This window comes from Xenopus laevis, chromosome 2S, assembly GCF_017654675.1.
Source record: "Xenopus laevis strain J_2021 chromosome 2S, Xenopus_laevis_v10.1, whole genome shotgun sequence".
NCBI classification, from domain to species: domain Eukaryota; kingdom Metazoa; phylum Chordata; class Amphibia; order Anura; family Pipidae; genus Xenopus; species Xenopus laevis.
Genome location: NC_054374.1, coordinates 86,553,175 through 86,697,353, shown reverse-complemented (window position 1 = coordinate 86,697,353; position 144,179 = coordinate 86,553,175). Strand labels below are relative to the sequence as shown.

The window sequence follows — 144,179 nt, the reverse complement described above, 5'->3', positions numbered from 1 at the left end:
AGCTCTGATTTCCTGCTTACAAGATTTCCTATTCAGTGTGAGTGTGCCCCCAGGCAATAGGCTTTACCTCCCTGGGTGTCCGCTTACCCAGCAATAATTGGGAACATGCAAATCTTCTCTGGCCTGTGCTTCACATTTGGTTGTTTTGTGAATCATAGTTACAAGACCTCTGATTATATACGACAAGGTTAGAGGTCCTGTAAAATCCCATTTATGGAAAGCTCCCGTGGATGAGCCTTTTCTGGCTTTTTTCAGTAATGCAGTAAATTTTCATAAGCAGAAGCAGTGTGTGTATGTTTGTAGTTTACAAACAAGAATGAAAAGAAACTGCCAGTTGGCTCTGAACAAACTCTGTTGTTCTATCGGGTGTGTTTTATGTTAAAACGAATGCGGAAATGTTTGTCATTTTAGGAGCTAACATTGCAGGGCCATACAATGCTTTCATACATAGTATTTGCAAAGTCCCTAGCAGCAACCATATACTTTTCACAATACGTTTTCTTCATTGCTTAGTCAAGCATATATAATATTATTTTTGACTTTTGATAACCACCATTCCCTGGAATTGTTCTGCAAAATCCAACTTACTATAGTTGAATACACAATGGGCTGGCATAGATTTATGGTTGTCCATTTATGACCTGTTTGCTGGTGATGCCCCAACATACATATATGTTTGTGTATTATAATACTGTAGGAGATGTGTGTGAGAGATACAAAGGGCAACCTGCCAGTAAGAATGTCTCTTCAACAAGGCTAAACCTGAAAGATGAGCCAGCAAGACCTTTAATTAAACTATGGTCTGTATCCAAGCAAGTGAGCACCGGTAAGTATACAAGTCTGGGAAGTTATTCAGAGTGACAAAAATCCAAACTGATTTAGTGAACAGGCTCAAAATATGGGTTGGTGGTCCTTAGTGTTTCATATACTATTATCATATACACTGTGCATTAACTTCTTTTAAAAGGAAGGAGGAAAATAGGGTGTCTTTGGACCCTCTGGTTGGGGTTTCTGGGGAAATATGATAAGTGCAATGATATCTAGAAAATGCAATGGAAAGTGAAAGTAATTGCTATGCCTGAGGCATAGGGGTGGGGATGACAATGTATTGACTATTGAGGCTTTTAAATATGTTCATAACAGATATGGATATTTTAAATGGGTACATCACCATTAAGTGAATTTGTAGTATGTTATAAAATGTCATATTCCTAGGAAATAGCAATTTTGCAATTGGTCTTCATTATTTATTCTTTATAGTTTTTGCATTATGTGTCTTCTTCTTCTACCTCTTTCCAGCTTTTAAATGGGGGTCACTGGCCCTCACAACCCTAGCAGCCAAAAAAAAAAAGTTGCTCTGCTCTTTTAGGCTGTAAGGCTACAATTTTATTGTTGCTGTTACATTTTATTACTTATATTCCTATACAGCCCCCCTCCTAAGTTTAATTTAGTCTTTCACCCAAACTGCTGCCTGGTTGCTAGGGAAAATAACAAAAAGCTAAATAACTGGAAAAAACATAAAAAATAAAAATGAGTACCAATTGCAAATTGTCTCAGAATATCACTGTCTACTTAACACTCAAAGTTAATGTAAAGGTGCAGTATTTCCTTAATAGAAAAAAAATATTTTGGTTTCATATTTAATTTTAAAATTATTTTTATTATACAGCTTTTTAGGTCTGGGGGACAGGTCCCAATTAACTTTAAGAGAACCCATATTATCTTTAGTTATATTATTATTTTTTTTTAAAAAAACATTAAATCTCAAGTAAATAAATGTTTTAGTTTGTAAATGTATACTAAGAAGAAGACACGCTCTACTCCAAAGACGTCATTGAGGGCACTAGTTTAAGCTGAAAAAGAAGAGCTATTAAATGATTAATTGAACTCTTTGATGGGTTAGTACAAATCTCTCTCCCTGTGCGTCTGCAGTTGAAAATGTTTGATGACAATTCTAATTGCCACATATCAACAATAGCCTCACCTAGCATTTGCTATGATCTCAAATAGCAGGCACCTAACTTCATGTCTCCTTTCAGAGATAAAAGGGATTAGAAAACATGTGCATTCTACCTTTCCCATAAAGATCAGGTATCAGCCTTATCCGGCAGGTATTTAATGTACTTGCAATGTAAGTCATTTTACCAGCCAGTCTTCTCCAGCTGTATTTTATCAGGATGGGGAAAGTAAGTTCTTTGCCGAGCGTAGAACAGCTTAGTAATTGATAATGTGTGTATCAAGCTGTTTTGGATCACTGTAACCTCCTCTGCTTTAAATTAGAAAACAATTCTGAGGATCAGAAAAGCATAGTACATATTATGCCTGGACTGGAGTGCAACTTACTGCAAGGTACAAACAGATTGTGGCCTTTCAAGATAATAAATTGTGTTATCTAGGCTGGGAAACCTGTTAGGGTAGGGGCACACGGCGCGATTTCACCGCGATTCTGCGCTAAGCGAGTTGTCGCTGCGTTTTTTAAGCCGAAATAGCTTTGCTAACTTTGGCGCTGGCGTCAATGCAAATCGCGGCGAAATCGCTGCGCTAATTCACACGCGGCGATTCGTTTTCTATTGTCGTCCGAAGTTGCCTCGCTGGGCGTTTCCGGGCGACAGTAGAAAAAGAATCGCCGCGTGTGAATTAGCGCAGCGATTTCGCCGCGATTTGCATTGACGCCAGCGCCAAAGTTAGCAAAGCTATTTCGGCTTAAAAAACGCAGCGACAACTCGCCCAGCGCAGAATCGCGGCGAAATCGCGCCGTGTGCCCCTAGCCTTAAAAGAACAGAACACCAAAAAGTATAAGTGTTTTAACGTAATAAAAATATTATGTACTGTTTTGCTGCACTGGTTCAACTATTGTGTTTGCTTCAGATATTCTACTATAGTTTGTAAACTGGTTGCTATGTAGTCATGGGGGCAGCCATACAGAGCATTACAGAACATGTTTTTAGATTGGGTCAGTGACCCCATTTGAAAGTTGGAAAGGATCAGACGAAGAAGACAAATAATTCAAAAACTATAGATAAAAAATGAAGGTCTTAGCCATTCTATATCATACTAAATGTTAACATCAAGGTGAACCACCCCTTTAATTCTCATAACAATTATACATTTGTTGGAAGGATACCAACCAAGGTAAGAGCTGAATGTTTGGTTGCTTAGAGAGGGACTCTCTGGCCAATGGAAAGGAAACCCTGACCAAAAAAAAAACAGTTAAAGGGATTCTGCCATGATTTGTATAGTGTAGTTTATATTTAGAAATTACACTGTTTACACTGCAAATAATTCACTCTACCATGTAAAATTTCATTCCTAACCCAACAAGTGTATTTTTTTTTTTAGTTGTAATATTGTTGTGTAGGCAGCCATCTCAGGTCATTTTGCCTGGTCATGTGCTTTCAGAAAGCACTTCAGGATGGAACTGCTTTCAGACAGGCTATTGTAATGTAACTAAATAAGAACTTGTCTTATATCTACAAGGGAGCTGTTATCTGGTTACCTTTCCATTGTTCTGATGATGGGCTGCTGGGGGGAGGGGTTATATCACTCCAACTTGCAGTGCAGCAGTAAGGAGTGACTGAAGTTTATCAGAGCATAAGTCACATGACTGGGGACACCTGGGAAACTGACAATATGTCTAGACCCATGTGCTTATCAAAATGCAAGCAAATCAAATGTGCACCAGTGCTCCTAAAATGGCCCCTGGAGGACTTCCTGTTTGTCAAAAAAAAGCAGGAAGCATGTAAAGTATGAAAGTATGGTTGCCAACTTTTCCACTCGGGAACTCCAGACAGGTGGCGGAATGGATGACATCAGGGGTGGGCTGATGACATCATGGGCAGGGTGTGTGATGGTAGGGGGTGGGGCGAGGTAATGATGTGTTGATCAGCTATTGGCTGATCGCCATGCCATTAATTTCAATGTCCTGAATTTCCTAATTTGGAAACCAGTTTTAGCCTGGACAGCCCTTCCAAAAACTGGGCTATCTGAAAACAGATGGTAACCCTGTTAACAAGGAACAGCTTTCCCTACATGGTCCTGCTTCAAAGCTCTGTACTGTCACCAGATTTTTCATAGGACAAAGGGGTGTTTTCTTTTTCCAGTCCATTTACATAGCTTTCCAGGCCTGGGACTGCCCCTCTAATACTTCCTAGCCAAATACCCTATAGGGCCTACCTTTGGTGTTGCTGCCACCTACTGGTGAACTAAGTAATTTTACATAAATTTTTCACTCCTCGCTGATAAAATGGGAAACTATGTTAGTGAATGAATATATCCAATCCAGCATGTTTTCTGACTACTGGTATGGGACCTGTTATCCTGAATGCATTGGACCTGGGGTTTTCTGGATATTTCCGTGATTTAGATCTTCACACCTTATGTCTACTACATATTATGTAAACATTAAATAAACCCAATAGGCTGGTTCTGCTTCAAATAAGGATTAATTATATCTTAGTTTGGATCAAGTATAAGCTACTGTTTTATAATTACAGAGGAAAAGAAAATCATTTTTACAAATTTGGATAAAATGGAGTCTATGGCAGATGGACTTTCTGTAATTCAGGGTTTTCTGAATAATGGTTTCTGGATAACGGATCCCATACCTATGTTAGTAGCTGTACTCAGATAGTATATCAGAGGTAGATGCAGGTGCATTCCCAGAGGCTATAGTCAAGGCAGTACAACTTCCCTCCAGGCAGAAATACCTCACACATGGTCTGGATCCCACCCAGTGGAGTGGTTAGGGAGGAGAACCTAAAGCCGACACCCTATCCACTGTGTCCCTTCACTGTAGGCAAATCTTATAGCCTGGGAAGCTACTCCCTGCTACACCTCCTTGATGGAGTACAAAGCTGCTCTTTCTATCTTCCCTCACTGTCTTACTCTCCTAGAGAGTACTATAACAATTATATTCCTGCCACTCACTAGCCTCATTCATAGGGTCCCTGCTCCCCAACCTCCACACTAGAGGCTCAGGTCCCTCTAGGGCAAACTGGCTTTTCTGGGCCTTGTTGTACCCAGGCTCCCTGGAAACATCCAGCTGGTTCAGCAACCAGAAGCCGAAAAGGAAGATCCACCCCTTCTCACTCACTATACCAAAGTGTGACAGGATGTTGTCACAGCGCCTCTTGGCCAATAATACAACTATGCAAATTACAACTAGCTACATGGGCAAGTGCCCAGCAACTAGGAAGATCAGGAAGAGTAGGGATTTAAAGTCATGGGGCACATTAACCCTATGGGTCTCTCTCTCTATATATATATATATCTATATATATATAGAGTATGTAAAGAAGAAGCAGCACTCGTCAATTGCAAAAAAGTGTATTAAAAGATCAGAGCATCACTCAAGGCAACGTTTCGGACAACATATGTGCCCTTTGTCAAGCCCAAAAAGAGTTCTCTCAGCTTATCACAGGTATCACATTATATAGGCAAAAAACAGGAAATGACCTCAAAATTTGCATATACACAGGTACAGAGCATTATCATATACATGTATCTATAGAAACAAAAACAGGTCATAATCACGATTTAAACCCCGAGGATATAAAGATTTGAGCATATTAATCCACCATACCTCTCTTCTTTTAAGTTTCAATTCTCGATCCCCCCCTCTTTTCATGGGCGGTACTACTTCCAAAACCATAAATTTAAGCTGATCTGCCGTGTGTCCCAAATCAACAAAATGCTTTGAGACAGGTAATGTGGTATTGCCCAAATTAATGCTAGACCGATGTTGCGATATACGTGATTTGACCATCTGGGTGGTCTCACCCACATAGATGAGACCACACGGACATGTCAACACGTAAATCGCAAATTTTGAAATACACGTGAAGTGTCCTCTTAGCTGTATCCGTTGGCCAGTCTGGGGGTGAATAAACTCTCTACCTTTCAATACGAAGGGACATTGTACGCAGCTAAGGCAAGGATACATACCCTTAGATCTACCTCCCCAAAATGTATAAGTCTCCTTAGGTTTAGTTCTCACTAAAGTGGAAGTGACATGTGCCCCAATAGTTTTACCTCTCCTATAGGAGATAAGCGGAGGTGCTCTGAATTCTGGTATGGTAGGATAGGCATTTCGTAAAATATACCAATGCTTGCGTAGTAATTTACCAATAGCTTCGCTATTGTTATGAAACTGGGTGACAAATGGCACACGTTGCGTCTGTTTAGTTTTCCCCTTAGGATGTCTGACCCTTTGCTGGGCTTGTTGAATCACCTTTTCTGGGTATCCCCTCTCTCTAAACTTGTGGCACATAATTTGTTCCTGCTTCTCTTTTCCTTCCCTTCACTCACTAACCTCTGTACCCTTGAGAGTTGGCTAATGGGGATTGATTTCTTCGTATGTGGGGGGTGCTGACTGGTAAAATGAAGAATTTGATTCCTATCAGTAGGCTTTGTGAATAAAGAAGTACATATAGAACCTTCTAAATCTTTGTATACTAGAACATCAAGAAAGTGGATTTTTTGGAGATCATAGACCAGCGTAAATGAGATTGAGGGATGTACCCCATTAATCCTACCATGGAACCGCTGTAGGGAGTCAACGTCACCCCGCCATAACACAAATACATCATCGATGTATCTCCACCAGGCCAAACAATGTCTGGAGAAGTCTACATCAAGGTAAATGTGTAGCTGTTCAAGCCTTGCCATGAAGGCATTGGCATATGACGGGGCGACGTTGGATCCCATTGCGGTTCCACGTAGTTGGAGGTAGTACTGTTCCCGAAAGTGAAATAGTTACAACATAATATGATCTCCAAAGCCTGTAGGAAGAAATCAATCTGATGTACAGAGTACTGCGCTCCTTCCCTCAGTATCCACTGACTTGCTTCTAACCCATCACTATGTGGTATAGACGTGTAAAGACTGGCCACATCCAATGTGGCCAGAATTACACCCTCCCCCCACATTTCCTAGTGATTGTAATTTATGAAGAAAATGTCCAGTATCCCTTATATAGGAAGGTACCTCTTGAATCAAGGGACTTAGTACTTTATCGAGCATTATAGCTAATGGGCAAAAAACCGAGTCAATGCCGGCCACTATAGGTCTCCCTGGTGGACACACTGGGTCCTTATGAATTTTAGGGAGAACATATATGGTCGGCGTGACTGGGTTCCTGACCATCAAATAATTCCTCAATTTGTCAGTGATCACTCCCCTATCAACCATATAATCCAGTAAAGTTTTAATCTTTCGTATAATGCCCAACAGGGGATCACTGGATAATGGTTTATAAACCTCCCCATCTGCCAATTGCCTCTCAATCTCTGCAATGTACTGTGTAGTGTCCATTACCACAATTGCGCCCCCCTTATGATGTATTTGTGTTATGGCGGGGTGACGTTGACTCCCTACAGCGGTTCCATGGTAGGATTAATGGGGTACATCCCTCAATCTCTTTACGCTGGTCTATGATCTCCAAAAAATCCACTTTCTTGATGTTCTAGTATACAAAGATTTAGAAGGTTCTATATGTACTTCTTTATTCACAAAGCCTACTGATAGGAATCAAATTCTTCATTTTACCAGTCAGCACCCCCCACATACGAAGAAATCAATCCCCATTAGCCAACTCTCAAGGGTACAGAGGTTAGTGAGTGAAGGGAAGGAAAAGAGAAGCAGGAACAAATTATGTGCCACAAGTTTAGAGAGAGGGGATACCCAGAAAAGGTGATTCAACAAGCCCAGCAAAGGGTCAGACATCCTAAGGGGAAAACTAAACAGACGCAACGTGTGCCATTTGTCACCCAGTTTCATAACAATAGCGAAGCTATTGGTAAATTACTACGCAAGCATTGGTATATTTTACGAAATGCCTATCCTACCATACCAGAATTCAGAGCACCTCCGCTTATCTCCTATAGGAGAGGTAAAACTATTGGGGCACATGTCACTTCCACTTTAGTGAGAACTAAACCTAAGGAGACTTATACATTTTGGGGAGGTAGATCTAAGGGTATGTATCCTTGCCTTAGCTGCGTACAATGTCCCTTCGTATTGAAAGGTAGAGAGTTTATTCACCCCCAGACTGGCCAATGGATACAGCTAAGAGGACACTTCACGTGTATTTCAAAATTTGCGATTTACGTGTTGACATGTCCGTGTGGTCTCATCTATGTGGGTGAGACCACCCAGATGGTCAAATCACGTATATCGCAACATCGGTCTAGCATTAATTTGGGCAATACCACATTACCTGTCTCAAAGCATTTTGTTGATTTGGGACACACGGCAGATCAGCTTAAATTTATGGTTTTGGAAGTAGTACCGCCCATGAAAAGAGGGGGGGATCGAGAATTGAAACTTAAAAGAAGAGAGGTATGGTGGATTAATATGCTCAAATCTTTATATCCTCGGGGTTTAAATCGTGATTATGACCTGTTTTTGTTTCTATAGATACATGTATATGATAATGCTCTGTACCTGTGTATATGCAAATTTTGAGGTCATTTCCTGTTTTTTGCCTATATAATGTGATACCTGTGATAAGCTGAGAGAACTCTTTTTGGGCTTGACAAAGGGCACATATGTTGTCCGAAACGTTGCCTTGAGTGATGCTCTGATCTTTTAATACACTTTTTTGCAATTGACGAGTGCTGCTTCTTCTTTACATACTCTATTTGATGTGGGGATGTGACGGCGTCTCCTATTGGAGCGAGCACCGACCAACACAGCAAGTATACTTCTAAGAGTGCTGGGGCACCCATTGTATAATTTTATATATATATATATATATATATATATATATATATATATATATATATATATATATATATATATATATATATATATACGTACAGTAACAGCCTTGTGGAATTCGCTCAGAACAAAGAGTAATGGATCCCTTTAGTCATTAATCGTACTGCTGCCCTAGAGCGAAATAGATGTAATTTCAATATTCAAAATAAAAACAAAGTCCAATCCTGTAAACCACAGGTCTGTGACAAGTAATATATGTGAAGGATTTCTGAGAAATTGTATTCAGGACTGCAATTGGAAAAGGTAATTATATAATCAGCATGCATTTATGAAACAGATCTAGTCTAACAAATGTATGACTTTTTACAATGCAATCAGTAGATGTGGTCTTCAATTCATAGACTCTCTTCTTTTAGATGGACTACACCTAGTCAGTATAAAGAAACTGACTTTCAGTGATTAGGCTATACAAGTTGGATTTGCTTAAGAAAAGAAGGTTTCATATATAAGGGAGCCAGAGACCATTTTTTTGTCTCAGCACAGTATGCCATTTTTTTCAAAATAGTGTGTAAGGGACATTATGGTATACTGGCTACACCTCCGCTGAACTGCATCTTATATAGAAGGCACAAGGCCAAGGAGCATGGTCACAGGGACTAAAGAGTTATAGGTAAAATATTGGGAAGAGTTTTATTAAAATTCTTACCTAGAGTCTTACAATACAATATATGTACATGTTCAGGTCCAGCAAAAGTGGTGTACCTCTTACCTCTCAGTTCTGCTTACAATGTAAGTATACAGTGTATGTTTTCATATTTGTATATGAAATCAATTGTGTTGGTGTAAGTCAGTGCTGCAAAAATTAACCAAATAGCAGCATGTGTTGTGGAGTCCAGTAATGTCCAGTAATGCCTATGTATTCTGCTATGTAAAGAATTGGGATAGACCAGTTTTTAGCATCTATCAACAATAGTCATCAAATAACTGGGAGTCCTGAGTTGGATTACAACCTTGGTATATTTGGAATTTCTATGTTCTCCGTGTGGCTGCATGTGTTTCCTACAGGAAGTTTACTCTAACATGCCAGTAACACTTAAGTAGGCCAGCTGGTTTCTGATTAAATTGACCCAAGTGTGTGTTGTGTGAATGTGTAGATGGTAAAGTATTTTACAATATATATATATATATATATATATATATATATATATATATATATATATATATATATATATATATATATATATATATATATATATATATATATATATACTGTTCAAATGACCAGCAACTCCAGGGGTTTCAATGAAAATTTTTTATGTGTTTAAGTAAGTGCAGATACAGCCAACGTGACATTTCGGTCCACTCTGGGACCTTTCTCAAGGCAACTCCACCCTATACCCATAGGGGTATAAGTAGCCAATAGTGATGAATCAATTAAGGAAATTACATCATCAGAAAGTGACATGTGCTACACAATAATAACATTAACATTTAAATATCTAAAAGTGGTTAAAATTAGATTAACATGTCAAAGTGCTCACAGTGATAAATAGAACAGTGTTAAAATACGATAGCAGATACCTAAAAGGTTAAAATTCATTATATATATAGTAGTGCTCCAAATGATTTAGAATATCGTGCTATATCATGTGCAATATCTTAAAAAATATATATAGAAAACCCAAAGATATCCATCCCACTGTATATCTATATGCTTATCGGAGGCTAAGCTATTATCCACTACACATTATTTAAATTATATGTTCTTAAAATATCTAGAACAGTGTATGGATACTTTACCGTGCACCCGGGTAATTGAAGCGATACGGTGTGCCACCCAGACGAATGCGGATATATATATATATATATATATATATATATATATATATATGTTTCTGTGCATTTATAATAAGCAAGGGTGTTACAATAATTTAACAAACCAGGGGTTACAGAATAAAAATAGGATCAGCAAGTCCTGCTTAACATAGCTTACAATCTATAGGTAAATAATGGATACATATAAAAATGATGCAACATAAAATGTAAAATGAAAAACTTGAAATCCATCAATTTTATACTGCATAACATTGTAACCATATACAAGGTCCGTGCAAAAATCTGCCTACTGACATGATTTTGGTTCCAATAGGACGGTGGGTGGGTTAGTTTTACCTCCAGAGAGGGGGAGTTTATTTGTACTATGGAATGCCATAACAAAAGAGGTGGTGCCTCAGAATGTGTTGGATGTCTGTTTGGCTTGAACTAGCAAATACTGAACAACATCCCCAGTAACTGATTGCTCTTTTAGGGTCAGAAAGGAACTGGAGAATTTAGAATCATCTCACATTATTTCCAAAAATCATGACTTTGTGAAAATTTAGCCACCCTTACACATTACTGACAGGCACATCCCTAGTAATCCGGACGCCTAAGTGGGCCCTTATGGGGACCTTATGCTTATGTAACCCCAGTAGTTCTCACAGTGTACACCAGATGGCACTGTGTCAGAGTATAAAGGTCTTGGAAACCAAGAGGTCTGGGTCCATTACTTTAGCCCAACCAAGCAGGCTGGAAGGGAATGGGTATTATTGACCCTAGGCGCATTGGCCCTAGTAATTAGATAGCATACTCTTTTATAGATCACTCTAGGAATGATAGAGAGGGTATATAGTTGAGCAGCTCAAGGCTCCGCCGAGGATATTAGAGGGATTAAGATCCCAGGGTATTACTGACCCAGAGTAGGGACTAAAGTGTTGAGACTAGGGATGGTAGGAATTCCCCTAGACTGCCACTGAAAGAGATCCTGAAAACTGGGCAATACCCATCACATGCTGTCAACTTACTCTCTGCTGTATATTCCCTGGCCTGCAGGGATTCAGCCTATACTGGTACTGTGAGTATATGCTACCTTTATGCTGTCTGATTTTTCTAAGCTCCATTATGGATATTTGCTATGTGCTATGTTAAATAAATACAGTTCATTGGTTAAACATTAAAGAACCACTGGAGCCCATCATTTGTGCTATTGCACCTGGCTACAGTTGCACTACACCCTGCCTCCACCCCATTGCTAGGGCTTACCCCTGAGACAGAGGGCCTCATTTGTGGTATAATTCCCACACAGAAAGTAGCTAGAACTGACTACAGCAAAGTCAGTTTACTATAGCGCTACACTAAAATATCACAAACTGTGATAGAGTTAGACAAGGAAGACATTATAGTGTGAATTTTTCATAAGGACTGGCAGAGCTAAGATATAAGCAAGTTTTATACTGTATCTACTTTGGAAATTGGCCATTCAAAATATGTGCATTCCCATAATATACAATAAGATTTTTCATTATCACTGGACACCTATCCAGGGACAGCACAGATGTTTAAAAGTTTCCATGTTTAGACTGGACCCATATGAGCCATGCATGTAAAAAAAAGTCACAATGTATCTGCATATTAGATCTTCAAAAACTCTTAATAATTATATCATCAATTATGACAACAGATATAGTGGCCTCTAGTATATATTGCAGGTCAACTTTATAAAAGCCTTTTTATAGCTATAGAACTCTTCAGTAATGTCTAATGTATTTTTAATTTTACAGTAAATAGGGGTCACCAGTAATGTCAGAAATTTCAATATATATATATTGGTAAAACAGGACAACTTTGGATATGGGGCCCAGTAATATCTAATTACACCGCTGGGGTTACAACATCCCCTATGTATTCCTGATATACCCTCCCCTTCTTTCATTTATTTCTTCTTTTGGCCCTGAAGGAAAAGTCCAGATTTTTTCTTTCAGCTCCAACCATCGATTAAAAAACAATAAAGCAAAAACTTCCTTTGATTGGCACTGATTTCCACTCTTTGAAGGAGATGAAGGTGAATAGTTATGATAAGTGGAATACCACAACACAGAGAACATGCATACTAACAAAGCATTCAAATCCCCAGTGTAACTGAGTATAAAAACAATGATAATGTGAACTGAAGATTCTGGCATATTAAAAAAAAAAACAGGCCTTTGTGTGCGTGTTCTTGTTACAACACGATTATTCTACTTTCCAGTGCCCTAGGAAAATTGCACCTGGAAATAAAAAACCATGTAATTACTTTGTAGTCCCCTAACCACAATAAAAACCATCTAGTCTGCCCTGCAGAGCTTAAGGTGATGCAAGAGGCAGTGCAATGTAGGTGTTAATGACAAAAAGGCCTAAATATAGATCTCAGACAAGTAAGAAACTTTATGAAAGATGAAGGTTTTGACTATATTCTGCAATAAAATATTTTAACACCACTGCACTGAGAGATATTAAGATCACAAAGATCATCTTGTCAACAAATTCTGACAGCGCAGAGCAAGCCTTAGCCTGTTATACAGCAAGCTCCCAATTACAGAACATGACAGGCTGGCACATTGCACTTATAAGTACCACACAGCAATTTGATGGGTGTCAACATGCTTTATTTCAAACACAGCTCCCGAGTGGAGGAAAGTCAAATGGATTTTTCACACTAAATTCAGCTAAAACAATGCTAACCGTTTAGTTATGAGATTTTGTTATAAGATTATTACACTATCGTGTTAAATGACGCTGTAATATTTTTAAAGGAACAGTAACATCAAAAAAAATTAATGTTTTAAAGCAGCAGTCCCCAACCTTTTTTGGTCCAGGGACCAGTGTAGAGCCAAATTTTTTTTTTTGCACAGACCAGGGGGGTCGGCATCCAATTCGGAGCGCCGTGTTAATTGGTCACTAGGCTCGGCAGCACAGTTCAAGACTTTCCGAGGCCCGTTTCTGGGCAGCGGCTTTTGTGGACCCCTGATTTAAAGTAATGAGAATAAACAGTAAAAGTCCTAGGGGCAGATTTACTAAAGGGCAAAATGACTAACACTGGCAACGATTCGCCAGCGTTACCGCTTTCAGGCACTTTGCTGATTCACTAACGGGCGCAGTTGTAACTTCGCTTGTGAAAAAGACAGACGCTAGCGGTCATTCATACTTCATCCCCAGTTGAATTTTCTCTCTGGCGAATGGACGTTACTCTGCAAATTCACTAAGATGCGGATTTTGCTGAACATTACCTCTTTCGCCAGACTTGCCTTCACCAGCTCAGACCAGGCGAAGTGCATTAAAGTGTATAGATCTTCCTCATTCTTGTGTTACTAACGCTGGTGTCTTTTCCTTTTTTCAGAGTGATAGCCTGCAGAAGTCCTTAAAATTTTTTGGGTAACCGGGTTCCCCCATACATTTTCATATGGAACATAAACTATACAGTGGGCTCATGTGTAGGGCAATATAACAACTCTATTTTCTTTATTAAGGTTCCCTGGACTTGTATTTACTGCAACATATATGTCCATTCAACTTTATAATTTCCCGCCATATGCAAATTAGTCTGAGCGAAGTCCCCTAACAAAGTTGCGCTAGGCATAATTGAACGCTAAAGCATCTTCGATGCATTACCGAAGTAACGCTAGTGTTCGGCACCCTGGACGCAACATTACATTTTAGTAAATTACTGTTGTCTGACCGAATTTTCGCCTGGCAAAGTGTTGCGATGGCTGCAAAGCCATCACTGGTGAATTTTCGCCGCTTAGTAAATTTACCCCCAAATGTGGACAGAAACGTCGGACACAAGTGGTATGTGAAATAGAGGTTTTTTATTTTTTTAAACTGGATACAAGAGAGTGCTGGTCCTTAATAACCATATGAATTGTCAATCGACTGTGCACCTCGACAGATAGTTTGGAGACAAGTGCAGACACATAGACTTTGACAGAGACCCAAGGTGCACTCCGTATATTAGGAAAAATAGCTGGGTGCCTTGCAAAAAAGAAATATGTATACAGGTAGAGAATAGCGGCACTCACAGGGTTTTAAGTATGCAAATAAAAATTTATTGAACTCAAAGTTTCGATCCCCTAGAGGGATCTACATCAGGACTGTACAAACAAACAACCGTTGTTTGTTTGTACACTCCTGATGAAGATCCCTCTAGGGGATTGAAATGTTGAGTTCAATACAGTAAATACAATTTTTATTTGCATACTTAAAACTCTGTGAGTGCCGCTATTCTCTACCTGTATATAAAATCCTTTATATTTATACAAATCTTGCTTTACATAATTCTGCCCTCTCTCATCAGCACATACGCCGACAGAGCAGTATAAGATATGAAATGGTTAATCCAGTGGAAAAATGGGGGATTGATATTTATTGTGTTACCGAATTGTTTCTCAATAAGCGACACATTTGTAATATTAATAACAATATGTAGCATGCTTAGATGGATTGAGTAATATAAGGCTACATTGTGTCTTGTTTTTAACTAGGGGGTTGGTAACTTGTTTTTAACTTGCTGTGTATTTTTGAACATGTTATACCTTGCTGATACATGGTGAATGAATGTGTTAATTGTTTAATTGATTTTGTCTGCGAACATGATTATGAGTTTTTTTATAGCTGATGTTTACCGCCAGTGAGTGAATAAAAGGCATGACTGAGAATCATTTGGCACTATGAGAAAGGCCTTGGGGAGGCCGAAACGTCAGTCCTGTGTAACTAATAAATTATTTATTTTTCTCTTTAAGACCTGTGAGTGCGGATCTTTCTACAGTTGTTGGAGATATTTTGTTGTTTCTGCACCCAGGCAAATTAATTCCTTTTTTTCGAGAGTGCTGGCAACCTTTTATATGCGTTTCTTAGAGCCTCTAGAAATGTGCAGAAGTGCACTTTGACAAAATACTGCATTTACAGTAAATATATGTAAACTGCAGCAGATTTTGATGCATTCAAGTATTTGAAAAAAAATGTGCTATTGTGTATTAGAGGTATAGGTATAGGATACATTATCTGGAAACCTGTAATCCAGAACGTTTTTTTTAAATCATTTGCTTTTTCTCTGTAATAATAAAACAGTACCTTTAACTTGATTCCAACTAAGATATAATTAATCCTTATTGAAAGATTCAGAATCCTATTGAATTTATTTAAACTTTAGATTATTTTTTAGTCAAGTACAGGGATCAAAATAACAGAAACACCTCTTATCCCAGGTCCCAAGCATTCTGAATAACAGGTCCAATACCTCAAACCTTTTTGGGAGGTTGCATATATTTAGCTATGCCCATTATAATGAATCTATAGATGGGTATATTTCACTTTTAGACAGTGGAGGAATGAGAACTTACATAGTTACTCCACATGGCAAAGAGTATCATAACTTGTACAGGAAAAATACAGTAAATTAAATTAGGATTGTAGGAATAGTATGACCTGTGGATGAGCTTGTTATAGTTTTGGCATTGATGACAGAATACAATATGGGGGGTAAGAAATAAGACATACAGAGATATGATCTATGGATACATAAACCTGTATGTATACTTGCCATGCTAGTACTGTATATATATGCACTATCCTACTGGCAATGGAAATCCAATGGTTAATGACTAATAAACACAGCTGCACATTACTACGGCGAGTTGAAAAAGGCATATAAATCACCTATGCTAGAATAAAATGTATTTCAATATAGTTGGTGTAACGTGGGATTGATGCTTCACATGTATTTTCAATACTCATGCATGTAATCCACAATTCAGTAAATGTGAGTTAAAAATATCAATCACAGTTGCAAAAAAAAAAACCCATTTATTACCAATTTGCTTGAGTGCTGAAGATACACTCCCCACTGACTTGTATGGCAGATTGGAAGATTTGTAGGAAGCTTATCTTTTATTTGTATTTTTGCACATTTCTTTTATTATAATATATTATAAAAAAATTGTGTTTGCGGAAGTAAACGATTCCCTGTGTTTTCAATGCTGCAAATTGCAAGGCTCAGGAATAATAATAAATCTGCTCCTTAATGTCACATGACAACTGAGGGGACCATGCAATTTGTTTTGGATTTTGCTATAATCTAAATATGCATTTAGAGTTTGGATTTGATTTTTAGACTTATATTTTATAGATAATTAGAGTAAGTGCAAACATTCTGAATTCTGCTCATTTTTTTAACACAGAGTTTCCAATAGTAACAGTTGTTCAATGGGACTGCTGTTTCAAGGAACAGTTCTTTTTCATCTTGAAGTAAAGAACCAGAAACACCAGAACATCTTTCTATCGGCATTGGCAAAACAGTTATACTTTTTAAGTACAAAGAATGATTGTTGACAATAACAGTGACATAGCCAGTCCTGCTGAAATTATATTAGGAGTCAATGAGCAAATCCATAACAATAAAAGGTCAGTACATGCAGACTCCTAAAAACACACACACACAACTATACCCTAATTCAAATCCACTATGAGAATTTCAATAAACAGTCCCAATAGAATGGTAAACAATATAATGAGTTACAACATAACTTGTATAGATAAAGATGCAGGCCGGATGATTTGTCACCATGCTGCAGCAATATTTTTCCTATAGATTAGTGCTTTATCTACAGCAATCATGTGGATAGAAGTCATAAAGCTCATTGTATGTGTTGTTTCCGGACAGCTTTGTAAACTTGGAGCATTGTCCTTAGCTTGCTGAATGCTTATTTAGTAAGAAAGGTTTCCCCTGTGAGTTTTCAGAGCCATAAAAGGAACATTGTGCATAAATACTGATATCCTAATGGCAGAGAAGATACCATCCAGCAGTAAAATAGAAGCAGGGTAGAGAGAGTTTTGATGCCCGAGGCATCACAGAGGGTCTCTTCAGGAGGATGTGTAACAATTGCTATATATATACCAATAAAAAGTGGACCTTTTATTTAGAATGCTTTGGACCTGAGGTTTTCCATATAAGGGATCTTTACTAGATTAGATTAGATTAAACTTTATTGTCATTACACATGTATAAATACAGGGTAATGAAATGTTGTTTAGCATCCAAGTTACTTATTTGGATCTCCATACTTTTAGGGACATATTTATCAAAATCCGAATTTTCTGAGTTATTTGGAGCACTGTGATGTGTGAAAAATAAAATCACTTGATTTACTAAGGGAAGTGCTGGCCTGGGAATGCTTTATTCCATATTGATAGTATATGATTGATATTTGGCCGTGCACCCCTGCAATTGCGTTGTTGGAATGCGGATACTGAAGATATAATATTTATATAGTTATATATATATATATATATATATATTATACTATATATATATATATATATATATATATATATATAATTATATATATATATAGCATTCCAAGGTTACACGCACACCGTATTGAAAGTCAATAATTTATTTATTAGCACATTAATGCATCCGCATCGACGTTTCGGTTCATGGTCTTGAACCTTTCTCAAGATGCTTTACCATATAAAATTTAGCAATAAAGTTACAAAATTTAAACCAAACATAATCCCGTATATATATATACAAAAAAGTCTGACCAAAACTAGATTGGAGCTTATTTATTATTATAAGCACATAATTTAAAGGAGTTTTTCCCAAATCACTTAATTTTTAAGGCTTTTTTCCAAAAAGCCCACATTTTTGGAATTTTTGGCATGAAAAGTACGAAATAGTTGGATTTTTCCGGGCTAATTCCACTGCAGACCACAGAAACTTCTGAATAGGATAGGGACCTCTCCCATTGACATATCCAACCTCAGTAGGTCTGAGATGCCAGCTTTTCAAATTCTGACTTTTTTCATTTTCATTAAGGGGCAGATGTATGAAGGGTCGAATATCGAGGGTTAATTAACCCTCGATATTCGACTAGGAACTAAAATCGTTCGACTTCGAATATCGAAGTCGAACGATTTAGCACAAATCCTACGATTGAACGATCGAAGGATTATTCGTTCGATCGAACGATTAAATCCTTCGAATCGAACGATTCGAAGGATTTTAATCCAACGATCGAAGGAATATCCTTCGATCAAAAAAACTCAGGCAAGCCTATGGGGACCTTCCCCATAGGCTAACATTGACTTCGGTAGCTTTTAGCTGCCGAACTAGGGGGTCGAAGTTTTTCTTAAAGAGACAGTACTTCGACTATCGAATGGTCGAATAGTCGAACGATTTTTAGTTCGAATCGTTCGATTCGTAGTCGAAGTCGTAGTCGAAGGTCGAAGTAGCCCATTCGATGGTCGAAGTAGCCCAAAAAACACTTCGAAATTTGAAGTTTTTTTAATTCGAATCCTTCACTCGAGCTTTGTAAATGTGCCCCCAAATCTTGAAAAAGTTGAGGTGTTTTTTTTCCCACTAAAAATTTAAAAATTTTGAGTTTTTGGCATTAGGACTTTAATAAATAAAAACAAGTCAAAAAGCCAATAAGATTTTTTTTGCCTCCAATAAGGATTAATTATATCTTTGTTGGGATCAAGCATAATGTACTGTTTTATTATTACGGGGAAAAACAAAATATTTGAAAACTTTTGAAATTATTTAATTCAAATGGAGACTTTCTGGATAACAGGTTTCTGGATAACGGATCCTGTATCATGTTAATTTGTGAGCCATGCTTTGCACAACATTTTAAATATTGACCCAATTTAGTGCAGGATGGGTGGTGACATCTAGAAACAAATCTTTATAAATTAAAAGTGTCTGTACATGAACTGTACAACTTGTTTATCAGAGCAAAAAACACTTTATTTTTTTTAAACATATTATTTTTCTATGTCTCATATCACAGTAATAACAAAAATGCAAAGATGATTTTTTTCACTTCTAAACTAAATGGTTACTTCTATTTCCGAGGAGTTTTACCAAATTAAATATGCGTTTCATCACTCCCTGTTTTGAAGTATCTTCTTTCAATTTGAAGTTTTCATTAGGTTTATTAATATACCAGTACTCCAATGTTCCATTTACAGCTTATTAGCAGGGCCCATAATTAGAATCATATGCAAAAATCTTCTGTGTATCCCCTTGACTATTATTAATTCAACAAAATGTTTGCAAGTTCATGACTTTGGAATCCTATAATTAGATCTTATCTGTAATACAGTATAAGGGACATTTGGCATCTCACCACTTTTAATTCTCTATAGGTTTCTTGCATTATTATGCCATTGATATACTATTTAACTAAGTCATTTGAGGAGTGTGACCCCTACAGATGTGTGGCGTAGGTTCTGTAGCCAACCAGATATTGGTTTAAGATCTCTTTAAGTGACCAAAATGAAGAGTTGGTAACACAAATAAGCATTGTCACAGACAATCAAAACTTTGAATATAATTAAATATACAGAAGGCTCCCATTTGGCAAATGTCAAGTTCTTGCTGTTGGGTCAGGCACAATGTTGTTTTTTTAATCATGCAAATGAATACATATTAATGCCACTCATAGTACAACCTGCCACTAATGTATTGTACTTCAAAACTCAATTGTTGTTCATTATTGCAAAAAACTTGCTGAATCCCTTATCACAATAAGAATGTTTCCATTGACCCAATAACTGTATCTATAAAAGAGTTTGTTGCTGCAGCTCTGGATATTTGTCCTATTCAAGAAGACCTTTCTTTATTTGAATTTGCCACCAGAACCTCACCTCACCCTCATTTAAGGGAAAGGTGAAAATTATATTCTCTGATCTAAAGAGGTAAAGATTTTTCATTAGTATGTATCTAAAGAAATGGCCTTTACTGATCATTAAAATATTATCATTCCATCCCTCAATTATGTGCAGACAAAACAAACACAGTTTGTCTGCCTTTCCTCATAACACAAATATTGAATTTATTAATTTATTTGCTTGTTTTTGCACTTTGTCCTGCTCAGTCTTATCCTTCTTATGTTCTGGCAGTCAACATTACACTCCATACTCCAGGGGCTCTATTATTGCGAGGGTTCATCTGGATAAGAACACTGAAAATTCCTGGCATGTCAGACTGATACCCAGCATGCCTGGAAATTGTCACCTCTGTTACAGACGCAGAAACATTGATTTATATAGTCCGTTAAGAAAAAAGACAGCTCCCAGGGCACAGGAGGGTCATTCCCTGTTATATTATGTGCTGTGCTGTATAAAATGAAGATAAAATAAAGATCACAGGACAAATATCATCACAAATTAAAAATGCAACACTGTATTTAATCAAACCACCACAAAGGAGGGAAATGGGCAGTGTTATAATTAGGCCAAAATGATAGTAGGGTTAATTTGCCCTGCTTTACATTGCTGATCAAGAACACAAAATGATAAATAAAAAAATATAGAAAGTCATTAGGTTAGATTTGCTCATTGTACAATTGTCTAACCAAAAACTACTTAGAAATATTAAATATTTAGCAGATTCTTATTAAATACATTTTGGCTATGGTAGTGGAGTATGAACTGAATCTAAAACTGAACTGACCAGTTTGGACCTCCATGTACCTAGTCACCGTTTGGATGTCAGACAGTAGATTAGGAAGCCTGAATTGTATTGCTGGATTCATCAGTGAGTGACAGTCTATGTGAATCTTGCCCTTTTTTAATACTAAAAAAGTGTACCCCATGCCAGAAAATATACAGAGGTCTCATAGGAACTATGTTTTAGCTGCATTATATCTGCAGGTAGACAGTGGCATGATAAAATAAATGTTCATAATGAATAATACTTTCCCTATGTTTAATACCAAAATCTATCCAACTGCAGATACCTTTTGTATTCATGGACCTAAATGTTCACCCTGGACAGTATGCTCATTTCCCATGAAAGCAATCAAGCTGAAATGAGGCCTAATAATGGTTATATTTTATATACAATTAAAAATGTTATAAGACAACCTGGATAAATGCACAAATGAAGAAAAAATAGTCCCTACAGCTAATGTATGTGTGGACATGGCTTTAAAAAGCGTTGGTTGATTCTCATTTGGGCTAGTAAGTGCCCTAATGAAAGTAATTTCATTTATATCTGTTAAGTAAAAAGTAGTGTGTAATGGGGTCACCCATGGCTGGTGGGCACCCATTACTGTAAAATGTATTAGGAAGGCCAAAGGCAGGGTGCAGACCAGGGCCCTGGTTGCCAACTCAAGGATAATAGTTACACAATAATTCTCCAAAGATTCTCTGTACTTTTCAATCACTTACACAAACCGCTTTCCTCTCCCGAAGCCCTGTCATGTGGCAAAGCACTGATTTAGTGCCGTTTGCTGTTCAGGGAGCCTCCTCTCCTGTTTAATCTTTTCCCCCTCTGTTTCTCTGTGGTGTCCAACATACAGTACCCAAGCTTCCTCTAGCTGTCTCCTGTCTGTTCCTGCTAACCTAAATCTGAACAATGAAATTCCCACACTGGCACACAATCACACAGGGGCTTTCTCCCAAAAACTCTCTCCTTGTCGGGACAACAGACTGTCCTTGCTAACTATCCTCTCAATATCTCTCGTGAGCTCACACCCCACTTCTAGCCACTTACTAGTCCTGAAGGAACTGCCTCCCACCTTCTCACAACAGTCTTCAGTCCTTCCTGTTTGATGTTCTTAGGCCAAAGTGGGAATGTAAATTCCAGCTACTTCCAAGTCCCTTTACCTTTTTTAAAGTAAGGGGCAAAAAACAAAAGAGTGCTGAAGAAAACGATTCCCACCATGGTAACACCAAATAAATCGGTATGAGTAAAATGAGTGCTACAGAAAACAATTCCCACTATGGTGACAACAAAACCCTTACATAATCGACGCCATCTTTAATGATCTCACCTTGCACGTATGAGATGCAAACAATTTAGGAATAGGATATATGCACAAAATAATGCAAAGAAAATAATTTTGATGTATAGGTAAGGTTATGCAAGAATTCCTAATCTAAGATATGTGATAACAGCTTTATTGGAACATTCCAACATTCTTTTGGGTAAAAACAGTCAGATAAAATGGCCAGAGAAAAACATTCCCTCCAGTTACACCTAATGATATTTACACCATTATGTCTTTCACCAGTTGCTATGGAGACACATGGGCCCAAATCTGGAGCTGACGACTTTTATTATGTTGACTCATGGGTGAGCTGGAATATATAATTCTCTCCCAGCCCTATGGAAAGTATATGTTTATGTCCATGTTATAGTTGTGTGCAGCATAACCTCTTCCCCACCAATATATCCACAATCTGTGATCTACAGTGTAGCAATACCAGATTTATTAAAGAATTAGCATCAAGCTCATCAGTAGGGCTATAACACTTTTTAAGCCATGGATTAACCAAAACAACAGAGACACTGTTTTGTAGATAATTTAAGACAAGATTTATGTTATAATGCATTTGATATAGTTGACCACTCTCTCCTGGTGCAAATTCTGTAGGCTGTATCTTGGCTCTTTTCTTTCTAACTGATCATTCAATGTCTCTTATGGCAACAAAATGTAAATTTTTGTTCTCCCTGTACAGTCTGGCTTTGGGAGATACAGGCCAAATAGGTTACCAGGGAGGCAAATAAACCACTCAGGCAGCTCCTGCTTTAGAAACTCCTCTGCACACACACACACACACACACACACACACACACACACTGGACTTTTTACTGAACAGTTCTCCTACATATACTGTAGTTCATAATGCTGTATAAGTTCCTTTCTTACATATAAAAATATACTTAACAAAATAATTACAACGAACTCTGGCAGAAACCCTTGCAATAGTATTTTCTGCGTGATCAGGAACACTAAGGCATATCTATTCATAAATGAATGTTTTTTACAGTTCAGTAGCAATGCAACATCTGTATTAATGAAAGCTATCTGACACGTCCACCACCCTGCCTTTTATTGCTATGGCAATGCTATGGTAATAATACAATGTAATATTATTTATACTGCTGGCAGATGAGTCCACAATAACGAAATATTGGCTCATTGTTAAAATCAAACACGTCTTGCTTAGCTGTTCTCTGGTTAATAAATGGATCAGCACTTCAAGACATTACAACCTTTTCAGATGGATTGAACCATTAGACTTTCCATTAAATAAACAGCAAAGAAGGCTGTCAGATGTATTTAGTTGTGTTTTACCCATCTATTTTTCTTCCTGTTAATGTACATTTTCTCATTATGAATCAGATTTCCACTGCTCTACTGCATTTTTTCCATTGTGCAGTTTTTCTCCCCCGCAATCCATTTCTATAAAGAACATACATTTTCTAAGCCTTAAAGAGCAAATAGAAAGGTAGAATCGAACTTGGGTGCCAGGTTGTTCTGTTCTGTTTTACACAAGGCTGGTGCTCCTCTTCTTCTTAAAAAAAAAAATACACTGGTCCTGGTTACTTTAACTCACAGTGCCATTTGTTATGAACCCCCCTTTGCCAATACAATATACTATGCATGTGCAATGCACATGTGATGGAGAGAGAGAAAATGGGTCAAAATGAAGCAACCAGAATCATCAACCAAAAGCAGTTAAATAACAGTTCATCATAGTACATAAAAAGAATATGAATTTTGGCAGTTTTCTTATGCAACTTAGGGCATAAATAGCACCGTCTACATTATAGACTCCCAAACTGTTGCTGTTAGGTCAGCCAGTTAGAAGATAAGGGGGGAGATCTTATTTTGTTAAAGGTATAGCAAGATGGCTGATTTAATGTTTTCACACTTCAATAACTTTTTTTAAAGTTTTTGTTTAATATTTAAACAAGGTAAAACAAAGCAATAAGGTAAAATAACAAAATAAGGAAAGTGGACAAATGTACATGGGGGGTCATGGAGTGAGTGGGCTACCAAGTGGTGATTCTGTTAGCCTTATGGTCCCGGTAGGTTTAAGTGGGGTTTTGTTCAGTGGTTGTTTCTTGGCAGGAGGCCCATGCATCCCAAATTTTGGTGATATTTTCAGGGCAGCTTCTACCCAAGTATGTCAACTTGTACATGGGGTGTGCATCATTGACCATTTTTTCCCACCGTGGCATCAAGGGACTCCTGGAGGTTCATTTGAGTGCTATGGGCTTTTTTGAATGGACAAAAAGACCGAAGAGTTGTCGTTTGTGTTGTCATGGGATTACTTGTTCAATATGACCTAACAGAAATATCTCAGATGACTTGATAGCCCAAGGCAAGATGAGTTTGCATAAAGGTGGCAACACTGTACCAGTATGGAATGTGCACAGTACAGGACCAGAAGTTGTGTAGAAAAGAGCCAGGGACTAGTTGACGTTTGTAGTCTAAATTATTAGAGCTCAGACCCATGTTGTACAAATGCACTGGTGTGTAGTACAACCTATGTATCATCTTGATGTCTGCACTAGTAATCACTGTGGACACAAAGGTATCAGTTATATCATCCCAATAATTGGTGTCTAATGCAGTGATGTCCTGTACCCACTTATTATGACAGTTTGCGTGCAGATTACCCCTTTGAGAGTTAAATAGATTGTAAAGATTAGACAAATGGTTTCTCCTTTTGGATACCCTAAACACTCCCGAGCCGGTGATTCCAATTTGGGCAATACTCAGGCACGCAGCCCTCCAATTTCCTGATGCGCTCTCAAATTGTCTGGATGTCTGCCTGCAGGAGTGATAGGTCGACTTTCAAATCTTCAATCTGTATAGACAGGCCCGTACGGGATTCTGCAATTGCGCACCCGGGTCTAGTCTCAGGAGAAGGTGGGCCCAATTCGCCATCTTCATTGGTAGGCCACAGAGTTGCATTGGGCTGCTCACTGTTCCTGGTGAACTGCTCCATGTTTTTTTGTTTTGGTCCATATTTTCCCATTCTGGGGGTTTTTGAGGAGCCAGCAGTGGAAATATGGGTGCTGTTTATTGGGGGATCAGGAGGTTTTCAGGGTGCAACTGCAATGGAGCTCTGATTCTGCACGTCTTACTCTGAAGCCACACAGGACCCCAACTTCAGTAACTTTTAGGTTTGGGGTGTCCTGACCAAATTTTGGACTGCAAAATGGTGCATAAAATTGAAAAAACAGCTAGAATAAGCTCTACCTCTGCTACTATACTGTCATCATACCTAACAACACTGTTGGTTGGTCCAAGGACACTTTTTTATTTTGCTTATATATTTAGCTAATGAAACTGGTTATGGGAGAGTAGCACCAAACACTGACATCCCAGTTACTTTACAGGTGTGTTTGAATCAGCTTGTATTATTAATGTGTTTCCTATCAGTAGTGAGGGGCGAATTTCACCTATTCGCAGCATAAATTCATGAAACTGCGCGAAAATTCGGACGTCTGAATTCCCGCGATTCGCCAATGGCAAATAAATTTGCAAAACTGCAAATTTTTCCTGTTTTGCAAATTTCGCTGGAAATTCGCAAATTATTCAACGAAGCGAAACGCCAGAGATTTGCCCATCACTACAGCTATGATATATCCAAAAACATAAATCAATCCATGCAGTCTCCCGTTCTTTCTTGGCAATGAAAATTTTAGATCATTCGTAGGCATGACAGGGGCCAAGAAGCTCTAGAAAGTGAAAATAAAAGCTTGTTCATGCTATACTGAAATGATGAGGAATTAAGGTGGCAATAGATGTTACAATTACGATCTTTAGATCGTTTGTTTTCACTACTGTTACTGTTAGGGCTTAATTGTCAGATATATCGGTAGAAACACTAGAATTCATGTATCTGACAATTCAGTACTAACAGTGGCCAATGTTTGGACATCCAATCCAAAATTTCTGGCCTGCCTAATTGATGAGTCAACCGATATCCAAGTCTTCTGCTGATATCAGTTCAGCTTGTCTCCCGCCATAGACCTACTGAATATCTACAAAACTTTGTTTCATACGATATTATTGGTGCGTCTATGGCCACTTTAAGTTGGGCATCACATGTAACTGCAGGGACTTTTTTTTGCCAAAGCTGAACTGCATAAAATTCCATGTTAAAAAGGAAACATTAATAGGATATTTTATGATATTCGTTATTTTTAATTGAAGGTATTATAAATTGCTTTACCTTTGATAATAATGTACTTATATTTTACAGGACGAAGAAATGTCATCCAATAAAAAAGACCTTTTCATCAATAAAACAAGCAATTTAAAAGCACTGTCATAATTAGAGGTAGCTCTCTATAATTAAAATATATTTGTATATCTGTAGTGTGGGGCAGAGGTTGAAAATCTGCATGCTTAATTACTTATTTAAACCAGTCTGGGAAATGTGCAGGTCAAAAAAAGCCATTTTCACAAATGGAAATCGAAGGCATCACCATGGCAGCATCATCTAAAAACAACACATTCTGCCTTTTCACATTATTGTTACTTCCTGTGATTTAACATTGCGTAGATAAAATATGTGATATTACTGTCTCAAAGTATGTTTCTATAAACACTATTAAGAATATAATAATAAAAAGTAATCGAATAACTTCTTTCAAAGTTGGGAGGGGGGCAGGTTAAAGTTTTTCCCTGGAAGCTCTGCAAGTGGGCGGGGGTGTCAGGTGTCTCTAGTCTTCAAAAGGGTAGTTGTCATGTGTTTTTGTTTCTTTGGACCACTTTTAAATGAGTAGTCAGTGCTGTAGAAGATGCTTATTGTTGGAGGTCTCAACAGGTGTAGTAGAGCAGCCTGAGGGTCTAAGAGATTAGAAAGTTTTGTACCCCTCAGTGTCACCAAAAATAGGAACTGGAGTGCTTAGGCTCAGGGATATAGAGATTCCTGGAGTAAGCAGCACTGTGAGCATCCTTCTAGTGCCAGCGAATTGCTAATCTCTGGCTGTAACTAATACTCTGCCTGCCCACTACTATTCAGGGAAGTAACTTTTTGAAGTATCTGTCAATTGTCTGATTATTGTACCATATGTGAAGTGACACCAAAGAGACTGTATGAGATCCAGCCAATAAAGTATTAACTATTTGTTTCAAGAATTAATGGTGTCCAAGTTTTGAGAGACCTGTTCTATGTGTGATGGCGCAGTCTAGTCTTCCTCCGTCCTAGAGCAAGGATCCATCAGAGAGTGCCCCAATGCTCTTCAGACAATTGTTACTGGCCAAGTTAGAGTTGGGTAAGAACAAGTACAATATTAGATCCCAAGATGTGGTCCATGTTGAAAAAAGCATTTCAAAAGGAAATATATATATATATATATATATATATAGAAATTGTGCTGCCATCTTTTTCTTTTTTTATTATTCAGAACAATTTACACTTATTGCAAATTCCCTTTATAGAACAATGTCTTACATTTGTGTCCATGACTTCCATTTTCCTTTGTAATTGTATCATGTACCTTTGCCCCATTTGTATACCTCAGAAATACCTTTTCTTTCCACAAAAAAACATGTTTTTTAAATTCATTCTGTATAGGGTTTGTTATTCATGGAAACATAGATCATAACATTAGTCTCATCTTCTGGAAAACATTCCAGGTATTTAGAACTATTTCTGTAAATACAAGCTTCGTTATTTCACTTTTATAAGAACATTGGTGGTTTCTGGTTAAATGGGTATTTTTTTTCTCTCTATCTTTAAACAGCTGTCTGACTTCCACATCAGTGCCCGTGGATCTATGACATGGGGCAGTTAGCTCTCAAATGAGGGGTAGGGTTAGAAAGGAGAAAGTACCTCCCATCATATCCCCTCGTGATCTTATGCTGCTGCCTGGTGGGTCAATAAAAATCATAATTTGGGGCATGTCTGGGGGCAGTTTGGATGTGCCCCTGCAAAATCACATGCATGTATATCCACAGATTTATATTCAGAGAAGTGATTGTGCCCTGTTATAATTTCACTGAGTAGCTTATTATAAGTAAAACAATTGTAATACATGTATTAGTTTTATTAGCCCAAAATAACTTAAAAACAGTGATTTCATGAGAATGTTAAGACTAGAATAGCAATATACAGAAAATAAACTGTTTAAATCTATACACTGTTTGATATACAGTACTAGACGGCAAAAATGTTTCCTTTACTGGAAAAAAGTATCAGGAAAAAAAGTAAGCCTTGAATCTATTAAAGGAATAGTTCAGCGTGAAAATAAAAACTGGGTAAATAGATAGGCTGTGCAAAATTAAAAATGTTTCTAATATAGTTAGTTAGCCTAAAATGTAATATATAAAGGCTGGAGTGAACAGATGTCTAATAAAACAGCCAGAATCCTACTTCCTGCTTTTCAGCTCTCTAACTCTGAGCTAGTCAGCAACTTGAAGGGGGGGCCACATGGTACATTTCTGTTCAGTGAGTTTGCAATTGATCCTCAGCATTCAGCTCAGATTCAAAAGCAACAGATATGACCCACGTGGCCCCCCCTCAAGTCTCTGATTGGTTACTGCCTGGTAACCAGGGTAAACAGTCAGTGTAAACCAAGAGAGCTGAAAAGTAGTGTTCTGACTGACATGTTATACATCAAATCACTCCAGCCTTTATACATTACATTTTTGGCTAACTAACTATATTAGAATTTTTTTTTATTTTGCACAGCCTATCTATTTACCCATTTTTTCATTTTTACACTGAACAATTACCCAACACCTGTTGGGTAAAAATGTTATCCCCAACCAAAGGTGCAGGCTAATAGAGCCCACATTCCGGTTGGGGATAACAGAAGTTTTTTTTAAAAAAAATGCCCTCCGCCAGCGCTAGGCTACCAACACCGGGAGGGAGCTCCCGGTGCAAGCAGCTATTTTCTGTCACTTGCATGCGCATAATGAAAAGCTGCCCGAATTGATCTTTACGCACATGCGCGTGACACCACATGCATGTTATGCACATACGAGGGACCAGCTCTCTCCCGGTGCAGGTAGCCTAGCGCTGGCGGGGGGGCATTTTTGTTAAAAGAATCTACTGTTATCCCCAACCGGAATGCAGGCTCTGTTTGCCCACACCTTTGGTTATATGTTTCCTATATTAAAACAACATATTTCTGGAGGCGCAAACACTAAGCAATGCTGCTTATATAACATAATTCACTGTGTGACTAAATGTGCCTAACAAAAAAAAATCCATATACTGGCTGATTAATCAGTCCACGTGAGAAGCAGTTGAAAGTATTCTAGTCTCACAATCCACATACTCAGGCCTAGAGATACACTAAATTGAGCATTGGCAGACTAGAATATTTCTGCAGACAGAATGGGATTCAATCAAGTTTGATCTGTCCAAACTGCACCCCAAGGTGTCCACAGTTGCGCAGTAAAAGAATATTTACTGTTACGAATGTGACCAGTTTGACTGATTCCAGATTGCATGTGCCTTTTTTTAAAAAAAAAAAATATTTAAATTTTTTTTAAAAAAATCTACGTCCTCATAACATTTCTAAACTAAATTCCCTCCTGTCTTTGTTATCATCTATCATATATTGTATTTCTTGGAGATGTACCAAACCCTTTCTTTCTCAATTCGCCTGAATCCTGTATCCTACTCACTGGATCCAGGCAAATACTGAGCAAATCAAAGCTTTTGTGCAGGTAGAACTAACGATGCATACATGGAAAATATTTCACATTTTGTAGGGTTCTGATATGGTTTGCCCAGGCTCTTGGATTCAACCAAATTTTGCTGAAAAAGCCTTGGATCCAGCAAAATCCTGAACCAAATCTTGGATTTGGTGCATCCCTAGTACTTATTGTCAGGTATTGCTGGGATTCAAGCCAGGGACCTTTGGGTTTCTGGCTCGATACCTTAACCATTTGGCCAGGTGAGCAGCCTGTAGGGTTGCTTGCTATGTGTAACCTGGCCTCTGCAGTCCCAGCCCAGCTGCCGCCTGATTGGCCTCTCCAGCCCCAGCTCAGCTGCAGCCTGTTTGGCAGCTACAGCCCCAACCCAGCTGCTGCCTAGTTTAATCAGCCAATCAGGGCTGACTCTTCCCTATTTAAGGGCAGCACTTAGACCACTCCTTGCCAGAGCATTGCATGGTTTTCCTAGTACTGCGGCAGCACCCCTAACTAGGTAGTTCTAGCTCTTGCCCCCTTTTCCCTTATTATTCTGCCTTGCCTTGTCTTGTACCTTCCCAGCCTTGACCTTGATCTGATCCTGCCTTGCTTGTTCCTGACTTCTGCTTCCTGTTCCACCTTGTACCTTGCCCTGACTTCACCTTGTACTGGTCTTGTCTTGCCTATTCCTGATTCTTGCTTTCCAACCCTGCCTTGTACCCCTCTCTTGCTATCCTGCTCCAGTCCTCTCTTGCTATCCTGCTCCAGTCCTCTCTTGCTATCTCTTGCTCCAGTCCCCTCTTGCTATCTCTTGCTCCAGTCCCCTCTTGCTATCTCTTGCTCCAGTCCCCTCTTGCTATCTCTTGCTCCAGTCCCCTCTTGCTATCTCTTGCTCCAGTCCCCTCTTGCTCCAGTCCCCTCTTGCTCCAGTCCCCTCTTGCTCCAGTCCCCTCTTGCTCCAGTCCTCTCTTGCTCCAGTCCTCTCTTGCTATCCACTCTAGTCTCCTTCTGCACTCTATCCCCAGTTTGATCTGATCTACGCCCGCACCGTCCTGTCCCTTCCAGTCTGTTCCTGTTGAGTCGTCGCCCTCTTCTTCCTGCCTAGTCCAGTCCTGATCTTCGCCCTCTCCGTCCTGTTCTGCACCAGATCCAGTCTGACTCTTCGCCCTCATCAACCTGTTCCTGCTTTCCCTTCAAGTGTTCCCTAGGCACATACAGCTCCTGCCTCAAGGACTCGCCCTTTCCCTTCAGTCTCCACAGCTCCCCCTACCTAATCCTTGACACTTATATAGCACAAGCAGCGTTATATACGTTTTATAACAAACAGGGATCTTAAAAAATTTAAAAAAGCAAGGGTAATAAAATAAACCATGCAAATGTCCTAGTAACAAGTAACAATTTGTGACAACTGTTCTTACAAATAACTGTCCTGGAAAACAAGTACAGGTATAGGATCCCTTATCCGGAAATCTGATATCCAGAAAGCTCCAAATTACGGAATGGCTGTCTCCCATAGACTCCATTTTATCCAAATAATCCAAATTTTTAAAAATGATTTCCTTTTCCTCTGTAATAATAAAACAGTAGCTTGTACTTGATCCCAACTAAGATATAATTAATCCTTATTGGAAGCAAAACCAGCCTATTGGGTTTATTTCATGTTTAAATTAATTTTTAGTTGACTTAAGGCACGAAGACCCAAATTACAGAAAGATCCATTATCCGGAAAACCCCAGGTCCCGAGTATTCTGGATTACAGGTCCCATACCTGTATACTCACGATAAAGACTACAAGCCTCAAGGCAGTGTAAAATAAAGACGCAAATCATGGTGATTGGCCATGGAAATTCAAACTTTTATAAATACTGCAACAAGTTCCACTTAATGGTAGCTCAGTGGGTATACAATCACACATAAGGACAAACACACAGCTTTATAGATATACAGATATGAGACCTGTTATCCAGAATGCTCGGGACCTGGGGTATTCTGGATAACGGATCTTACCATAATTTGGATCTCCATACCTTATGTCTACTAGAAAATCATGTAAACATTAAGTAGACCCAATAGGCTGGTTTTGCTTCCAATAAGGATTCATTATATCTTAGTTATTAAAAAGCTAATATTTTTTATTAAATTTGCATTATTTACATAAAATGGAGTGTATGGGAGATGGCCTTTCTGTAATTCTGAGCTTTCTGGTAGCGGGTTTCCGGATACCGTATCTGTACCATTTATTCTCCAGCATAAGTCACAGCTTGGCTTGATAAAGGAGTTGATAAATTTTCCCAAGTGGACCCTGACACTGAAAAATACTATTTCTTATGCTGTAGTATCCTATCAACATTCTGTGATGCCATTAGAAACTACAAAATCAACCAATTATTGAAGTGAACTGTCTAATCTATGAGTTTCTAAAGAATAGCATAGGCATCATTTACACACATAAGTGGTAATGTTTGTTTGCTACTGTTAATTACACTTGTTTAATTTAGCACTTATGTTTGTAAATCAGTCCCACAAAGGGTATTTAAGATTTATAAGGTAGACTGGACAGAAATGATAACCTGTGTAACAAGGGAGTTGACATATCATACAGTATGTGTTAATTTATCCTCCACCACATGCAACTGAGTTTGCGTGTTTGTAGGGTCATCGATGGCTGACAATACCTGCCACACCTCAGCCAAGCACACCTTACCCCATGTTTTAAAATAATTAGAATTCACCAAATCCATAATTTTGGGATCTGGCCAAATCCTGAATCTTTTCCACAGGATTCATGCAAATCCCCAACTGATTCCAAACACTTTAAAGAACAGAAACACCTGAATTGATGTGTACACTTATATTGAAGAACACACAGGATTTTTTTCAGCTTCCAAATCAGTTTGGCCAGGTACTCGGATTTGTCAGAATCCTGGATTTGATGCATCCGTTAAAATAATGTTTCTTATCCTTTTTTCCTCAACACAGCTTTTTGAAACATAAATTGCTGCCAGGTCTACAGGTTTCTATAAATACAGTGTTAAATACAGTTCTACGAATGGAATGAAACCTTTTATACCCCAGCTAGTGTTGCAGCTGAGATGTCAGATATTAGGATCTCCAGTATCTCCACCTTGGAGACTGGCAAGTTGCAGTGCTGGATATGACAGTCTGCTGTGTTTCCCTGATCATATACATTTTTTGGTATCAGAATCCAATTGGGAAAACACTTTGTTGGGAAACACACAACAGTTGTGGCAAAAAAAATAAATTTACATATAGCCACTCTGCCCGGTGGTGTTAAGGGAAGTGCTTTCCACGTTTTCACCTGATTAGAGATTTTTGTTAGGATAGGGACGGGTGCAGGTATTGCCTGTGGTTTTTAGAAAAAGAAATGCCCAAATATTGAAACTCACTAAACCATTGAAGAGGCTGATCCTATAATTGATAGTGTGGGGCTGTGGTATCAAGTGGAAATATATGGGATTTAATCCAGTTTATGATTAAACCCAAAAATCTCACGACTGTATTAACAATCTGTCCAAATTTTAATTTGATCCCATTGTAAGTAAGATTCTACTCTTTGTTAATTTGCTTTAGGACCCAACATGCAATGATAAGCTTTTAGTACATTTATGGAGAAGGAAAGTGATCAGAGTTACAAAAACAGAATCTGATTAAATCTGTCCAAAAAGGAATTACATTGACATACATCACGAAACACTTACATTCCCAAAGAACAGACTAATCGAAACCTTGCCATTTATTTAAAAATGCACTGCCTGTGAAGTAAGAATTTTATTTAGAAAAAAATGAAAATAATATGTGGTGGAGCAGAGCCATCTGGCTGCTCCCCAACACTCATGTAGTATAATGCTATCAGAGATGGAACGTGAGGTGGGGTTACAAGCCTGGAGCACTTTTCAACTGTAGCAAGAAATTCAATGGAGACCAGTTACAATAAAACACTATCATGTAAATTGACTTTTTTTTTAAATGTTGTGAACCATGAAACAGGCTGGAAACAGAAAAAGAGATGAAAAAAGTTAAAATGTCTCACAGAGAGCTTGCAAATTCTTAACAATTGTGCTCCATTCTTGAACTTTCAAAGCTCCTAAAAGCTGGAGGGGCCTATATATAATGTGGAAATTAAGTATGTAGTGCAATGCGGGCAATACCACTTCAAAAGTAAAGGCAAAAATCAGCACCGGAAATCCTGACCATATTTCAGTTTTCTTTCATTTGATGAATATTCTCAAACTGAGCTTTAGATCTGCAAATCCACAATCTGCCTAATGAAATATCCACTTTGATGTTAATTTCTATAGCGTGTTGATTTTTTTTCACTTTTTAATAATTAGTATTGTTTTAAAGGGGAAGTTTACCTTTACATTAACTTTTTGGGGGTTATTTATCAAAGTCCGATTTTATCCCAACATGTTCTGCTGCAAACTCTGATCAAATCTGCTTATTTATTATTGCATCAGATTTTTACAATTTTTATCAGATTTCTTATGCTTTTTGCCCAAAAACTCCGGTGTATTGCATGAAACCCATCGCACATCAAAAAATCATTGGGACTTCTCCCATTGACTTTTATGCAACCTCGACCACTCTGAGATGCTGGATTTTCTGATTTGGACTTTTCCATCCTTGGGGTTTAATAAATTCTGAAAAATTTGTGATTTTTTTAAAAGTCCAATTTCAGAAAAAAAATCATACATTTTTCAGGATTTTTGCATTTGGAGTTTAGTAAATAACCCCCTTAGTATATTGTTGATGGACTTTTTCTAAACAACATTTGACAGTTTTCATGAGTTATTTTTTTATGTTTTCTGAATTATCTGAAAATTAATTTCTGAATTAGTCTTCCTGTTTTGACTGTATGTAGGCTTTAGATGAAAAATGCTATTTAGTTTTTGGGAGAACTGAGTCAAGCGATCCACAAAATGATGCTTCAGTTATAGTGTTATTGTTATGTTGTGTAGTTTGGTTTTCTTTTTTGACCCTCTTCAAGTCATCTTCTACATTTATTTAAAAAAAAAGTTTTTTACATTTTAAGGGCTCACTCACCCAAATAAATGTTTCTTTGCATACTGAAATAAAATATAATTCTAAGCAACTTTCCAATATACATTTATTAATATCCAGTGGTTTTATTTGTATTTGTAAGTGCAGAAAAAGTAAACAGGCAGAAACTGCTTCCAATAGCAATTACATTTACAAATATCTTCAAAACCATTAAAATTGCAAAACGGCATTTTAATTCATTTATTCTTAATAATTTTGCTAACATAGAACTATGTCATATATTGGAGCTCTCAGTGCAGGTTGGTGTAAGATATGTTATTTGGTAAATGAAGTATGTGGATCTTTGTAACTTCTTTCATTTCTTGACTGTTTTCATCTGTTTCTTTACCCTCCTCTTCATCTACTGTAAAGTCTTTCTTTTCTGTCACTGAATTTTCGAATTGCTTAAAAGGAAAATGATTATCCAGTGGGAGCTCAAATATTTGCATATGGGAAGCTACATTTTGGACCAATCCCTGCTCACTTAATGTAGCTGACCAAAGGCAGAAGCTGAACTTGTGAGTGCAGTTTTACTGAGTTGCATAAAGGAGCAGATCTGCTTTTTCTCAACCTGCAAAAAAATACAGGCTGACAGCAGCAGAGCCATTGCTCCATGTACCCACAACCTAAGGCCTCTTTCTGAGTTCCCCTGCAGTAGTTTCAATGCGTTCAACCGCAGGGAAGCGCAGCAAGAATTGCAATCTATTTATTTTAAATGAGCCCATACTTATACAGGTGCTTGTAAGCCTGGAATGCAGGTGGAGCACAGCATGTTGCGTTCCACCTGTGTTCTGCGCTTACTTGCGTCCTCATGAGGACAGCACCGTAGAAAAGAATAGCCTGCGTCTGGGCCTTCACTTCCCTGCAACTGAATGGATTGAAACGGAATGCGGGGTAGCACAGCCCAGAACCTTGTGTGTAATGATTATCCAGTGGGAGCTCAAATATTTGCATATGGGAAGCTACATTTTGGACCAATCCCTGCTCACTTAATGTAGCTGACCAAAGGCAGAAGCTGAACTTGTGAGTGCAGTTTTACTGAGTTGCATAAAGGAGCAGATCTGCTTTTTCTCAACCTGCAAAAAAATACAGGCTGACAGCAGCAGAGCCATTGCTCCATGTACCCACAACCTAAGGCCTCTTTCTGAGTTCCCCTGCAGTAGTTTCAATGCGTTCAACCGCAGGGAAGCGCAGCAAGAATTGCAATCTATTTATTTTAAATGAGCCCATACTTATACAGGTGCTTGTAAGCCTGGAATGCAGGTGGAGCACAGCATGTTGCGTTCCACCTGTGTTCTGCGCTTACTTGCGTCCTCATGAGGACAGCACCGTAGAAAAGAATAGCCTGCGTCTGGGCCTTCACTTCCCTGCAACTGAATGGATTGAAACGGAATGCGGGGTAGCACAGCCCAGAACCTTGTGTGTAAGACCCTTCAGAGACTACTTAAACAAATGGTTCACCTTTGCTCATGAAAACAAAGCAAAAAAGACCATAGGAAAGGCAATAATATCTTAAAAACCCTTCACAAACCTAAACAACAGCTTTTAAATATGTTGTCTTAAATATGTTGATCTCATCTGATCTGTGAGACCTTCAATTGCATCACCCGCTGTCATTCTTGTGCTTCATTTGAATTAAAAACAAGTTTAGTACAACACGTGACATCACCACCATTAACACAACGGGTGAAATAAAATAATATATAACGAACGCAATTAATTGATCTAAGACGTTAGCTTAAAGGAAAACTATACCCCCAAAATGAACACTTGAGCAACAGATAGTTCATATCATATTAAGTGGCATATTAAAGGATCTTACCAAACTGGAATATATATTTAAGTAAATCTTGCCCTTTTACATCTCTTGCCTTGAGCCAGCAAGTCACTGCCTATGTTATTGATTTGCCAACATCATTATTGAAATAATTTTTTAGTACCTCTGGCATCCACCATTTGTGTGTTTTTAGAGTCACACAGTCTCTTGTAAGTTCTCTGTAATCCAGTCTAGGCACTCAGTGTGCCCAATACAAATCAAGTATTTATTGCCCTAGAGAGTGAACATTAAAGAGCAAGACTGAACTTTATTTAGTTCAGGAGGATTGAACTATTTTATTTTTGTATAGCAGGGCCGGAACTAGGGATTGACATAAGAGGCAGGTGTCTAGGGCGCAACGGAAAGGGGGGTGTCTGGCACGTACATCCTCCTTCGCCTACCCCTTTTCCAAGCCCTTATCCCAATGTTTTTAATAGGGAAAAAAGATAAATTTATAGGAAGGCCGGTATTTTTTTCCAGAAAAGGTGGCAACCCTACTTATCGCATATTACTGTCCCCCCGCATGCACGCACTGTGCTTTACATATGTGTGCCCCCACTCTGCCTGCACAGCTAGGGTTGCCACCTTTTCTGGAAAAAAATACCGGCCTTCCTATATTCTTGCCATGTTTTCCTATTAATAACATTGGCATCAAGCATAATTGTCTAGGTTGCCTGACTGGCAAGGCCCTGCACTGTTGTATAGCTTATAACAGGTTTTGTTTTTCTATTGCACAGTTCGGGGAATTATAGATGGAATGCATTAATTTATAATAAGTATGCACGCTTGTATCTTCTTTTGAAAGTAGAATATACCCATTGACAGCATCAGAGTTTACAAACCAGATGGGACAGTTTAAATTCCAAGCCAAACAATGGGTTGATATTTTCAAGCAACAGGCGCACAGGTGAGATCATGTGCCTGAGATGAAACTCAGAGGGAAAAAAAACAAAATTACCCATAAACAATGCAAGCTTTGTACAGGAGGATGCAGGCATCAGTAGGTCCAGCCCACCCCCTGTGCTATCAAGCATACTGAATGGCTGCTGTTTTTCTCTTTGCCCTCTGAACAAAGGACAAAGTGATCAAGTTGCACTTTGGTTTTCATTGCCTTTAATGAACACAAATGGTTTATGTAATGCTTTTATTCTCTATAATAGCTTAATCACATTGTTTTGTGCTTGTGTTCACACGACACCTGCCAGAAAGTTAGGCAGGTTTATTTCCTTTGGTTGAATAAATGACAAGATTATATCTTCCATCATTTTCACTACTTGGGCAATATGAGAACTTGGCCCACTCATCTATCCATCTCATCCTCACCATTTCCTGAACTTTGAATAGAAGAGTTGTTTTCCCAGACAGGGCAGTCTCTGTACAACTAGAGCCAAGATACAATGGCTAAGGATATTTGTTTAATCTGAAAAGCCATTTTTGGTCTTGAAATTCATGGTTATTTTTCAAGGTGATAATTTACCACTGCTAAGAAGCACATTTTCCTTGGTGCTGGCATAATAGTACTTACATATAAAGATGGGTGAATAAATTTGGCAGGCGAAAATTCACGGCGAATTTCCGCATTTCAACACATAAATTCTCGAAACTGCAGCAAAAATTTGTTGCCAAAAAATCAGGCGCATTAAAAAAAATTTGGGCACACATCAGAATAGTCACTCGTTGCGCGTCAAAATTATTCGGACACCCATTGACTTTAATGCATTTGGCCAAAATAGGTGCGCATATAACAATTGAGTTCAATGGAAGCACTGGAGTTCTAACACCCTTTCTAATTTTGAATGTATAAATTGTTTTAGTATGAAAGAAGGATTGGCGAATCAATAGGTATTTTATGTGTGTGAAAACATCATTACATGGAAAGGATATTCAAGTCCTACACTGGAACACGTCCCTCCCCATCCGCACTTAAGGCTAGTTTGGGAAAAGTCCAGTGTTGGGCCCAGAGAGCTGATAGCTTGAATGCTGCAACTGTTCAAAAATGGGTTGTCTCAAGTTTCCCGAGTGCATTTGTGCTGAATATGAGAGAGGGAACCCTGTGTCCACGGAGACTGCAAGGTTCAGAGCGTGAATATGGTAAAGCCCCCCTTAAGCCACGATCCACCCGACTGGATCTAGAGGGACCGACTGGAGCGAGGAAAAGAGGCGACTGTAGGCAGGTAGAAAGACAGGGCTGGCTTGCGTTGCCAATATGAACTTGACTTGCATGGACTTTGTATCTGCAAAGAGGAATGCGGATGGGCATTGCTTGTGGATAAAGTCCTAATGCGTATATTTTCAGGTGCATACATGTTAAGAGCAGATTCCTTTGCCTTCCACATTAGGTGCACATGCAAGGTTACAGAGCAAGGGCAGATTTACAAAGGTTGAGGTGAATTTTGAGGAGAAAAAAAGAATTGCAGAGCTTTGTGTACAGTCCAAAGTGGATTGAATTGAGAAGAAATTCAAAAATTATGTAAGGAAATAATCATGTACGTCTGCAATCTGGACATTTGCCATCTAAAACTGCGGAATGCTGTTTTAGCCATGCGCACCTCTAGAGACCTATGGAGCAATGGGATGGAGAAGTCACGTTTTTTGGGAAAGAACGTGAATGAATTCGACCGGAATGCATGCTTGATTTGGGGATTGAAATTTGGCGAACGGACTATTCTACCAAGAAAACTTGAGGTGGTCTTTAGAATTGGAATTCGAAGTTTTTTGCAATGGAGATGACGACCTAAATAGAAAAAGGATCCCATTAAGATTTTAAGAAGAGAGAAATAGCGGATGGCAAGGAGATGATCTCATGGCAGAAGAAGAGAGCACTATTTAGCAGTTGCAAGATGGGAATGTTCACGGATTATGAAGGTCGACCCTTAGGGGCAGCTGTGATGTTTCGGCGAAAGCTAACGAACAATACAATGGGTACCTGCTAAAATTAGACTCACTGGCTATGTTCAAGGATTAGGTAGGGGGCGCTGTAGAGTCTGAAGGGAAAGGGCGAGTCCTTGAGGCAGGGCTGTAATGTGCCAAGGGGAAACTTGAAGGGAAGCAGGAACAGGTAGATGAGGGCGAAGAGTCAGACTGGAACAGGACGGATAGGACGATCAGGACTGGACAAGACAGGAAGAAGAGGGCGACGACTCAACAGGAAAGGACTGACGTGCAGGCGTAGATCAGACGTGGAGCGGAGAGATAGCAAGAGGAGACTGGAGCGGGATGCAAGAGAGGGAGACTGGAGCGGATAGCAAGAGAGGGAGACTGGAGGTGCAAGGGGGAGGGAGGGATAGCAAGAGGGAACTGGAGCGTGCAAGAGGGAGACTGGCGGATACAAGAGAGAGAGGGTAGCAAGGGGAGTGGGCGGATGAGAGGGACTGAGCGGATAGCAGGAGGATGGCGGATAGCAAGGAGAGGCGGTAGCAAGAGGACGGAGCGGGTAGCAGAAGGGACTGGCGGATGAAGAGGATGACGGTGGAGGGATGACGGATACAAAGGAATGGCGGATAGCAGAGAGGGAGTGAGCGGAGCAAGAGGGAGCGGGGGTACAAGGATGGAGCGGATAGCAAAAGGAGATGGCGTAGAAGAGGGGGAGCGGATAGCAAGAGAGGGAGACTGAGGATGAAAGAGGGACTGGAGCGAGAGGAGACGGACGGGATGCAGAAGGAGACGGCGGATAGCAAGAGGAGACGGAGGATAGCAAGAGAGGGAACGGAGCGATGCAGAGGAGACGAGGATAGCAAGAAGGGAACGGAGCGACAGGGGAGACGGACGGACGAGACGGACGGACAGAAGGGAGAGGAGCGGATCAAAGAGGGACTGGACGGCAAGGGAGACTGGAGCGGATAGCAAGAGAGGAGACTGGAGCGGATAGCAAGAGAGGAACTGGAGCGGAAGCAAGAGAGGACTGAGCGGTAGGAGGAGCGGAGGGGAATAGCAAGAAGGAACTGGGCGATGCAAGAGAGAACGGAGCGAACAGAGAGAGACTGAGCGGATAGCAAAGGAGACTGGGGGAAGCAGAGGAGCTGGAGGGATAGCAAGAGAGGGAGACTGAGCGGTAGCAAGAGAGGACTGACGGGATAGCAAGAGAGGGACTGGAGCGGGTAGCAGAGAGGAGACTGGAGCGGGATAGCAAAGAGGAACGGAGCGGATAGCAGAGGAGACTGGAGCGATAGCAAAGAGAGATGGAGCGGATAGCAAGAGAGACTGGAGCGGAAGCAAGAAGGAGACGAGCGAGAAGGAGGGGCAGGATAGCAAGAGAGGGAGACTGGAGCAGGATAGCAAGAAGGGACTGGAAGCAGGATAGCTAGAGAGCTGGAAGCTGGATAGCAAGAGAGGAGTACAAGGTAGGGTTGGAACAAGGTCGAGGCTAGAAAGGTACAAGATAAGAAAGGTAAGCAGGACAAGACAAGGCAGACTAACAAGGGAGAAGGGGCAAGAGCTAGAAACCTAGTTAGGGGCGATGCCGCAGTACTAGAAAACCATGCAATGCTCTGGCAAGGAGTGGTCTGAGAGCTGCCCTTAAATAGGGAAGAGGCAGCCCTGATTGGTTGATTAAGATAGGCAGCAGCTGAGCTGGGGCTGGAGAGGCCAATCAGGCGGCAGCTGGGCTGGGACTGCAGAGGCCAGGTTACACACAGTGAGTAACCCTACAGGCTGCTCACCTGGCCAAATGGTTAGGGTATCGAGCCAGAAACCCAAAGGTCCCCGGCTCGACTCCCAGCAATACCTGACACTATGACACTTGCTCTAAGGCATCGACTGGCAGATTGTAATCCAATTTATTATTTAAAGAAAGGCACACAAGATATTTGGGATATGGAATTTATTTAAAAACAAAAATCAAATCCCACCCTAAGTGCACATGGAAAAACCTAGCCGTGACAGCATGACAACCTTATTGCACTGGGTGTTACAAGTAAACCGCTACATTTAGTATATGCAAGGCACGGTGCAATGTGCAAAAAATAGGCACAATACACAATGTTTTTTGTACGGGTGCAGGTGGAGGGAGACCCGTACCCACCCTCCCTCCACCCGCACTCGCCCTACCTCCACCCAAGCCCACCTGATCCTGACTTCTGGGTTCCTTTTATAGACACGCCCCATCAATGACGTCACAAAAGGGGCAGGGTGAGCAGGCGCGCGGCTATAAAAAACGGAAGCGGAAGTCGGATATGTAAGGTGGCAGGCAGGGAGAGCAGGAAGAAGAGCTCAACCCGGACTGGTCTGTCACCCGCAAATGGGGGTGCGAGGTCGGCCCGAACCCGACCAACCTGTGGGTCCTGCGCGTATCGGGCTGCCCCGCACATCACTAGTGTCAACAGAACAAGAATCTACAGTATTAAATGGCACAGTGACTTCCAGCACTGAATGGTACATTGATTCTCAAATATTTGCACCCCTTCATTGTCTTCTCTATCTCCTCTCTTTTTTTCTACCCCTATTCGAATCATTCTCCTTCCTAGAATTCTTCAGAAAACTATTCTTTTATTTCTAACTTCTCTCATCTCTGCTTTTAAGTTCTCTTTCTCTGTCTTTAAGTTCTCTGTTTTGCTTCCCCCTTTTTAGAGCTCTGCATATATCTTGCCTATTCATTTTCTACTGTTTTCTTTCTCCTTGACTTTTGCTCAGTGCATCTCTTTTGTGATGTGTTCTCCTTTCTCTCATTAATCATACCTCATGTACATTATGTATCCCTGCTTGTCCTATGTTCTTTATCCCTTGCTTCTTTGATCTTTTCTATCTTTTGCACTTCTTCTGCACCATTCACGTTATGATTCTTTTCATATCCCATTTAAATGTTTTGCCACCACTACTATTATATATAGAAACCATTGCATTCACTATAAAATAAGCAGTCATGCACTGAAGGTCATTTTAATAGATGTACATTATAGCGGGCACATTTACTGAAGTCCGAATTTTCGCTTCAGAAAGCTTCACCATACTTCGCACAACTTTTAGACTTGCCAGACGTTAATTCGCTATGACTACGCTTATTCTTTAAAATGTTAAAATTGATCTCACCTAATGAACCCTAGTGTACTTTGGTTACTTTCTTCCTAGAGAAACTTTGTTAACATACTTATGCTCAGTCAATTTAAATATGGCAGCTACATAAAGGTCCTAGGTCATATGTACAGTATGTATTTATTAGTGTTGTTGGTGAAATTGCTGGAAGCGGCCCGCTTATTATTAAAGCTGTCCAAGGAATCAAAAATAAAGACATAAATAGAGATCCTCTATTATCCTAGACCCTAAACAAATGTGGCATGAGCGTCAAATGGTTAAAACATTGTAAACAACATATTTAACAGTTACAACATTTAAACATAATCCCACATAAAAATATGAAATAGTTTTTTTTATGACTTTTTTATGATGGATATGATGTCATTGACATAATAATGTTGAGGCTGTAGCCTCATCCTAACAATGCGTAAGATAGAACCAGGAGAAGTAGACTTTGGCGAAAAGGGTAACATAATGGAAAGTTTACACTTTGATAAATTGCAGATTAACAACCATTCGACAGAGGGCCTACCACAGACCCTGACATTGAGGCCCTAATTCGAAGCAAGTAGATGGAGACAGTTCTAAATGTAATACGTCACATAGAAAGATAGTGGAAATAAGAAAGAGCTGATGTATAATTGTGTATTTTTATTTTGGGGACTAGCAATTTGGTGAATGTAGTATCTGTAGTGATTCTTTCACCTTGCTGTTATCCAGAGGGCAGGATTTATGACCAGCCATTTTATTACCATCTGTATAGAAATATCTATTGAAAATGTCATTTACCTATAGTTTGTTAATCTTGTACTTCAATTGTTGTCTAGGTTCAGTATGTATGCACATTATTTTATAGATTTGCTAACACCATTGTAATGTGTGATTATAATTATTTTATTATAAGCCATTCAAAATGTTCCATAATTGCATAACTCTGAAGTGACAATTCACTGCTAGGTACCTGGTTTGTCATAGTGATGCCAACATCTGGGCAGAAGCAGCTACATTTTTCATCCAATTATTGTTTCCATTCCATTATTGTTTTTTAAACAGCCAATACCAATCACCGTTCTGTTACTTTTTGGATTAGGTTTTCAGTCGATCAACCAAAGGATAAGTATTTGCACTGTTCCTAAATGTTGTTTTATTTTGGTAGAATTCACACAAAGATGTGAACTTTGAGTGGATGTAAAAACAGTTTCTATAGAACATATGCTTCACAACAATATGAGACTGCCTGCAGCATGATCCGTGGTAGATACACCCTCGCTAATTTAGCTGGGTCATGCAGAATGCAAACGTTTTTTCCTGTCACATCATGTAGCAAACCCACGTTCTGAAATTAAAATTTGGGATGTGATTTGTGCTCAAACCACAACCACATAAGCAGTGTATCCTTTCAACATGGAATTTGAGACTATTGCAAAACAGAACATTTGTCAGGTCTGACATTGATCTAACTAGTTGTATCCCATAGTTACATCAACCAACAATAGAGAGAGTTTCCCGTAATACAATGAAATGAAGCCTGCAATGTTCATCACTGTCTGGATAAGGACTTAGGAATTTTAACCAACAAAAACGTGACTCAGATAAGACTTAATGAGATTATATCTGACTACTAGCATTGGGGTGTCCACTAAATAAGCAAATATGAAAACGAGAACCACAAGGGACTTTAACTCCACAATGCAAGTGTCAGAAACGATCTAAGGATAATACAGATAGATACACATTGGAATAAAATAAAAAGCAATTTTTATTCACCACCATGCCATAATAATCACATAGAATTAAAACTATTTAAAAACTAAGCAGCGCTGCATATGAAGCGTGCACCTCAGGTGCAGTGCAGCATCCGCTGTATGGGGGCTCTTCTGGACGGCATTCTAGCGTGCTAGTGGAGGACTGTGGCAGAGATGCCATGCGGCTAATTCAATTCACTTTTGCAATCACCTGCGAGTGCTACCCAATATACGGTCGGTATAAACTTTATTTCATTTGACTGTCACATGTCCGCTATAGATAGCGGCGCTGAGGACACATCATTTGTGAACCGGCTGTAAGTTATTGGAAGTATGTGTTGCGATAGTTATATCGCTAATGGAGACCATTTGGACTAATTAGTCATTATTGTGCATCGCAGGTGCAGCCAGCGCACTCTTAGCACTATACAGACTCCAGCACGAATAGAAAGCAATAACCCTCAATATTGAAGCTAATTTTGAACCAAACATCGGCCCGTGGGCATTTTGCAATCTCTTTATTTTCATATTATATGATATTGGGGAATGAACACATGCTGTTTTGTTCCTAAGTTTTGGAATTTTTCCCTATCAGGATCAACATGGATTCACTCAATTGAATACAACCAACTCAAGGAATCTATAATTACAGTTTTGTATCTATTGTTCCAAAGCTTCTTTATCCTTTAATACTAACGGATTACCACGTTTTTTACACAATAGCATGCTAACTTTTCCCATATCTGATTAATATGCATATGCAGCGCTGCTTAGTTTTTAAATGGTTTTAATTCTATGTGATTATTATGGCATGGTGGTGAATAAAAATTGCTTTTTATTTTATTCCAATGTGTATCTATCTGTATTATCCTTAGATCGTTTCTGACACTTGCATTGTGGAGTTAAAGTCCCTTGTGGTTCTCATTTTCAGACTTAGGAATTTTGTCTTTATTGGGGGCACTGTACAGTATTTAGGTATGTATGGGAGAGTGTTCTCCTGAAACACAAGATGCTTCACACACAGGGCCGCCAATAGAAATCACGGGGCCCCATACAACAAAATGTTCGGGGCCCCCTGGGCCCTGTCCACCCTGGCGCCCAAGCCCCACCCCTGATCCCGCCCACTCCACATCACAATTCAAAGACCACACAGATATCAGCGCTAAATAAGTAACCCCCCGCACATATTGATGGTCAGGGCCCCCTTATAAGGTAAAAAAAAAACATTGGTGCCAGGGCCCCCTTACAAGTTAAAAAAAATTGGGACCCCAAAAATTTTTTTTTTAAAAAAATTGGTGGCAGGGGCCTATAGGCTATAAAAATAAAACATTGGTGCCAGGGGATTAAAAAAAAATCCACATTGGTGTCAGTAGAATTGAACTCGTGGCTTCAGGACTTCAATTATAGCTGTTTTCGTGACTTTGGGACTTTTTGCCGCTTCAGGACTTCAGTGTCGGCTCCTTTTGTGACTTCGGATCTTTCCGCCGCTTAGGACTTCGTATGTTTGGCACTTCCGCATTCGGCTGTTCGGGACTTCGCAAGCAGAGGCACGGCTGCGGAGCGGTCAAGGGGGGCCCGGCTCTTCAAAAAGTGCAGCACTGCCGGGCCCCACTACAGCCCCGGGCCTGGGACACTTGTCCCCCCTCTCCCCCCCCGATGGCGGCCCTGTTCACACACACCAGAAAAATTAGGAATAAATGTCTTATCAGCAGAACCCTCTCATTCTTTTGTCCTAGTTTGTTTCATTGTTTTCTGTAGAGAAGCTTGTTCAATGCTAATGCCAGGCAGGGGCTGATCTTGGCCTGCATAGGGGCTGATTCTTTATCTCCATTTTTTTTGCAGGCCATCAGACTCCATCTGGCATTAGCCTAAAAGACAAGGAAAGTACAAATATATTTGTTAATCTTAACCCCAGACCACTGCACCTCTCCACTTAGTATGACAACTGTCTTAGGTATAGTTTTGAAAGCGTTCTGAAAAGTCCTAAGTTCCTTACGAGAAACTGGGGCCAAACCTAAGATTTTCAATATACTGCACATGCACTTGGTCTAAGTGTGTTGGAAAGGGCTTGAGGACATTTTAGAACATGGCAGTGTAGCACTGCCAGAAATATACCCCAGGGCTTAAGGTTAGCAATTGCAATAACTTGGGGTTCCCCCAGTAATTTTCACTTTGTCTGACCTTTATAATAATAAAAAAATGAATAATAATTACTAGTCGTATTATATTATACGAAACGCAATTATTTAAATAATAGTCTTTATTTGTATGAGTTTGTATGGATAAATAATTTCACAATAAAATGGGACAAGTTTTCTTTCAGTACAAATGAATATCACATGGCTTATTGCAATCTTTATATAAATCTAAAATTCCCTTGTGTTTTAAGTTGGTTAAAGATATATACAACAAAACGTATGTGCATTGCAACAAGGCAACATTCATGGGCATTAAACTAATTACATCATATCTAGCACATTAAATTCATCCAAAACATTATAAATAGACATGAAAAACAAATTTCAAGCAGAAATGGTAGAGGAATAAAAAGAAGAAAAGTCATAAATGAGTGTAAATTGGGTTGGTTTTATGCCTTCCAGTGTTGAAAAAAAACACAAAGTACTCCCAAAATCCCCCAAGATGCAAAGGGAGTTTAGTCCAAACACATGAGTGTCACATGATCAATAATATCTGGTAAACTGGAATGCCAAATCATGGCCCTCCAGTGGCTGTCAATCCATGGATCTGCCGCTTGCATTAGTTTAGTGGTCATGACAGTACCATCTAATAGAGGAAGACCTACAAGTTACCCAATCAAGGTAATCACTTTTATTCTTCTTTTGAAGTCCGCTCAGTTTGACTCTTCTTACCACTATCTGTCCATGTAGCAATTATTTACAGACCACAGGGACAAGCATCACAATTCATTTGCTTATCAGTATTGTGCCCCAACCCTAGATTGTAAACCATCACAAGCAGGGCATGTTGCCACATACATCCATGTATGTTTGTTTCATTGATTTGCCATTGTTTGCAAACACTGTTAAAATCCATCATGTAGGCTATAAATAAGCATGAACATACAGTTTAAAGGGATCCTGTCATCGGAAAACATGTTTTTTTCAAAAGGCATCAGTTAATAGTGCTACTCCAGCAGAATTCTGCGCTGAAATCCATTTCTCAAAAGAGCAAACAGTTTTTTTTATATTCCATTTTGAAATCTGACATGGGGCTAGACATTTTGTCAATTTCCCAGCTCATGTGACTTGTGCCTGCACTTTAGGAGAGAAATGCTTTCTAGCAGGCTGCTGTTTTTCCTTCTCAATGTAACTGAATGTGTCTCATTCACTATTGAGTGTTGTTCTTAGATCTACCAGGCAGCTGTTATCTTGTGTTAGGGAGCTGCTATCTGGTTACCTTCCCATTGTTCTGTTGTTTGGCTGCTGGGGGGGAAAGGGAGGGGGTGATATCACTCCAACTTGCACTACAGCAGTAAAGAGTGATTGAAGTTTATCAGAGCACAAGTCACATGACTTGGGGCAGCTGGGAAATTGACAATATGTCTAGCCCCATGTCAGATTTCAAAATTGAATATAAAAAAATCTGTTTGCTCTTTTGAGAAATGGATTTCAGTGCAGAATTCTGCTGGAGCAGCACTAATAACTGATTAATTTTGAAAAAAAAATGTTTCCCATGACAGTATCCCTTTAAGAGAAAAAAAGGAAAATGGGAACTACAGAACAAATAAACTCAAATGAAGGCAGCTGTGCATATGATATAGAACATTGTCCAGTTACATTGGCTTTAATTGGCTGTGGTTTCTGCCTGTCATACTGGTTGTGACCTCCAGGACAACACTACAGAATATGTTGGCACTAAATAAACATTAATAGGAATCTGTGCTCAGAGAAGGCTAGTACTGATGTGTAGACCTTTTTTGAACGAGTATGAAAAGTTCTAGAGAAATACATCCAGAAGCCCCCTTTGTTAAATACACAAAGTTGGTTAATTAACTGTTGAAGCACTCGAGTAGCCCTTGATAAATGAGAATAATCTGCTATTCCTCCACTGAGAAAACTGCAATATAATGTGCTTAAAAAAACTCCTAAAAACCTCTATCTTTTCCAGTTAGGAACTACAGCGGTAATATGCCTAGTAATTTTACACTAACTATTGCCGTTTTGGAGGCTCCATTCAGCAAATCAAGTTTGAGCCTCTAATGCCTGAGATGAGAAATTGCAAATAATATTATACACAATGGTGGGGAAAGCACCATTTGCAAATTGCAGCAATTAAGCAGATCTGGAAAGTAAAAATAGAAATGCTATCTCCGCCATTTCCTCTGCCAAGAATCCGTTGTCAAACATCACCCACAACCCAAATGCTGTGAGAAATTCCAAAGAACGGGTGTCAGTCAGAGTTGCTTTCCAAGACAAATTGGCTTCTTTATGAAAATGCATGTTACTCAACATGGAAAATAAGAATCTTGTAACTTTCAGCCAAAATATGGCCAGTGTACTAAAAAATGAAGGACATTAACTTTAATACCGTTTTTTGCTCTCTTATGTTAAACAGGCAACAGGAAATAAAAACCATTTTCATTACATTGTTGTTGATGTTAAGGCTTGTTCACACAACAGACTTTTGTGTCAAAATAAACACAGCTACAATATTTGTTTTGCTGCCACTAATGTCTCAGTGGTGAAAAGAAAGCAAGCGGTGTGTCAAATTTAAAAAAAGTTGCAGCCTGCTGCAACTGCCAGCACATGTTCTAGTATGTACACCATCATTGTAAACAAGTAAATAAAACTGACTTTCTCCCCCACAAAAGTCTATAGCACAAAGGCCTTAACAGTGCCACGACACAGACATGAAGGTGCTGAAATATGTGCACAAATATGAGCTCTCCTTTACAAGTGTTTCTACTGCTTTCTGCAAGCTCTTTGGCGGTCATAAAACGGGAACAGGGCGAAGCTTTTCAAGTTGGGTTTCCAATGTGATTCTCTCTTGGTGGACTTCCTAAAAAAAAAAAAAAAAAAAATTAACAAGGAATCCTTTACACCAATAATAAGAATCCAACTATTTTATCCATTACACCCACCGTCCTAATACTGTACCAACATCCCATCTGCCAGCATTGGAAGTGGCTGCATATTTTAAATGCTCCATCCAGACAGGCAATTTTTATAGTGGCAAGATGTTCAATCCTGTGATGTTGATTAATGTCTTTTGCCAGTCAATTGGTCACCTAATTTGGCTGATGGTTAGGTGGGGGTGACACTAGGGGGTATATTTATCAAAGAGTGAAGTTAAAGATCGCCACAGTCCTCTAGAGTCAAATTCCGCCACTCTCCATTCATTTCTATGGGATTTTGAAAGGTGTATTTATCAAAGGATGAATTTTCAATTTCACCCATTGATAAATACTCTTTTAAAAATCCCATAGAAATGAATGGAGAGTGGCGGAAAATCACTATAGCGGACTGTGGTGATTTCTAACTTCACTCTTTGATAAATATACCCCTAGGTTGGAGAGAGCTCTGATTACTAACTTCATGCTTTGTCAAACAGCTATTTACCCAGCCAGGTGTCAGAGCTGTCTGTGCCTGACATAAGGGGTGTTTGCAGAGAGGGGACAGAAAACTGAGCTAGGCAGAAGCTTAAAAATGACAGTTCAGTAAATCTGGGAAAAGGAGCTACTGCCCAATTTTAATTCTGATGCTAGATAGTAATGATAGATAATAGATAATGCATACCCTTTCCCTTCCTGTGCAAGGAACTGGAGAGGTATAACTTTATTCTTCCAGCTCACAACAGCTGCTTATACCTCAGAAAGGTGCAGAGAACTTCTTGTATTTGAATTTTGTGGTCACAGCCTCATTGCACTCCCCCCTTAATGTTTTTAAAAATTAGTGGGGAGCACAGCCTTCCCTTGTTTGTTATAAATATATTGTTAATGGGTTGAGTGCAGAGCACTACTTGTATTTGTTTATACCTCCTGCCACCTTATATCTGAGTGCTGATATTATGACCAAGTAATGTTGTGTCAGTTTTCCTATGTATTGTTTATGTTTACAAAATCATTAGTATATGGTATCATTCCAACTCTAAATTGAAGTACATATTATGACACCTCACATTCAAGGCAACCTTGGTTACAGTGTGCAATTCTCAATGCAATCCTCACCTTCAGTTGCTGCTGTAGTTCACTATTCAACCTGGCAAGCACAGCATTGGCCTCTTTGTTTTTCCGGATGGCTGTCTGAATAGCTTTCTTCCTTTTGGAAGGCTGCCTGCAAGAAGGATAAGCTCATAAAGACCAGACCAAATACTTTTGCACAGTGCCAAGAGGCCGCACACCCATCAAACACATGTCAGCAATTAGCTGACAATGTAAAGGTCAGACAAATCGTATTGCTTTTGGCAAATATTATGCTAGAATATTGACCCATGCATAGAAAGATGCTATAAAACATTATTTTGTTAGATGCCATGTTATAGAAAAACCAAGACTGAGCTTGCTTCTGGTAATGTACAGGATCCCTTATCCAGAAACCTCCAAATTACAGGAAGGCCATCTCTCATAGAGTTTATTTTAAACAATTCAAATTTTTTTTATTTTTTTTTATTTTTTAACAACAAAACATTACCTTGTATTTGATGGTAACTAAGCTGCATGAATTCATATTGGTGGCAAAGCAATCGTATTAGGTTTATTAAACATTCCATGTTTTTTTTTTCTTACCAGACTTAAGGTATGGGTTTGGAAATCCAAATTACAGAAAGACCCCTTATCTGGGGTTGATGTGACATGCTCACAATTAGTCCCTGGCACAATGTCAAGCTCCCATTTATTTTATAGCGATTTGATTGGGCCCAATATGCTCAAATCACTAACATACAAAGTGCTACAGGATTAGATTACTCTAGCCTTACCAATGTGTCATTTTAGAAAAGAAGCAGAAAAATTGTAGCTTTTTTTAAAGGAAAAAAACATATTATATTATGCCAATTTTTTTACGTATTTAGCCATCCCTGCATTCCCATGAGTAACTGCCATTTCTTTTTCCAGGCAGCACGAGCTATAAACACACCTTTACCTAAAGGTGTCAGGTCTATCTAGAAGCCCATGAGAAAGAGAAAGATCAAACCAAGTAAACACCCCTGTTCTTTAATTAGTTCAAGATGGTCTGTATGTTTTGGCAAGACAGCAGCATTTTCTATATGTTATATGCCTTTTACTCGTTTAAATCACTTTGTCATGCCTCGGTCAGCAAACTAGTTAAAGCAGCCGGCATATGATGCAATGTCTGTTCCTAGCAAAAAAATGCTTTGCAGATGTTTAACAAAGCATGGCACCCTTCAGCTAATGGATGCTATAGCCCCCGTATAGAAACTATGTCCGTGTCCTAGAATAGGAATAATCAGCACTAATCAACTGCTTTGTTCAATGGATTATGGTAGCTGGGATGAGAGGATGATGATGTACTCTTTTAACTAAAACAGCTGATCAGCATATTCATTGTTGCTGAACCGTGGTGTTTCACACATAATGAAAGGGTTAAATTCATTCACTTTGAGCTCTACAGTTGTAATTCCACTATTAAAGCATAAAGATGTCAACTTCATGCTAGATTATTGTAGCAACATGGAAGAAGAAAAAAGGGCAAAGCCTTACTGTTCCATTTGCATAGCAAGGGGCAGTTGGTCATTTACTTTACAATTGTTTTCCCATAAAACATATTTTACATTTGCAGAAAAGATTTACAAGACACGGTCAGCATTTACTGCTACCAATTCCAGTTTACTGTAACCCTCATCTCTGTGGTTTTCTGTGGTCATGCCTTTTACTCACTGTTACCAACATCTTCCCCTGTTACCCACTGGGGAATAATGACAAATGGTACAGGAGAATGTTAACTTTTACAATTTTCTAGTTATCCCCACTCTGCTGTACGGGACTCAAGGTGCATGGGAGCCCAATACCTAACACCTGCCTTGGCCATGTAGTTAACAGGCTTTCCTTCTAGGTATTTTAACCAAGACAAGGAAACACCTCACAGAGGGTGCCTAATGTGAACCAGTAGGTCCTTGTGTAGTGGCTGGTCTGCCCACCTCTTTGGAGACTAAGCTGGAGGCTCTATGCCACATTTGTTAGGCCTTTCAGATTTAGTCTTTGAATGGCCTATTCCTATGGGATTAAAGGTTATCCAATGCGTCATGGGGTTTGTTTACTTTTCTGAAATTGTTGCCCCCTTATCACACCCCTTACTAAAAAGGGGCCCAAGGTGTCATGGAGCCCTGATGCCTATAAAGCCTTTGAAAGTCCTTGTCCATCCACTTGTCCATTTACCCTCAAAGTGCATGCCTCTGATGTGGGTGTAGGAAACATTTTGTTACAACATACTCGCCCATAACTATTCTCATGGATCAAACAATTGATATATGGGCAAGCTTGCTGGGTTCTATCCTTCTCTGGATTTCAATTCAGTTCCACAAACATTAAGGCTGATGCCTAGGTCTGTTTTTCCTGCAGAGACCATAACATAATCTCCTAGCCCTATCATTCTCCCTGACTCTGAGTGGGTACTAGCTTCTACATTTGTTTCATTCCTTGAACATTTTGGTTCTGACTCCCCTTCTCCTCCCTCTTGGGAATATTTTTGTGCCCCAACCCTTGATTCCTCAGGCACTCAGCTGGGACCATTCATCTAAAGTCTCCGGTCACCCAAAAATCAAGAAGATACTTTAATTTGTCTTCTGGTACTGTTAGTGGCCATCTCTATCATCCACAATGTAACCCAATTTGTGTCCTCATGCTCTGTGTGTGCTCAGCAGAAGTCACCTTGTAATTTTCATTGGGGTGTTCTCCAGCCATTGTGTGTTTCTAGTCAACCCTTTGTCTAATTTTTATTGATTGTTCATTTTGAAGAAGCTGCTTCTTTGCCTCAATTTTTTTCAAATACATTTTTTGTCTGTATGACATAATGAATACAAAGATATACATTGTCAGATGCATCAGTTAACCTTGCTCCATGGATATGTTTGCAAAATAGATAATCTTTAATCGAAAGTGTGCGATATAGGGTTTTTGCTGCGTGTTCAATCATTTCTATTTACATCACCAGGAGAACATCTAAAATTCCTACAACTTCACAAGTTTTTTTAATATATCAATAATTGCTGAGTACTCTGTAAAATGAATCTAAAAAAAAAATGAAAATGCACATAAATACAGAACTTGTGTTAATGCAGAAAATAAAAGGTGGTGTATTGCTTCTTGTCTGTAAACAATGTCTTAGTGTATACAACAATCTATCCGTCTGCTGCCAATGACAGAAGGTTTTCCTTCTGCCAGTACTGTATGAGCCTACATAAAATTACACTCTTTCAATATTTACTACAGCTTGGAAAACTGTGCCATTCACAGCTGTTAGCTAACAGAGCTTGCCTGCCTACTGATGGTGTCCTACACAAGCAAAAGATCTGTGATGTATGATGTTCCAAATGGTATTAAAAATAAAATATGCCATTTTAGAATTACAAAGTATTGCAAAGTAGCTAGGAAAAGATCAGATGTAGTATTGACAAAGTCTGATTTTTTTAAAGAGAAGGTAAGAGTGGAAGAACTTTTTAGAGGGGAGGTGACAGTAGAAGAAGAGCTGGCATTATTCTTAGGGAGTTAGGCACTGCAAGAGAAGTTGGCACTCTAACAGAAGAGTGTTTTATAGAACAGTTGTGGACATGGTAATGGGTAAGAGAAAACTGTGTAATAGGTGATGCTTACAGAATTTTTCAAAAACTTTGATTCAATAGAAGAGAAGCCAAGCTCTTCCACAGAAATTTCATTTCACTGAAGTCAGGTGGAAGTTGGGGAAAAGCCAATATTAATATTTACAAAAGCACTTAAAAAGAAAATACTCAGATCAGAATACAGGTATATGATCTGATATCCAGAATGCTTGATACCTAAGGTATTCTAGATAAAGGATCTATGATTTTTTTGTAATTGGGATCTTCAGACCTTAAGTCTGGAAAATCATGTCAGCATTAAATAAAGCCAATAGTATTATTTTGCCACCAATATGGATTCATGCAGCTCAATTAGGACCAAGTACAAGGTACTGTGTTATTACAGAGAAAAAGGAAATTAAAATTAAAATTAGAATTGTTTGCTTATTAATATATATATATATATATATAAGCAAATGTAAAATATCAAGTATTTAGCATTTATCTTTAATTGACGGTACTTTTGAACTGAAGGATGAGACTTGAGTGATGCAACAGATGAGGTCACACTTGATGCAGAAGACAATTCATGGTTTTCCGGCACTTGACTTTCGGTGAGAAATTTGCGCCTTAATGGTTTCATTGGAGGCTGGCTAAGCAAGATTTCCTTTAGAGGCACAAAAAAAATGCACATTTAATTTAACCGTTTAATTAAGGCATATATGAACACACTCATATATGTACTGTATATGAGTGTGTTCATGCCTATATAGAGAAAATATACAGGAGCACATCTTCAAACATAAAGGCATGTTTTGGGGACATATAAGCACTGGTATGACTAAAGAATGCATATAAGAAGAGGATATTGCACTCAACAGGACTTTAATATTTGTTCAATTATTAACACACACATATAAAATAAGGTAATAGAAAAGGTAATAGAAGGTACATTATAGAAGGGTGTGTACATAAAACATACAAATCACTTACACATACAGATACAAGAAGTGAGGAGGGCCCTGGCCAGATTAAATGTCTTTAGAAAGTCCTGGCTTTCAAACTAGAGAAAAGATTGGTTACCCTCCCATTAAACAATATATTCCAAGTGATCCCATTGCCAAGCACATTTGCACCAGCACCTTTGGTGAATACAATCCCTTCATATTACATATTTTGGTAAAATGTTAATATGCTAATTAGGATTAACTTCAGTTGTGTATTCTACTTAATCTTTTCTATGTGTTATCAAATGCAGTCATTAGTTCATATTGTATTTCCATCATAAATTATGTGCCTTCCTCAAAGGGGTTATTTATTAAAACACAATTTTTTTTCTCCACAAATTCTAGTTTTATCACAAAAAAACCCCAAAGCTGCTAAAAGTCTGAATCTGAAAATACCCCGGGGCAAATTCACTGTGGATGTAACTACGCTAATTCACTAACTTGCGGATTTTACTGAACGTTACCTCTTGCGCCAGACTTGCCTTCGCCACCTCAGACCAGGCGAAGTGCAATAGAGTAGATAGAAGTTTGTAGAGTAGGTCTACTTCGCTAGCGAATATACGCCAGCACCCGTTAGTAAATCAGCAAAGTGGCAAAATGATGTCACGCTGGTGAATTTTCGCTAGCGTTAGCCACTTCGCCCTTTAGTAAATTTGCCCCTCCATCTGAAACCTGTCGAATTCATGTAAAAGTCAATGGCAGCTGTCCCTTTAACCATTTGAAGATGTTTTTAAGCTTCACGAATTTTAGGAGTTTTGGGGTGTTTGATGCTGGTTTTCATTTGAAAACTCGATAAATTCGTATTTGAGGTTTTTAAGCCTATAAACTTAAAATATTAAGAGAGATTTAAGCATATAAACTCAAATAATTCAAGATATTCATAAAAATCCATTTTTTTCCCGAGTTTAATTATTAGCAAATTAAATGTACATGTTTGGTTGTAGTTTTGTGTTAACTAATCTGCTATCACAGAGGGAACATGCAAAAGGAGAAGATCAGGACCAAACCTACTGTAGTAATTCCCCATTAATTATACCTGCTACAACATGCTTAGTAGGATAATTATCCCTAAGTATCAGAAGATCTCTGTTCTAAGAATCATTTGCAGATCTCTGCAGGTACTCCTAAGCAAATAAGGATAAAATAGTTGGGTATGAGTAAAGAAATAACTTAACACCTGCAAGCTGAGTTCAAGAATATGAGCTTTCCACGGGTACAAAGTCAGTATTTTTATTTTGAACACCAGCTATGCACTAGGCTTTATCTGTTGATTAGCCTGTTGTGAGACAAAAGTAAAATGTCATACATGGCATCCCTTAGGACATTACATTAGAAATGACCATGAAATGACCATGAAATGACCATGAAATTCTTTGAAATAGTATATATGCCAAGGGTGTCAAATGGCACTTGCCTGTACATGAGAGAAAAAGCCTGACTCATTACTTTATGAAAGATATCATACAGACAGAAATAATAGATCATCTGCACTCATATATTAGGGACATTTAAACAGTTTGGGTTTAAAACAACTCCCTTTTCAACAAAACAGGGATTGCTTGTCCATATATTGCAATTTATTAAAGCTGACCAACCAAGCAAATTACTGTACATGTAAAACTAAGCCCCTGTGGAAATTCCCAAAGAAGTACTAGAATCCCTAATGAATAAAGGTTAGTGTAGGGCTAGCCAGTCCAGGGATGACTTTGATGTGGTTGGCCAACTTACAATATACTGCAATATATAGACAAACAATCGCTGTTTTGTTTAAAGAAGAGGGCATTTTTTTGGTCTCTAAATGCACAAAATGTCCTTATTGCCTTATTATCTATATTGATATAAGTGAGTGCAGAGGCTCTCTTCTTCCAGTCTGTATGATTTTTGTGGTCAACCCCTTACTGTACCTCCAGCTTATAATTTGAAATTGCTAGTGATAGTGATGAGCACAACTTTCCCTTTCTGCTTTTGTTTATGAAAAATATCCCATGCCATTCTAATAACTAGAACATGCTCCTGAGCATTAGTAGCAGATCCTAAAAAGTTGACAACAGAGGAAACTAATACAGTGTGTGGGATACGTCGTTCTTTGGCAAAGATCCAATCTTTAATATTGGATGTGATATGGAAGATAATGCAGAATTCTGAAACGTTCTCTGTAATATAGTACTAAAACATGAAACACTGATTTTAACGAAAAAAGTACCTCTGCCAAGCAAACATTATAACTTAATTTGAAAAATTAATTCTATATAATTTTAAAGGACATCTCCACCAACAAACAGTGTGCAAACATCAAAACAATGTTGTTTTACACAATATTCTTTGTGCGCCAAAATTTATTGTGTGCTCACAGCTTAGAGAGAAACAATGGTTACCACCTTTCCCTGTCTAGTTTGTACTCTGATTAGATGTATAATTTATACAAAACAAATAAAAATCATTGCATAATAACATGCTGGCGTTACAAAAATAAAGGATAATAATTATGATGTTATCTTTTAATTAAACTGCCATTCTGAACTTTACCATGACTGTTTATCATTTAAATCAGTCCCTGCCCCAGTAAAACTTATCAGGGTTCATCAAGGAACACAAATGCATTTACCCATAATGATTTCCCAGCATTCCAGCAAAATTGCAGCTGTGTGCAATTTTTCACCCTCCCACAATTGCATCTGGTGTGTTAAAACGCTTGCAATTTCTCCTGTGCATTTTTATGAATTGGACAATGTTGGGCTCAAAATTGTTGGTGGGGATTGTGGCATCTGCTAACAACATGATGTTTTGGTACATGTCTGGTGCCCCTATTGACGCAACCTACATTCAGAAATCTGCATCATTAGGCACACATGGGTGCAATTCATGAGAACAGACTGGGTGGGCACAATGACACAAGATGAGGAAATACAAGTAACATGTTTATACTCAAGTATCTTTAAAGGAGAACTAACCCCCCTAAACCCCAGCCCCTTTCAAATGGCCTACACTGGACCCCCTCTCTGCTGCCTCTCCACACATTTTTAGAAAGGTAGAATGTTTATCAGCATGTGAAAGTTAGATAAATATGATTCCAAAAAATCCCATGGTATTGAATAGAAAGTAGATGAGTTTTTTGTGCTGAGCTCTAAATCTGCCACTTGTTTAATTTCATCAGGAGTCAATGATCTTTCCTTTGCATGTTTTTTAAAGGGAAAGAAACCAGATCACCTGGGGAAACCCACCAAGGCATGGCAAAAACATGCAAACTGCTTACAGTGCTGAGTTAGAGCTGAAATCAAGTTGTACAGGAACATCTCTTATATGATGTTTGGTCCCACTGAATATTCTTCTGCCAACTTTAATTTTATTTTTATTCTTTTAGCCCAGACATATGTGTCACTCTCAGTAATCTTTGTTATAATGCTTTCTTTAAATAGTGTATAGGATATATATTAATGCCTGTGCACATGTATGAGCTCAGTCACTTTGATCCTAATTAATTTATACTATGTATGAGCTCCCTACCAACACCTGTAGGTCTTTTCTTGTGCCTCGGTTTATGCATATGTGTATTCTTTTATTGTGTCTACAATTCTGTTTTTATTTTAGAACCTCCATAGCTTCATGGTCACTGGCTTACATGTTGCTCATTTGAAGACATAACTCAGGAAGGCAACTTGTGCTCCCAAAACTATTTCCTTAACCAACATTCCCCGACACACTGGTGCTTGCAGTACTAATTTAATAACAGTTGTTGGGCCACAGGCTAGACATTCATGGATACCCAAAACCTTACAAACTTTAATTAGGCTTTATAATAGCAATCAGTAAATATTATCCTTTAGTATGTAGAAAATGTTGTCAGATGGAAAAGGTAACAAATAAATGCAGAGAAAGAATTTGAACTGAACGAGAAATATTATGTGAGATCTGTGCACCAAATGTGAGCTACATCCATCTTACTTTTTTGGCAGGACCGCTCTCCTCTGTCTGCGGCAGCATTTTATTCGTCTGTGGATGTAACTCTATCTCTGCTACCCGCTCCCTCTGGGGAAAGAAATGAAAGAAAGGCAATTAGGAAGATTGAATTAAAAGTGCCAATGCATTTTGAGTACAAACAGCAAGACTTTAATCTACAGATATCTCGTTTAGAATTTTAGTATCCCTCCTTAATGCCATACATTGTATTTTGTCAAGAAAACACTTCTGAAATAAAACAAACAGAGATATATAAAAGCTTGAGAGGCAATGGTTATAGTTGCTTTCATAGATGAATGTTATGTGTAAAGTGTTCTATACATAGACATCTTTTAACCAAATGAGAATGTAATCAAAATATAAACAACATGCATAGAATGTAACTCCCAATCCTATGCATTTTTCGGTGTAACAAATACAGTGTTGCTTTGAACCTGTTACTGAGCCACATTGAGATTTGTGAGTCAGCTACTTATCATGCTGCCCCTTTGGCACTCCCCAATAGACATGGCAGGAACAAAAAATATCCCAGTCCAGTTATAACAATTATAAAATGCAGATAGATAGGTCAGCAGCTTCAGTAAATAGGGTAAGAAATAATAGCATTGGGAAATTATTGGACCAGTACATTTTTGGGATATCTGTGCCACCCTAGAGCACAGTCCCATGGGTAACAACCTCCTGTTGTGATTTGTCTTTAAAAACACAAAAAATGTACATTCCAACCTATATTAGCGCAAGTACAGTTTTATAGACACTTCATATACACAAGACCTAAAACATGGTTACAATAATACCTAAATATTATACAGTAAATATATCCCCAAAGAGTCTCCTATTCTGGCTTCAACTGAATGGTGATTTAACAGATTATATGAGCCCAGATCTCCACAAATAAAACCAACTGATTTATTGCAATTAATGAACACCAGTAAAGTACAGTTTACATAAGTACTTTAACAGCGTGCTTAATATCAGCAGGCATCAATTTTCTTTTCTGCAGGGATATCATATGAACAAAATAGCTAGTCCTTCCAGAAGCCATCTGAGGCATGTTTTAGGAAGTAACATGGAGTCAGGAGACATTATGGCTAATTCCTAGGAAATCCAAAACAATGTCTCTGGAACAATGACACTGGAATTTATAGTCAGATACATTTTCTTATACTTGGTTGAAGCTTGACTGCTCAGAAAGCCAATTTCCTTTCTTTTTTTTTGTCTTTTAAATGGTAACTCAGACAAAAATATATGACGTGATCCTTTTTATTTTTTAAAAAAGGCCTGTCTATTGGTGTATGTGTGTGCATTGTTGTGCAGTAAGTTGGGTAGGGTATGCCTACCTGATAACCCATCAAATACCAGTTTGGCTTGGCATTTATTCTATTAGGAGAAAGGAGGTATTACTGAAATTCACTCCCCATAACCCCTGGATCAGTTCCCCCACTGATTGAATAATCATTTATTAACCATCAACTACTGTACATACTGTATAAAAGTGTGGTTGACCAGTTAGTCCCACCTGCTTCCAACTATATATTGATGATTAAAGGCTAAAAATGATATACTATGGGGCAAATGTAACAAAATTCGCAGAGAGAACACATTTTCGCACAAATAAGAATTTGCATGTCCCAATGTAATATTCTTCATTAGTCTTTTTATTGCATTGTGTATCTTAATAGTGTATTGCGAACCTACACCACCTGCTTGAAGGTGGCGGAAACTTTTGGAGCAAACAAAACAACTTTTTCATTAAGACGTTTTATTACATGCACTGCACAAATAATAATTTGCAATTACTATCCTAATGTCCCATGAGGGGCAAAGTGTTTGCAAAGGCAAAACTGTTCACTTTGTGAACATTTAGGGGGACATTTACTTAGGGTGAAATATCGAGGGTTAATTAACCCTCGATATTCGACCGTCGAAGTAAAATATCGAAGTCGAAGGATTTACCGCAATTCGTTCGTTCGAATGATCGTAGGAAAAATAATTTGATCGAATGATTAAATCCTTTGAATCGAACGATTCAAAGGATTATAATTCATCGATCAAACGATTTTCCTTTGATAAAAAAATACTTAGAAAGCCTATGGGGACCTTCCCCATAGGCTAACATTGTACCTCGGTAGGTTTTAGGTGGCGAAGTAGGTGGTCAAAGTTTTTTTTAAAGAGACAGTACTTCAACTATCGAATGGTCGAATAGTCAAATGATTTTTATTTCGAATCGTTCGATTCGAAGTCGTAGTCGAAGGTCGAAGTAGCCAATTCAATGGTCGAAGTAGCCAAAAAAATACTTCGAAATTCGTAGTATTTTTTATTCTAATCCTTCACTCGAGCTAAGTAAATGTGCCCCTTATTGTCATTGCGAACAATTTTTGTGTTACCGACCAATATTAGACCCCCCTTTAAACGAATCATGTGGCCGCATAAGCTTGCTGTCATTGCCCCAGCAGCCCCTTGATATTCATTATGCAGCCGACAAAGCTTGGTTGTAACCACTGTATTAGATAATGATTGTATGTGATATTGGTATTCTAGAGGATGCTTACATATATATATAAATATATATGTTTATTTAGGAATTGTGGGGGGGCATAACTGCTTTTGAGGCCCTATAGACCCACTGTTTTCCATCCAGTGAAAGTTTTATTTCCTTCACCTAAACAAAATAAAATCTATATTATTTAATTCACTGCTACCTGAGAAATATCAATGGCTGCAGCTTTTCCTCCATTATTAGTAACACATGATACAAGTTTTGAGACTGAGCCCCATGAATAACAGGACTGGGGCTGTGGGGCATAATGATGGAGCCTCTCTTCCCAAACAATCACCTATTATTGTTGCATGTACAGTATAGTGCCATACATTTTCATTATTTCTACACTTTACTTAAACAGCACACAAGTCATTATACAACATTCCTCTGTTTTTTTTAGATATCCCTCTGAATAATATTTATGCAGTGAAAATTCAGTGATGTAAGAAGGGCCCTCCAATAGACCACACCCCTTATGCCATGGAGTACAGACACAGCTGATTTCCCTGCTATCTCTGAAATACGCTGCTTTTGGTTGAACACTTTTACCCTGCTGGAAAATGTTCTGTGCACGACCATGACTTGATCTCTAAGTGCAAGTAGGCCCTGGCAAAGAAATAAACACTTGCTTGGCATTTTAAAACTACATATTCTATAGAATCCTTCCCCATTAAATATTAAATAAATTTAGATACAAGAACAAAGGACATATTTTATTGTGTACAAATCTTACATGTACTGATCGGAAAATTAACCAGTAAATGTTTTTGCTTTCTTTTTCAGTAGTGATCTATGATTGCTACATGTTGCAATACAGCAACTGGTGATGTCCTTAAAGTGCCATCTAGTGGAATACTATAATATAAAGTAAAGTTGTTCATATTTGTAAGCAACAATGTGCAGAACGAATGGTGCAAAATGTAGGAAAATACAGCAAGAGAACCAGAGTGACAATGAAACCAAGCAGAAGACCAAAGCAATAATGGAGTGGCTCCAAAAGTGAATGTCCTGCAATTGCCCAGTCAAAAGTCCTGATCTCAATCCAACTGAGAATCTGTGACACTTATGAGCATCATTCGAATAACTCAACCTTCAGCAAATCTGCCAGGAAGAACAGGAGGAAAATCACTCCTGAGTAGTGTGCAAAGCTGGTACATAGTTGTTGAAAATATCTCAAGGAACACCATTTTAGTGTAGTATTTGTTGTCCATAAAATGAGAGACTAGTCAAGCATGCATTCAAGACTAGAGATGTCGCGAACTGTTCGCCGGCGAACTTGTTCGCGCGAACATCGGGTGTTCGCGCTCGCCGGAAGTTCGCGAACGTCGCGCGACGTTCGCCATTTTGGGTTCGCCATTGTTGGCGCTTTTTTTTGCCCTCTCACCCCAGACCAGCAGGTACATGGCAGCCAATCAGGAAGCTCTCCCCTGGACCACTCCCCTTCCCTATAAAAACCGAAGCCCTGCAGCGTTTTTTCACTCTGCCTGTGTGTGCTGAAGAGATAGTGTAGGGAGAGAGCTGCTGCCTGTTAGTGATTTCAGGGACAGTTGAAAGTTTGCTGGCTAGTAATCGTTTTGATACTGCTCTGTTATTGTAGGGACAGAAGTCTGCAGGGGTTTGAGGGACATTTAAGCTTAGGTAGCTTTGCTGGCTAGTAATCTACCTTCTACTGCAGTGCTCTGTATGTAGCTGCAGTGGGCAGCTGTCCTGCTTCAGATCTCATCTGCTGACTGCTGCAATAACAGTAGTCCTTGTAAGGACTGCTTTTATTTATTTTTTTGTTGTTTTACTACTACTACTACTACTACTACTACTACTACTACTACTACTATAAGAGCCCAGTGCTATTAGTCTAGCAGTGTTGGGGAGTGGGACTGGTGTCCCTGAAATCACTAACAGCTCTCCCCCTACACTATCTCTTCCAAGCACACACAGGCAGATTTTTCAGATACATTTTTGCCCTTGATCCCCCTCTGGCATGCCACTGTCCAGGTCGTTGCACCCTTTAAACAACTTTAAAATCATTTTTCTGGCCAGAAATGTCTTTTCTAGATGTTAAAGTTCGCCTTCCCATTGAAGTCTATGGGGTTCGCGAACCGTTCGCGAACCGCTCGCATTTTTGCGCAAGTTCGCGAATATGTTCGCGAACTTTTTTTCCGACGTTCGCTACATCCCTATTCAAGACTTTTCCCCACTCTGGGGTTCTCACCATACAGGATGGCTTCCACACTCTGGAATATTTAGGCTTCTCACTAAGCCCTTCTGACTTTCCCCTCCTGGGACACAAATTCACCAGCTTCTGGCCTGGTTCCCTTTCTGGCAGCACATCAATCACTTTCGACTCAATCTCAATCACTCTCTGCTCCTTGCAGTGACAGGCAGCACCCAGCCCCTCTGGGAGTTTCTAACACAGACAAGTAACCTCTCCTGTTCTGTGCCCTGCTCTGAGAGACCTTCCTAACACTTAACTATGATTAAATACTTAGGACAGCCTTCCTATGGAAAGTGAGCTCCAACATGCGAACTGGACTACTGTAATGGATTGCTTGGCTTGCCTGTTCCTTCCAGAGCACTATAGCTTTCAGGGCCAGACAGCAAAATCCTTTAAACAGAAAAACCAGAAGAAACAGAGAAATTTTTTACACTTCTCTGTGGTCACTCCATAACAACACACACATATATTTTAAAAAATACCTTTCTTGCAATCAGTCAATTACTTTATCAACAAGAAAGCAGACAGTGAAGCTACTTTTAAATATCATTATTTTTTGTGCCCTTTTTCCTCTTTCGTCTCCTATTCATTCTACTGTCTAACAATGAAGCAAATGGTTGGCTGTAGCATCAGAGAGCAAAGGAGCCAGACAGCAGTTAAAATCCCAAACCAGAATATGTGTGTGTGTTTCGACACAGCACTCACTTCATATTGATTCAAACTTGAATATATTAAAAACGATTCTCTGACCCATACAGCGCGATGTTTCCAAGTATACAGTAAACAAATAAACCCAATGAGTGGGTATTGCTTCCAATTAGGATTAATTCTGTCTTGGTTTGAATCAAGTACCAGGTAGTGTTTTATTATTACAGAGAAAAGGGAAATATTTTTTTTTATATTTGGATTATTGTATTTTAATGGAGTCTACGAGAGACAGCGTTTCTGTAATTTGGAGCTTTCTGTATAACAGGTTTCTGGATAATGGATCCCATACCTGTACAACCCTTATAAGGTACAGCAGGAAATCCCATTTAGGATATGACATCATCACCACAGTTTGACACAAATAGTTTGTGTAAAACTATGGTGATGATGTCATATCCTAAAAGGGATTTCTTGTCTTGTACCTTGTAAGGGCTGTACTGCATTATACTAATTTGTGAGTGATGAAAACATGTGCTTGAGAAAGGGGCCTGTGTACTTCGAAACATTGTGCTGCTTAGGTCAGAGAATTGTTTTTAATATATTCAAATTTGCATCAATATGAAGTGAGTGCTGTGTCAAAAAAAAAAAAAAAAAAAATATATATATATATATATATATATATATATATATATATACACACAGTATATATGAAGTAAAACTATGCGGATTTGCAAACCAATCATGAACAGAAGTTTCAGGTCCACTCCATAAAACAATCAGAAGAAGAATCAATCAATTATCCTTTAATCTTGGGGGGTTATACATCCAAAAACAATCAAACATTCAAATCCAGCCAAACCTGCTCTTCACCTATATGTACAGTAGCCACCAATAATGCATACATGTTTATGTGCACACTGCACAGCTGATATTCCACATTTATGCAGATATTTTCCATCTGTCATCATAAATGAGAACATTTATACAGACAATCTTCTTATGTTGTTTTTACTCTTTACACTGACAGATAACAAGGACTTTTCTTGCAGATCCTCATCTGCGATTTTTACCAATTTGCATTGAGAGCTGGCAACACGCAGAGCTGTCAAATACACAAAAATATTAGCAGCATCAAAAGCATGAAAAGAGCATTTTATGCTAAGCTGAACACACAAAATGTTTTGATGCTCATTTATTTTTGCGGTTCTAAGAGGAACAGAAGTATCATTCTGTAGGCTTACAGGCCTGTCAAATCAACAATTTGTTTGCCAATTTACAGGAAACAATCACCATATTCTTAAAATAAATATGCATGAAAAGAGACATTTTTCTGCTAATGCATTAAATAAAAACTGAATTGCAGCATATGTGTGGAGTTTATATGCAGTGTTAATGAGCTGCCAAAGACACATTTACCCTGTTATTAACCAGATCTTTATCCTTTACATGCCTTATATCAGATCTGCCTGAATGGTGCTGTTTTTACAACCGTAATTTTAAACAGCTATAATGTAATACCCTTTACTAAAAGGGAAATACACTAGAAAATATGCTTTTCAATAAGAGACAAAAAAGTAAAATAAATGTTCATTCTCCAAACATTTCTGTTTTCAATTAACTAATAAATAGTGGTTTTACTTTTTGAAAAGCGCGCTATATAGCCCTTTTTTCATTGTTGAATGGTGTTGCAGCTCAAGGAGCCCTGCATGGATGGATGCACTGCTAACTCAATGTAGACCTTCTCTTTAACAGATGAACCGGGGTGAGTCTAAATAGAATAGGATTCTATTTTGTTTGGTTACATTCCCGAACTAGGACATATTTATAATCCAGTAATGTAATACAATCTAACCTGTAAATTATATTGAAAAGGTTCAAAATGAAACACTTGAGGTAACAGTCACTAATGCAGAATCTGCAACATCTAGCACTCTTCTCAGTCATACACAATTATAATTCTTATTGCGAGATTTCCCACACTGGGAGGCCCATCAAAGGTCGAATTTCAAATTCATGTGAATTTTTGAACTTGAATATAATCACAATTCGACTGGGAGGTTATTTAAGAAAAAAATTGAATGTCTAATATTCGATCCAATAGTTCTGACCCAAAAATTCAAAACGGATTTGATTCATCCAAGTTGAGTTTTTCTCCGAAAATAAAACTTGAATGTCAGGAAGGCTATTAACATCTCCAAATGGCTCAAAGGATTTGTACATGAACTCGGTGGGTTTTAAGGGGCGAATATTCAAATTAGGAATGTTCCCATGGTCAGTGATTAATCTCACATTTGAATTTACATTTGAATAGGAGTATTAAAATTTGAATGTGTGAATTTTGACACTTGAAAATTCGAATTCAAATTTACTATTCGGACCTTGATGAATCTGCCCTAGTTGTTAAGATAATAAGCCATACACAGGCAGATTTAAGATGCCAATTCGGGTCCGTGATTCGGCAGCTAATTTACCCATGCACAGGGCCTTCCGGCAGGCCTCCCCAACCGATATCTGTCCAAAAACCATCCTGATATAGATCTGGAAATGTTAATTTTTCCCCTGATTGAGCACTGCATCGGCTAGTTGATGCGGTCTTTGTCCTGTAGATACCCATTCCCATCATTGTTGGCATTGTACGTTCAAACAATCAGATTAGCCCGATATTGCCTTTCTTGACTACCAAATCAGACCAGTTCCTGATGCCAATAACAAAGTATAAAGTAAAAATTAAATAACCATGTGTTTTTATTATAATTTGTCATTACATGTCTGAAGCAGGCTGGTTCTTAAAAAGTTGAAAAAAAGAGTGCTGTTGTTTCTTCAACAAACAGACAAAACATTAAAGGTTGTTAAGCACACCAATGATCAATTTCCCATGAGTTTTGATTGACTATGACATAGAATGCCTATGGTTAAACTACTTTAATTTTAGAACTATACTATGAAGGCACAGATTTTCCAAGTCCTGCCCTATTTCCACAAGATGTTGCATCTTAGTAAAGACATTAGGATAATAAGCTGCTTTTAGCCATCAGTTCAGTGATATAATTTCTGTGAATAGGTGGTAAAAACATTATGTCTTCTGCCCAAATAATGCTGATTTGAGGTCCCTTTTGTCTTGCTTAAACCTTTCTTCCTCAAAATGATACAGAGCATCACTAAGATGACCTACATTTTAAACATTACCACCAATTCCCCTACACACAGGATAGGGAAGGCATGGCCAGGATAAGGGCATAACAACCTGATTAAGTGTGAAGCACAAGCACATCACTTAATTTATTTACCCACACTCAAGTTATCACTTCTAGACCATCAGGTGGTGGAAGGGGATTGGGCCCAAAAGTGCTGCAGTACCTTAATGGATGCAATATGTCTAGGAATTCAAGAGGTAACAGCTATATCAGCAGGAAAATTGTTTTAACATTATTTGAGGTAAGTAAAATGTTAAATAATTATAACAACAAGGAAAAAAACCTACATTAGGCTATTAACATGCATTTCTGTTAATTCACCATTATCCTGGGAGTAACACACTTGATATACAAAAAATATATCAATATACTGTACCTGTTCTTGTGATCGGAAGTCTGCAAAATTAGGCTGCTGGATGGGCATCTTTTGGTCTGTGTTAGAGGGATTATGTGGATTCTGTCGGTAAAATGTATTAACGTAAACAAGGACCAGATTGACAAGTTTGTATAATGCAGTTCATTAGCTATTTTTGGTTTCGTTTATATTATGTGGTCCTTTTGGTATCATTTATTTTCCATTCGGTGCAAGTAAAAAAATGCATTTGGTACAATGCATTCAGATCTAATATTAAAGTGGACCTGTCATCCAGACACAAAAATCTGGATAATAAAAGTCCTTTTCAAATTAAACATGAAATCCAATTTCTCTTTTTTATTAAAGCATTCATAGCTGCTGTAAGCTCATTTAAAAATCTCAGCTGTCAATCAAATAGTGTCTGCCCCTCCTCTATGCCAGTGGCATAGAGGCGGGGCAGACAATTACTTTCACTTTCCATTCAGCACTTCCTAGATGTCACTGCTCTCCCCACATTCCCCCGTTCTCTTTACCGTTTAATTGTGTAGCCAGGGCATAGGAATGGACATTGGGTCGCCCATTATGGTGCACAAACAAGATTCTGAGATGATACAAGGCTTGCCTTAATAACACTGTCCACAAAATGGCTCCTGCCTGCTTGCTATAATTATGAATTCCCAGACTGAAGGAAACAAGATTCAAATAATTTATATAGTGTAATAAAAGTTCATTTTGCTTGACTAATGTGATAAAATAGGATTTGGAATGGTTTTTTTCGGGTGACGGGTCCCCTTTAATCTTTGTTCTTTCAATATAAGTGAAAGGGTAATTCTACATTGTTTTGAGAAATTATTACGGGAGGAAATCTTGATGTAAAGATATGAACAGGTAGCCCAGTTTTTCTCTAATGTTGTTTGGTCAGGTTCATATGGATCTGTGCTGGATGATGTTTGCTTGTGCAGATGGAGGTCTGGGCTTTATAATTCTCTTTTACTAACATAAGCCTGTAGTGGGTATAAGAAACAATTATTGGACTTTGGGGAAGAATCTGATGGGGACAGCTGTGGTGTGTGCATATTCATTTCTGACTGAAGATACAAGATTTCTTTTTTGCAAATACAAAGTAGCTTGATTTCTATGAAAATTTTTATCAACTGATTTGGTTAGTAAACCCTAGGATGCATTTTGATGTTGAAAATGGTCTTGATATAAAGCATATGATAATGGTGTAACACTGTTGTTATCTGGTTAATGTGCCCCTGCCTATTATATGAGATTCAATGGTTTTTTTCAATATCACGGTACCAAAATATTTACAATAAAAGGTACATTTCTCCCAATTTAAGTTTAAGGATAGTATATTATTTGTATTATTAAAAAAAAACATGAATTGTTTTGTACTTGCTGCTATAGCTGTATGCATAAATCATGTATAGGCTGTTTACCTGTGATATACAAGGTCGGGGTGGTAAAGCAGGAGGTGGAATCCAGCCAGCTCGAGCAGCTGTAATAGACAAATAACATACAACCACAATAAATATCCTGTGAAAAATATGTTTAGAAAAGTCATTTAATCAGTTATATATTTTGGTTAGTGATATCACCTGGCCATATCAAATGTGTGCGTGCTCATAACAAATAATGTACAATGTACATATAAGGATATTAGAAGTCACATTAGAGTTCTGTCAATTTTATATGTGAAATATATGGTCAAAGAATGTGGCGGTGAATTCTAATATCTAATACTAATATCCTATTGTACAGAGGAGGTACAATATTCCCACTCTAATACAGATATATTATGTGCATTGCTACCTTGACTGGACATCCAACTTTGGTCAGTATGCCGCCACATTGGTAAAAAAGGCAGCTTAGGGAAAAGAGAAAAGGGATGCATATCCTCAATGGCTTCTATGTCATTTAGATATTTTTATTTACATTTTTATATAGCTTGTCCATTGATGAGATTTTATTGTGGTTCAACTATCACTAACAACTGTATAAATATATGCACAGTGGCTCCCATTTTAACATTTGTTGCATGATTGCTGCAAAATTTATATTTGATTTTTGCTCCTTTTAGTAGATTAGGCCCCTGGTGTCTATGTGCTATTGAAGGCACATTTACAACTCCCTTTAACCTTTGCTGTCATGCAGTGTTATTAAAAAATGTGGAGTGCATCATGCTGTTTGAACTAAACATAATTGGGTTCAATGTATAATTGGCATTTCAGTTCAATAATAAAATTACCATTAGTATGTGTGAGAAACTAAAATATTATCACCTGGAGAATTCTGTTGAATTATGCTATTCAGATCCAAAGAAGAAGCTCTAGAATGTGTTTTCTGTGGCCTTGGAGGTGGTGTAGGAGGATCTTCAAGTTTCTTCATTGTTTCTTCTATAAATGTACTTGAATAAGATCTGTTAGGGATGGCACATTACAATGTATTCTGAAAACATCATAATTTTTTTTAAAGGTATTTGGCACATTTACCAAGTTTTTTGCCCCATACTTTTACCTGCCATGTAATGTCTCTGCAACTCCCACAAACTGCTACTGGTAGCTGAAATTAGTTGTGACTGTGCGCAAGTGACACAAAGGGGGTTATTTACTAAACTTCAAATGCAAAAAGCACAAAAAATGTATGATTTTATTTATAAAATCGGATTTTTCAAAAATAACAAATTTTTGGGAATTTATTAAACCCAGAGGATGGAAAAGTCAGAATCAGAAACTCCTGCATCTCAGACCTGTCAAGGTTGCATATAAGTCAATGGGAGAAGTCCCAATGCAATACCCCAAAGTTTTCTGAGTTTTCGGGCAAAAATCAGAGTTTTCTGGTGAAAAATCCAAAAAAAACCAGTAAAAATCGGATAAAAAATTATGAAAAAAATCGTGAAAATCAGATTTTTTTTCCCCGCAAAGCAAATTTTCAGGAAAATGTAATAATAAATAAGCTTAAAAAACCTGAGCGGATTTCATTGGAGTTTGTAGCAGAAAATATTGAGATAAGTCCGGACTTTGATAAATAACCCCCAAAGATCTTCAATGTTGTTATGCCATTTGGGAAAGGAACCGTCGTGCAATACATATATTCCCTCCCAAAATGAATTATGGCAGAGTTGAGATAGGAATTGAATTAGAAACTCACGATAAATGTCTGCTTTCAAAGATGGCAGAACATCAAATCATCTGCATGTACCCATTTAGGGAGCACAGTTGGCCACATTCACAGCTCCTTGGCCTTTGTTGGGTTTTATGCTAAAAAGCTAATTATTCTGTGAGAAATATCATGCTTTTCATCTATAACATTATATTCTATAGCAATTATTGCGCTAACAATCACAAATTCGAATAAGAGGTTTCAAAACCTGAATTTTAGAGATTTATTAAGCATTTATTTATGCCTTCCTCTGCAGTGGGACACATGAAAGATCCAAAGCAGGGGAATGTAGATGATCCAGTCATAATTGTCAACTCATATGGACATAATCACAAACCCATTTACGAATCTTCTCTCCAACAGCTGTTAATAAAGGTAAAAATATTTTGCCCAGGCCTTATGAGCTAATAATAATCACTCTGAACATGGATATACTCACTTTATAAGTATATACAGTATACCATATTTACAAGTATTTTTTGGAAGTTTGGAAACTGTTTTCAAAAATATAATATTCTAATTGAAGGAAGGGGATTATTTCTACAATCTATGGTTCTTCCAAACAATGACCCTTGACCAGATCTAAAATGAAAACATCCTGCATAGTGAATAGAGAGCTGGGGAGGTCCCCTCTGGAGAACTGTGGTGGGCTCTTTATTTAACTGATTGATAAATATGCTCTACAGTGATGATGCATTGTAAATTGTTCTAGACATTTCATTGGCTGGATTTATATTGTAATCTTCAGGTACCGGTATCTTAATCCAAATTGTATAAATAATCTACATCCCACACATATAAACATTATAAATAATTGATTACCCATGCTTACAAACATCATAAATAATCTATTTCCCCACTAATAAAACACTGTGAATAATCTATTCCACTAAGGAACTACAAAACATTCTTACAGACATCATCTCTTTAATTTTTTAAAGGGATATTAAACAGTAAATGTATACATTTAAAAGAGAAAAACTATTTTGCGTGCTATGTCTTGTTGAGCAAGACAAAGGTGGATCCATATATGAAATATGCTTACTTGCTAATCTATTGATTTATAAAGCCAATGATTTTTTTCATAACCTTAAATTATTTGTACTTAAAAAAACTTAACTATTCAAGTAAACATTCCCGGTAATCCTGAAAGTGGTAGGAATACTGCTGGAAGATTGTTTCTTAGATTAAACATTTTATTTGCAATGTGGAAAAATCACAGAAATGCTCAGCACAATTAAGAACCACAAACTCTGGGGATAACATGCCAAGTCAATTTAGATGTATAAAGCAAAGCAATCATTATATGAATTTTTTAGCTCTTTAAATTATTTTTACCTAGAAGAAAAAAGTAACTATTCAGGTAGATGTTCTTTTTAATTACTGGAAATGGTTAGAATAATGTTGGAAGCTTGTTTCTAAAAGGAGAGCAGGTTACATATTTTATTTCAGTGTAGAAAACTCACTTAAGAACCCTCAAACTTTGAGGCTTGCATGGCAAGGACTAAGCTGGGAATAGCCAATTTTTTTAAGTATACTGCACTTTAACCTTGCACCACTGGCACAGAAGCGCATGAGGGCCCTGTGCCCAAGTGCGCTCATAAATGGGGTATATTATGCCATCATGCATTAATTTCTAACAGAATTGTTTAACAATGCCCAGAGTGTTCACAAGCAGTGTCGGACTGGGACACCCGGGGGCCACCCAAAAACCTTTGACCAGGGGCCCACCAAGTAACCTTAGACCAGGGGCCCACTCTCACTACTATTATTCTTCCTCTCCTCACTCAACTTCTATTCTCCTAGTCTCTTTACTTTACAAACTATAATACTATAATCTATTATTCCATCTATTAAGCCACTTAGTTCTCATTGAAATAGGGAATGGCCATGAAATAGGCCAAATATCTGGCAGCACGAGGGCCCACTGACACCTGGGCCCAACAGGACTTTTCCTGGTATCCCGGTGGGCCAGTCCGACACTGTTCACAAGGAGTTTAGCACATGCTAATATCTGTGTTGCTGACTTACAGAACACTAGAACAAAATGCCTTGTATGTGCCTAGCAGAGGTGTGCAACTACGATAAATTACCAATACAATATGGTCTTATCCAGAGTATTCTTACCTGGATCTTGGCCTTGTGTATGATTCCTGATGGATGCCTGTAAAATACAAATGGTATATATTTATAGAAGCCAGCTTGTGGGTGATGCAGATTGTGTGTATGAAGAGGCATAAAATGGCCATATGCAGGCTGACTGTAGAGTGATTGATCATTCCAAAGTTATGAAGTCAAGAACAGACGAATCGCAGAGGTCCATCTGATTTTTTATGTGCAATATGGTTATTATAATGCATCTGATATTGTATGGATGGTGTGGAGAAGCCTACTTATAATGTATATGTTCTTTAAAAGAGAAAGAAAAACCTGGCATAGGAATCAGCTAACAAAAGTGTGACTGCATTGCCTAGCTAAGGAAGGAATAGCAAGGAATTATGCTTGCCTGACCTACTTTGTACTTGTGCTGAAACTGCATTTTATTACTTGCTCAGCTATTAGACATTATAGACTGTCAATGTACTTTAATTCAGTGTCTCTGGATTATTCCTATTGTCTGTATTCATTCTATTGTGGATACGTGTTACTGTGGTTTTTCTTTAGCTATCAAAATGAGGCTATACATTTAAATAACTTTACTTTTTTTAAATACTTACACTTTGAAAGTTTTACACAACCTGCAATCCAGTGCTGCCACTACTAAAACATAACCAGTAATGACATCTAACCCCTATTTATCGGCAATGTGCTACCGAAAGCAAAGCTGTCTGCATAGTTTATCTGTTCAACACAGTTATCTGTTCTACACAGTTGATCTATCCTGCCTGGTTCTACTATCCTGCCTGGTTGCCTCCATCACGACATTTACAGATGAAGAATAACTCTGTGATGTAATGCTATAAACTAAAATGTTACTGGCCTTTTAGGCTAGGACCAGATGGGTCCCTAATCAGACTGCTGAAATCTGCAGGACGATTTCAGCCCCCAATCGTTAGCTGAATCCTCTTCTGTTTTCGCATCTGGAAACCTTATGTCGGATCCGGCGCAAACATTTGGGTGGATTTCAGCTCAAAATGCAAACTCTCGCATCTCTTCGCCAAAATCCACTGAGTGTCTTCACACTGGAGCCGACCCAAGGCTTCTGGACACTAACACAGAGGAGGATTCTGCCAGCAGTCGGGGGTGGAAATCAGCCTGCAGCCTCGCCTGGCCCTAACCTTAATTAACCACCTCTCTAATTAGAGTATCCTTATGTAACTTACTAACAACATAACATCTAAAAACATTAAAATCATACAGAAGATATACCATATACCATACAATATAAATGCTAGTCACCCAAGAATAATGTCACATGTACATATGGCATTCTTTCTCTCTGTTTCTTAAGAAAGGCTACAGCAACAATGGGCAATTATTTTGTCCACTCTTCACCTGAAAATGTATCTTTCACTATTATCTGTACTTCTGTTCGTGTTTCATAAATTAAAGGAAATGTAGACCCTAAAAACAAATTCATATAAAAGTTTTCAGAGTAATCCTTTGAACACAATTTACATTGATTATTTAAATTTTTGCAATGCTAATTTAATGAAAATGAAACAACACTGCCATCTGCTGTTCAGTTCTGATTGGCCTGAAGAAAAATTCAGAAGTTGATGGAAATCAACTGCTTAGAAAAGAGTAGAAAAGAGTAAGCCAATAGCCACACTGGGCCCCCCAGTCCGGTCCTGGTAGCAGAGTAAAAATGGCTAATATCATTAAAATGTGTAAAAAAGGTTTCTGTAAACTGCAGAAGTGCAATTACTCTATGAACAATTTGAACAATTTCACATGAATCTGTTTTGAGGGTTTACATGTCTTTTGAGTAACAAGCACTATAGTTTTGAGATTATTTTTGGAAGAAATTTTCTAAAATAATCCACCACATGTGACATGTGTCTTGGTCTTTTCTTTCAGCTGATATACGGGAGAAATGCAGTTTAACTTACCGGGTTTAAAAGACTTGAAGGATTTGACCTCTACTGAAGGGAAACTTAGTTTTGAGTCTAATTTCAAAGAAAACCAAAGCAAAAAGTGTTACGTTGAATAAAAGTAACAAAGTACAATATGTGTAGCTAGACTTTAAATGCTGAGCCCCGAATCACCTTTATTTTCATAAATACCCCAGAAACTCTAGCCAACAGGCAAATGGAAAGCTAGGGGCCCCTCCGCTGGAGGGGTCCAAGGAGGTCTAGGATGCTAGTGCAGAGAGTACAACTGTGCTAAAAGATCCAAATTTCCTGTTTGACCACCCCTGGTAACCAGTGGGGAATTGCCACCTGAGGGGAGTTTCTGAACTTCGCCTCATTAGCGCAGTGCCCCTGTAGAAAACCTAGTGGGAAGAACTTCAATAGCCTGTCCCTTGCTGCATTATTTTGCAGATATTTCATTTTTTAGCTGAAGCTTATAAACTAATTTCATTATGCAGAGTTACTGATGGCATCATCATTCTGCTCATGGTTACAGCCTTTATATTCTTTATATTACTTCCAGGAGGACTGGAACATTTAGAAGAATCGGCACAAGCACATTTGATATGTTTTACCACCCACTCAAATAGTAAATCATCCCCTGTATTTCAGTCGGTAGGATCAGGCAGCTTGGTGCCTCAAATACAGATAACAACTGTCAAAATATTTCCACAGAGCTTTATAATTGATTTGCTTTTCATACAGTCATTGTAAACAGGCATACAGTATGTAAATAAATAGAGGCTTACCTATAGTATATCTATACATTTTTAATTAAAAATTGAGGAGGGCCTAACAACCATAGGTTAACACTGTGTTAAATTTCTCAAAATACTGGCCACAAGCTGCCTGTGTGTACAGTAAAGCCTTTGATTAAATCTATAAATTCATCTATAAATTAATTTATGGTATGTTATAGAATGTCCAATTCATGGAACTTTTAAGCTGCACAAATATATATATATATAATATATATAAGGCTTATTAGTAAATAATTCATATCATTGGTATATGGCAGCTCAAAAACCATCTCAGTTATTGGACTTATTGGACTGTTTTTAACAATTCAGACGTTTATAGGTTTTCAGATTTTTTTTTGCTAGTATTTGATTAGAATAAAACTCAAATTTTATAGATATTCATATTTTTTTCAGATCGTTCAGCGCTTTTTTCTTCTCAACTTTTTATATTTTGATCTTTTAAAAATTCCATGACATTCATGGTTTTAGAGAATGTAAGTCGTGGTTTCAAAAACCTCTAAAACCACTAAAATGATAATGTTGATCAAAAAGCGTCCACATCTTACTACTTTCCCAGTAAAGCAGTTTCATACCTTGTTTATCATTCTCAGCTGAATCTTGTGTCAATTCGTTCTGATCTAATGGTGTTGCTGCAGAGGACTAATTAAAATATAAAATCATTTGTTTAAATATATTGCATCACCAACACTGACTGTTTCTGGGCACAAAATGATGGGTGAATTCATCAGAAAGATCTGCCTGTGTTAACTGATCTACGTGTTTTATTGAAATTATACTCAAATGGGAAGAACTGCTCATATCAACATAAGCCGATTCATCCCCAAAAAGGCAAACATGAAGATCCACGATCTGTAATGGTGCTTCCCATTCCCTGAAAATGTTTCTGTGGTCATTGAAAAAGGGGTTCCATTACCTATAGCCTGTTTTTGTTATACATTATTTAATAAGAACCTAAACTAATTTAATGAAAACAGCTCTATCATTCTGATGCAGTGTGCAGAGCCAGTTTTACAGTATCTATGCCTTAGTCCTATCACAGCGCTGCATTACTGCCACCACATGGATGATGTAGGAAATTGAAGCGTTAAATGCTAATTTCTGCTTCAGTCATTAGTGAATGCATTACAGTACATACCATTCATCATTACTTATTTAACTTCAGTTTTTTTATGCAGTGGCTTATTTATGGATTCTAGCACCATGTTCCAAATTATCAGCTAAAAACGGCTGCTTTTAGAGTAGGATAGCGTGGGTATTTGTCATGTGCCTGCAGCATCACAGAGCCTACTACTTAGGGGTAAAACATAAATAAAAGAACAAATCACATATCTTGCATAACAATCCACATTATTTTCTTTAATTAACAGACACTGAATGAAGAATATTTCACTGAGTTTTATTTATGGATGGTAGATCTATTATTAACATTAAATGAACATAACAGATTATTGATTTTTTTTTTAATAATAATTGAATAGTTATACAATTCTATAGGCTGAAAGGGACATTAACTCATACCCCATATCTAACCCAAGTACCTATTTACTTTTTGGCCAATATTTAGGAAAAGGACAAAACTGCAAAATATCCCTTCCTAATTTTGAAGGGAGAAGTTCCTTTCTGATTCTTTTTTAGAAAGTTACCCTTTAGTGGTAATATTAAAATGAATAATGCAGGGAAACTGAGGGAAAATTAAGGTACAATACCTTAAACAGGCCAATAGTTCGAGACAGAATCAACAGCTTACTGGTCTGTGCATGGGGACAATATGTCAGCTTTTTCTTTTATTTATGCATTGCTTCTGTGCTGCAGAAGGAATAAATAGGTTTATTATACTTTTTAAAAAGGCAGCATTTGCATTATATCATGCACATTCCAGTACATGAATATTTGAAGAAGAGAATTCACTGAACTAGCCAGGCCATACTAGGATATTACTGGACTATATGATCTGTCTGCTTCCAAAATACTTTATGGATTGAACTGCAATGGTACAGAATATAATAGTCTTGAAAAGTCTGACACACTCATGCAACATATATATCTGTTCAAGAACTCTAGTAAGGCTAAATACAAGGCATTTAAATTATTACTCACTAGCTCAGTAGCACTAGTTTCCTCATCAAAGAGAATCAGTGGTTCTGATGTTGCAGGGTCCTCGCAGACAGTTTCTAGCTGATTGCAAGATGGATATGAGCAAAAAAGCCAGACAGATTTAAAGTAAATATTTCTATTAACTAAGAGCAAATGTATTTCCATTTAGTGGCCTTAGAGGGCATAACACATATGCATAAAAGGGGAATGTAATCACAGGGAAATATTTAATTGCTGATAAAAAAACAGCAGGTTTAAACAGATAATTTCAAGATTTTTCACAATAGGCTTCAACCACAGTGCAAGACATATGACTCATTTACCAACACCAGGCACAACTGCTATGACTGCTAATTAGCACAAAATTTTGGCAATCAGACTCAGAGCACAATACACTAAGCATTTGTGGCTGGTGCTGATGCAGATTAGCTACAGGCTTTCCCCTAGTGCTTTATGCAGTGTCTGACAAAAACACAAAGCACAGTATTAACAGGTATAAGGCAGCGCTTTCATTAACTCGGGCCATGAACATTAATATTATTTCCCAAATGATAGCATTTTTTTTCTATTCCACAGAACAATTAATGTCTGAAATTAATTTATAAGAACCCAGCCCTGCACAATATTATGCAGGTCATGACTGGAAATATTTGACAATTAATTACCCGTACTGTGTATTAATTTATAGTATCTTATCTTATGATCATGTGACCATCATAGGCCCTTCAGCTGATGTTTTATGAAAATTCTCTGCAGCTGTACACAACCATTTGCTATCAAGCATGTAGAAAGTTGCAGTTTAACAGCAGCTGCATATTTTTTTAGCCTTGTCCTAAAAGAAAAATAACATTTTCTTTGTAGCTTCATTTGCCTCACCATTCCAGAAGGTGAAATTACAGTTGCATGACTATTACAGTACAGTAACTTATCCTGATAATGAACTGCTGATCATATGTACCTCTTTTCTGCTATGGCAAAGTGTGCTTGTTCCATGACAGCCCTCATATGCATCACCAGAAATCGGCTTTAATGAAACTGCAAATAGAAAATTGTTATTGGCTACCATATCTTTATAATAAAATCTTAAAGTGCCTATAGATATACTGCTATTGCTAACTAAAATGCTAGCTAAAAAGCAATCAAGATAATTGCATATCTGCAGGCGTACCAGAGGCTGCAGATGCTGAAGGGCCTGACTTGTGACAAAATATCTCAGTTCCCTGTGAGTACTGACTTGCCAGCAGCACTGGGTAACCATCAACATCATCTGTTATTTGGTCCTGCATTTGCGCAGCCCCATGGCGTAAAACAGAGCGTGTAAACACATTTTATATTATTTCCTGTTGACCAGGCAGGCATTAATTTCAGTATACAGTTAAATTAAACAAATAACAGGCCAAGGAGCATTATTGTTTTTATTATTATTATTATTATTATTATTATCAACATGAATTTATAAAGTGCCAACATTATGTGTGAATGACCTTTGTTACATTATGTTTTTACTATGGAATGACCTATTAGTGTCACGATCTAGACAACAGCCCGGGGTTCATACAGTGGATGAAGGTCAGTTCTGTTGCCAGGGTGAGCAGCGTATTTTATGCATATCTGAATTAATGCTACTGCCTAAAAACATGCGGTGCTGCATATCTTACTATATATCTTTCAAATAGAAAGGACACAGGACATAGTGGCAATTGCCACGGGTGATTTGTACCATTTTATGATTCAGTGTAAAGCATGTTTTCATATCCTTGTTACAGGCTACTTGTAGTACGGAAGTGTCCTCGTTCAAATATGCCATATGGCACAGAACAAAAAGCAGAACTAAAGATAAAAGGATTGTCCTCTGATGAACTGGATGGTGCAGAACTGAATAGAATGGGGCTTTGAGGAGCAGAAAACGAATCTGTTCTAACACAACAGCATTATTTATCATATTATCAATTATATTTGCAAGCAAATCGGATACAAGCTGTTTTTGCACCTTTAAATACTAAAAAACAAAGCTCCACTCTAACATTTATTTTCCATTTTTGTTATACCCGTTTACCAGAGAATATCAAGTCCTGTGTGACTTTTTATTGAAATAAACAGAGATGTTTGTTCTACAGCTAAGAACAAGCCTCAGAAATATGAAATTTATTGTTACAAAATTAGCCTAATCTGCTCACCAGTTTGAATGATTTCTGCCAATAAAGTCTGGGGCAATGTATCTGGCACCTCATAGCCATTCTTCCTTACAACAATGAGGTGAAAAGCAGCACAGAATTCAGCCAGTGTTAAAGCTCCATCACAGTCTACATCGCTAAGATCCCTGCATTGAGGAACAAAAAGCCACAGAATAATTACTAAATTGTGGGTAAAGCAGATGTTTGTCAGTAAAAACAATATATTATGGGCTGATTATATTCTCTATGGCAGAAATATATGTTTCACATATTAGCCTGCTCTGAATGAAAGACAAATTTTGCAAATTACCTACAGTATGTGTGTGTGTCTGTATAGGGTGATAGTGTTTTTACCAAATCCCAAAAGAAATTACTCCAAGGTGTGTGTGTATATATATATATATATATATATATATATATATATATATATACACACTCACCGTACATCAGCACTCACCACTCGTGGCACTAGTCTTTTGTGAAACAATGTGGCACAAATTGTTATTAACTCCATCTTCTTATCTACGCTATTCGATCCACAAGGGACGTCAATGTCCCTTATGGGGGGACCTTTCATGTCACAAGGGACCGTCAAGGAGACGCATAGATATGAAAATGTGAAGATATGAATTTGTAGGTAGTTAAAGCACCATGTTGACTAACCATATTTAGATTTTTCTGTTTTATACTATGACACACATGTACGTTTTAAAACACAAAATTTGTTAAAGTAATGGATATCTTCTTACCATATATGTGAGAGCTCTGAAATGTGGAGCTTTGATTTGGTAAAAAAGTTCTTTGCAACAGATCCTATGGAAAATTAAAAAAAAAATTGCAATTGTGCATTCAGTCAGTAGTGCAGTGTGGAACTATGCAGAATGATAATAATGACTGCTGGAAGAGAAAGGCTGTTAAGAAAGGCAAGCAGGAGGTTGTCTAAGAACTGAAAACAGTACACTTAGTAAGGCTGGTACGGTTAGTGGAGGAAAGGCAGGGGATAAGTGGAAGATCCGAAATACATAACTAGGCAGGATCATCCAGGCAATCAGTCCAAACAAGGTATCAAATCCAATAAGGGCAAGAGAATGTGTCAGAAAACTATCCTGGGGGCCTAGCACCTAGTCATTAACACCACTTACACCACTGTTTCTAGGAGTTGCATGACACATTGATAATCCTATCACAGTAACTACACAGAATCAACACCTCTGTGAATTTCAGATGTCACCTCTCTGAAGATTTACAATGTGACGTTGTGATTGGATTAGTGGAAGAGCCTATATGCAGAGAATTTCCCACACCAGTCATTTGAACTGAAGAAACTGCTCGGATGAGTAGTGAAACGTCTTCAATAATTACTCGGCAAGTCCAGTTGTTTTTTTTAATTATTATATTAGATATACTATGACCTGGATGAATGAAAATCTTTATAGTCACCACTTACAGCAATTTGTTAATAGGATTAGTTTGGAGAAAATGCTGCATTGTGGAAAATAATATGGTCATCTTCATTCATAAACTGCACTTTGTATACTGCGCTGTATTTATAAATTATCCTTTCGATTTCTGATATGTTAAATAGGATATTTTCAGTGACTCGTGCAATATTAACTAGTAAAATCTATGGGGAAATTTGGAACTGAACTAGTATATACATTTTCTTGTTAAACTGAATATGGCCTATAGTGTGACAATTCCTTATAGCATAAAGCTATACAGTATTTAAACAAAAATACAGTTACCAGAAATTAAGGACTTTAGGTCAGGCTGAAGTGTTATAAACTGGTTAGTATAATAGTCTCGCTGTTCTTCTGTTATCCTCCAGGGGTCCTCGGAGTAATTACTAAAATCATCAAGTGATTCTCTTTCAGCTGAGAGTGAAAGCTGTGTAAAAATAGTTATTGCTTTGTCAATAAAGATTAATAAAACACTTCCCCCTTCCCATCCCCAAGTAGACCTAATTTGACATTTTAAAATGTTTTAAAGAAGTATTCAAACCTCCATTTATCATGTGACATAAACATGTTTACTGTACATTATTATGATTATGATTTAAAACATGACTGTAGTGGCCATGACTGATATTGCTAACGTACCGTGTGATAAATGTATAATGTCATAGAATATCGCAAATGTAAAAAGACACTGTGTTGTCAAGGTTTTACATAGGAAGTCACTTTGTTTAAGTGGTGAAATATTAGTGTAACCTGCCATGGCATGGGTTTGCACCAGTTTTTGTATGCTGTAACTGAAACTTGTTTCTTTTAACCAATATACAAAGATGATATTAGACATCTGTTTTAAACTCCCTTTACAATAGATAACTCTATGGGGCAAATTCCCTAAGATCCGAAGTTGCAACAGCTTCGCCGCACTTTTGCCAGGCGTAGTTTCGCCAGCGCTACGCAAATTCACTAAAATGCGAAAGTGCGCTCAGGGAGGCGAACGGTAGCGAAGTTGTGCTACCGTTACTTCGTCAGGCAAAGGAAAAGTTACGCTATCGATGCCTAATTTTCATACGGCGCAAAGTTAAAATATAATGGACGTATATGCTGCAGAAACGACATTACACTACACAAGTCCAGGAAACCTTTAAAAAATAAAATAAAGGTGTTATATTGCCCTACACATGTGCCCACTGTATTGTTGAGTTGCCATATGTTACCAAATGTAGGGGGGAAGGAGGGTACCCCCTAAAAAATTTACACCCTTAAAAAAGTAAAAGACGCCAGTGTTTTTTGGGACTTAGAAAAAAAAAATTTCCAAAAACTATTTTTGGACAAACTCCTATCTATTGTATCGAACTTCGCCTGGTCTGACCTGGCGAAGTAAAGTCTGGCGCAAGAGGTAACGTTCAGTAAAGTGCGCAAGTTAGTGAATTAGCGTAGTTACATTCCTTCAAAAGAGCACAACTTCGCCTGGCGTAAGGGTGCGAAGTAGTGCTAGCGAATTTACGCCAGCACCCGTTAGTAAATCCGCGAAGTAACTAAATGACATCACGCTGGCGAATTTGTGCTAGCGTCAGCCGCTTCGCGCTTTAGTAAATTTGAACTCCATCGGCTCACTGGTTAATAGAGCCAGACTTATAATAGAGGATATGGGGGAGAGGGATCATTCAGATTATAACCAAAACAATTTTAAGTGCCAACTAGGGCAAAAAGACAGTTTACTTTCTTGTTCACAAAATTTCTTGTGCATTGTTTAAAACTGTTTGAAGGATGTAAAGTGGGACGTCAGTAGAACATGACATTTTTCAATAGGGTAAGTAAAACTGTAATGTTTTGCAAGAGGTACCTGTGTCCCACAGACTTGGTATTGCATACAGAAAAGCCCTCTATCCCTTATGTATACTAAACATGTCTGTTTGTGTCTTTTTCATATGTAAGAGTTACAGTACTTAATGCACTAATAGGTATTTAGGCCGTTATGGAATGCCATAAAATTGTCAAAGGCAAAAGTATGCATGAGCTTAAAGGGATACTGTCATGGAAAAACATGTTTTTTCCAAAACGCATCAGTTAATAGTGCTGCTCCAGCAGAATTCTGCACTGAAATCCATTTCTCAAAAGAGCACTGAAATCCAATTCTCAAAAATCTGACATGGGGCTAGACATTTTGTCAGTTTCCCAGCTGCCCCAGTCATGTCACTTTAGGATGGAATTACTTTTTGGCAGCCTGTAATTTCTCCTACTTAATGTAACCGAATCAGTCTCAGTGGGACATGGCTTTTACTATGGAGTGCTGTTCTTAGATGTAACAGGGAGCTGTTATCTTGTGTTAGGGAGCTGCTATCTCATTACATAAACATTGTTCTTTTGTTAGGCTGCGGGGGGGGGGGAAGGGAAGATATCACTCCAACTTGCAGTACAGCAGTAAAGAGTGATTGAAGTTTATCAGAGCACACGTTACATGACTGGGGGCAGCGGGGAAATTGACAATATGTCTAGCCCCATGTCAGATTTTAAAACTGAATATAAGCTTAACTCTATCTTTGAGTTCAGCACTGCTGGTCTCTCTTGTAAATATATGCATGGATAGGGCAGCAAAATAATATTAAGGGTTTCATGTTTCTCTGGTCAGAGGGAGATTCCATGGAAGAAAGATCCAAGATACTGCCAGGGTAAAGAATAAAAAAATACCTGCCTACCTGGCACACCTACCGTATCTGGCATAAATTGGATGGAACAGCATGCAGATGTTTTAAAGGAACAGTAACACCAAAACATGTAAGTATTTTAAAGTAATGAAAATATAAAGTACTGTTGCCCTGCACTAGTAAAACTGTTGTGTTTGCTTCAGAAACTCTACTATAGAGTGTGTAGCCATGGGGCACCATTCAAAACTAAAAAAGGAGAAAAGGCACAGGATATACAGCAGATAACAGATAAGCTCTGTAGTATACAATGGGCTTCTTCAGTACTTATCTGTTGTTATCTACTGGATATCTTGTGCTTGAATGGCTGCCCCTATGGCTGCAAAGCAACTTGTTTATATAAATTATTGTTATTAAAACGATATTAAAACACACCAATTTTACCAGTGCAAGGCAACACTACATTATAGTGTCATTCCTTTAAAGCACTTTCATTTTTTGGTGTTACTGTTCCTTTAAAGGTCTACTGCCCCGTCCTCAATACACCGAAGAAAGGGGCAATAGCCCTTAAAACATCTGCATTATAGCATTATAATTTGCAAAAGTCTACTATGAGGAATACCATATGCTGTGACATAATACTGTATTAGAAGTTGATGATATTTATAATATCTCCTTTGTCAATTTATATGTTTCAGTTGCAGAATTCCTTAGCGACTTCCCTGGTAATCTATGGAAATTCTTGTGAAATATCACAATGCTATTGTGCTATTGTGATTCTAAAAGCGTGTGTGTATGTATGGGTGCTGGGCAGTGTCGGACTGGCACACCAGGGGCCCACCCAAAAACCTTTGACTAGGGGCCCACTCTATAAGTACTATTATTCTTCCTCTCCTCACTCGACCTCTTTTCTCCTAGTCTCTTTTCTTTACATACTATAATACTATAACCTGTTATTCCATCTATTTAGCCACTTTGTTCTCATAAAAATAGGGAATGACGATGAAATAGGCCAAATATTTAGCAGCATGAGGGCCCACTGACACCTTGGCCCACCGGGACTTTTCCTGGTATCCCGCCAGTCCGACACTGGTGCTGGGTTTCATTTGGAGGGGTTCATCTTGATATACTTTGGTCTTTTTTCAACTCAACTTAACTATGTAACTATGTAATAAGTTCAAATATGTATTATATGTTTGTATTATTGGCTGCACACTAAAAAGAGAGAGGCTGAGATAAGAGCTTTGGCCGAAGGCAGAATAAACAAATCCACTGAACTTTTTAAATATACAGTATATCAATATATATATAAAAACCTGGGGAAATGATGAGAAAACTACCACTTTAAGGGCAATAAATATTCTTTTTCACAGAAACTGGAAAGATCAGGGACAGAGGGGACACAGGTGAATGTACAGTTTACCTAATGTTACAGCACAGGGAGCGTAATAGGATAAAATAAGCCTCTGCATGCACATATGGACACATAGAAATACACAATGCAGCAGTCATGTACTGCAAAAGTGTCCGACCTGTGGCACTACTTATTAATTATTATTAATTATTAGCCCCTGTTCTTCATTTTCAACATATTGTTATTCCCATTCTTCCAATGATATATATAAGGGGATATATTATCCTTATAGAACTGAAAAATCAATATTTTTGAAAGAATACAAAGGTAAGAGTTTTTTGTTCAGTAGCAAAGCTAGGTCAGGATGTACTGGCACCCAAGGCAAGTACCGCTTGTCCCTTCTCCCGCTCGCTACCCCTTGTACTCCCCAAGTTAAACCCTAAGCAACTGGCTCTTTTGCCTACCCCTAGTTCAGACCCTGTTCACTTGTACAGGTATATAAAAAATAGTTCATGTATTGTTGCTGTTCCATACAGCTAGTCATCTAATATTTGACCTTAAAGAACTAAATGAGCTTGCTCTAGGTCACTAGAATAGAAATGACAAAAAAAAATCAAATTTGGCACTCCCTATATAAGTGTTGGGTAAGAGCCCTTGCTGTAACCCACAGAGCTACAGTACAGTTACAGCTCAACAGTCTCAAGCTGGGAAACCTAAATGGGCAGAATGGTTTGTAAACCTTTTTAATATGATATTTATGAGCTTTTAATGGTAAAAATTTGGGATTATTAAATATAATTTTTTTACAATTCTGTGCACATAAAGCAAAAACAAGCCATGTGATTATTGTAACAACGTGCAGCTGGTATGCAGCAAAAAAAAAAAAATGATATTCCCTGTTGACGTTGTACCATGAATTAAAACTGACCAGTTTACATCTGTCTAAATCCATCCAAAGGTTGTCAAGAAACTTGAATAAATATAATATTTTGATAATGAAATACATTTTTGACAGGATGTTGCATTCTCACTCAATCCTAGCTAGGGATTTCTGCTGTGCAGTTCTAAATTATTTACCTAGCGTGGATTACCTAGTGGAACCTTTAGAGTATTAGCTATACATTCTAACATCAATTCCTTTTTCTTGATTCAGCAACAGAAATGTTAAATAATCTGAAGTACATTCGTTATAGATATATTACATTTTATTACCAGGACTACAGACAAAATAACAAAATAGACACATATAAAACTATAGCACCCTGTAACTGGGATTAAGCAGTTTCTTCTTTAATGATCAGGGAGCCAGATAATATGTTTAAAAAAAAAATGAGACTCCCAATGCAAGATAATAATAGAACAGATTGGGCTTGTTTTGTGCACAGCACAGTGCTGGGAAACATTTGTTCACCTCTCCATAACCTTAGCTAAGAGACGTAAGCCATACAATAAATGGATGTTTTTAATGCAGGAAATATCAATTATCTTTGTTTGTTTTATTAAATATTTTCTGCAACCCCCCCCCCAAAAAACCTTAAAATTTGACTCTGCGGGAGAGAAGATGTGTAACTGGAAATGTCTCTCTATTAACCGTTTCAGCAAAGAATAAGACCTAACAAGAATGCCTGCACATTTTGCAGTTATACTGAGGAAGATGGTACAACATCCACAAAAATTGTGTTTCATTCTTGCTAAAAGAAAAAAAAAAGAAAAATAGAGTCGGTAAACTGGTGACAAACCAAAATGCTAGTGTGTACTTACAGTCTCCATATATACTGTATGTGTGTATATATATATATATATATATATATATATTTATATATATATATATATATATATATATATATATACAGTATATATATTGCATATTATGCTGCTTTATGCTGCATATTATTCTACATAATGAAATCATCTGTCCACATAGTGTGTAAGGCTCCATAAACATAAATGTTTTTTTTTAAAAACTGCTAATTTCGTAAATATCTTTTTACATTCTTGATTAGCTGCTGGCTATTATTTAAATCATAGCATTATTGTAGAAGGCAGCAGAGAATGATATAGTACAAGCCAAAAAAACAAACCGATAGACCATGTCAGCATTTTGCTGCTGCAATTGAAACACAGCGTCTTCCTATTCTATAACCTAACTGATCTATGTTTTTATACCTGTAATTGAGCAATCACAAACAGGTACCTGAATAGCTCGAAAGAGAATATATAGGGGAAGAATCCCATTTTTAGATTGTGCAGTTCTGTTGGCGAGATCCATGGTTGTCAGCACAGCACAGTATGAAATATGTATATGCAGAATATGACTGAGAATTCCCACAGGGCTCCTGCGGTGTATATGATATGGTTATGCATGGATTTGCTTACCCGGCTAAGTGAAAGCTGCAGAGGTGCAGGCTGGTTTTCATAGTTCAATGGCAAGTGTCCATCCTGCTGAAGTAGTGCAGGTTGTCTAGTCTCGTATGCTGCTGCTGCTGCTGCAGAGAGGGAATAATAAGGAAGAATCCATCACATGACTCAGAGGTTGCTGTTGCATGGTTACAAGGCTCCGAGAGGTAATTAACTGAATTTAAAGAAATACAAGGTGGCTAACCAATGTGATGCAAGGAAAAACCTGAAATACCAGGAAACAAACATAAGAGAAAACAAACTGAGTAAATAAATATAAAATGCACATTATAGTCAAGGGAGCTACAGTTAGACCTAATTGTATAGCTTTGATTTGCTTTACAATGTTAACTATCTGATTTACACTATTTATTTTTATATCAAGACAGACTACATCTTTTTTGAAGCTGGAATCTTTGTATATTGAGTAATCCTGCTAATGGTTTTACCTATTTGGCAACCATTAAAGGGGTGGTTTACCTTTAAGTTAACTTTTACTATGTTATAGTGTGGCCAGTTATAAACAACTTTTCAAATTATCTTCATTATTTATTTTTTTAAATGATCTGCCTTCTTCTTCTGACTCCTTCCAGCTTTCAAATGGGGTCACCTACCCCATCTAAAAAGAAAAGCTCTGTAAGGCTTGATATTACTCATCTTTCTATTTAGACCCTCCCCTAATTATATTTCAATCTCTTATTGAAATCATTGTATGGTTGCTAGGGTAATTTGGTCCCTAGCAACCAGATTGCTGGAATTGTAAACAGGTGAGCTGCTGAATAAAAAGCTTAATAACACAAATAAAAAAATGAAACTCAGATGCAATTTCTTTTCTCTCTGTGCATCATAAGTTGATGCAAAAGTGAGCAACCCCTTTATTGTATCACTGTATATAATAAATAATGCACTGGTACTGTAATACAATGGACATAAAATACCTGGGATAAAAGAATTTCCTCTGTGGCAACGTATGACCAATGTTCCATTTACCAGGTTAGCGCTCCTTTATATCAGAACACCACACATTAATAATAAAGTAAATTCCCAGGTTTATTTAAATATTCACAAGCTATGTTCAGGGTGATCAGTTAACAGTACTGATGTATATGTGTAACCACACTAGTGCAAATTCAACCTTTTCTCGATTTGTATACAGCAGAGAGAGTTGAACATAGACAGTATTTCAATTAAAACCCGATACAAAAAAAGAAAAGGTAACAGGTATATATATCTATATATATGTAACCTATTAGGCCTTATTTACCAAGTGGAAGTCAGGGTGAAAAGAAAAACAGGCTCAGTGCATCTTATATTTAAAGGTTTGCCCTTTCTGCATTTGGCATTGCTGTAGGGGCAGACAGAGATTGGCACAAAGACCCCAGGCATAAGCACTCTATGCATGAGCACTAATGGGTGTGCTTTTGCTCCCCTCAGTGATCTTGCAGTTCTGTCTGGGGTCTTGGTCAATGACTCCCAGTATGTATGAACAAACAATGGCACATCCAATGCTGTTAAACCAGTTGTGAGTTGTTTATTAGCTCATAATAATGGCAATGTTTCGGGCCTATACAAGACCCTTTGTCAAGCCTCAAAGCTGGGCCCTTGGCAGTGTTGGGGCCATACACCTGGAGGCACCTGATACCAAACAGGTAACACTGGAAGCAGCACTTCATTCTTGTATTGCATATATGACTCCCAGTATGTGACGTGTACAGTTATCTATAAGAGGTTATATTCTATACAATATTCTTTTGCACAAAATAGAAAAACATTACATTTTTAAAACATACAGTAATAGATGCATTGCATGTCTTTTTAGGTAGCAGTTACTCTGTAATCACATGCAAAGATAAGTATTAGATAATCAGAGTTTTAAAGCTGTGATGAAGTATCTTTCACCACTGGTATCCCAAGTACATACTACAAACGTCCCCAGTCAGAAGTTCCTTCTCAACACACAATTAATAAGACATATCATGTGAATTTAAATTATAGTTTAAAATGTAGCAAATATCAATACTTGTCCTTTGCATACAAAATAAATTACTGACTGGAAGATGAGCAAACCTAGCAATTTTGTATTATGTACAATTTCCCACATGCAAACACGTCTAAGAGGCATATTTACCGTATATACTCGAGTATAAGCCGACCCAAGTATAAGCCGAGGTACCTAATTTTACCTACGAAAACTGGGAAAACTTATTGACTCTAGTATAAGCCTAGACACAACTACAGCCCAGTCTCCCAGCAGCGCACATTCCGCCAAAGCGATCCCCCCCAGTGATCAACCCGACTTCTTTGCAAAGTTGATGGTGACAGAGAATTGCCAAATGGATTACTGTGTGCATTGTCCCACTGTCCCACTACCATGTGCAGAGGGTGCTGTGTGATATTGCCATCACTGTTAATCTTTCGTATAACCAACAGAGGGCGCTGTGTGATATTGCCATCACTGTTAATCTTTCGTATAACCAACAGAGGGCGCTGTGTGATATTGCCATCACTGTTAATCCTTCGTATAACCAACAGAGGGCGCTGTTTGATATTGCAGTCACTGTTATTCTTTCATATAACCAACAGAGGGCGCACTGTTATTCTTTCATATAACCAACAGATGGAGCTGTGTGATATTGCAGTCACTGTTATTCTTTCATATAACCAACAGATGGCGCTGTGTGATATTGCAGTCACTGGCGCTGTGTGCTATTGCAGTCACTGTTATTCTTTCATATAACCAACAGAGGGCGCACTGTTATACTTTCATATAACCAACAGAGGGCGCTGTGTGATATTGCAGTCTCTCCCCAAGTGAACTGTTGGTATAGGAATGATTAAAAGTGACTGCAATCTCAGCAACTGCCCGCTGACCCGAGTATAAGCCGAGGTAGACTTTTTCAGCACATTTTGGATGCTGAAAAACTCGGCTTATACTCGAGTATATACGGTACTAAAGAGGGAAAGTGATATAATACTCTTATTACTACCAAGAATGAATTTTCACTGTTAGAAATTTCTCCAAGATCATGCTGGCAAACTACCATTATAGAGAGCGAGCAGCCACTTTTGGATCTCATTATCTACATCATTCCCCTCCTTGCTAATTTTCCAAATTTTTTTTCAGACGAGAATTTTCCAACTAAGTGGCAGATTTTTCAAAGTTCGAATGGTAAATTAGTTTTTGAGTCGGATCTTTGGTCAAAACTCACAAATTCAGTTGGGAATAATCCAACTCCAATTCGAGATTTATCATATCTCTCGACCCTGGGAACAACTCGAATACGATAGTACGCCACCTAAAACCTGCCGAGTTCATGTAGAAGTCAATGACAGTGACCCATTTGAACATGTTAATAGCCTTCCTGACATTTTAGTTTTTTTCAGAGAAAAAACGTGATTTGAGTTTAGTCGTAGGGATGGGCGAATTTGACTTGTTTCGCCAAAAATTCGCCGCCGGCGAAATGTTGCCGCTGCCCATTAAAGTCTATGGGCGTCAAAAAAATTTTGTCGCATGGCGAATTTCTTTTTTTGACGTGGTCTTTTTTTTTGACGACACCATACAAGTTTATGGGCGTCATTTTTGCGGCGAAACAAGGCGAAAAAATTTGCCCATCCCTATTCAATCGAATTCTATTCGAATTTGAGTTTTTGCCTCGGTAATATTCACTCGAATTTTAGACGTTCACGTTTTTTCTTAAATAAGATACTATTCGAGTACATTGGTGAATTTCTACAGAGAATTTATGCCGCAAGAAAATGTGCCACATTTCTCTTGCAGCAACAAGAGAAAATATGAGAAGTTAGAATAATATGCAAATAGTGCCCATACAGCAGCATTATACATAGTACAAGATAGGCTGTTTCCCAAGTTTTAAACTTTTTTGAGATATCAATACAGGATACATGATAAGGTATAATTCATCGTGTACATTTCAACATTTCACACATCCTTATATTTCATGAAATTCCATATCGATTATATTCCTACTTCTTAATACAGGTATGCAATCCATTATCTGGAAACCCATTATCCAGAAAGTTCCATAGACTCCATTTTATCCAAATAATCCAAAAGTTTTTCTCTGTTATAACAAAACACTACCTTGTACTTGATCCAAACAAAGATATAATTAATATTGTTATTTGGGAGCAAAACCAGCCTAGGGGGTTTATTTAATGCTTACATGATTTTGTAGTAGACTTATAGTATAAAGATCCAAATTACGGAAAAACCCATATTCCGGGAAAACCACAGGTCCCGAGCATGGGATAATAGGTCCTATACCTGTATATTATTCATACACAGTTTATGCTTCTTGTGCATACCTTTATTTTTGAAGAATATATTAAACAATAGCACTATTATTCCATTTTAATATTAGTTTTCCATTACAATATGGGTGTGGCAATCCTGCAACATACACGAAAATTACAGGTACCCACATCCCCTTCCCCCCAAAGAACCCACTTATCTTACCAGAACTGTGATGGTCACTTCTGCTTTGCAATAGGCTGTGTCCATAATTTTGAGGTGACATTGGGGGAGATTTTTTGGGCGATATAACAATGGTCTTTGCATCTGACTTTAAATGAAATAGAAATTACAATTAGATTAGGACATTCAATGTGATTATAAAAAAATATAATAATAAATATATTATTATATTATATTATTAAAAATAATTGTATTTTGTAATTTTTTTTTCTTTGCAGGCTAACAGAAGCAAATGTACTCTTTTGCCCAGCTCTATTTTCTGCATTGAAAAGGTTGGTTGTATTGCAAGCAGAAGCTGTACTTTAAAGTGCAGAAAATGGAGCTGGGAAACTGAGCAGATTCATTTTACTGAGCTTGCAAAAAAACAAAAACAAAACAGGCAGAGAACAGCAGCACCAACACTCAGGGGGTTATTTATCAAAATCTGAAAGTTTTCACTATTTTCTGAAAACGAATCCGTCCAAATCCACATGGACCCCCCCATTTATCAAAACATTTTTCCTAAAATTTCTTGTGCAAAAAAAATCGATAAAATCGTGAAAAACTGTGAATCATATGGATTTGTTGCCGAAAACTGCTATTTTTTCAGATTTGATGCCAGAAACCTACAACCTATTGGACCATTTTTAATCAATTTGGGCTTTTAGAGATTTTATCATTTTGTTGGAATTGTCCCGCTTTGCAGCTCTCTTGGTTTCCACTGATTGGTTACCTGTCAGTGACCTGAGGGGGGGCATATGGGTCATAACTGTTGCTTTTGAATCTGCCCTGTATGGTGAGGATCAAAACCAAACTTACTCAACATTTATGACCCATGTGGCCCCCTTTAAAGCCACAGTCCTCTAGAATGAAATCCCGCCACTCTCCATTCATTTATATGGGATTTTTAAAAGAGTATTTATCAATGGGTGAAATTGAAATACGCCTTTCAAAATCCCATAGAAATGAATGGAGAGTGGTGGAATTTCACTCTAGAGGATTGTGGCGACCTCTAAATTCACTCTTTGATAAATATACCCCTAGGGGAGCTGCAAAGCAGGAAGTAGTGTTATGGCTATTGCATACATCCCAACTGTCCCGTTTTGAGCGGACAATCCCGCTTTTGACAGCTCAACCTGTTGTCACAGATTTGTACTGATAAGTCCCGAGTTTCTCTTTGATCTGCTGCAATGAACAGCCAGAAACAAATGCAAAGTTTCTAACTTAATTGGGTCTGGCAGACAGCCCAGAATAGATACTTAACATACTTTTGTAAGATAAGAAAGAAGACTCACAGCTTTAAGGCCAATTCACCTTCATTTGCAAAACTGTAATAACATATAAAAACCACAGAGTTGTGTTCAAACTTTCATTACCTGCCAAATTATGTAAAATTAACACAGGGGGCGTGGCCACAACAATGGGCATGGCCAAAAAATTGCGATGCTATGCACACCAAATCTTTTTGTCCCTCTTTATGTTTCCTAAATGTTGGGAGGTATGCTAATATGTTAGACATTCAGTTACTCCAGCATTTATACATTACATTTTTATGACTATATTAGAAACATTTTTTATTTTGCACAGCCTTTATATTTAGGGAGAAGGAATACCATTTTACACTTTGGGTGCCAAAAGTTAAGCACCCTCAAGTTATTACTTTTACTTACCGGACACCCCGGGCCGGTGCTCCTATCAGCAGAAAACCACACCAGCCCAGGGTTTGTCTAGCAAGCACCATGAGCACCCTCTTCCTGCTTCTTCGGTTTTTAAATTTCCCAGGGCAGACGCATGCGCAGTAGAGCGAAATAGCCGGCATTTTTGCTAAAGTTCAGCTTTTCGCTCTACTGTGCATGTGCAGTCATGTCCTCAATGCAAAATCTCCCTGTCTTGACCCAGTTTTTTCCAACACATACATTTTTATTTTGTATGTTATATAAGGCTATAAACAAGTTGTACGTGCAGATAGAGTAATGGTAATGAGAGAGAGCAAAGTGGTGTCAGAGGTAACTATATGAACCTGCTTCAGCAGTTGTCCCTGTTTTTGTGACACATACAGTGAATGATAATGTTCGCTTCATGTAAACATTATCATTATCATACTGGGTGTCAGTACACCGTGTTCCTCACCAGCAGCTTTGTGTACCAACACATATGTGAATTGTTTATTCCCAAGCAAACTGCATGTGGGGATTTATGATTCAGACAATTGATTCCATGCTGGAATGAAATCATTCCAGTGTGGAAAATCATTTGGTGAATATTAAAATATTAACTGCTACACTGCTTTAGGAGTCAGAAACAGCAGTGTAGAGAATAGATAGGGACAGAAGCTGTAATCAGTACCAAGTGCATTCACAAATAACTTCCAAATCATTTACAAGTTCTTTATACGCAATTTGCTGTGGGCCCGATAATATCTAGTTATACCACTGGCTAACTGCTTGATTGTAATATTCCCTGGACAGGGAATGGTATGATTACTGATGTAATAATAATATAATAATCAGTGGCAACCTGAGTGATGTGTCAAGTCTATACTTGACTATACAGACTATACAGACTGCAGTAGCTTAGAGGATACAGCAAAACAAGTGGCAGGACATTAGGTTAATGGAATGGCACGTTTTCATCAATTGAGCAACCAACATAACACCCTGAACAATTAAAATGTTAGCAGTCCACAAATAATAATGCCTTTTATAAAAAGTAAACTTATATCCCTATATTTGACCACTTGATATATACATAAACATTCTTATATCACAGATTTTATAGGCTTTTTTTTTAGGATGGGTAGATTAATGTAAAACACTAACCTGGAAAATGGAAAGGATATATAAAATATATATTTTTACATAGCGTTTCTTGATTATTTAGGGTGAACACACCCTTATATTACTACAGCTCTACAGAATATTACAGCTCTGCAGAGTATGCTTCATAAATGCATGATGATCATAAGAATAGTTTCTAAATAAAAAGCGATCAATATAAGGCATTTTCTAAATTGTCACATGATACTGCCTATAAATAAAATGTGCTGAAATGTAATTGTGGCATCTGTTTTTATAGCGTAAAATGCAAGAATTATATTAACATACAGAACAAAGAAAATCTGACTTTTAAAGGATGAGTAACACACAAAATGAAAGTGTTTTGTATGAATTTAAATACACTATTCCGCTTCACTGGTATAAACTGTGTGCTTGCTTCAGAGGCTTGAATATAGTATAGAAATATGATATATTATAAATAATTTATTGTGCAGCCATTCAAATTGAAGCAGGGCAATAGGCCAAAGGGTTACATAGAGATAAGCTCTGAGTGCTTAAAGGAAAAAGAATACCATATTCAACACCCCGTCTCTTTGTACCTTTTCATTTTTAATAGAAGTGTGTGAAAAATATCTATTGGGTGCACTTTTTAAAAGCATGTGCACAGGGAAGAGGGTGGGTCTAAATAATTACTGAATGATATGTTTTCCTACGAAATCCTTTGTGCGCTCCACAACAGGCTGGACTCACATTGTGGTCACATAAGCATCCCAATTTGACCCCAACCCCCAGTCTATACCTGGATATATAGTTTCTGCAAGGCCTGTTCTTGAAAATGCATTAAATAAATATGAAAAATGTAAGTTTTTGCTTACGTTTTACCCATTCCTCCTCCCATCCATTTGCTCTGATGAAGCTCACTTTGAGTTTATTTTATTTCAAAACATACATTTTGTCAGATTTGTCCAATTAAAGGCAAGCAAGGCCCTGGAGTATGAACTGCCAAAATGGGAAACCAGCACGTTAGTAGCTCACATTTAAATACACTTTAATGCCCATAGTCTAATGAAATCTCTATCTCTGTAACTGCTGTATAACAGGACAAAACAGTCACAATGTGTCAAAGGCCTAAGCAATACAAACCAGGAGCGCCATAACAGATTACCCTAAAGCTACACAAGGAATTTTATTCTGAAGATAAAAGATGCATCACGCTGCTGCTATACAGCACATAATTTAATTGTCATAAACAAGGTAAGCAAATCCTAGATATGCTTATGTGCTGTTCTTTGAAGTAGCATCACAGGTCAGTAAATTATGAAATGTCATACTTCCATTACACATTAATAGAATTACATGGAAGCAAAGAACAGGAAATACAAAACAGATTTGGCCTATAAACATCTTAATAATTTCAGTTTAGGTATGGACTGTACTGAATGTCCGGTATACACCACAGCATGCAAAAAATGCAACATTATGAAAACATAAATACATCAATAAATGTGTCTAACACTGTAAACTGTAATAACAAGTTTCACCCACTGCTATTAATGCTCATAACTCCATAGAATTCAGCCAGCCCTGTATCTCATCTATGGGCCAGTATGTATTATTTTATTTTCACAAAAGAAAAAATAAGTGAATAAATAAGTGTGGTATTCCTAGTCTCAACTAGGGGCACATTTACTAAGCTCGAGTGAAGGATTAGAAGTAAAAAATCTTCGAAGTTTTTTTTTGGGTACTTCGACCATCGAATAGGCTACTACGACCTTCGACTTCGATTCGAACGATTCAAACTAAAAATTGTTCGACTATTCAACCATTCGATAGTCGAAGTACTGTCTCTTTAAAAAAAACTTTGACTACCTACTTTGGCACTTAAACCTACCAAGCTTCAATGTTCCTTCCCCATAAGGTTTCAAGGTATTTGCGGTAAATCCTATGACTTCGATATTCGAAGTCGAAGGATTTTACTTCGAGGGTCGAATATCTTGGGTTAATTAACCCTCGATATTCGACACTTAGTAAATGTGCCCCCAAGTGGACTGTGGTTTTGTTCCCTATATATCAGTATCGTTCAGTGTAAAAATAAAAACTGGGTGAATAGGCTGTGCAAAATAAAAAATGATTCTAATATACTGTAGTTAGTTAGGCAAAAATGTAATCTATAAAGGCTGTAGTGACTGGATGTCTAACATAACAGCCAGAACACTACTTCCTGCTTTTCTGCTCTCTTTGTTTTCACTGATTGGTTACCAGGCAGTAACCAATCAGTGACTTTGAGGGGGGGCACGTGGGTCATATCTGTTGCTTTTGAATCTGAGCTGAATGCTGAGGATCAATTGCAAACTCACTGAACAGTTATGTTCCATGTGGCCCCCCTTCAAGTCGCTGACTAACTCAGAGTTAAAGAGCTGAAAAGCAGGAAGTAGTGTTCTGTTCTATTATGTTAGACATCCAGTCACTCCAGCCTTTATACATTACATTTTTGGCTAACTAACTATATTAGAAATATTTTTTTATTTTGCACAGCCTATCTATTTACCCAGTTTTTATTTTTACACTGAACTGTTTCTTTAAGCTGTATCTGGTAGAAATACCAGCCCTGCACCTGGACTAAATTCCTAACCAGATTGTGGAGTGTTTTCAAAAGGATAATCTTATTTAATGTGTATAAGCAGCTTTCACACACAAAAGGCCTTTTACCAGTGAAATTAACTTCTGCAGTGAACAGTGTGTGTGACACAAGGCCAAAAGATATATATATATATATATATATATATATATATATATATATATATATATATATATATATATATATATATATATATATATATATATATACAGTGAATAAAGTACCCCCTCTTGTAAAATATAAGGATATTATAAGTTACCGAGGAGTTTCATGACCATATAAAAACACGAGGCCAAAGGCCGAGTGTTTTTATACAGGTCATGGAACTCCGAGGTAACTTCTAATATCCTTATATTTTACAAGTGGGGGTACTTTGTTTATTATAATACACAAGTTTTAGTGAGTCATGTGACAGAAATGACATCAGAACTCACCGTTTATAACTGATGACATCAGAACTCACCGTTTATAAGGATATAATTTACAGGATATTCATGGCTTTTGTGTATTATATATATATATATATATATATATATATATATATATGTATATATATATATATGTATATATATATATATATACTTACTCGGTAAGGGCAGCACTCCGCCTTTGTAGCATCCCTTGGGTGCACGGTAATATATAGTATAAGCAAAAAGAAGACCAGCAACACCGAGATCTCTTGTGATATAGTCAAATCTGTATTGTGAAATCACATGCAAGCCGACGTGACGTTTCGGTCCACACAGAGAGCCTTGATAAAGGTCCCTGTGTGGACCGAAACGTCATGTCGGCTTGCATGTGATTTCACAATACAGATTTGACTATATCACAAGAGATCTCGGTGTTGCTGGTCTTCTTTTTGCTTATATATATAGTGAATAAAGTACCCCCTCTTGTAAAATATAAGGATATTATAAGTTACCGAGGAGTTTCATGACCATATAAAAACACGAGGCCGAAGGCCGAGTGTTTTTATACAAGTCATGGAACTCCGAGGTAACTTCTAATATCCTCATATTTTGCAACTGGGGGTACTTTATTTATTATAATACACAAGTTTCAGTAAGTCATGTGACAGAAATTACATTAGAACTCACCGTTTATAACTGATGACATCAGAACTCACCGTTTATAAGGATATAATTTACAAGATATTTATGTCTTTTGTGTATTATATATATATAATACACAAAAGCCATGAATATCCTGTAAATTATATCCTTATAAACGGTGAGTAGTGATGTCATCAGTTATAAACGGTGAGTAGTGATGTCATTTCTGTCACATGACTCACTAAAATTTGTGTATTATAATAAATAAAGTACCCCCTGTTGTAAAATATGAGGATATTAGAAGTTACCTCGGAGTTCCATGACCTGTATAAAAACACTCGGCCTTCGGCCTCGTGTTTTTATATGGTCATGAAACTCCTCGGTAACTTATAATATCCTTATATTTTACAAGAGGGGGTACTTTATTCACTATATATATATATATATATATATATATATATATATATATATATATATATATATATATATATATATATAAAAGTTTATATCAAAAACTATATAAGTCCCAAGGCCTCTTCAAGTAAAAAATATTAATTTATTGTTATTCATATTATTATTAAAACATTTAATATGAATAACAATAAATTAATATTTTTTACTTGAAGAGGCCTTGGGACTTATATCGTTTTTGATATAAACTTTTTTGTAGTTGAATGCCTTTCTGAACTGGGGCGAGTCCCTTGGGCCTGGCTGATTAACTATATGGACTCCCGATTTTGAATTGAAATATATATATATATATACACACATTTAGGACATTGAGACATTGTGTGCCTTAAGCTACTAAAAATACTGTACCCTTGCAACAATGGGATCGTATATTGTATATTTAAGCTGGCAAACTACGCCCACATCTGGCCAGCCCTATGCTCAATTTTCATCTGATTCATTAAGAATTCTATTGCTTCATACATTTTACACAGGGACTGTGCAAGTTTTACCTGCAACTCACTTGCAGCTTTCAAGGTTAATATGTATATATATTGAGAGGTAGATAATTAGATTCCAAAAATGAAACACCATCCCATCACCTTTTGTTTGACTGTTTTGAAAAAAAGAATCTATTATGACGGGGGAATATCTGTGCACTGTTTATTATCTACATCACAAAGACCAAATATGGAGTAATTTCATTTTTCCTGCTTGCCCAGTTTAGTTCAAGAAATAACAAAAAAAAAATTCACTATTAAAATAATAGGCAAAATGTATTTTAAACAAAAGCTCTATTCACTGAACTCAGATTTAAGAATGGGTTTACTTTTCCTTTTAACTTTAGGATTAATCAAAACTCTTACTCTACCTAATTTCTTCACAGTGACATTAAAGGAAAACTATACCCCCCAAATGTAGGTCTCTATAAAAAAAATATTGAATAAAACAGCTCATGAGTAAAACCCTGCTTCATGTAAATAAACCATTTTTATAATAATATACTTTCTTAGTAGTATGTGCCATTGGGTAAACATAAAAATAAAAAATTGCCATTTTAAAAAACAAGGGCCGTCTGGGATTGTAGGATTCACAGTGCACACAAACAAAAAAATACATGTCAGGTCACATTTGCCAATTAACAGACAGAGTTCTGTCTTTTGCTTCCCACACTTTTGGTATTTCTGGTCAGGTGATCTCTGAGGCGGCACACAGACCATCACAAAATGGTGGTTCAAGGCAAGAGATGTAAAAAGGCAATATTCACTTAAATATATATACCAGTTTGGTAAGATTCTTTAATATGACACTTAATTTGATATAAGGTATCTGTTGCTTAAATATTAATTTTGGGGCTATAGTTTTGCACTCAATGTAACAGAGCCAGTTTCTAAGCATGTTTTAGAGCTGAATTCCTTTAAATCTCCTTTTTCAAGTGTTTACTCACAGTTACTTGTAAAAAAAAATTACTAAACATTATAATTTCTTCTGAATATATTTTTACTTTTGCCTCCAAAATCATTAAAGGGGATCTGATTGGCTTATCATGTATACATATATGTACTTAACAATCTAATGATTACATTGAAATGTATATATGTACCGTATATACTCGAGTATAAGCCGACCCAAGTATAAGCCGAGGTACCTAATTTTACCTACGAAAACTGGGAAAACTTATTGACTCTAGTATAAGCCTAGACACAACTACAGCCCAGTCTCCCAGCAGCGCACATTCCGCCAAAGCGATCACCCCCAGTGATCAACCCGACTTCTTTGCAAAGTTGATGGTGACAGAGAATTGCCAAACGGATTACTGTGTGCATTGTCCCACTGTCCCACTACCATGTGCAGAGGGTGCTGTGTGATATTGCCATCACTGTTAATCTTTCGTATAACCAACAGAGGGCGCTGTGTGATATTGCCATCACTGTTAATCTTTCGTATAACCAACAGAGGGCGCTGTGTGATATTGCCATCACTGTTAATCCTTCGAATAACCAACAGAGGGCGCTGTTTGATATTGCAGTCACTGTTATTCTTTCATATAACCAACAGAGGGCGCACTGTTATTCTTTCATATAACCAACAGATGGAGCTGTGTGATATTGCAGTCACTGTTATTCTTTCATATAACCAACAGATGGCGCTGTGTGATATTGCAGTCACTGGCGCTGTGTGCTATTGCAGTCACTGTTATTCTTTCATATAACCAACAGAGGGCGCACTGTTATTCTTTCATATAACCAACAGATGGAGCTGTGTGATATTGCAGTCACTGTTATTCTTTCATATAACCAACAGATGGCGCTGTGTGATATTGCAGTCACTGGCGCTGTGTGCTATTGCAGTCACTGTTATTCTTTCATATAACCAACAGAGGGCGCACTGTTATTCTTTCATATAACCAACAGAGGGCGCTGTGTGATATTGCAGTCTCTCCCCAAGTGAACTGTTGGTATAGGAATGATTAAAAGTGACTGCAATCTCAGCAACTGCCCGCTGACCCGAGTATAAGCCGAGGTAGACTTTTTCAGCACATTTTGGATGCTGAAAAACTCGGCTTATACTCGGTCAGTTAAGGACGTCATAAAGAAGAATCTAGGAAGGGCCAATTCTTTGTGAGGAATGCAAAAGTAATAAGATACATTAGCACATGGGCCTATAATGAAACATGTTTTGAAATAATACATATAAGTTTTATGACTGTATGTAAAAGTTTAAACATAGCAATGTTTCTTGACAGAATGAATACCAGTACCTGCTGATAATTTGCTCTTGGTCTAGAAGTAGCCTTTATTTCCCTACCAGTATATATGAATTCATGTCAAGGCTTATACAGTACTCAGCTTTACAGCATGACCAATATAAGCCATCTTTTTCATGAGTTTCCATCATGACGAGAGATGAAAATCTAAAGTGTCGCCATGGCACAGCTGAGCCCTGACCTTTGCCCAAGTATTGACTTTGTTTGAACTGATAAATTATGTAGATTTTAAGTGCATGTCTACTCAATTCTATTGTTAGAACAATATTTACCAAAGTGTATTATTTGTTCAATGATTGAAGTTTTAGGCTACAAATAATGCACCTTAAACAACTGAATTAAGTTGACTGTAAAGTACAAGTCAACAGATTGGAGGCCAGTGTATGGGGCTTTTCTGAAGGTCTGCCCAACTGATATTTGGATGCAAATCACATTGGGTAGGTTGGAAAATTCCTGTTGCACAAAAAGGCGTTTTGATTAAGTTTTTTCTTTTGAGGTATCTTTGTAGACCCTTTTTATGATCCAACCATTGCCACATAGCCAAATGATGGGATCAGTCTCATTTGGGCAGTATATAGGGTGCCTAATAAGGTAAAGGTCCACAACACAACAGCTCAATTATAGTGTAAATTTTCCCCTGTTTAACTGCACCTTACTCTGTGCCAGATACCACAATGTGTGGATAGGCATTTAACTTCGTCATCATCTCTTTACTCTTAAAATAATTAATTAATAATTTGATTTTAGGGTATAATGTGGGCTATATTGCTTCAAATAAATTTTTATTATATGTCTTAGTTAATAAACAGACAAAATATTTCTTGAGTGTGTCTTTGTATGAAACCATTATTGGGAAGCAGCAGCATTCATACGGCAAATTAGGCATAAAGAAGATGTCATGCATTTTGATAAAGCATAATTGTTTAAAGATTATAGTGTATGTAAAACATTTACTATCTTTAGAAGTTTAAGTACACAAACACCAGGAGAAGAAAACATTCTTTACAGTATTATCAAATCACAAAAATAATTTTCAAAGAAAAAGAAACACAAATACAAATGCCACAGCCATTAAACAAAAGAAACACCAACCTACTAATGAATCAATCTGTTTAATGTGTTGTTTATAAAGTGTTCCAACCTGGAAAGACAATAAAACTTTCCTGTTCCCTTGTGCTTTGGGAACTCTTCACTGTCTTGCCTACATTTCCTACAATAACGTTCTCCAACTTATCTTCAAAAGGCAAATGAAGAATTCAGCTTCTTCCTCTAAATTCCCAACTCTAACTTTTAAAAGTCTTGTTCACGTCCTTCCAGTCTACCTTTCTTCCATCTCATAGTGCTTCACTTTAGATCCATATTCTGCCTATGCCTTTTTCCATTCTACTTGTTCATAGTTAGATTGGTCAATAGAAAGGGAACAGGCAGGGGACAGAAAAAGTAGGGACAGGAGTTGAAGCTAGAAGTGGGCTTTAAGGAATTGTTCAGTATAAAAATAAAAACTCGGTAAATGGATAGGCTGTGCAAAATAAAAACAGAACACAACTTCCTACTTTTCAGCTATCTTAGTTTCCACTGACTGATTACCCTGCTGACCAAGCAGTAACCAATCGGTGACTTAAGGGGGAGGGGCACATGGGTCATAACTTTTGCTAAGGATCAATTGCAAACTCACCAAATAGTTATGTTCCATGTGTCCCCCTTCAAGTCGTTGACTAGCTCAGAGTTAGAGAGCTGAAAAGCAGGAAGTTGGATTCTGGATATTATATATTATAGCCTAACTAACTATATTTAAACCTTTATTTTGCACAGCCTATCTATTTATCCAGTTTTTATTATTACACTTAACTGTTCCTTTAAGGACTTGGTAGATGGCCAAAAAATGCATGTAGCACAAATAAAATAATATAACACTGTTTGTTTCCAATTTTTCTTTCTGTCACCCTGCTCCTCTTCCATCTACTCCAATGCCATCCATCTCTTCTGAACACCAATGCTTATCTCATAATCTTAAATTGCTCTTCTTTTACAGAAGATTCACACTCCCTCCTACTGTAACACATAGAACAGCTTGAATTAAGATCTGCATCTCAGTAACCTAAGCATTAAACTGTCCAATTAAACTGATTAAACTGTCAGATTCGGATTCAGTTCGGCCGGGCAAAAGGATCCTGGATTCAGTGCATCCCTATCTTTTACACATAAACATTTCCATTTTATAAATTTTTTATACATTTTATAAAAGCATACAGTGGAATAATGCAGAGCTGATTTTAAATGTTTAGAAAATTTAATTTTGCCCTGCTTGTGAATATTTCCCTTTTAAAAGTTGCAAGGTGTGTAGATGTAAAGCCAATTCCAGTTGTGCAGAAAATAATGCTTTGTAAAATTCAAGACACTCAACTGCAGTACAGAAAAATTAAAAAAAAAAAAAGAACTGTATCTTACCACTTTTGATGTTTTCCAAGCAGATTGGGAGTCCTGTTTGTGCCAATGCAATTAATTTCAAAGCAACAAAAAACTGAGCTGGCCCAAAGTAACCCGCATGTTTAGCTCCACACAGCTCTGTAATCTAAAATGCAATACAAAGTAAAAAAGCATTTATGTATGAATTGTAAACACAACTTAAAAAAATAATTTATGTCACAGTGCAAATGATTCCCCTGCGGCCTTCAATAATGCATCTCAGCTCTGGGAGTTAAGATAAACAAATCACGTGTCCCCAAAAGTTAATCACAAATTCCAAAGTCTCTTCAAAAGTTTGCTATATATGCTTTCAACTGACTTGGGCTACTGCCTTCTGTATCCTCCCATAAACTACGGTGTGCAATTATGGCCTGCAGCTGAAGTAGAGGCTCATTTTTCAGCATAAATTTACATGACCCGTGGGTTCTGTGGGTCAACCCATCTATCACTTGTGCTGACACCTCTGCACCCCCACCAGCGTTAAAGTGGACCTGTCAACCAGACAAAAAACTGTATAATACAAGTCTTTTTCAAATTAAACATGAAATCCACTTTCTCTTTTATTTTAAAGCATTCATAGCTGTTGTATGCTCATTTAAAAACCTCAGCTGTCAATCAAACATTGTCTGCACCTCCTCTATGCCTTAGGCATAGAGGTGGGGCAGGCAATTACTTTCACTTCCCATTCAGCACTTCCTAGATGTCACTGCTCTCCTCACATTCCCCCAGGGCCGGGCCGCGCCGCACAGGCGCCCATGGCGCCCATGATGCAAGGCCTTGCCTTAATAACAGTGTCCAAAAAATGGCTCCTGCCTGCTTGCTATAATTATGAATTCCCAGACTGATGGAAACAAGATTCAAATAATTTCTATAGTGTAATTAAAGTTCGTTTTGCAAGACTGATGTGATAAAATAGGATTTTGAATAATGTTTTTGGGTGACAGGTCCCCTTTAACGTTATCACTCCTGCACCAGGATTCCAGAAGCACATACAGGACATGTTAGTGCTACCACATCAAGTTCTGCCATACCACACAATACACTAATTTAAAGGTGCCACCAATGCCAATGCTTTTGTTTGATTGTATATCGACTCTGATAATATTATTGCCCATACTGTGAGCATAAATTTCAACTTTTGGTTATACAACAACAAAGAATCTGTAGTTGTGTTTTAGCCTATGTGGGATTAATCCTGAATTATCTGTGACAGCACCCCTATAATTGAGACCGTATACGGATCGTATAGAGCTAAGAGAAATGAGATTTACTCACAAGTAAAGGTGGCCATACACAGAAAGAACTGCTTGTTTGGCAATGTCGCCAAACGAGCAGATCTCTCCTCAATATGACCACCTTGAGCCCTAGGGCTCAACGATCGGATCATAATGAAAGTTATAAGGGCAGTCTGATTTTTACCCCTACCCAATCGGCATTTGGCCAACTCTCACCAGATATCGATCGAAGGGCCCATACACAGCCAATAAGCTCCAACTCGGACTGACAGCAGCTTAAATCGGCTCATGTATGGCCACCTTAAAACAAGCTGCTTAAAGCACATGTAGAGGTGACAGGCAGAAGTCAGCTCACAAGGATGCCACTCATCATTAAAAGATTCAGAGGGTGAAATAAGTAAAAATACTTCCCCTTTGAATTCAAATTACTTTGTCAAGCATAATGTGTTCACCTTCCAATACATCACACAAAACTATACGTTTTATAGGCTTTATCCCAAGGATCCTACCTAAGAATAAGATATCCCCAAAATTAGGTTATTTTCTAATATGTTTTGACTTGTATGTTAACAATTACTAACGTTCTTGGTTTAAAGTGTTGTATGTCCCAAAATTCTACTTTATGGGACTGTACGAACTTTCTTATGACTAGTCCACAAAAAAATTTAAGAATCCGAAGATGAAACAACTGTAGAATATTATTTTCTCACAAGGTACCGTCGCGGGTGTACAGCAGTGCTGTCCAGAACATATAAACTACTTACCTGTTGCTAATTTATATCAGCATACCAGTTCATGATATTGCTAGTTGATTTGTCCTAAGTCTATGGTATAAGGTTACCTTCTTTATGATGCCTATGAAGTAGGCTATGCTAGCTACAAAGATTTAGTCCACTGTATACCAGCTGAATATAAAACATTCACTAGGTACACAGAGTCCTGTCTGTTGCCATGGTAACTGCAGTAAAGTTAAGACTCCCCTTCCCTGTAGGCAGTCAAACCTGTTTCTCAACCTAATGAAGGATTTATTTATTTTGTAGAGAGAAGTAGAACAAGGTATTCTCCTGTACATTTTCTTTTGCTTTTTGCATCACATCTTCCATTCATCAATCTTAAGGGGGAAAAAAACAGCTTCAGGGTAAATGGTAGTCTATCTGTGATGCAAACAAACTCACATGGGCAATACAACTTTGTTTACTATACTTCTTATCTGTAAAAACATTTATGCACAGTGATATATATCTACTCAGGTTCTAGGCTAGCAGAAAGAGGAAATGAAAGTTTACATGTGAGATTATGAAAGCTTTATTATGGGCTGAATGTACAGGGAAACCATAACATTTATTCATATAGAATTCCGCTGTTACAGTCAGAGGACATGCAGACACATTCTTTGTCTGTATATGCGCATTGAAACATGTGAGCAGCAGCCATGATTTTCAATCGACCAGCACAATATTTGGAACCTTTAGGTGGTGCTGTTCACCATACATCTATTAAGGTACACCAAAGATGGCCATAGACGTGCACGATTTAGCTGCAATATCGGATGAACGAACGGACATCCCCATCTAGAGCTGGGCCAGACCAAGCAGGAGCCCTAGGCAACCTGCCCGGCGCCAGCTGAGTTGTGCGTATGCGAATGTTCGCGCTCGCGCACATCGGCGTGCACGGAAGCGCACATCGGCATGCGCGCATGTGCGGAAGAACGATTCTGGGTGCACGCATGCGCGGTAGTGCAAGAAGATGCTGAAATGCTACACTTAGTTGGGGAGAGAGGTAACCTGATATGGGGTAGGCGACAGAGCAGGTACGTGCCTGTCGCCCCCCCAGCTTTGCGCCCTAGGCACGTGCCTACTCTGCCTACCCCTAGTTCCGGCCCTGTCCCCATCTCCCGACCTGCCACTAACCTTCAGATATAAGGATTCGTACGATTTTCGGAGCGTGTGTGGAGTGTCCCGACATTTTTCATGAAGGTGAGCGTGTGTGGAGTGTCCCGACATAAACTGAAGGTTAGTGGCAGGTCGGGAGATGGGGACAGGGCCGGAACTAGGGATGGCAGAGTAGGTACGTGCCTAGGGCGCAAAGCTGGGGGGGCGACAGTAGTAAAAGAACAGATCAGACGATGTTCTGCCCTGACAGCAATCGTACGAAAGTTTATGTCCGACATAGCTGGTGACAGTCTCCCACTGAAAATCATCCGATCGGCAATGCATGCAGAGATATTATCGGCAGCCGAGAGAAATTTTCGATCCTGTCCGATCGTCTGAACGACCGATCGCCATGGCATGAAAAATGTCCGGACACTCCACACACGCTCCGAAAATCGTACGAATCCGTATATCTGTACGTCTATGGCCAGCTTTAGGCAAGGCAAGCCCTATGGTAACTCCTATAAGATTTGAGAAAGGTTTCTATTTTTTTTCCTAACCAGAAGTACATCAGAGCAGTCCTCTTTGTTCTCCGGACAACTTCCTTGACTACTTGGTGGTCAGACTGGTCGGAAACTGACCAGCAGGTGGCTCTGTTGTAACAAAATTCATTCATGTTAACAGTATTTGTATCCCTTAATATATTGGCATAAAAACAAAATAAATAATGACTGTACATGGTAAAATGTCTTAGATTATCGTCAGTATTATCGTCAATTTTACATTCACTTATTTTAAAGGTTTATTTATTCGTTAACTCCACAACTAAGAAGCCTAAAACTTACCTGAATTCTAAAAAGTTGGATTGGGCAGAGCTGAGAGAGTTTTCAGGGTGCCACCAAGGCAAGGCTGGGGCACTGCAGGGCAGAGCCAAGACACACCCAAAACACTGGGTTGGCATCTCTACAGTTTGTGGGTCTTTAATTCAGATTTAAAGTTTCATAAACTGAAGACACACATTACTCATTACTAGAGCACATTCTTTGTTTAACACGTGTAACAACTTTCTGAGCTTTCAAAAGTTCTGTGAGATATCTATACATAAATATGAAGGGATATATTTCCTACACATTGGATATTTTTTAAGTGACACATTGGATATATTTAGAGCTGAATTTCCATCTTTAAGGTGCTATGACCAAAGTTCCTGGTCATGACTTTAGGCAAAGTGAGAAGTTAAGTAAAAAAAATGCAGAGATGCAATGCAGGAAGGGCCCAGGCCAGGGCATTCCGGATTGTGAGAGCTGTGTCTATTTTACTTATGGTCTTTGGGTTGTAGGAAGAAAACCAGCGCAATAAGCTCAGGGATAGAAAAAAAGGTAATATATAATGTAGTATTTTTTAAATTATTGTTACACCTCTTTGTGCGATTATTATTCTATTATTCTATTCACTTAATTTGTAAGCTCTTTGGGAAAGATATCTCTTTCCTCTTGTCTCTATGGTACTTAGATCTTAAACTTAAATGCAACTGTAATTTGTATTTATTTTTTTATATTATTGTAATGACCCCTGTTTATTCTGGAAAGTTACGGTACTGTACAGTGCTGCGTACATACGTAGTGCTGTGTCTACTAAAATTAAGTCTAAAGTTACTGCACTTTGAGTTTTCTTGAAAACATTTCACCACTCGTCCGAACAGCTTCATCAGTTCAACTGAGTGGTAAGGAATTCCCTGGCATTGCAGGATTGCCCAAATGGTACTGTTTGTTGCCGACAAGCGCCTCCTCTCTTTAGGCACAGTTTTCTCAGGTTTGGCATGCCTCTTTCAAACCATATGTCTACTTGATCAGAAATATGCACATTGCTGCAGAGGAGGAACATTGCTTGTCCACAACATACAATGACACTTTGACATCCTTACCCTGACAGTTTCACCAGTCATGTACATTGCATTGAAAAATTAATACTTGCCTCAATGAGAATCACAGTACCATTGGGACTGGATCACACTTGCAAACATCTGTGAGTTTCAGCTAATATTCAACTGAATAAATTAAATGGAACTATTGTGATTCGATGTATTATTAGAAAGATAATTGGAAATCATCAACAACAACAAAAAATAAGGATTATTTTCTCAAAAAGGACTCTTTGGGAGATGGCCTTCCTGGAATTTTGAGCTTTTTGCATGTGAGCTTTCTGAATAGGAGATCTCATACCTGTACCTTATAAAAACCTTTCTATCCATAGTGCTGATACTTTCTTTGAGATACTGGATATTTAGTCAGCTCTTGCCAACAGCAAATCCCTGTATACTCAAACTGTCAAATAACATCAGTTGAATACCAATTAGATGCACTTATGTGATCTTCCTTCCAACATAGCATGAAATATTCAATCCTTTCAATATTCAGTCCATTCAAACTAAATATTCTACAGTGCATACAACTGGTATGTGTATTATTATCCTTGAATAAATAACCCTTAAAGTGGACCTGTCATCCAGACACAAAAATCTGCATAATTAAAGTCCTTTTCAAATTAAACATGAAATCCAATTTCTATTTTTTATTAAAGCATTCATAGCTGTTGTAAGCTCATTTAAAAATCTCAGCTGTCAATCAAATATTGTCTGCCCCTCCTCTATGCCCGTGGCATAGAGGCGGGCCAGACAATTACTTTCACTTTCCATTCAGCACTTCTTAAATGTCACTGCTCTCCCCACATTCCCCTGTTCTCTTTACCATTTAATTGGGTAACCAGGACATGGGGACGGACATCAGGTCGCCCGTTCTGGTGCACAAACAAGATTCTGAGATGATATAAGACTTGTCTTAATAACAGTGTCCACAAAATGGCTTCTGCCTGTTTGTTATAATTTTGAAATCCCAGACTGAAGGAAACAAGATTCAAATAATTTATATAGTGTAATTAAAGTTCATTTTGCTTGACTAATGTGATGAAATAGGATTTTGAATCATTTTTTTGGGTGACGGGTTCCCTTTAAACAGATTTTAAAGTGTATAAAATGGCCATTTGCACAGAGTAACTGAAAGATAGGCCTAAATATTAAGAATATGAAAAGCAACATGAAACATAGATAATGTATGCACTGAATCCTACTAATAAACAGGAGATTACATACAGTATTGTTATTTATTGGAAAGTGGAGCTTAAAGGGCACTGGCAGTCATACACTGGAATCTAAATGAACACCACTTTGAAGCTCACCCAGTCCAATTAAATCCAGGGAGTTGCACTAATAGAATATCATTAGGCCCTGTGGTATGGCAATAATTGTAGTGATGAGTGCAGGATACATAGACACAGGATTATTAGAAATGAGTAATTACTCTTCTAGCATTGCAGTTTACACTGGGTAAATATAGGTATTAGAGATCAAACAGGCAACCTGTAGCATTCAAGCTGTTTTGTGAAATTACAATACAGGACCCAACATCATTCAGTTAGCTACTTTGGTACACTGGTGTGCTGACACTTGTAGAACCAGATAGCATTAGGTGCTTATCTATATAAAATACAGGCTGGCCCTCTGCTGTATGACACATAACATGGCACCTCATACTATTTTAAGACTATATATATCTTAGAATACTTTATCTCATTATTATATAATACAATTACAACATGCTAATCAGTATTGTCTAATTATGAATATTGCTGGACAACATATTTCTCCTAGAAATGAAGAGAAAGCTGAAATTGTCTGCACTTCACAAAATGTAAGGCTACACTACATATAGTTTTCTGATATCAATAATATAAAATCAAAAAATAAGAATATATTTCTTTAAAAAGCACTCCTAGAGCTTCTATATTTTACTTCCTTCCTAAAATACCCAAAGTATAACCAATCCTTTGGGAAGACCCATTGTTTCAGACATAAATTCTTAGACACACTCTACATCTATGGTTTTCAAATTGGGAGCCACAGCTCTAGATTAACAACAGAAGAAGTTTATGTCAGGGTACTATAAAGGTGCCCATACACTGAGAGATCCGCTCGTTTGGCAATGTCGCCAAACGGTCTGTCGGCAGCTTTTATCGGCCCGTGTATGGCCACTTTTAGAATTATGAAGTCAGCAACTGTATATAAAATTCAGCTTTGTTACACCAACAAAGAAATAGACAGAGTTTATATTTCCAGACAGATTATAACCCCAAAATAAGATTCCAAAAATGGGTTGGAACAGAATTGCTAAAACTGTTAAAGTGTTTCTATGCAGGGATTTAAATTCTCAGATCAAGTCCTAGAAATTTTTTTTAAAATAAAGACTCTGACGTCAGTGGGGGTGGGAAAGATATTGGCAAACCTGTTTCTGAACCAGTGCTTACTTAATCTATATATGTGTAGCACACAACAGTCCAAATGCGCCATAAATAAAGGACAGCATTGTCTTCTCTTTCTGAATTTAAAAGATCTTCAGGTTGTGCACACACAGTTCTATCCAACAATGCATGTCAATAAGTTATTTAGGCGAATTTTGCCAAGAGCTCATTTATATGATCTGTCAATTCAGTATTATAGCTGTGCAGCTTTGAATTATCAGCATTGTTTTGTACTGACCTTAAGTGACCAGTTGGTGACAATTATTAAAAAAAAAGGCAAAATATAACATTTATCCAATTTTCCATCAGTAAAACACATCCATCAGTTGTCAAAAGATTTTAAAGGTATTTTTAAACAAAATACTGGATTTAGTGTATCCCTATGAATGTGTGCTTGGAGCAGCAATTTATAGTACCATGCCAGTGTCAGCAGGTTTTATGTACTTGCTAAATCATTTGGAAATGCAACCAGTAATAATATCTGTATTCTTCAACACTGATGTACATGAAAAGATATGTAGCATTTCGGCAGCCTTCTAGATGCTTGCCACAAACAGGATACTAGAACTTTTGTTAAAATAGCTGCCTGTTTCTTTGTAAGCCAATGAACTGCACTCCCCTGAGACGGGAATTAACCTTTCTGTTCTGCTGAGCAATGGAATTGCAAGACACTGGATCCAAATATATATTAAATATATTCATGCCTCAGTTGTGGCAATATCGTGAGAATATATTAATAATAAAGTGTTTATATACTATCTAAGAAGACTACTTCAGCGATACAAGCAACATATCACTTAGCATCTATAGTTACAGAAGAAAACTTACACAGTTACATGGTTAACATGCATGTAAAATTATAAGGTAATTGCCACAAATAAAAACTGTGGATTTACCTTTAACCATGTACAGTATAGCATTCTTTTAAGTACATGGCAAACTCTGTTTTAGTAGAAGTTACCAGGGATTACTTATCACGTAGTATTACATGTAGGTAAGTTCTACACTAAGTATCCACAGGGGGAAAGTTTCTGCTAGGGGAATTCAGAGTAGCAAGTAACCTCTTACCTGGTGTAAGGTATCTGCAGGGAGCTTAGACGCCCTAAACAGCTCACCCACTTTGCTGCTCCCGGCTGCCAGTCTTGCAGATCCCTCAGCCTGGCACATGGAGAAGAGTTCAGAGTAGCACTTTTGTTCCTTATCGCTCATGGGCAGATGCAGACCCCCAGCTGCTTTGCTGGATGGCCCCACTGTGGCTGTTTGATCCATGAGCCAGCTTTCAGTACGAGCTGCCCTTGCTTGTACCATACAAGGCGGAGGTCACTGGTTTCTCTTTACTTTGCTTACTGTCACTCTCTTCCTGTGTTTTATCAACAACAGCTACAGCTGGTAATAGGAGGTGTTACAGCATATTTTGAAACACTCTCTGCAATTCTGTTCTACTGCTGGCCCCCATACCTGGTAGCTGACTGCTGCTACCTAGTGTTCATACAACCCACAAACCTGAGGCTTTTCTGTAGCACAAGAATAGTGGGCATGTTTTGTTAGTGATTACACTCATCCCAGTTGCTTACATTCAACCACATTTCAGAAGATTGCTGTGTGCCAAAAGTAAAATACACATTCTGCAACTAGTGCTCTCTCATTTTCTGGAGCTGGACTGGTAAAACAATTTTATACAAATGTTAAATATTTCATTATTCTAAAGACAAACAACTGTTAAAATGACATACCACACCACACCCCCCCGAAAAAAAAATTCTAAATATAAATTTTTACCTATTTATCTATATACATTTAATAGGGGAACTGTTTGTGGCAGGAATTTATTCAAGCAGTCCTATGAGTGCCTATGGGCCCTGTCTTGTATATTATGCTTAAACTCTCCTCATAAACATGTGTAGGCTGGTAGTGGGCAGGAACAATTTTGAGCTCCTCCCATGCCCCTCTTCCCCCCAGCCTTACCTTTTCTTTGCTGTAAAGGTCACAAAGGGGGTTGCGTTGCTAGTGAAGAGAGCGCAGTTGTGCTCTTTACACTAGAAAAGCAGAATTTCCTGTTTAAGAACTGAAATGAATGCTCTTAAAATGAACAGGGGTGCTTCTTTTCCAGCCCTAGTAAACTGGTTACCTTGCCTCATGGCAAGAGTGGCCTGGCAATGGTCAATTAACCCCTGCTATGCGACCTTCACCATCCCCTCTTCAGCAACAAACCCTTTAGCACAGGGGGTCCACCTTTTCTACCCATGAGCCACATTTACATGTAAAAAAAAGTTGGAGAGTATTATAATCATGCAAGAAGTTCCTGGGTGCAAAATATGGAATGTTATTGGCCAGTGTCGGACTGGGGAGGTCTCTGACCCCCATCCGTCACCTGCACGGGCAGTGGCGTAACTAGATATTACTGGGCCCCACAGCAAATTATTTTTCAGGCCCCCAAAATGTTTAGAGGTTGACTTGTTTCTCCAATAATTATTGAAATTGTATATGAATTAGGGCCTCATGGGGCCCCTATACCTCCTGGGCCCCCCTGCAGCCGCAGGGTCTGCTTCCTCTATAGTTACGCCCCTGTGCACGGGCCTCCGACCCCATCCGTTACCCACACGGGCCTCCCACCCGCCCTCCGTCAACTGCACAGGCCCCCCCCTGTCATCCGCACAGGCCTCCGACTGCCCTGCATCACCCGCATGGGCCTCTGACCCCCCCCCTCCATCACCCGCATGGGTCCCAGACTCCCTGGGACCCATTCAAGCCAGCAAATCAAGAAGAAAAATCTGCTTTGTGGTCACTGAGAGCAACCTCCAAGGGATTGGTGAGCAACATGGTGATCACTGCTTTAGCGCCTCAGTTACTGGTGACATCATCAGGGACAGAGAGACACTGACAAGAAGCTAAACAGATTGGCTAAGGGGTGGGAAAAGAGTAGGGATGCATAAAGGCAGAATAACTGGTAGCTCAGAGAATTTACCCTATTGTATATGTTGTGTGAATGTGACTGATATTTAGATTGTAAGCTCCATGGGGGCACAGACTGATGTGAATGATGAAAAAAGTACAGCATATAGGGTTGCCACCTGCCCGGGTTTTGACCCGGACAGACCGAGTCAAAACTGCCTGCCCTGTTTTCCAAATTAGGGAAACCAGGCAGAATTTGTCATAGCCCTGCCCCTGACATCATGGCTTTGCCTTTGTTGCATCATGTTCCCGCCCCCTGCCCAGGTTGCATTGGGTGAAAACGTGGCAACCCTAACTGCATATAGGGCCAGCTTTTGCCAGCAGCAAGACCAGGCAGGGGGCTGGCCTGGTGACATCAGGGGGCGGACTTTGTGGCATGGACGGGCAGATGACATATGGGGGGTGTGTCGGTTGATGATCGGGGGTGCCAGTGATATTGGGGGCGGGGTTATGACATGGAGATCGGCAATTGCCTGATTGCCGTGCCCTTCAATTAAGGAGACCTGTCCGGATTTCTTAATTTTCGAGAGGGCTGAACAGGTGAAAACTGGATAGATGACAACCCTAAATGCATACTATATGGGTTCTACAGGAATAAAAGATAAAAGTAATAAATTAAACAAAAATGTTTAATGCTTTTTAAAAAATGTCCTGTAGGTGTCATTAGACAAAACAAAACAGCAAGTGGATCAGATGCATGTGGATGTGCATGCTTATTGGGGTTTTTCAGTCTGATTTACTTACAAGACACTTTTCTCCTTGCCCGCAGGCTATACATAGCAGGTTGGAGGTTATAGTAGAATAACTTGATGATCTTTAGATAATTGAATCATTGAGATGTACAAGCAAATGATGCTGCTAACATTTGCACATATATCACAATCTCTGGAAGGTAATTTGATATATTTGGGGTGATTTAACTTACACTCCCCAAAAACATCCCTTAGGGCTCTTACTTATGGGCATTTTATGTGATTTGCAACTGCAAAACTGCATTTTGGACATTCACATGCATTTTTAAAAGCAACTAATAGCTCTTGCTCAAGCGCAGTAAACCTGCACTCCAGTGCATTCAGCCAGTGCAGCACAGATAGAAACACACACAACTCTTTTACATGGCCCCGTACTGACACAGGCCTATGTAAGTGCCAAACACAGAATGTTGCATTCCACCTGCATTCAGAGCTTACATGCGTCTGTGTCAGTATGGGAAAGAAAATGCAGCATGTGGCATCTTGATGAAACACTCAAACCTGCACATCAAATGCAGGGGCGCGCCACCAATGAGGCGAGTTGAGGCACTCGCCTCATGCGGCAGCACCCCCCTGGTTGCCTAGGGGCGGCAAAAATGTCGCTCTTGGTAACTAAGAGCCTTAACTAAGAGTTTTAAACCCGGAAATTTGTCTCTTCTAGTGCAGAGAGTGCACTAGCGACGTGGCCGTGGGGGGCGGCAAAAACTAAGGCCATCTCGGGCGGAAAATTGGGTAGGATCACCCCTGATCAAATGTATAAAATAATACCCTTGTGTATGAGCCCTAGGAGTGAATGTTCTCTAATTAGTCATACTTTTGGTTTGGTATATATTATAGTATAGCCCAAGCACACAGAGATTTGTTGCCTGTGGTAAAGCTATCCTGCCAAAAATGCTTCCATGTGCCTAAAATACATCATGCAGCAATCCAAATGAATCGCAGTAACATTGCCTTCTTTTCCTGATATTAAACTGGATCACCGCTATGATGTTTTGGCAAGGAGAAAGCATTTTCATGAGGTTTCTTGCCCATAGTAAACATGAACTACAGGTATGGGATGCATAATTCAGAAACCCGTTATCCAGAAAGATCTGAATCACAGAAAGACTGTCTCTCACAGACTCCATTCTATTCAAATTTTTAGATTTCCTTTTTCTCTGTACAGGTATGGGATCCGTTATCCGGAAACCTGTTATCCACAAAGCCCCGAATTACGCAATGACCATCTCCATTTTATCCAAATATTCCAAATTTTTAAAAAGGATTTCCTTTTTCTCTGCAATAATAAAACAGTAGCTTGTACTTGATCCCAACTAAGATATAATTAATCCTTATTGGAAGCAGAACAGCCTATTGGGTTAATTTAATGTTGAAATGATTCTCTAGTAGACTTAAGGTATGAAGATCCAAATTATGGAAAGATCCATTATCCAGAAAGCCACAGGTCCTGAGCATTCTGGATAACAGGTCCCTTACCTGTAGTAATAAAACAGTAGCTTATACCACAACAAATATCCATGTGTGCCAGTACTCTGGGAATTCTGCTTTTGGCCAATATGTAATAGTACCCTACTTTTCAAAACCATAAAAAATCCCTGTAGCTGGTATCGTGTGTCGTTTCTGTATAAATGAGATTAAATAGCAATTTTATTAAAAGGAAAAAAAAAATATCACAGGCTATGGGGACTGATTTGTTACAGAAAACAGGTCAGCTTAAGTACTAGCAGCATTGTGTGCATATAAGTGGTATTCTCTGGTACAAGCAAAGGTAGTTCCCCTTGGACAATCATTGATGCACACAGGGCATTATCGGTCTATTAAATCTGACAAACACCCGAAATTCACTATTGTCCAACAGGCAGTTCTTCTGCTATTGCCTTTTAATATTATTACTTTATATCAGGAAAAGTCCCAGTGGGCCCAGGTGTCAGTGGGCCATCATGCTTCTAAACATTTGGCCTATTTCATGGCCATTCCCTATTTCTATGAGAAAACAAAGCTAAATAGATGGAATAATGGATTATAGTATGTAAAGAAAAGAGACTAGGAGAATAGAGTTAGACTGATGAAAGGAAGAATAATAGTACTGAGAGTGGGCCTCTGGTCTAAGGTTTTTGGGTGGGCCCCTGGTCTAAGGTTTTTGGGTGGGCCCCTGGTGTTCCAGTCCGACACTGGATTTGCACAATTATCAGAAATCCCTTACTGTATGTGAAAAGTGAAAAATACTACTGCAAAGTCCTTTCCAATTCTCTAATCAAACAAATATATATATATATATATATATATATATATATATATATATATATATATATATATATATATATATATATATATATATATATATATATATATATATTCCTTTATTGACACAGGAACACAGGCATTGAAGGTTAATAATAAATCCCAGGGCTGTCTGGTATAATGATTCTAGAGTAATTAATAAAATAAATCCTCTTACTGCAGCAAAACTGCTAAAATGTAATGTATATGACACAGGCAGAGTTGTGTTTGGAAAGTTAAAGTGCACAGTCATTTGAGTATAGAATACAGACAAAATAAGAACACTTTGCTAAGGTGATGTGCTTGTATTGCTCATTTATTTGTACAGTTTATTGTGCAGAACATTTACTCAAGACTCTCTAAACTTATTCCCCTCTAGAAAATGGAGTCTGTCCACTTATAACTTACCCCCAAACACTGAGAGTCAGCTGAGCCCTGCATGAAAGTGACTGAGCTTTCCCTCCTCATGAGACTATTCACCAGCACTCCCAAAGTACAAAAATTACATTTTCTCCTCACAAACCCCATTATAACACAACCGCCCTCCACACACACAAAAGACAGAGTTCTCCCTCCTCACATGTCCCCACAAGTGACAGACCTTCCACCCACCACTGACTTTACCTTCCCTCACACACAGACACTCCATTTACCCCTCCTCCCTCCATGTGGATCAGTCACAGATCACTTGTCCCTTCACACAGCAGTTCCCTCCTCCCTCCTTCAACCTCACACAAGCCTGTGCCCCCCCCCGCACCTTCCTCTTCCCCCCTGTGAAAATGACACAGCGACCCCCCAACAGGGGGCCCATGATGAAAGGTGAATATCTCATCAACTGCACATTTTTTTGTTAAACATTTATATGGCAAAGCTTGTTATTTTTACATGAACTGTTACATTTTTGAATGTTATATGAAGGTGAACAACCCCTTTAAAGAAAACAAAATGTGGCAGATTCCATTCATTATTATGGTTTCTAATCCCCCTGTTCTACCTACATTACATTACATCTGTTACTTGATATCTTGATATTTTTAGATAGTTACAGTATGTTTATTTTATTTCCCTTCCAGAATTATTGTAGGACCACCTTTTCATTCTTTCTGTAACAACTTGCACTTAATCTAAATGAACAACAATTATTTCTCCATTATAGGGATTCTGTCTTTCAGGAGCAAATCACAAACAATCAATATTTGGAACAGCAGAATGGTTTAGAAATATATTTATTATAGCATGAGAAATTTCTGCCTTTCTCATGCTACACTAGTTTATTTAAAGATCTGTTGTTTTTGTTAACTTCTTCCTAAAAAAACAGAGAGAGGCAATTAACTATGTGGGAACAGCAAACCCTCCAGATAGAGACAGACAATCCACATGATTTAGCTGTTTTAAACACAATTTTTATAGAAGCTCTTGATATAGGAATTGTTCTCAGAAAACAAAGACAATGATATTATTATAAGGTGCAAATGTAAATTCATGCTTCCACAATACAGGATCTTTAATCATAGGGGTATATTTATCAAAGAGTGAAGTTAGAGATCACCACAGTTCGCTAGAGTGAAATACCGCCTCGCTCCATTAATTTCTATGGGATTTTTTAAAGGCATTTTTATCAAAGGGTGAAAGTGGCAGAATTTCACTCTAGCAGACTCTGGCAATTTCTAACTTCACTCTTTGATAAATATACCCCAATGTCTCAAGGAATGGTAATTGTAAAGAAGCGATTAAAAATCTATCATCCACTGTATATTAGAAATAATATTAATCTCTTAGAAAATGTTTATGGCATTAAGGTAGGACAAAAAAAATGGGTGTCATGTAATGTTGAATCATTATCCACATCTATCTTACAAAAATATTGCATTTTAGCCTCATTTAGAAACTAAAAGTAATTGGAGCAAAGATGTTATATGGGGGATTTGTTTCTATTTGGTTTCAATAACAAATTTACCTTCAAAACCAAGATATTGTAATTGGGGCAGATTTTGCAACCACCTATACCAATTTCTCTCTAGCGTGGTGGGAACCAATGCAAATATGGCTGATTAAATCCAAAATGTAAGTTATCAGTACATCAATGATTTTTCTGTGGCTATGGGATAATAAAGCATGGGTAGAATTCTTCCTGGTCGAAATGACACACTTTAACATCAGGCTTTTTTTTATATTGCTATGAAGGCCGCTTTTGGGGCCCTGTAGCTACCCACCTTTAAGCAATGCAGAAATGGACAGAAGAATACTGGTTTCAATTACAAATAACTTCAAACCCATAGAAATTTTTAATTCAAGTATACCTGTACTGAAAAGTATTTTAAAATCACATTGTCTCTTATGGGTCAATAATGTCATTTTGGGGTTAACTTCCCCTTTAAGTGATATTGTCAGTAAAGTAAGAATGTTAATCTAAACTTAGTGGCCTATTTATGAAGCCTCAATTTTTTCTAATAGAGTTTTAAAGGGAAAAAAATATACCTATATATTTTTTATATTTATTATGCTTTGAAGCTGCTAAAAGTCTGAAAATACTTCAGGTAAAACCTGTCAAAATAATGTAGAAGTTAATGGCAGAAGTTAACAATTGGAACATTTTGTTTGCCTTCATAATTCTTGATAATTTCAGGTGTTTGACATTGATTTTAGTTCAATAATGCGTTTAATTTGATTCTTTTTTCTGCGCCCACTTTTTCAATCAGATTTAATGGTAAATTAAGGGGATTTGGGTTTGGTCGATTTTTTTTTTTTTTATTATTATAGGTAGAAAAAATCACGGTTCAGAAAATACCCTCTAAATGTGTTGTATTTTATATTTCTTTTTTGAAGGTGGCCATCTCCCTCAACTGGCATCAGACTGTGTGTCATTACAGCTATGCACTGTAAATAGGTGGATTCTGTTAGCATAGTGTACAGCAATTTACCGGTGGAAAAAATCTTCTCCTATAAAATGCCACCAGGACTCTGAATCAACAGGAATTGGCAAGAGTTCAGGTTGCATTGATTGAGAATACAAACATACAACAGTTTTAACACAAGTCTTCCAAAATTACACAATTTTGTGCTTGGTCTTAATAAACAAAATACCATTGGACTGTGAAATACATTTCCAGATTTTTGTAACGTATTCCTGGAGACTCAAGTAAAAATGCTATATCTTCTACATCTAATTTTCCTGGTACCTACTACAGAGGGTTAACCACAGTTTTAATCACTGGTATAACAAGTTCCCTAGTGGGTGATTTTGTCCTACCACTCCATCCCAAATGGACATTTCATAGGTTTGTCATCTTTTTATATACTTATCTTACTCATCTTTAGTCCCTATTAATCACATTGTTGACATCAAACATAATTTTACACGGAGGCTGCTGGTAAAATTCGGTGACAACCCTATGACAACAGCATTGAAGAAATGAAGATGATCTTTTAATTCAAAAAGCGATTTGCACCCTACCCATGCTATCCTGCAATATCTCAGCCTCGAGCTGTCAGATTTTCTCCTTTCCAAACGATTCTTAAAGACCCACCTGTTTAAAAAAGCTTATTCAATGTACCTTAATTAATCAAACATTGCTGCATCATAAATCCCAAAATTGTTTCTAAAATCCTAATGTCTCAATTGTACCCTAACCTTTAGTTTGTAAACTCTAATTTGTAGGGCCCTCTAATCCTATTGTACACTATAAATCTGTTTGTTATTCACCATTTATTCAGTTGTAACTGAGGTAAAGCACTGCGTATCTTGACGGCGCTATATAAATAAATGATGATGATATCCAGCTACTGTGGAACACACCATTGTCCCTGTTTAGGTTACTTCTGTTTCCTATTCATGGAATTGGAATTGTGACGGTGTTAGTCTTGCAGACTAGGCTATTTAAACCCTGGGTCTGTTGTGCTGCATATGTTTTGTTTTAGTAGCAGATGATGGACATGATGGATTGCTGGCGGGAAGGCACACGGAGCGCTTCTTTTTCCCAAGTTGCCTTACGAGGAAACTTTGGGCAACTTCGGAAAGCGAAACGCTCCAAGTGACTTCCTGCCGGTGATTTTCATTCTAGCCGCCGAATGGCAGATCTGGGAGATTAGTCGCCCCGAAGAAGAGATTTGTCACCGGGTGACTAATCTCCCCAAACTGCCTTCCCCTGCCTAGAGTGAAAATCGCCTGCGGGTAGGCACTCGGAGCCAGTAATATAACTAGAGGGGGACTGGCCCTGTCTCAGGACGTGCTGCCCTGCACACTGTTTTCTGCATGTGTGCAGTGGCGCGAGAGCTGCCGGGGGGGCCTTGAGGGCAGTGTCGGACTGGCCCGGCGGGAAACAGGGACAAAACCCAGTGGGCCCCGTCCTCATGGGCCACTGCTGGGCCAGACCCCATTTTTCTGATATAGGAATGCTAAAAAATAAAGTTTTATTTCAGTGCTGCGCATCGCCATCTGCGCATGCGTTTCGCTGTTCACGCTGGGTGCACATGCATCAGAGCCTTCATTTTCCAAAATCGCCTGAAGTTTCCTCGTGAGGCAACTTCAGAAAACAAAGCGATCCAAGTGCCTACCCGCCGTCAATTTTCATTTTAGCTGGTGGAAGGCAGTTCAGGGAGATTAGTCGCCCCAAAATTGTCGCTGGGTGACTAATCTCCCCAGATTTGCCAGTGTGTGTCTGCCCTAAACTCTCAAATCCCCTGGCTCAGAAGTTAATTACATATAGAGTTAATAATGAATGGAGGGCACACCAAAACTTTAAAAAAATAGCGAGAGGTGCAGAAACAAATGTTACCCCTACTGCAGGTAACCTATATCAATAATTTATATCTGCATGTTTGCACACTCAACATAAATACAATTTGAAGAGAGGGTGGTTTGAAAAAATAATTTTTACTTTTATGCAACGAAAAACATTTTACATGGACAGCGCCATACAACACATGGCATAATTTATACAATGTTAAAAAATAGCATAGAATATCAACCACCCATTAGTTGTATATAGCAAGCTAGATATCAGCAAGGAGCGGATACACCCACCAGAAAAATGAGAATGGCCCCAACGTTTCGGCACCAAGAATCCCCTTGACAAAGGCCTTGGTGCCGAAACGTTGGGGCCATTCTCATTTTTCTGGTAGGTGTATCCGCTCCTTGCTGATATCTAGCTTGCTATATACAACTAAAGGGTGGTTGATATTCTATGCTATTTTTTAACATTGTATAAATTATGCCATGTGTTGTATGGCGCTGTCCATGTAAAATGTTTTTCGTTGCATAAAAGTAAAAATTATTTTTTCAAACCACCCTCTCTTCAAATTGTATTTATGTTGAGTGTGCAAACATGCAGATATAAATTTCAGAAGTTAATTACTACATTTCCTAGTGTGCAAATACAATACTTGCGAACGGGAAAAATCCTACCCATAACCAATTTTATCCGCCCCATTCAGTCATGATTCCCACAAAGATACTAAACTATGTTCTACAAACACTGCACAACACAAGCCGCGCTTTATACACTTCGCCTTGCCAAAATTAAATATGGCCACGAGCGAACCCTCCAACCTCACGGCCACTTTTTTACGTAAACTCGCTTAGTGGCATGTGATTGGCCAGCCTTGACCTAGCGTGCGGCGCAAGTCCATGCGTGAGTGAAGGCGACGTCGGCGTGCCTGTCTGTAACTTTGGCGGGGGATGTTGCGGCTGCGTCATTGGTAGCCTTTCTTCTTCTTGTGGCGCGGGAAGCTGCTGCAGGGACCGGCACAAGCGCGGGACACCCGGCTACTCTGGTTACCGCAAGCCCGGCGGCTCTCTTTACGGGAGTAGAAGATGGCGAATAAAGAGAGTAAGCGCTGCCATGGTCAGAACGCTGCTTAGATACACGTTGTGGGTTTTCTTAAGGGAGTGTCTGCATGCTTAATGTCCGGGGACTTCTGCTTATCAGGCACTTTTGTATTAACAATCTGTGGCTGTTTTGTGTGCAGCAGTGCATGTGTGGGAGGCACGTTTGGTGCCATGCTTGTTCGGCCTTCGCTTTTTTCTGGCGTTCTGCCTGCGCTCTTTATTTATGGCCTATAAGAGGGGTCGGCGGCCCTTGCCCACGTTGTGCAGAGTTGACAGGGTGCCCTTCATTTTCATCCCTCTACTTATGAGCAGTTAGTTAGCCTTTTATACGAAGTACTTTGTGGTCTGGTACAGGAATGGCTCAATTCTATTTATCAGTGCAATTAGTCTGTCTTCTGTACAATGGATATTCTTGTCTTTGAAAACCATGCAGCAGAATCCAGTTAATAACAGAACTGGCAGAGAACTGGCTTCTGCTACATTGTTTCAAGTGTGAGAACCGCCAGTGCAGAGTGTTTACTTTATGAAATACCCTGTAACTTGGAGGGTGGTTTCCAGACATACAGCATCACAATGGGAAACTTTGATTGGACCATAGATTTTTTTAGAGCACCAACGTATTGCACAGAGTTGATGCATCATTGCTTCAAAATTATTATTTAGGGGTCATCAAAAATTGAGAAAAAAAAAAGATTCGAATTTATAGTTGAATGAGCTGAAAAAATATATAGAGGGTCACTGGGAACATTTCTAAATGTAGGTATGGTTGTGTATAAAGGAGACTTGAGAGACTTGAATCTGATCTTGCTTATCTGTGCCCAGAAACTGGTGCGTGCATTGTGTCATTGTTACTGGTTTGCCAAATATGCCCAAATATTACGGCTACTCGATTCCTGTAATTTAATGTTAATGCTTCAAAGAATGTCAGGCTGAATGGTCAGCCCCCACACGTTTTCACCTCACCAAATCTGGCCCTCATTGCAAAAAATTTGGGCACCCCTGGAATAATGTATCAGGCAAGTTTATTGTATGGATTCGTTAGAAATGTATACATTGTGTCTGTAGTTGCACATGACTTTTGGAATGATGACTTGTACCTTCTTGATTGAATTGCCCTTAAAGAATAAGTAAACTTTTTTTTTTTCCCACTATCTCTCATATTGCTCTAAATAGTCCCCTAGAATAACCTACCTTAGTCCCAGCATTCAGCCTGCTGTGGTTTCTGCATTATCAGTTGAAATCTCCAGCTCATTTCACTTACTTACTTCCTGGTCTTTAAAGGGGTTGTTCACCTTCCAAACACTTTTTTTCAGTTCAATTGTTTTGAGATTGTTCCCCAGAAAGTCTTTTTTTCAATTACTTTATATTATTTATTGTTTACTGTTTTTCCAAAATAAAAGTTTAAAGTTGATTGTTCGTGTCTCTGGTGTTTCAGTCTGGCAGCTCAGAAATGCATGTCCAGACTTCAAACTGTTAAAATTTTGCAACATTTAATTGATACATTTCTCAGCAACATCTCTGGAGTATTAGTAACTATTGTATCATTTTTAACAGCTGCATGTAATGAAATCCAGAGACTGCTCAGCAGGGACAAAGATAAGAAATGTATCAATTAAATGTATCCATTTAGAACAGTTTACAGGGTCGGCGACCCTCCCCCCCAGAGCTGCTTCAGAAGGCGAAAATTACACTTCAATATTAGAAAAACGGCCACACATAGAAAATTCATTGAAAAAAGTCGTTATTTCTGGTTATCTGTCTGAAAACAACTAGTTGTTTGAAGGTGAACCACCCCTTTAAAGGGAACTCCACACAAACATAACTTAAGCTTTTTGAAAATATGCAGACCTTTCATGATTTTTAATGGTTTGGAACTGTTCCCTAAACCGATCCCCCTGCTCTCCTGCTGATCTGTCTGACTACTGTTACTTTGTATTAACAGCCACCTGTCCTTAGCCTGCATCTTCCAAACCCCACAATTCCCTGCACATGTGATTTCAATAAGGAAAGGAACATCACAGTGCAATGCATTGTGGGTTCTGTAGTTCCTGCATGCTGTCTGGAAGCTGGGGAATTTGGAACATCAGTGTTTAGTTTCTCCTTCCCTGCCAGGATTTTAAATGATGCAGAAAGAGAAGAACTGTTAACCAGCTGGATTTCAGCATAGAAAATGGCATTTATTCATACTTTTTGATGAATTAGGTTACTGTGATGGTATATTAGGGGTTTCTGTGTTATGTGGGCCTCTATCAAATTTTGGTTTGGAAGCCGGACGTCCCCTTTAAGTTCTCTTATACTTTAAGTGGGCAGGCTTTTTCTTTCCAATTGTTTTATGTACAGTTTAGACAATCATGAATACTATTCTGATTTTTTTTTTTTTTTTTTAACTGTTTTCTAGTGTTTGAAGATACAGTGGAAGAACGTGTTATCAATGAAGAGTATAAAATATGGAAAAAGAACACCCCATTTCTGTATGACCTGGTTATGACACATGCACTTGAGTGGCCAAGCCTAACAGTTCAGTGGCTCCCAGACGTGACTAGGTCAGTGGCAAATGTAATTTTCTAATCTACATGATGCTTAAAGCATTGCTAACACCTATTATTTATTCAATACAACAGCAATACGTTTTTTGCGGCTTTTATCCAAGGTGTAGTGTGGTAGTATTCACATATTAAAAAGGCAGTTCATACAGAACATAATTTTTTTCTACATCTGATCTTACCAATTTCAACAAAGTAACCAAATATCTGACATCAAATATTTATGGACCGAATACTTGCCCACGTATACACATACATATACTAAAGTTCCTGAAAATCCTGTACTCTGTTGCTACCCCTGTTTGAAAGATGTAAAAGAGTTGAACTCAGCTGAGACTGAGTACTTTTGGTACATCTAACTATGATTATAAATACTTTTTCTATAGACCAGAAGGAAAGGACTATGCACTGCACTGGTTGGTGCTAGGGACTCACACTTCAGATGAGCAAAATCACCTTGTAGTGGCTCGTGTCCAGGTTCCCAATGATGATGCCCAGTTTGATGCCTCACATTATGACAGTGAGAAAGGAGGTAGATAAAAAACAAATGATAAAAAAATATTTCAGTTTATAATTTAGTTACTACACTAATTTTTTTTTACTTATTTTTAGAGTTTGGTGGCTTTGGTTCTGTTAGTGGTAAAATTGAAACAGAAATAAAAATTAACCATGAAGGAGAGGTAAACCGTGCTCGATATATGCCCCAGAATCCATGTATTATTGCAACGAAAACTCCTTCTGCAGATGTGCTGGTTTTTGATTATACCAAACATCCATCTAAACCTGGTAAGTAGAATATTTAAAAAAAAAAAATCTTATCTTTTACTAGTTATGCAGAGTAGTCTATCAGAGTAATGATTGGGGTTTTTGATGGAGCATTTATTTGGATATTTAAATGAACCCTTTTCATCCTATGTTTAGACCCTAGTGGCGACTGTAGTCCTGATCTTAGACTTAGAGGACACCAGAAGGAAGGCTATGGCCTGTCTTGGAATTCAAACCTTAGTGGGCACCTTCTCAGTGCGTCAGATGATCATGTAAGTGTGTCTTTAGAATTTTTCATCTACTTAGCGACTTTATCCATATAACTCACTGAAAACCGTTTGCATCTATGTTTTAAACACAATGTTGCCTCCTATCCATTAGGGCACCATCTCCAGTTTCAAAGCGGTGCCTAATGCATGTTAAGCTTTTCTCTCTGCAATGTCTCAGCTATGAACCAGCTTTCTCTTTTTGCTCAGCGCATAGATATTTTAATGCGGTTTTCACCTTCAAACATTTTTCAGTTCATTTGGTTTCATGTTGTTCACCAGAAAGACTTTTTTCAACCACTTTCTATTTGTGACCATTTTTCTAATATGGAAGTGTAAAGTTTCATTTTTCACCTTCTAAAGCAGCTCTGGGGAAGGGGGTTAACTACTATTTAAAGTGATACTGACACAAAAAATTTTCTTTTGAAAATATGAATCTGCATTAAGTTGTAAGTCATGTTGATCATTTTTCGCTGATCGTTCTGCTTTTGTAAGTAATTTACTTGAAGTTCCTAAACCTGACTGTTTTGCCAACCTGGCTGTCCCTTCTCAGCCTGTCAGTTAGAGTTTCTAATGCTAACAGACTACTGCTGCACAAATATGGCAGCCCCCTCATAGAGGAACATGTGAGTAAGAAAGTTAATGTAAAAGCATCAGGCAAATACTTTGATGGCAAAATTATAAGTCGCATTCAAAGACAATATTATGATAGTTAATAAAAAAGGTTATTGTCTGATGTCAGTATTTCTTTAACTGTTCTAAATTGTTATATTTAATTGATACATTTGTTATCTTTGTCCCTGCTGAGTAGAATCCCTGCATTTCATTAAAGCCAGCTGTTAGAATTGATACAATAGTTGCTAATATTTCACAGATACTGCTGAGGAATGTATCCACTAAGGGGCAGATTTATCAAGAGTCAAATTGAAAATTCGAAATATCATTTTTTTTATTTTATTTTAAGGTCAAAACTGTCAAATTCGACTAGGGAGTTGTTCAAATTCCATTATAGTTTTTCCAAAAATTCAAAATTAGATTTTTGAGATTTATCACACTCTGGCCCTTTAAGAACTCAAATTCAACTATTCGAATTGCTGTATAAGTCAATGGGAGACTTCCAGGGATCAATTTGGAGTTGTTTGTAGCCTTCCAGACATTCAAGTTTTTTTCGGAGAAAACACTTGAATCGAGTTTTTGGTTAATCCTATTCACCCGAGTTTAAAAAATGACATTTTTATAACAAAATTCGAATGGTCGAATTTAGGATTTATGGAAGTTTTAAAAAAAAAACAAAAAAAAAAAAACGCATGAATTAGAAATTCGACCCTTGATAAATGTGCCTCTAAATGTAGCAAATTGTAACTGCTCAGGAATCTCCTGGATCATTGAGCTGCCAGACTGAAACACTAGAGACCGGAACATTCAACTTTAAACTTACATTTTGGGAAAAGCGCAAAAAATAAAAGATGGAAAGCAATTAAACAAAAGTCTGTCTAGTGAACAATCTGAAAACAACTGAACAGTGTTTGGAGGGGAGCAACCCCTTTAACCCTTTAAGTGCCAGCAGAATTTCACATTTTGGTTACGCGAAATGCCAGCCGTTTTTGAAACATTTTGTGCTCTCTCACTTTAGGGGCATTTTCTGAGGGGAAACCTATAGTTTACCTAGGAAAACTATACATTGTTTTTTTCGGTAGAAACTGAGCTTTCTAAATCTGCCTGAGTTTTCATGTATTTCCACCTGTGCAAAAAAATTTATAGTGCTAAATACCAAAAAAAAATGAAAAATTACCATTTTTCATCGTATATCAATTTATACCAGAAAAATATTTCATTTTACGGATGAAAATCCAACTGATTTGGAAAGCCTTATGTCTCTCGAACGTGCCAATACCAGATATGTATAGTTTTAGGGAGATTTAGGACTTCTGTACCTCAAAAACTCCCGGCAGTATATTGCCGAATTTTGAAAGCACTAAGGCAGAAAACGGCATGCTTTAGATTCCAAGGCAAAAACTCCTGAAACCGTAGGTTTACCCCAGAAAACCATGCATTTTTGAAAAGTACACATTCTGCCGATTACAAAATGGGTAACTATGTCTCTCTAATCCCAACTACCAAACATAAAAGCTTGTCTGAACATAGCGGTTTTTCAAAAAAAAATTCAAAATTCTGAAAAATCATTGCAAAGGTTTTATTTTGCTGCTCCGCATATCCCAACTATATTAGGTACCAAGAAAAAGCACCTGAAATATGATTGCCAGGGGTCCACTGAACAGTTTGATACCCATTATGCATAGGTTTACCAAAGTATCTGGCATTTAGAGACACCAATATGAAGTTAGCACATCCAAATTGATCAGGACTTTACTTCAGCTACTGAGAAATCAACACATTGACTGCATTTTTTGTGGGGTAAAAACACAGAAATATATGTTTACCCCCCAAACCCATATATTTTTGGAAAGTACACATTCTACAGAATCTAAAATGGGTACCCATGCCTTTCTGCTCCAAACTACTGAGTCGCAAGGCTTTCCCAAAATTGTCGGTTTTGGTGAAATATGTGAAAATTGCCTCAAACCTTCAACTTCCCAGCACCATATCACCCATGTATCATTATGTACTAAGAAAAAGCACCCTAAATATGATTGCCAGGGTTCCTCTGAACATTTTGGTGGCCATTGTTCATAGGTTTACCAAAGTATCTGGCATTTAGAGGCCCCAAAATGAAGTTAGCGCATACAAACAGTCCCGTGGGTAACTTCAGCTAATGAAAAATCAAACACATTGACTGCATTTTTGTGGGGTAAAAACACAGAAATATATGTTTACCCCAAAACCCATATATTTTTGGAAAGTACACATTCTACTGAATCTAAAATGGGTACCCATGCCTTTCTGCTCCAAACTACTGAGTCGCAAGGCTTTCCCACAATTGTCAGTTTTGGTGAAATATGTGAAAATTGCCTCAAACCTTCAACTTCTCAGCACCATATCACCCATGTATCGTTACACACCAAGAAAAAAGCACCCTAAATATGATTGCCAGGGTTCCTCCAAACAGTTTGGTGGCCATTGTTCATAGGTTTACCAAAGTATCTGGCATTTAGAGGCCCCAAAATGAAGTTAGCGCATACAAACAGTCCCGTGGGTAACTTCAGCTAATGAAAAATCAACACATTGACTGCATTTTTTGTGGGGTAAAAACACAGAAATATATGTTTACCCCCAAAACCCATATATTTTTGGAAAGTACACATTCTACCGAATCTAAAATGGGTACCCATGCCTTTCTGCTCCAAACTACTGAGTCGCAAGGCTTTCCCACAATTGTCGGTTTTGGTGAAATATCTGAAAATTGCCTCAAAGCTTCAACTTCTCAGCACCATATCACCCATGTATCGTTACGCACCAAGAAAAAGCACCCTAAATATGATTGCCAGGGTTCCTCCAAACAGTTTGGTGGCCATTGTTCATAGGTTTACCAAAGTATCTGGCATTTAGAGGCCCCAAAATGAAGTTAGCGCATACAAACAGTCCCGTGGGTAACTTCAGCTAATGAAAAATCAACACATTGACTGCATTTTTGTGGGGTAAAAACACAGAAATATATGTTTACCCCCAAAGCCCATATATTTTTGGAAAGTACACATTCTACCGAATCTAAAATGGGTACCCATGCCTTTTTGCTCCAAACTACTGAGTCGCAAGGCTTTCCCACAATTGTCGGTTTTGGTGAAATATCTGAAAATTGCCTCAAAGCTTCAACTTCTCAGCACCATATCACCCATGTATCGTTACGCACCAAGAAAAAGCACCCTAAATATGATTGCCAGGGTTCCTCCAAACAGTTTGGTGGCCATTGTTCATAGGTTTACCAAAGTATCTGGCATTTAGAGGCCCCAAAATGAAGTTAGCGCATACAAACAGTCCCGTGGGTAACTTCAGCTAATGAAAAATCAACACATTGACTGCATTTTTGTGGGGTAAAAACACAGAAATATATGTTTACCCCCAAAACCCATATATTTTTGGAAAGTACACATTTCTACCGAATCTAAAATGGGTCCCCATGCCTTTCTGCTCCAAACTACTGAGTCGCAAGGCTTTCCCAAAGTTGTCGGTTTTGGTGAAATATCTGAAAATTGCCTCAAAGCTTCAACTTCCCAGCACCATATCACCCCATGTATCATTACGTACTAAGAAAAAGCACCCTAAATATGATTGCCAGGGTTCCTCTGAACATTTTGGTGGCCATTGTTCATAAGTTTACCAAAGTATCTGGCATTTAGAGGCCCCAAAATGAAGTTAGCGCATACAAACAGTTCTGTGGGTAACTTCAGCTAATGAAAAATCAACACATTGACTGCATTTTTGCGGGGTAAAAACACAGAAATATATGTTTGCCCCCCAAAACCCATATAGTTTTGGAAAGTACACATTCTACCGAATCTAAAATGGGTACCCATGCCTTTCTGCTCCAAACTACTGAGTCGCAAGGCTTTCCCACAATTGTCGGTTTTGGTGAAATATCTGAAATTGCCTCAAACCTTCAACTTCTCAGCACCATATCACCCATGTATCGTTATGCACCAAGAAAAAGCACCCTAAATATGATTGCCAGGGTTCCTCCGAACAGTTTGGTGGCCATTGTTCATAGGTTTACCAAAGTATCTGGCATTTAGAGGCCTCAAAATGAAGTTAGTGCATACAAATAGTCCTGTGGGTAACTTCAGCTAATGAAAGATCAACACATTAACTGCATTTTTTGTGGGGTAAAAACACAGAAATATATGTTTACCCCCCAAACCCATACATTTTTGGAAAGTACACATTCTACAGAATCTAAAATGGGTACCCATGCCTTATTGCTCCAAACTACTGGAGTCGCAAGGCTTTCCCAAAGTTGTCGGTTTTGGTGAAATATCTGAAAACTGCCTCAATGCTTCAACTATCCAGCATCATATCACCCATGTATCATTACGTATCACAAAAAAGCACCCAAATTGTGATTGCCAGGGGTCCTCCAAACAGTTTGGTGCCCACTGTGCATAGGTTTACCAAAGTATATGGCATTTAGAGGCCCCAAAATGAAGTTAGCACATACAAATTGTCCTGTGGGTAACGTCAGCTAATGAAAAATCAGCACATTGTCTGCATTTTTGTGGGGTAAAAACACAGAAATATATGTTTACCCCCCAAACCCATACATTTTTGGAAAGTACACATTCTACAGAATCTAAAATGGGTACCCATGCCTTTCTGCTCCAAACTACTGAGTCGCAAGGCTTTGCCAAATTTGGCGGTTTTGGTGAAATATCTGAAAATTGCCTCAAAGCTTCAACTTTCCAGCAACGTATTGTCCATGTATCATTACCAGCATAAAGCATCCTAAATATAAACATAGGGGTCTACTAAATAGTTTGATGCCCAATGTGCATAGATATACCAAACTATGTGGCGCACAGAGACCCCCAAATGACAATATGTATAGACATTTTCACGGCTGACGCGCTGGCTGCTGCAACATAACCACCCGGTGTGTGTATTATGCGACATTAGACCACCTAACAGTACAGAGACCCCAGAAATCCATATATTTTCAGAAAGTACACATTCTGACGAATCCAATATGGGTAAATAAGTGTTTCTACTACAAACTGCCAAACTGCAAAGCAATGCTGAACATAACGTTTTTTATCAAATTTCTGAAAATCGTCACAAAGCTTGATTTTTACCCCATTATATGCCCCACATTTCGTAACTTATCAGCATAAAACATCCTAAATATGAACGCCAGGGGTCTACTGAACACTTTGATGCCCAATATGCATAGATATACCAAACTATGTGGCGCACAGAGACCCCCAAATGACAATACTGTATATACATTTTCACGGCTGACGCGCTGGCTGCTGCAATATAAGCACCTGGTGTGTGTATTATGCGACATTAGACCCCCCTAACAGTACAGAGACCCCAGAAAACCATATATTTTCAGAAAGTACACATTCTGACGAATCCAATATGGGTAAATAAGTGTTTCTACTACAAACTGCCAAACTGCAAAGCAATGCTGAACATAACGTTTTTTATCAAATTTCTGAAAATCGTCACAAAGCTTTAATTTTACCCCATTATATGCCCCACATTTCGTAACTTATCAGCATAAAACATCCTAAATATGAACGCCAGGGGTCTACTGAACACTTTGATGCCCAATATGCATAGATATACCAAACTATGTGGCGCACAGAGACCCCCAAATGACAATACTGTATATACATTTTCACGGCTGACGCGCTGGCTGCTGCAATATAAGCACCTGGTGTGTGTATTATGCGACATTAGACCCCCCTAACAGTACAGAGACCCCAGAAAAACCATATATTTTCAGAAAGTACACATTCTGACGAATCCAATATGGGTAAATAAGTGTTTCTACTACAAACTGCCAAACTGCAAAGCAATGCTGAACATAACGGTTTTTATCAAATTTCTGAAAATCATCACAAAGCTTGAATTTTACCCCATTATATGCTCCACGTTTCGTAACGTATCAGCATAAAACATCCTAAATATGAACGCCAGGGGTCTACTGAACACTTTGATGCCCAATATGCATAGATATACCAAACTATGTGGCGCACAGAGACCCCCAAATGACAATAGTGTATATACATTTTCACGGCTGACGCGCTGGCTGCTGCAATATAAGCACCTGGTGTGTGTATTATGCGACATTAGACCCCCCTAACAGTACAGAAACCCCAGAAAACCATATATTTTTAGAAAGTACACATTCTGACAAATCCAATATGGGTAAATATGTGTTTCTACTGCATACTGCCAAACTGCAAAGCAATGCTGAACATAACGGTTTTTATCAAATTTCTGAAAATCGTCAGAAAGCTTGAATTTTACCCCATTATATGCCCCACATTTCGTAACGTATCAGCATAAAACATCCTAAATATGAACGCCAGGGGTCTACTGAATACTTTGATGCCCAATATGTATAGATATACCAAACTATGTGGCGCACAGAGACCCCCAAATGAATCTATAGCAGACAAAATTTCCATGGGCAAAACGAAGTAACATAGAACTGAGCCAAATGGTATAAAATCAGTAAAATCCAACAAAACCACAAAATCAATGGCTTTTTTTTTTTAGCCTAATGTAATTAACGGTCAGAATCAAAGTTTGATTATTTTAGCATAGCTAAATAGGTTTTACAGATAGAAATAAGCGAAACAACACCTACGCAAAGCTGAAAATGAAATAAAATGGCTAAACATGCAATAAAATGGCTAAAAATGTACAAATATCACTGAAATTGCAATATAATCACCGAAATAACATACAAAAGGTATTGCGCGGTGCAATTAGCAAATACGCTATTCGCAATGGCAATAAAACAGTTTTTACAGGCAAAAATACAGACGATGCGATAAAAGAAAATAAAAACACACAAAATAGCGTATGTGTGTGTACAACAGGCAAATTGTGTGTTGTATGCGTGTTGTTTGCATGTGCAAGTGTGTGCAAGCATGTGTAAGGGCTGTGAATATATGTGACCCCCCCTGATCCCCCAAAATTGAATGTATGTGTGTGTAAGTGTGAATATAAGTGGGAATGTAAGTGTATTAGTACAATAGGTGTGTGTGGGTGTGTGTTTGTGTGTATGTGTGTGTGGGGGGGGGCACTAACCTGGGGTGGCAGGCTGTAGGTTGTCCAGGAGGGCTGCATGATGAGCTGGAATCGTCTTCATTGCTGGATCTGGTGAGTGGGCGGTGCTGTAGGGCTAGGAAGCACAGGCAGCAGCAGGGCACCTAGATTTCATTGTGCCTGCTGCTGCCTTGGGGCCCCTGGCCGATCGCGCCTCAGGGGCCACTCGTTCCCCGCTTCTGCTCGTTGCCTAGGGGCTGGGGGACGAGTATGAACGGAGCGAGCGGCTTTTTTAGCCGCTCCTCCGTTCAAAAAAAGCAGGCAGCAGGCAAACAGCAGCAGAGCACGTTTATTTTGCGTGCCTGCTGCTGCATTGGGGCCCCTGGGCGATCGCGACCCAGGGGCCCATTTTCCCTACGTAGGCTCGTTGCCTAGGGGAAGGGTAAGCTGGCAGGGACACTAAGAACGGAGCGAGCGGCTTGTAAAGCCGCTCCTCCGTTCTGAAAGTGCAGGCAGCAGCAGGGCACATATGCTGCACGTGCCTGCTGCTGCCTTGGGGCCCCTGGGCGATCGCGACCCAGGGGCCACTTGTTCCCCGCCTAGGCTCGTTGCCTAGGGGCTGGGGAACAAGCAGGAACGGAGCGAGCGGCTTTACAAACCGCTCCTCCGTTCCCAAATCTGCAAATGCTGCAGAACGTAGAATCTACGTTCTGTGGCATTTCAAGTTACTTTGCTACAGAACGTAGATTCTACGTTCTGTGGCATTTAAAGGGTTAAAAATGATTTTGACAAATATTTATTCAATAGTCGGAGAAGCTGCATAAGTTGTAGTAGGCATGTCTTTAGAATGTGCACTTCACGCTTGTGACATATTTTTGGATAGTTGTATGTAATTAATGTCACCAGCTCTCCTAGCCTCCCCCCGCCCCCCCCCAAGGTTACAGTTCAAAATATTGTTGTTTGTAATGTATGTTTTTATTTATTTAAATCCATACAGACTGTTTGCTTATGGGACATAAGTGCAGGGCCAAAAGAAGGCAAGGTAGTTGATGCAAAGGCTATCTTTACTGGCCATTCTGCAGTAGTGGAGGATGTGGCATGGCACCTTCTGCACGAATCCTTATTTGGCTCTGTGGCAGATGATCAGAAGCTTATGATGTAAGTACAGAGTTATAGCAAGACTTATCTTTACTAATGTTAAAGGAATAGTTCAGTGTGAAAAGAAAAACTGGATAAATACATAGGCTGTGCAAAATAAAACATGTTTCTAATATAGTTAGTTAGGCAAAAATGTAATATATAAAGGCTGGAGTGACTGGATGTCTAATAAAACAGCCAGAATCCAACTTCCTGCTTTTCAGCTCTATAACTCTGAGCTAGTCAGCGACTTGAAGGGGGGCAACATGGTACATTTCTGTTCAGTGAGTTTGTAATTGATCCTCAGCATTCAGCTCAGATTCAAAAGCAACAGATATGATCCATGTGGCACCCCCTCAAGTCTCTGATTGGTTACTGCCTGGTAGCCAGGGTAACCAGTCAGTGTAAACCAAGAGAGCTGAAAAGCAGGAAGTAGTGTCTGACTGACAAGTTATACATCAAATCACTCCAGCCTTTATACATTACATTTTTGGCTAACTAACTATTTTAGAAACATTTTTTATTTTGCACAGCCTATCTTATTTACCCAGGTTTTTTTTTACACTGAACAATTCCTTTAAAGGTTGATGTGATCTGTAACCAGTGAAATGTTTAGCGCAATTTTTAAATACTTATTGCTTACAGGGCTTTGTCTTTAACAATAGACTTTTTTTCATTTAGAATAGTGGTTCCCAAAGTATGTGTATTGAAGTGGTGGGTGGGCTCAACCTGAAGGCCAGATAGGGTGAGAATTAGGGAGAATGGGCATTTGCTCTAATATATTCCCCCTCTCAGATAGCATGAGAGTTGGGATGAATATGTATTTGCAGTCCTATATATTCTTGAAGCTATGATCAAATGACACCACCAATATTTCCTATGTTTGCTCTTCTAAGTGAGTTAAGGGTGAAGGTGGGGGGACCTTGGTCTGATATTAGCTTTATATTCAAAATCATTTGTTGTCAGACTCTTAGTTCATGTGAAAATGTGAATAGGAATAGCATACACTTTGCACATAGAGCCTGAAACTGTTGAAATCTGCATTTTCAGACCGTAATCCGCCCCATGTGTTGTTACGAAGTCCTAGGGGAGAGTATCAGGTTTTATACTTGTTTGGTCTAAATATATTCTAAATGAAGTCAAGCAGGTTTATGAGTGACTAATATTTATAGCCAGTCATCACACATGTAAATCTACTCTGTTAAATTCTACTTAAACCTCATTCTTTCTGTCTCTCTCCATTGCCTTCCAGCTGGGACACAAGGTCAAATACCAGTTCTAAACCCAGCCATTCAGTGGATGCACATACTGCGGAGGTCAATTGCTTGTCCTTCAATCCATACAGCGAGTTCATTTTGGCAACTGGTTCTGCTGATAAGGTCTAGTGACTTAATTCCCTCCTCACAAAATCATTTTCTAGTTTTATTTTGGAGTTGCATAACCATTTTATTTTGCTCCCTTGTAGACCGTAGCTCTTTGGGATCTCAGGAATTTAAAACTGAAGCTCCATTCTTTTGAATCTCATAAGGATGAAATTTTCCAGGTTTGTTATAAACTGGTCATAAAACGTTGGCTCTGTTTACCAAATAACAAATGTGCTTGCAATTAAATCTCTTAATCCTCAATAGGTTCACTGGTCTCCTCACAATGAAACTATTTTAGCTTCCAGTGGTACAGATCGTAGGCTTAACGTCTGGGATTTGAGGTGAACTTCATATATTTTTTTTCAATTCAAATAAGGTTTGAAATTTCATATTTTATTGAAAATAAATGAGTACAAAAACTTTTACCTTTGCCATTCGTTCACAGAAATATAAAATAGGAATGGGCAGCGAGTTCTAAAGACAACACACTACACAAAATGACAGATGTTCAGATGGCTTTTAATTGTCTATGGCCCATAGTGATTTCAGTTTGGAGTAAGCCACATAACTGTTTTCACACAAGAAATTGGTACCTTTTGACTGTGTGTGTTAAAAGTACACATTGATTGGTACTAGTAATTAGATTTGTGCCCTAATACATACAAAGAGATTGCTGTAAAAAGATATTTGTGATCCAGCACTAGGAAATAATTACTGTTTGATGGACGAAATAATATACAGAAATCTGGTATTTACATCAGTCAGGGGAGTGATGTAGAACTTAGTGCAGCCTCAGGGCTGACCTAATGTGTTCTCTGTTTTTTTCCATCCCTCCAGCAAAATTGGAGAAGAGCAGTCAGCAGAAGATGCGGAGGATGGACCTCCTGAGCTTTTGGTATGTTTGTGCTAAATAGAATTGTGTGTGAGGGTAACTAGGAATTCTATAAATGAAATAGAAATGTCGACCCCTGCCCTATTGGATTTCTCAACTAGCAGGAACTGAGCCCTAAGGCAAAATCATTTTGGGCCTTGAGTGACAAAACCTGGCACATACAAAGGCTTCAGTACTGGGTAAAGCATCGCATATTGTACTTATCTTAAAATGCACTGTAAATAAGTTTCAACAGAGACCCCCTCTTATCTGGAAAACAGGCACAAATGGTACCTATAATATAAGATGTTCTGTAAAAGAAAATGTATATTTGTCTTGTAGTTTATACATGGAGGGCACACTGCAAAAATATCTGACTTCAGCTGGAACCCAAATGAACCATGGGTGATATGTTCAGTGTCTGAAGATAACATCATGCAAATATGGCAGATGGTGAGTCATTTTAAGTGTCTGTATGCCGATAAAGTCCATTACGACCTTTAGCTAAAATTATGGGTGGATCCTAAATTTATATGGGACAATACTGCCTATGCATGTCTACATTGACATCCTCCTATGTCAATCATGTTTCTAAAGGCAAACATTAATAAGTAAAGCTTTTTTCAATAATCTGTTTTTTATGGTGACATCTTAAAACATCAATGATTGGTTTTGAATTTGCCTTTACAACCTTTTCATTTCCCCTGCTAGAAAATCGGTTATTCTCTTTTGATATTTACTCATTGGCATTCACTGACTTATGGTGGAATACACCCCCCCCCCCCCCCCATCATTCTGGACCTCCCAACATGACCGCCTTTTAGATCAGGAATACAACCAACAGAGCTCAGGGATAAAATAAAATATCTAATAAAAAATAGTTTGTCGGCATGAAACATTAAATATCAACTAAAATATTTTGACGATGAAGTAAGAACAGTTCTGCAGATGTTGCTAGACAAAACATTGTGTTTTAAATGAACACATATTGCACCTATATGTATGTACCTGTTAAAGGAATAGTTCAGTGTGAAAGTGAAAACTGGGTAAATAGATAGGCTGTGCAAAATAAAAAATGTTTCTAATATAGTTAGTTAGCCAAAAATGTAATGTATAAAGACTGGAGTGAACAGATGTCTATTAAAACAGCCAGAATCCAACTTCCTGCTTTTCAGCTCTATAACTCTTGAGTTAGTCAGTGACTTGAAGGGGGGCCACATGGTACATTTCTGTTCAGTGAGTTTGTAATTGATCCTCAGCATTCAGCTCAGATTCAAAAGCAACAGGTATGACCCATGTGGCTCCCCCTCAAGTCTCTGATTGGTTACTGCCTGGTAGCCAGGGTAACCAGTCAGTGTAAACCAAGAGAGCTGAAAAGCAGGAAGTAGAGTCTGACTGACATGTTATATATCAAGTCACTCCAGCCTTTTTACATTACATTTTTGGCTAACTAACTATATTAGAAACATTCTTTATTTTGCACAGCCTATCTATTTACCCACTTTTTATTTTTACACTGAACAATTCCTTTAATCTGCAAAATTAGTACCTGAAGCTTTAATAAAGCTAGAATTTTACTCTGTAGTCTGACTGTTTCAGTTTGAGGTTTCATGAATGTTTCGTGCTCAGCCTATCTTTCTAGGGCAGCTATTGATCATTATGTGCCTAATTTTAGCATAATTACAGAGACAAGCTCACCTCCCCTTCTGAAAGCTGCTTTTACTATGAAAGGTACAAATCAACCTAAATATGGGACTGAATTTTTTTATTTACTGAACTTAGACCAAAGAACATCATTTCTAGTTAGTGACAAGATTAAATCACACCATTGACAGTTTAACACTTTTGTTTGCTGCTGTCTGATACATTAAGTCTGTTACCTTCACTTCTTGCAGGCTGAAAATATTTACAATGATGAAGAACCGGACATACCAGCTTCTGAGCTAGAAGCACAAGGATCATAGATCTGTTTTTTTTTTTTTGTTTTTTTTTTAATCACGATTGCAGATGCTGCCACATTCGTGAAGTGGTTAATGTTTGTGTAAGTTAATTTGCAATTTGGAGTACATGTATTGGCCATATTTTTCTTGTAAATTGTATTGTAATATTCTTACTCTTTGTATTGGACATCTGGGGCTTGCAGAAGTGGCTGGTGGAATAAAAAAAAGTTAAAAATCAAAACATTTTGTATGCAGGGGGGGGCGTAAATAACGTGAACGATTAAGTTCACCTTTAACACACTGCTGTTATCACTTGGACTTCTGCACCTACTTTGATGGAATTTTTGCTCACAGATCTACAATTGTTTTATAAAGACTAAATGCAGTCTTAAAGGGGGGATTTTTTTTTTAATTTGATATGTACATATATACAGTATTTGCATAAATATCTGAATAGATTGAGAAGATAGCGGTTAAATGGCCCGTTTCTCTTCTAGCACTTTGCCTGTTAAGTACAATCACCAGGGAAAAGTGAGCATCAGCTGAATAAACCTTTAAATTTAACAATTTTTAGAAAATGACAGCACTTGCTAGGAATAGACAGACAGACACACTGTTCTATTAAACATTCATATTTACTTATACAGAAATGTCAGATTCACATTTGTGAAAGTTCTCTAAAAAAAAAAAAAAGTCTGTAAAACAGTGCCCCTTTAAATACCTTGTATTGTCCGTTTATGGGATCCCACATACCCCTGGATTGTAAAAGTGAAGTCATGTAGAGAAGCTGGAATGTGTTTTTTCCTGGATGCACCATATCATTATTATTTAGCTAAACTCATTTCAAACTCTTTAATACCTGTGACCTTAAGGGGCAGATTTATCAAAGGTTGAATCTGTTTCTTACCTCTTATGAACTAATTACCTTGAAACATGAATTGTTTTTTATTTAAGAAAAAAAAAAAAAACAGCTAAGACTCAAACTGAATTTGGTTGAAGTTGAAATTAGTTTTTTCTGCGAATAAAACGCAAATGTCAGGTCGGCTATTGGACAAATGGAGCAGTGGACCTCTGCCATTGACTTCTACGTGAACTTGGCAGCTTTTAGGTGGTGAATTCGAATAGTCAAATTCCAGTTGTTCCCAGGCTCAAGGTATGATGAATCTGAGTTGGATTATTACCAACTCGAATTTGTAAGTTTTGACCAAAAATCCAACTCGAAAATTAGAATTTACAATTTGAACCTTAATAAATCTGCCCCTATATGAACGCAATGCACTTTTTAGTTAAATAAGATTATGCAAGGTAGTTTGGTTTATCTGAATAAGTTCAAAAATTATGGATCCAGTACATTTCCCCCCACCCCCTTTTCAATATTCACAGTTCTTTAATCCAGTCCGAAGAGGTAGATTATCTTTAAAACCTGAGCAGAGAGCTCTATCAGCCACAGGCTAAAAGCCAAGAAATACCATTTAAAAGAAAAAAAATTGCATTAGAGTTGTGTATTTTAAAAAAAAAAAGTAAAGTATGGTCATTTTTAAAAACCCAACCCCCCCTATATTTAAGTAGTAACACTTTACAATCAGCTGCCATGTGATCCTCCCTGCATTTTGGGGGGGATCATCTGTATTTTTCACTTATTTTGCCTTGCACTTTCTAATTAACATTACTGGATTGCAACAAGATGGTCACACCCATAGCAACGGTTACATTCAAAACAGCACCAATCCTTGTATAGCATTTGGTATGCAGAAAAAGAATAATGAAGGCTGTCATATTTGAAATATCTAGGGACAATGCACACATTACATGAAAACCAGCAGTGGGGTAACATTACTGAGCATTGGTACACTAGGCATGCAATCACTTGTGATGGACGAAATTTTACCAGTTTCGCCAAAAATTTGCCACCCGCGAAATGTCGCTGACGCCCATTAGAGTGTATGGGCGGCAAAAACAGTTGCGCAGCGATTTTATTTTGCCGCACAACCCCATACAAGTCTATGGGCGTCAATTTTTCGGCGAAAGAATTTGCCCATCCCTACTGGACAGTAATGTAAGTGTAAAGATACAGCAGACTCTGCATCAGCACAGATTAAGTAGCAAGTGGTTAAACACCCTTTAGGAGCCAAGGGGTTTCTCCACATTGAATGTTGAAACTTTACATTGCATTAGCCATAGAGGGTTTTTGTGTGTGACTTGTGTAACATATATACGTTTTGCACTTTTCAATGTACAGCCTGGGCAAGATGTTACCGTAGTTTTATAACAACACTAGCTTCTAAGGCAGGTGGCATATAATAAATTAGTTAAATCCAAGAAAAAGTCCCAAGGTTAAGGTAAATTCACACTCCTTGTCCAGCTTGTACTTGTATCCCTTCAAGTCCAAAACTTGAAACATCAAAAAGAGAAAATGACATGACAATAGAAACATTGTTTTGATGAATTTTCTCAATACAGTTATCGTGCCTAATGACATCAAGCAAAGACCAGATTAAAAAAAAACCATGGGCCTGACTGATCAATTTGATCAGACTTAAACACTTCAGTAGGCAGTACAATTGATAAAAAATACATTTTGTAATGGAGCCATTGAACAGGCAAAAGATGGGATGTTCAATGCAATAAGAAATGAAAAACCATCTACACCGTCAGTTCACTAAATACCAGTCTAGTATTGCTTCATTGAAAATTTGCAGTGAAGTCAATGGTTTGTTTATTTTTGCACAACTTTTTTCAGCCTGACTTTTTTTTATTATAGAGTTTATGGGCAATTTTTTTTTGTTTTTGCAGCAAAATATTTCACTCATGCCTAACCAGTACTGATCAGTAGTCACAAAATGAATGGTTTCAGGGTAGATCATTTACAATTAGATTAAACCTACTACATTGTTAGGCACGCAGGTTACATTTGTCAGATAAGAGAATGCTGTATGAAAAACTCAGATGAAATTTAAGAACACAATAGAAGCTTGAATAAAATGCTGCTTTAGGGCTCTTAAACACAAGCATTTACTTAAAAAAAAAAAAGACGAGTGTGCTATTCTAAGCACTTATGCAATATAAATTTTTTTTTAGATAAGGAATACATGCACTGTTTATATGAATGAATTCTGTTACAGAAGGACACCTCTAATTAGTGATAGGCAAATCTTACCCGTTTCACTTTGCCAACAAAATTGCAAAACGGCGGGAAAAAAAGTCGGCTATTTTTATTAACTCTAATCTGAGCATATTTTTCCCAGCAAAACAAGGTGAAATATTTTGCCCATCCCTAAACTTTAAGGGGTGGTTCACCTTTAAGGTAACTTATTATGGTATAGAACAGTCAATTCTAAGCAACTTTTCAACTTGC

General features: G+C 38.1%; 2 protein-coding genes across 5 annotated transcripts; one reads left to right on the top strand and one right to left on the bottom strand.

Annotated features, from left to right (window-relative positions):
- Positions 1–48,261: 48,261 nt before the first annotated feature.
- On the bottom strand, positions 48,262–113,846 carry reps2.S (RALBP1 associated Eps domain containing 2 S homeolog). Of its 3 annotated transcripts, none has more exons than XM_041584101.1 (18): positions 113,522–113,833; positions 104,977–105,100; positions 88,350–88,459; positions 82,269–82,410; positions 81,273–81,336; positions 80,527–80,669; positions 79,308–79,384; positions 78,353–78,430; positions 76,828–76,894; positions 75,474–75,530; positions 73,549–73,585; positions 70,542–70,678; positions 69,699–69,757; positions 68,275–68,355; positions 59,288–59,371; positions 54,860–55,005; positions 50,794–50,899; positions 48,262–49,625 (listed from the first exon to the last, which is right to left on the bottom strand). In XM_041584101.1, the coding sequence occupies exons 1-18, from the start codon at positions 113,759–113,761 to the stop codon at positions 49,557–49,559; spliced, it is 1,821 nt and encodes a 606-aa protein (XP_041440035.1). In that variant the 5' UTR covers positions 113,762–113,833; the 3' UTR covers positions 48,262–49,556. The 3 variants fall into 3 exon arrangements, with proteins under 3 accessions (XP_041440035.1, XP_041440037.1, XP_041440036.1); XM_041584103.1 differs by lacking the exon at positions 113,522–113,833 and adding an exon at positions 92,848–92,953 and having other exon boundaries at positions 104,977–105,097; XM_041584102.1 differs by lacking the exon at positions 54,860–55,005 and having other exon boundaries at positions 113,522–113,846.
- A 10,219-nt stretch (positions 113,847–124,065) lies between these two features.
- On the top strand, positions 124,066–141,065 carry LOC108709624 (histone-binding protein RBBP7). 2 transcript variants are annotated; one of them, XM_018249642.2, is made up of 12 exons: positions 124,066–124,280; positions 126,663–126,807; positions 127,194–127,339; positions 127,420–127,593; positions 127,729–127,844; positions 136,510–136,670; positions 137,902–138,028; positions 138,115–138,192; positions 138,278–138,354; positions 138,851–138,908; positions 139,227–139,337; positions 140,780–141,065. In XM_018249642.2, exons 1-12 carry the CDS (start codon positions 124,250–124,252, stop codon positions 140,846–140,848), a joined length of 1,293 nt encoding a protein of 430 aa, XP_018105131.1. In that variant the 5' UTR covers positions 124,066–124,249; the 3' UTR covers positions 140,849–141,065. The 2 variants fall into 2 exon arrangements, with proteins under 2 accessions (XP_018105131.1, XP_018105132.1); XM_018249643.2 differs by having other exon boundaries at positions 124,067–124,265.
- The last annotated feature ends 3,114 nt before the right edge of the window (positions 141,066–144,179 follow it).

Coding starts and splice junctions, on each gene's coding strand:
- reps2.S (XM_041584101.1), bottom strand. CDS start 113,761: ATGGTACAAGCAAGGGCAGCTCGTACTGAAAGCTGGCTCATGGATCAA. Junction 80,670..81,272: donor TCAGAGCTCTCACATATATG/GTAAGAAGATAT, acceptor TCCTCAATGCAG/GGATCTTAGCGATGTAGACT. Junction 70,679..73,548: donor TACACAAGGCCAAGATCCAG/GTAAGAATACTC, acceptor CATCCCTAACAG/ATCTTATTCAAGTACATTTA.
- LOC108709624 (XM_018249642.2), top strand. CDS start 124,250: ATGGCGAATAAAGAGAGTAAGCGCTGCCATG. Junction 124,281..126,662: donor AGAGAGTAAGCGCTGCCATG/GTCAGAACGCTG, acceptor ACTGTTTTCTAG/TGTTTGAAGATACAGTGGAA. Junction 138,193..138,277: donor ATAAGGATGAAATTTTCCAG/GTTTGTTATAAA, acceptor AATCCTCAATAG/GTTCACTGGTCTCCTCACAA.